We start from the raw sequence: 131,723 nt of genomic DNA, 5'->3' as shown, positions 1-131,723 counted from the left end.
TTTCTTTCTTCCTTCCTTCCCTCTTTTCTTTCTTTCTTTTCTTTTTCTTTCTTTCTTTATTTCTTTCTTTTTCTTTCTCTTTCTTTCTTTCTTTCTTTCTTCCTTCTTTTCTTTCTTTTTTCTTTCTTTCTTTTTCTCTCTCTTTCCTTCCTTCCTTCCTCCTTTCTTTCTTTCCTCTTTCTTTCTTTTTCTTTCTTTCTTTCCTTCCTTCCTTCTTTTCTTTCTTTCTTTCTTTCTTTCTTTCTTTCTTTCTTTTCTTTCTTTCTTCCTTCCTTCTTTTCTTTTCTTTCTTTCTTTTCTTTCTTTCTTCCTTCCTTCTTTTTTCTTTCTTTCTTCCTTCCTTCCTTCCTTCCTTCCTTCCTTCCTTCCTTCCTTCCTCCTTTCTTTCTTTCTTTCTTTCTTTCTTTCTTTCTTTCTTTCTTTTCTTCTTTTTCTTTCTTTCTTCTTTTTTTTTTTTCCACCAGAGAAGCAGCTGAGAACATTTGCTGCTCTATGTTGTCAGACAAGCTAGACAGTTTCTGTTCACGTTGAGGGGCTATTTTGGCTAGTCATGTCCTTGGCGTACCTTTGGGAAATGTGGTGGGGAGCTTGGTGCGCCCCATGGACCCTGGGGCAGAGAGACTGGAGCCCCAGGCATTCTCGGTCCTGACCTGCCGAGCTCTGGTTAGAAACAGGGGGTTCCACTTACGATCTGGGGTGCCTTCAGCCCAAACCAGGAGACTCTCTATGCCCTCTCTCCTCGCTCAGAGGCTGTAGGTCTTGATTCATCACTGGGATTAGCGTGGCCGCCCCGACACCTGCCTCATGGAGACTCTTGTCTAACCCGTGGGGTCACAGCACCAACTGGTGTTTGTTCCACAAGTGATTGGGACAATGCTTCTTTCTGCTTTCCTCTCCTGTTCCTTGTTAGGATGTTGAGTTAACAACATTAGAGGATGAAAAATGTTTGTGCATTCTTTCTGTGGCAGCTGGAATATTTTTAAAAAATTTTAAAATTTGTTTTTGAGAGACAGAGAGACACAGAGCATGAGCAGGGGAGGGGCAGAGAGAGAGAGAGAGAGACAGAATCCAAAGCAGACTCCAGGCTCTGAGCTGTCAGCACTGAGCCTGATGCAGGGCTCGAACCCATGGATTGTGAGATCATGACCTGAGCCAGAGTCGGATGCTTAACCGACTGAGCCACCCAGGAGCCCCAGCAGCTGGAATTTTTAAAAATTTTTTAAAATTTATTTTTGAGAGAGAGGAGGGACAGAGAGAGAGGGAGACACAGAATCCAAAGTAGGCTCCAGGCTCTGAGCTGTCAGCACTGAGCCCAACGCGGGGCTCGAACCCATGGACCATGAGATCACGACCTGAGCCGAAGTCTCAGGATGTGAGTGGGGGATGGGAAGAGAGAGGGGGGACAGAGAATTGGAAGCAGGCTCAGAGCTGTCAGCACAAAGCCCGACTCGGGGCTCAATCCCATGAACCGTGAGATCATGCCCTGAGCTGGTCAGTCACTTAACCTACTGAGCCACCCAGGAGCCCCACTAGAATTTTTTTTTCTTTTTATTAGAGGAGAAGGAAGGAACAAGGGGACAGGAGGCTGACATTTATGAGGTCCTACTATGCACCGTGCCTCATTGTGATCCTCACACTAGGCCTACAGTACAGACAAGATTCTTCACGGTTACAGATGTAGAAGTGGGGGCTCGGATGGTAATCCTGTCTAATCACTAACTTGCTCTGAGCCTCGGTTTCCTCATCCCCTCCTTACTGGTCGCTGTCATTACTGAATAAGACAGTGTGTGGAACCGCCTAGCCACGTACCAGACAACCGTCAAGAGCCGGGAAGGTCTGGCATTTTGCCCTGCTTGCGTGGCCTTGGCCATGGCATTTGACGTGCCCAAACTTCTGTGTATTGAGAGCACCTTTCCTTTTTCAGCAGGACCCACTGACTGTATGCTTTCACCAGCCCGTATTCTTGTCTGCACATGAGCGGATTTCTAACCAGAGGTCAGAGGCCTCTAAAGCCCAGATGGTCAGTTTTCAGACAGCGGTGTAGAGGGAAGTTGGGGTGAGGAGGTTGAGGAGAGAGAAGACCAAAGAGGAGGATGGAGAAGCTCAGGGGTGGCCCCAGAGCTGGTGGCCAGAGAAATCACCAGGAAGCCCTTCATGTCCGTTCTGAAAACATTTCCAGGCATAAATATCCTTAAGATAGGTTCTGTCGGAACCTATTCAGAGCAATCACGTTTACTAAACGCGAGGAACAACATATAGGGATTAAGAGTGTGGTCTCTGGGTCCAGATATTCAAGTCTGACTTCCAGCTCTTGTAAGAAGCAACTGGGTGACCTTGGACAAGGCATGTAACTTCTCAGAGTGTTTTCTCAACTCCAAAATGGAGATAATAATAGTAATGAATACCTCGAAAGTCTGATGTGAGAATGAATTAAAGTTATCCGTCACAAGTGTTTAGCATCGCGTCTGTCTTAGAGTAACTTCTCTAGAGTTGCCCTTAGCCCCTTTTGGATATCTCATTTCAAACAAGAAGAGCCAAGCTACCCAGTCCCCTCGCCAACCAGGATCATCCCAGGTTGACTCAGTTTCTTTGAAGCTGTTTCTGGAAAGATTCCAGGGTCTCCCAGCCTCTCTCTCTGTCTGTCTCTGCACAGAGTGCAGCAGGCTCAGGTGGAAAGCTGTGAGCTTACTTCTAGCGAACAGATGCTGAGGCGGGACAGACTCGGGTTCTGCCACGTCGTGCCGCGGTGCTGGAGGCCTGGTATTTTAAACCTCCTTGGTCAGTGAATTTGCCTTTTCTGTTTCTCTTCCCCCAGGAGCCCTTTGAACTGAATTCACCCCATTTCATTCCCTCAACAGCATAACAAGGACTTAGAACTTGCCTTACCCAGAGGAGGGACTCCAGTGCCTGGGAGGCCGCGTAGGTCAGCAGAGAAGTGGCTGGAAAAGTGCCCATTATGGATGGAGTGGGAGCCCCGTGGGAGAGAAAGAAACAAACGCATCACCTCCCACTTCCGATCCTGCTCTGATAACATGATCCCCTCCCTAGTAGACTGTTAAATATTCATGAGGTGGTTTCAGAAAGGCACGTTTTGTGGCTCAGACTTGTCTGGTGACTTGATGGTCCATCAAGAGGCAATCAGCCGATCAGTACCACCTCTTCTGAAGAGGAGTGGGGACATGGGGCTCATACCTGCCCATGGGGGGCTGGCAAACCTTGGAAAGGCTCATTAGAGGGGTTCTGGCTGGCCGCTCTGGGGGCGCAAGGGGGGGAGGGGGAAATGCTGTTTGTTCCCATGCTGCCATCACTTTCCTTGTCATTGTCTCTCTCCAGGCAGCGGACAGGAAGCCAGGTGGGCGCTGGCAAAGGCAAGGACTCTTTGTCCACGTCTTCGTGATCTCTTTCCAGGCCGGTGTAGTGATTTTCCCACGAAAGATGCTGGGGGTGGTGGGGGAAGTAGCAGAAGACACTGAATTCGAAGGTGGTTCCCAGGGTGGAGTCCCAGGTTTGCATGGGTCAGGCCCCCGGGGGGTCCTGCAGCACTTGGCTTTGGCCATCCTAACCCAGTGAGAGCAGACGGCGAATGGGCTGTGGGCCCTGTATTGTGCTCCATGGCCGTGATGCTGTCCCCACAGCTGCTTCCAGCGGTGTCCAAGCTAGATGCAACCCTTGCTCCCAAGCCTCCCGCCCCTGGGTGCCCCCAGTGTCGGTGGGCCATGGCTGGCAGCATCCGGGCAGGAAGGGAAATGCAGATGCGGACCCTCCTGTTGTCATGGTCACTCGTTAATGCAGCAGCTGTTTCCCGGAGCACCTGCCAGGCACGGCGGCTACTGCCAGGCAGGTGGCACACAGTCCTAGAAGACACAGTCCCCGCCCTTGTTCAGCTTGGACTGGGGCGGGGGCGGGGCAGATGCAATAGCCACAGTCACACAAATTGCTACGGAAGAGGACAATGTGATTGAGTTTAGAGGGTCACAAAGGCCACTCTGAGAGGGTTGGTGGCCTCTAAGCTGAGACCCAAGAAGTAAATAGGAGTTAGCCAAAGGATGGGGGTGACAGGGTGGACATTGTGCTGGGGACTCCTTAAAGAGTAGTGAATTATTACCACAAAGGCATTTACAGCTGTCTTTTTTTTTTTTAATTTTTTTTTACATTTATTTATTTTTGAGAAACAGAGACAAAGCGTGAGCGGGGGAGGGGCAGAGAGAGAAGGAGACACAGAATCCGAAGCAGGCTCCAGGCTCTGAGCAAGCGGTCAGCACACAGCCTGATGCGGGGCTCGAACCCACGAACTGTGAGATCATGACCTAAGCCGAAGTTGGACGCTCAACCGACTGAGCCACCCAGGCACCCCTGTCTTTTTTTTTAATTAAAACCTTTTTATGCTTATTTATTTATTTTTTGAGAGGGACAGAGAGAGACAGAGAGAGAGAGAGAGAGAGAGACACCAAGCTGGGGAGGGGCAGAGAGAGAGGGAGAGAAAAATCCCAAGCAGGAGCCTTGCTGTCAGTGCAGAGCCTGATGCGGGGCTGGAACCCACGAACTGTGAGATCATGACCTGAGCCGAAACCAAGAGTCGGACGCTCACCCGACTGAGCCACCCAGGTGCCCCCAAAGCTAGGCAGTACAGAAGTACCCCCAAATCCGAATTGAATCCATTTAGCACATAGTTGTACAATTTCTTGCGATGTTGAGGTTTATAGGCTGCCTCTCCAGCTGCGAACTTCGTGCCTGGCCTGGGTCAGGGCTGTTCTATTTGGGGCCCTAGTCCCCGACCCAGCCCATTCCATGAGCATTGAATGGCACACCCAGCACATTCCCAGTTCACCTCCATGGTGTCCTTACCGGGGAGAGGACTTTCGTCACCCAGCTTCACACATGGCCCGTGGGGCTGGGACTCCAGCCAGAGTCTGACACGAGGCTCCCGCTCTTAACTGCCTCCCTCTCTTTTTATATCATATTGACATTGTGGGGACCGCCACTCTCACTCCCGGAAGAACTTTCGGGGCTTAGTTTAACCTACAGTCTCAGGAACCTTTTCACAGAACGTTTGTGACGGATTATGGATAAATGGGTCTTGAATGAGGCTGCGGGGGAGGTGTTGGCCGCACGGGAGCCACCCCACGTTGCTTTAGCGTCCAGTGTTGGGTTTTCGGTGTTCACGGCACATTTCCTTTGTCCCAAGGTGAAGGAGGCCCCTCACGAGGCTGAGATGGTGTTCACGGCGCGTCGCCCGGTGGTGGCCTTTCAGATGAGCGGGGACTCGTGGCGGGAGCAGAAGGAGAAGCGGGCGGCCGTGATGGTGGGCATTCTCATTGGCGTATTTGTGCTGTGCTGGATCCCCTTCTTCCTGGCGGAGCTCATCAGCCCCCTCTGTGCCTGCAGCCTGCCCCCCATCTGGAAAAGCATATTCTTGTGGCTCGGCTACTCCAATTCCTTCTTCAACCCCCTGATCTACACGGCATTTAACAAGAACTACAACAACGCCTTCAAGAGTCTCTTCAGCAGGCAGAGATGAACGCGGGGCCTGGAGAGACGTGCAGGTGGGGGGGCTGTGGGCAGGTGGCAGGGCCCCCGCCTCCCCCCCCCCACCACCCCCGTCATCTGGAAGCCTCTCCCCCCAGGCGGGGTGTTGACGTGTGAGAGCCGCACCGCTGGGCCTGGACCGGAGGAGCAGCAACGCCAAGGGCTCTGCAGAAAGCGTCTGGCAAGCCTGTGGTGTGCCCTTTCCGGATATGTGACAGACACTGCCAATCGACCGCGGCAGTCTGTCCACTGAGCGGACCTCTGCCCCGGGATCCTTTTCAGACAGCGCTCCTGGCAGTGACTGCTGACCGGTGAAACTGACAGGGGAGTCCAAGCCGGCTTGCCTTTCCTTCGCATAAAACCCTATTTCTCCGGCAGGGCCGGTGACGGGGGGGGGGGGGGGGCCCCGCTGCACGGAGCCCAGGGGCCTGTTTGGGGGTCCACTCAGGAGACTGTCTCATTTGTGAAACAGCCCTTCTCCCACCCTCTATCCACCCGATTCAACTTCTCTTCCCCACCCTCCAAGGTGGTGTATCCCAGTCTGGGAGACAGGAATCATCTGAACTTTGGTTTTTTTAAAAGAAGTGTCCCATGCAGCCATATCCACTGAAGGAGACTTTCAGAGAAGAGGGCTGGCAATTTATGTTATTGACTTCTCCAGATGATTTTCTTTTTCATCAGTGAGGGACACTGCTTAGTGTCCCTAAGCAGTGAGGTGCTTAGATTGTTCTTTGGACCAATTAAACAGGCATTTCAGGGGTGGGGGGGAGCATGGTGAATTGCAGGCACGAGTGCTTTTTAAATCTCCCCAAGTGATCTCACCGTGTCACCAGTGTTGAGGACCCCGGTGGGGCCCTTTCTCTGCTTCTGTACGAGGGAGAGCAGCTGTGACAAATGTTCCCACCTTCTTCAGCATATGGATTTGTATGTGTAATAAAAATACTTTTGAAGCATTTATTTCTAGGCTCAGAATCATTCGTATGTATGATTGATCATACACACACACACACACACACTCACACATGCCTTTGAAAGAGGGACACCTACTGTAGAACTAAGATACAACAGCCCCTCAACTTCCATAGTGGATCTTGGCCTTCCTGAAAATACCAAATGCGGCCCAGGAATGGAGGGGTCCGAGGGCCTGGATGAGGGGGATTCCTGGACCAAGTCATGCTGGCCATAGTCCGTCTGATTTTGGAGAAGTGCTGGCTGCCTGCCGATTATGCTTTTCAATATACACAAAACAGACCCCTCCGCCATTGGCTCACTGGATGTCTGAGGTATGTAGATATTCTTTGGGATTTGGTACTTTGGGGTTGATCAGAGTATACAGGTCCACAGAGCCTTTTCCAAAATCGTTGGGTCCAGATAGGCTTTGGAGTTTAGAATTTTTTTTTAAGTGTTAGAAAGGCAATATGGTGTGTGTTGCATAAATTAGATAACACCCCCAGCTGGGGTGGGGGCAGCAGTCTCTACTCAAACTGTGCAGTGAAATATATGAATATTTACACTGTGAGAAAAGGCTAAAAATAGCTCACACTGAGATCAGATCCTGTCATCGAATGAGTCAGAAACAACCTGTTCACCGAACTCAGTGTTTTTACGATAGAGGGCCCGTAAGACCTCAGACGATCCACAGTCTCAGCTTGCTGCATGTCAGCCCCGTTCAGGCGAGAGCTTCCAAAGGGAGTCTGGGAAGAGACTGTAGTCCCACTACTTCTTTGCTGCTGGAGAGTGACCCATCACGCAGGTGCTACGCATGTCCCTACGACAGCCTTTTTGGAGTCATTTCGGAATGTTATTTTCATTGGGAGATGCTTCAAGAAATAGTCTTTTTAAATTTTTTAGAAGTTTATTTACTTATATTGAGAGAGAGACAGAGCGAGAAGGGGAGGGGCAGAGAGGGGGACAGAGAGAATCCCAAGCAGGCTCCGTGCTGAACTCCGGCTTGAACTCACAAACCATGAGATCATGACCTGAGCGGAAATCAAGAGTCAGATGCTTAACTGACTGAGCCACCCCGGCGCCCCTCAAGAACTAGTCTTATGAAACCTGTTAATGCATTTCACATAAAAATGTAGTCATCTGCTCCATTCTTTGTGAAGGCCTTTTTTTTTTTTTTTTTTAATGATAATGAGGACTTTTCCTTGACTGTTTGCATTTTTCCCTTGATCAGGAAGAACAGATCCAAATTTCTGGCCTAACTTTGGAATCTGTGTAGGAACTGGCAACCTACACAAACTAGACTTGTGTCTAATGTTTCTAGCCAGTCTGTAATTCCAGTGTTTACTTAGGGCTTCCCTATCCTGGTGTTTTCTGTTCTATTTGTATTTTCCTCTCATATTCTGTGCATTTCCTCAAAGCCACCTCAAATCCTCCGTGAACCAAGGCAGGGAAGAAAAGACTAGGCACATTGTTGTGTTTTACAAGGCTGGAGCTCAAGCTTGGGGCTACTGGGGATTTCCCCCTCTTGGCTGAATCACACTAGGCGGCAGTAAAGAGCTTCTTCCCTGTCTCTCTCTTCATAAAACACACAATCGGGAATAATTTTAAGAGTACCACCTATTGGGCATCTGCCATGTGTTGCTGTTGTAGTAGGTTTCATATATAAATGCTCATTTAATCCTACATGTATCCTTCAAGGTAGGTATTGTTCTCATTTAACCACGTTCCGAGAGGGGAAGTAGCCCGCATCTGGTCACACAGGAACACCTGGCAGAACTGGTGTGTGGACCCCGGGCTGCCTGCATCCAAGCACTGGGCAGTGAAGGGAAGCCAACAGAAGTCTGCCTGGACTCCATGTTTCCATGTTGGCTCCCATTTTGCAGCATGAGACCTGCACGCGCTTTAGTGGGTCTGCCTGCACCGTTCTAGTTGGATTCTAGGCAGGAGCCTTAGAGGAAGGATCTAGGGAGGGTTGTGGGGGGGGGGTGCGGGAGCGGGGGACTTGTGGAATGTTTTGTTTACTCTTACGCCTGGGTGGGATGCTTTATGATTGTGTTCCATTGGCCTGGGCTTTGACTTAACGTAGGGTCATGATGGGAACATCCCAGGCAGAAGGAATGATGTACGTTGAGTCCTTTGGAAACGAAGGTTGTTTCCTTGCTAATTTGGTGGCAACTTCTGTTGGACCTTTCAGACTTGAATCTTCTCTTCAGTTAGTGAGGCCTTCCCTGACCACTCACTGTAATTACAAAATGCATAGATTTCTGAAACAGATCAGTTGATGACTGACTTCATGTAAGGATGCACTTGTAATTCCTTTTAAGAAGAGTATTAGAAATAAGTCTATTGGCAAAGTATCCGATTTAAAAGAACATTCCAGGAACTTCTTTAATAAGCATGTTTCTCTTCTGCTTCAAATCTGCCTGAGGAACACGACTAAGACAGGGGTAGGGGGGGTGTAGGAGGAATTAGTCTCTTCCCTGTCGGGATTCATTTCCTGATTAAGGTATCATACGGTGTCTTCACGTCAGAATCTGGTTTCACAAAGTTCTAGGCTTGTAGGAAGGCTGTGGCTAAACCAATCGTTTTATTTTATAATGTAGTCATATGTAATGGATAAAGTGTGCTACTTTTCTCCACTTTAACATGGCCGCTCCTACCCCAAGGCCTTTCCCCTCACGACTCCCTCTTCCTGGCATCTCCCTCACACGGGTGTCCATGCGGCTCCCTCCCTCCCTGGTCGTGCATTTGTTCGTTGATGTTTATCTAATGCTGAGAACACTGATACCCAAAAGAAGAGACTGAGAAAGTTTTTTCCGGACGGGACGTTTTGATCATAAAAACAATAGCGATTCAAACTTCTGAAACCCAACAGCCCACAAATCTAGAAAATGCAAGACATGGTTTCTTCCCCGAATCAAGCCGAGACCACGTAAACCTTATCTTCCAAAGGTGCCAATATTCACGCAGAGCAGCGTAGCTGCCCATAGCGTTTAAGCCATAGAACCCACACCTGGCTTACACATGACAAAAATAAAACAGAAGCATACAAAATAACGTGCGGTTTATAGAATTAAAAGAAAATTAGGGCGGCTAAGAGTCAGATGGAACAGGCAGTGAGGGACAGGAGGCATTTTGCAAGCAGGTGCTCTGGTGACATTTATGGTGAGCCTGGATGGCACCAGGACGCTGATGCTGGGCCGGCCCTGACAAGGTGTGATGTCTCCAGTAGCCGGCAGATTAACTGGCACCCTGGGGAAGTTTCCAGAAAGAAAAGCCAGTAAAGAATGTAAGGGTGGTCCTTAACTCCTCGTAACACTGCAACCATCATGGCCGAGCCAGGCACTCCTGAGCCTTCGGCTCAGCAGTCAGCATGCTGAGGCAGTAATGCCGTACGGCCTACCCGGTTTGCGCTCCTTGCGCGGCTCCCCCACGGGAGGGTAGTGAAGGCACGTTCTTTCATCTGCTCTGTCCACTGCTGCATTCCCAGGGCCTGACCCAGTCGAAGTTCAACTATTTGTTGGTTGAATGGGACTTATTTTTCTCATGGAACCCGAAGTATGGGGGTGTGGGGTCCCCAGGTTGGTTCAGAGGCCTGCCGTGCCTTCAGGAAGTCCGGCTTGTTCCATCTGCCAAGCTCAGTTCGTGGGGGTTCTCTCTCCTCACGGTCTCAAGATGGCCCAGGTTGCTCTAGACACCTCGTCCTTCCCCGACAACGTGCAAGAACGCGAGCTCTCCGAATGCATCTGACCACCAAGCAGGAAGCTCCCCTCCCTAAGCATGATGGGGCCAAAATGGGCTTAGATGCCCATCGCAAACAAATTCTTGGCCAACAGAAACAGTCTATTTGAGAATGGCCATCATGACTCCTCCCCTGGGGCTGGACACAATCAGTTCTGCCAGAGAGAGGGGTGAGGAAAAGCCCACCGACAGCAGGTCTCCATGGGGGGCAGGCACGGCTCCCTTGGGCCATGACTCATGGATGCTATCTCCATCTTTCGCACCCCAAGAGCCAGAGGAACGGGGCTGTGCCGTGACCCTCATGAGAGAGAAGCAATCCTCCAGCCACCCTGGCCTGTTCCCAGGGTACAGCCACTTCATGGTCCCATTTCCCTGTTCGTGTCCCCTCCCCATCACCCAACGCACACACACACCTGGAGTAGAACCATCTCCCTAGAGCTGTCCTACCTAGAAGGTAGCTCCCTTCTTGCTTCCCTATTTCCCCCAAGACCCAAGAATATGAGAGATTAATTACTTTGGGCTAGGGTTTTAAATTCCTAAGGAGAGCAGATTTACCCAACAAGAATCTTCTGTCATGTTGCTATTTTGTAGAAAATGAAATCAAATTAAAATTTAAAAACTTTATTTTTTTGAATAGATAATACATGTACATGGTATAAAATTCCAAAGGTACAAAAGGTATACAGTGAAAAGTCATTCCCACCCCTCTCCCCAGAGGCAAGCAAGGCTGACAGGTTCGCGTGCACCCTCCCAGAGATATTCGAGGCATATGCGAGCAGGTGTGCATGATATATGTGTGCGCGCGCACACACGCATATACACCCATCAACACACATTTTTCTCCATCCTCTTCCTCCTTCCAAAAACAAACACTAGCACACCAAGAGCCCCCTTTCCCCCACTTGACCAGGCACCTTAGGGATCATCCCATGGCAGTACATACAGAGCGACTCTGTTCTTATAAACCGAACACCCCACTGTGTGGATTCACCATACTTTATTTAACCATTGCCCTATGTTGGTGGCAGTTTCCGACTTTTTGCTATTCCAAACAATGCTGCGGTGAAAATCCTTGTACGTAGGAAACACTCCTAGAAGCAGCATCGCTGGCTCAAAGAGTGTGTGCGTTGGCACTTGCCATAGATACCGTCAGCTGCCCTCCACGGACGCTGTGCGGCTGCTACTTCTGCCAACATGGCATCCCAGCGCTGTGCCCCACTTGTTGGCTTCATGCGGCTGAGTCATTTCAACCAGTCAAGTTACCTTTAGGTTCATGACATACCGTGAGCCAAGCCTACTCGTGATCTGATCTCTCAAATTACTATGTTCCCTCTATTTCCCTCCCACCGTATGGGGGGAGAAAACATGTGAAAGGCAATTCCTCTGAAAGGTTTGAAACCCTGACACCCCTGTCATTCCCAGCTTCGAGGCTAGACTATGACAAACACACTCTGAGAGATCCTCTCAAGGTGCTGAATCAAATGGCCTCCCTGTACTCAAACTAAGCGTAAATCAGATGAAGTTTCCGTCTGAACTCTGCTAATACAGGGATGCAAAGTCACAATTTAGAGAAGCTCTTTTATCTGACCAGGATTTCCTGGCCATTCGCCCAAGCCAGGTTCTGGGGAGACTCCAAGGTCCCTGCTTTCACTGCTTTTCCACTCTGGGCGGAAGGCAACAGACTCGGCAAAGGACTGAGAGATCAAACAGTGCCACCACGACAGATGGCAGGGGAGAGGGCAGAACGTGGTCAGGGCTGCAGGCCGACAATGAGCGGGTCTGAGGAGGATGGGGCCGTCAGGGAAAGCCACTGCCCGCGATCTTGGGTGGATGGCGGTCCAGGCAGAGGCAACAGCAAGGACAAGAGCCACGGGCAGGTCGTGAGCTTGGCGCCTTTGAGTAACTGACGTAAGGCTGATGTGGAAAACCCAGAGTATTCCCCACATTGTCAAATGAGCCACAGATCGGCTACTAGATCCCCCCAATGCTTTTACACATTTCTCATGAGAAGACTGGGGACCGTGACAACATGATTTTGTACACAGTGTTTTTGGCCTGCCGCCATGTGCTTTAGAAGAAATGCTCTGGACTTGGGGAAAAGGACTAAGACAAGGCCTGGGGGGCTCTGAAGATGCTTCACATAGGGCACCCCCCGACTTGTGCCCAGCCACACGGACAGAAGACGGGCACCTCACCCTGCTGGGGTTCTTCACTGCACTGCTGTGCCTTGAAGCCAACACCGGCCACAAGTAAATCATAAAGTGCTTCCTTAATGTTCTTCCTCAAAGCATATTCAAGCCAACTCTGCCTCTCAGGCCCAGTCAAAGTAACCCTTAAAGCTTACTGCTAGAACGTCTACTTCCCTTGTGCACTGATCGTCAGTCACCTGCACAGAGGGCAGGACAAGGCCATGCCCAGGTGACGGGAATTGAGGCGGCACAGGTTTATAGGCCACTGCTTGCTGCCCAAAGTGCCTTTTCCAGCAGGTCTGCTTTGGTCCCTGCAGATGTGGTCGGGGCCATCAATATTCAGCCTGAGGTCCTGGGGACGGTGCTTGGTGAGGTAGTAGAGGGCTGCCTGAGGCCTTCCCTATCCTCTGCTCCTGGTTTCGGGAGGTCCCAAGAGCTACGCCGTTGGTCAGAGAGCGCTTCCTCGGCCTGAGAGGGGCCTGCTCTCGGTACCAGCCCCTCTGCCTTCCAGGCCTGCTGCCAGACTCCGGAGACAGTGGCAGGACCTGGGTACCTGCAGGATATGGGCAACGGACCAGGACCTAGTTACAAATGTACACCTGAGGCTCTATCAAGGACTTAGGCCTAACTTAGAATTTGCCCTCTCTGTTCAAAACGGAAACAGACCCTCCTGTGGAGTCTGGGCAGCATTCTCTAACATTTGGCACCTCCCTCTAAGTGTAATTAGTTGACCCCTGAGACCGAATCCGGGCCAAGGACAAGAGATATGATGCCTTGTGGTCCTCCAGTCTGGACTGCTCAGCAGCTCTGCTTGGGGTTTAAACCAAGGCAGCCCCGTGCACTCCGTGTGATACATGTGGGAGAGGGCAGCCCCTGACCCAGAGGCTGGCGGAGAAGGTCGGGGCACCCGGGGGCCAGCCCCGGGAAGGCTGCCAGGTTAGCAAGCTCACTGCTCTGGCTGAACAGGGACAACTCAATGCTTCCTGGGGAAACCTCATTCCTCATTTCATAAAAGTAACTTAAGGATGTGTCCGTGCTGCTTTTTTTTTTTTTTTTTTTTAAATTCCAGAACAGTCTGTGGGCTTAGGCCATACTCTGCACATAAGATGTCCTGGGAGGAACTCCCCTGAGTTGCTTCTGAAATGAAGGGGGCCTCGGGCATCACTTGAACCTGTAAGGCCTGGCTGTAAGGCACGCTTAAGTGTCCTAATTACTCACAAAGACAATTAGCACTTTGTGGGTCATCTGTGGCAAACATGGAGTTCTCGAGACTGGCTCCTGTGGTCTAACTCCAGAAGCATCCAAGGAATAGGAACTAACCTGTATTAGGTCTTGTAGAATTAAAAGGGGAAAACAGATCTTCTGATACCCCCCTATACCAAAACACAATCAAATGAAACTTTTTGGAAACATAGCCCAATACACACCCTCGCTTTTAAAAAGCATTATTAGTTGCTTTGGATTAGTCATGCCATACGTTCCCCAACAGCAGAGAGGCGGGCGAACGAACCCCAGAATACCACCCACTCCTCCTCCCATCACCTTTGCACACATCATCTCATAACTGCTCCTGCGTTGTCAGGGATGGGTCTACGAGCTTCTCGACAAGAAAACACGCATGTTTCCCTGAACCTAAAACAATGTGCAGTCAAATTGCCGTCTCCCTCCCCTGTCCTCAGAGAGCCACCTGCTTTCTGGCTGTGTCACTTGCTTCAGCTTCACGGGGCCCTTGCAAAAATCAATCTGCAGATGACCATGGCCGAGGGAGCAGCCGGAGGGAGACAGACACGGCCTGGGAAGAGCACACTCGGCACAGGGCAGCTTCAGATCACACAGTGTTGCTCCAGTCTCATCACACAGGCCTCGCTGCCCTGGTGCAGACACCAACAGGTGTTGTTCACCCAGCGCGAGAGCGTTCAGGCTGTCCACATCACATCTGCTTAATGAATACATTAGGGAACTAAAACATGGTGTTCCTGAGGCTGCCCCGAATGCCCTACCTGCCTGACACGTGTTAAGATTTTCTGTTTCATGGTCCAAACCTGCTGATGAGTACGGGTGCAAGGTTTATGCGGAATGAAGCAAACCTCACACGGGGGTTAACGGAACACGACTGAGCTGCCAGACCCCGGGCAGCCAGGGCAGGCGGAGCTCCGTGTCTGGTTTGGACTGCTCGTTTTCAGAGGGTCCAGTCCACCACTCTGCCTTCCTTCAAGGGCCCCCAAAAGCTGATCCCAGCCTGCCTTTCCTGCAGAGACGGGCCTATCCACTCCTTTCCCAACAAACACACTTGTACTCCCCCTGCGCCCTCTCGTGTTTTTAACTATAGTTGTACTTTATCCAAATTGACCTTCCCACCTGTCTCTGCCTATTAACATGCAACTCTCCGTTCAGACCTAGCCCACGTCCTGCCTCCTCCACGAAGCCTCCCGGATCTCTGCACACCTCACTGCTCTGCCTCGTCCAGCGCCCTCTGGTTTCTCTTCATGGCCAGTCGCTCTGGGATCTATCACATGCTGCCCTGGACTTCAGTGAATGGTGTGTCTCTCACCTCTGTGCTCCGCCCATGATCTGCCCAGATGTGGCGCACACGGAATGTGCTCTTAATGAGGGGGGTGTACAAGACCAGCCACATCTGGCCGTGACTCAAGAGAGAAACAGGGTCTGAAGGTGTCATACTTATTTAGGTGTCCTCAGTGTGAGGCCCCTGTTTGCAATTTTTGGTGAAGTAAACTTGAGTACTGTGTAAGAACAGAAGCAGCGGCGGCCACTGAGCTCTCGTTCTTGTTGCTACACCATTACGACCGCTGGCTGGCATCTGGGGGAGGGGGGCAGGAACAAAAGGCACACAGGTAAGTGAAGGGCCTACAAGACCACCACTCACATGGGCTGGTCATTCAGCTAAAAGCCTTTGTTTACTAAAAAAAAAAAAAAATCTCAGCCGACCAAGCTCTGGGGTCCAGCGGGCTATGGTTGCTCCCCAGGCTCCTTGCTGGGGCCCGAGCTGCAGGGCCTGTGTTTTACACGTCTGTTTCCCTCAGGGTTTACTTCTCACTGCTTGCTCAATTAACATTTGCTGAACAAACGAATTCCTTTTTATTCAGAGAGTCCATACAGATACAGGTACCTTCATATGTGCAATGTTACTGGAGAAACAAAAGTTGAACCGACACAGAACAAATACTGCCCACATTTCTTCATAGGACGACGGGCATTATCCAAGCCGTCAGGTGCACACTGTCTGATTCCATCGGCAACAGAGAGATGAAACGGAAGCAAATGGGAGGAAGGAAGTACCCAGAGTGTTGAGGTGCATCTCTCTACTGTAGTGTTTGGAACCACTTCACCAGCCTGTAGTTGATATATGGCATTAAAAAAACCCAAAAAACAAAAAACAATGACATACGATGACGTCTGGGAGTTTTCAGGAGGCCTTGGCTTTCACCTTGGACAGCAGCACCTCATTCTTGCGGCCCTCCTGGAAAGGAACAGAGACGGCATGCAGAGAGGTGGTGACCACATGAGCTCCCACGTGAACCTGATGGTCTTACTACCTTTCCCCCAGTCCCAGGAGAGACAGCTACGGACTGACTAAACCGGCCCCCTTGCATGCTGCCACCAGCACGACGGAACTTCCTGGAGACGTGCACCTGATTCAGTGCCAAAACAACTATAATGACAATTGGCTTCTGGGCTGTCAGACTGAGAACTGGATGAGGATTAGGCACAGTCATCGCAAGACTTCGTGAAGTCACTGAAATGCTCAAGGGGACAGCAGCAGAAAGCAGACACTTTTATGTTCCAATCTTGGGCCACTACGATAAGAAAGGGGCAAGGTCCTTGGAGCCAGCTGCCGAAGGAGTGACCCAGCTCACACAGCAAGCAGAACACACAGCAAAGTTCTTACTCTGACAACAGTGAAGGTCAAGAATATCCTTGGCTTTAAGAAAGAAACTCACAGAACACAGGGTGAGAGAAATGCATCGAGGGACACCTCCCCTTTTAACACTGAGCTGTCTGAAATCCATTACTGCACGTCCTGAGGGAGATGACTGAGGGAGGTCACAGGTGCCATCCTGTGTGTGTGGAATCTGATGTCCAGTGGTGCAAGGTCACCTCTGCATCGCTTTGTATCCCCCCCTTCCTTAAACACGTTCCAAAGCTTCTCACTAGGCATCCTCCTTCCCTCTTGTTCCCTTTGGACTTGACAGCTCAGGATATCCTTGATACCTCCATCTGCTGGCAAACAGTGTCCCCTCCTTCCTCTGGCCATGTCACCAGGAGCCCTGTTTAAACTGAGAGGTGCACATGGTAGTGGGAAGGGCCTGGACACACAAGCTGGAGGGCTGAGGCCTGAGGCCTGAGAGTGAGGCCAGGCCTCCAGTAGCCATGCTTCCTGGGGATTCTCCTAGTGGGGAAGAAATTCTTTCACCCTTCAACCCCCTGCATCCAAGAACCCAAGAGTCAATGTTTCCACCTTTCTGGGCCTGGCTATGTGCTCTCAGCTCTCCGGAGGCCCTTTGTTCTTTCCGGCAGTGTTGTGGCTCGTGTCTGCAGTGTCCCTTTTTTTACTAAGTGCCAGTTCCACTTATTTTTCTCCTCAGAGCTGGGGAATAGCTGGGCTCTGGGCCTGGGGTAAGGCTGAATTATTCTGTCAGAAGCAGAGTACTCTAACACTTTTTGAGCACATGTTTCTGGAGGGGGAGGCAGTTACTTTTTCCCGGGGGGTGGGTAGAGAAAGAAGTTGAGTAACATTTGTTGGACTAGAGAACGAAGTTTTCCTTTTTAAAACGGGTTACTGAGACTTGCTTGGGGAGGAAACCTCCAACCAAAGACTGAGTGCGTGTGTGTGGCGGGGGGGGGGGGGGGCGGATGGAACAAGAACAGGCAGGTAGTCATACTATTTATTATTGAACTACTCTCTTTACTTCTGTGTATTTTTTGAAAATTTCCATAAAAAAAAGATAAAACAACAAAACAATGACTAAATACATTCAGTTGTCACCCACTTCAACTTTCAAATGAGGCAAAAACAACTCAGAAGCATCCAAGTGCTCCTGTGGCAGGGTCCCCAGCAGGGATAATTCTGGGGACCACACAACGCTCAGACAGTGCCTGAACTCTCTGGCTGTACCTGGTATGTGTGAGCCCTGATTAAGTTTCATGCAAGCTACTGGAGGCCTTTTGGGAAACCACAGAATGACACCGTCTGTCTGTTCAAAGCAAATACAGAAAGGGTCCCTTAGGCATTTCTTTCTAGAAGAAAAGGGAAAATACCTCCCTTGATTCTTTTTCTTTCCTACTGAAGACCGTATGGGGCCCACTATGTGCTAGACATGGCACTTTAGCCCCCTCGAAATTATGCGCTCAAAGCCAGCTTCGTGAAAATGTATGGTTTGCATTCCTCAGCGCTGGGCTAGAATTGAAATCTTGGGTCGGTGACCCTAGGAGAGGCTGTGCTTCAGGGACGTAGTTAATTAATGCAATTTGGCCATTAAACTGATTTCAGAGTATGTGCTGTTTCCTGGCAGCCTTGCTGTTAACAAACCCTGCTGAGCTGAGCAAGCCCGTGGGAGTTTGGACACGGTCAGGGGTCTCGATACCAGAGGAGGCTGGGAGTCAGGACGAGGGGCACCACTGAGCTCGATGAATGTGGAGGAAACCAAATCCGATGAAGCGGAAGTAGTAATGTGGCCAAGGGCCATGCTCTGGACGATGATAACTGTGCTCTGCACGAAGTGATGAGTGCCAGAGACCAGGATACGGTGGGAATCTAGAACCCAGGAGTAGATGACGAGGCAGGTTGGGGAGAGACAAAGAAAGAGGGCAGAACAGAGAGGGTTCATCATCCCAGACTCTGCCCTGGGATGAAAGTCTGCCTTCCCAAACTGTGCATCTATTGCCAATGAGATCTGACCGGTACCACAATACGTAATATAGCAGAATCAGCCTGGCTGAAGGGATGGGGTGGGAACTGGAGGGGAGTCGGCCTCCACTGTCGCTTCTCCCTCAACCTGTGGGGGCCCCAAGAGGGGCCAGGTTACCTCAGAGGAGCTTATGGAAAAGGTTCGAGATGTGGGGACACTGACATGCGATGGCTAATTTTAAAGTTTTGCCAAGTAAAACATTAAAAAAAAAAAAAAGAGTACATACTATCAGTTTTAATGTCGAAAAACAAGAAAGTATGTATTTTTTTCCCCAAAAGGTAAGTCCTTTAAATGAAATATATGTAGCTGTCTGAAGGACATATTATATTCTCCTTCCCCTTTATCTCTCCAACTTGCTTTGGACCGAAGAAAATAGGCATGAGCAAGGAGATGGTCTAGGCGTCTCAGCCGGCTTGGAGAGACCCTCCCTTGCCCTCTGACATGCGAGTGTCTGTGCCTGAGGAGGCCAGGACAGAAATCTTGATGCTTAATGTATCTGAAGGAACTGTTTCCTTTGGAGGTCATCCTAAGCCTTTAGCCCTGAGCTTTTCCATTTCGCTTTTATTTGCTTTGATTTTGACAGCTTATACACATCCTCCCCAACTTACCTGCTTTTTGTTTCTGCTGTCAAAAGGGCAGTGCTGACATGTGCAAACAATATTTGAAATGTAATTCCTCTCCACTGGGCCTTTTCTCTTCGTGAGTTATTTGCATTCAAGGGCAAAAAAGAGCTCTTCTAGGTCCTATTTGATCCTTGCCCGCTAGCTCACTAGCCCTTCCAACCCCTGCTAACCACAAGGGGCTCCTACCAAGAGCACCTCACCACCAGGTCACTCTCTCATGCTGCCTGGCCTTAGGTCTCAATCCTGCTCTGCCCATGGCCAAGTCTTCATCTGAGGGAGATCTTCCCTAACCACACCATCTCCATTAGTACCCCCAACCCCCTGGCAAAAAGTGAAATTACTTCTTATATGTTAATACTTGTTTACTAGGGTTTCTGTTTCCTAGCTTGTTATCTGTCCCCCCAACCACAAAATAAGCTCCTTGACGTAGGGACTGGGTCTTGATATACCTCCAGGGGCCTGGTAGGAGCTGGAAGAACATTTATGGAAAGTACAAAGATTTCAAAATGTCTATGGGTTGTGGCTCCCAAAAGTTAAATTTAAAAAAAAAAAAAAAAAGGAAGGAGGGTTGCCTGGGTGGCTCAGTCAATTAAGCGTCCAACTCTTGATTTAGGCTCAGGTCACGATCTCATGGTTCTGGGATCGAGTCCTGCATTGGGATTCTCTCCCTCTCTCTCTCTCTCTCTCTCTCTTTGCCCCTCCCCTGCTTACTCACATGTACTTTCTCTCTCTTAAAATAAAGAAATGAACATTAAAAAAAAAAAAAGAGAAGTAGAAAAGGAAAAAGGGTAGAAAGGAAGGAAGAGAGAAAAGTCTAAAAATATATAGAACAAAATTATTGGTATGAATAGATTATATTTTTTATTCTGTAGACCAAACACCAGGATACAACTACACCTCTGGCTCCTCTATATTCAGCCATTTCCAAACTCACTGAAACCACATGGATTTGGGTTAGAAAGGGGGGAGGAATTCCTGAAAATGAAGTGGCTGATACCCTAGAAAGTGACAAAATGAAGTCTCTTTTCTGGAAAATCTCTTAAGCAAAGGGAAAACACTTTTCTGTCTGGACCCATGAAGAGAAACCCTGCCCAAATGCAGGCGGAAATGACAGAGACCAACAAAATTCATTTGAGTGTTGGGCACGACAGGAGCCAGACAGAGTGCTAGATGCTTTCATCCCTCGCCTGACCCAACAGAATCCAGCAACGCGGAAATGAGTTTGGAGGGATTATTAAGTCACTGGCCAAGTGCACAGTTGGTAAGTGGTAAAAGTAGAGCTTGAATCCAAACCCACCACGCTCAAAATTCATTCTTTCCACAGGCTTCTCAAGGTCTCTCCCCGTCTTATTCCAGACCTGAATTTAGAACAACTGCTGTTTCCAAGTGACTCTGGATGCAGGCCGATAGTGCTTTTCCTTGTGAGTTTGATATACTCATTAAATGTCAGAGGAATGAAAATAAAGACATCATTGTCTCTGGAACATTCAATTCGAGACTCAAGATGGGACCCCGAACTACACAGTCCTGAACCACCTAGATGTCGTGGGTTACTGTTGGGATCAGGCGCCAAGCTGCTATTGCGGACCAGTGGAAAACCAGAGAATCCATTCCCAATGCCCTGCCCCCATAGCCTTACATGCCCTCCCCAACCCTCCTCTTACCTCCTTGAACTCTTTCACAGTCTTGAAGTACAGCCTTTGTTTTTCTAACAGTTCCAAGTACTGGTCATTCAACTGGTCTCTTCTCATTTTGTTCTCTTGCTTTTTCTTTTCCATCTGTTGAAACATTTCAGGAAACGGTGATGAAAAGGCCTATTGTGACCAAGGGCTGCTGGCAGCATCCAAAAGGTGAGTATTACCAACATGTCTGTGGACTTCATTTACCTTCTATACATTACTTCTGGGATTTATTCTTTGCATAATATTACATAGAGGCTTGTCTACTTCAATCAGCAATTCTCCTATCATTGGGCACTAACTGTTCCTGTGTGTGTGTGTGTATGTGTGATTATAGTTTCACAACAAACAGGTTGGTGGTTCTCAACCATGGGCTATTTTGCCCCCCAAAGGGCATGAGGCGATGTCTGGGGACAGACACCTGTGAGGAAGGGGTGCTGCTAGGAGCCAGCGATGCTGCTAAACATTCTACAACATACACAACAAGGAGTAGTCATTCCTGGTCCAAAATATTGATTGTGTTGAGCCTGAGAAACTCCTATTTAAATAACTGAGTTCCCTTTTCATTTAGCACAAGTATTTCTCACACTATTGTACAATTCCTACAATTAAAACTATACAATATTCCTGATCACCCTGCTAACTTCACCCATCTTTCTAGTCACACACAATTAAGGTTGTTTCCAGGATGGTGACCTCATAAATAAAGGCTGGATTTGGGTTAGAGAGACTTTCCTAAGGTACCTAACAGCTTTGTCATTCAACAAATACTGTGTGGACACCCTGGGCACTAAATGCTGTGGTGACGAGGCAATGTCACTGCTCCCACGGAGGGTGCATGCTAGAAGGACTGACACTAACCAAGCACCTTACACAGAGCTCCGCGTGCAAATTCACACCCGTGATCAGTACTGTGAAGAGAATGACAGGGTTGGGAGACAGAGAGGAGCATGTGTGGCATCCTCAGACTGGATGGTCAGGGAGCGCTCTCTGAGGAAGTGACATTTGGGCAGAAAATTATGGTGGTGAGCTGGTGCCTGGCTGGTGGCAGGTGGTCAAGAGCGCGCTGGATGAATTCACTGGTCTTCTGATGCCCGAACAGCGCTTCTGAGTGACGCGTTGGGAGGGATTACACAGTTGACACAGGGTAACGTCGAACTGGCTGCACCATATTCCGCACTCAGCCCCGTGCCATGCAATGGGCTGATCACGTGGGTGAAGTGTGACCCGGTGCACCCCCCCCAGCCCTTTCCAACCTTGCTCGGGGGAAGGCCCACCCCACATGGGCATTCATCTGCCTGGTCTGCTCCTGGCCATGTATACAGTTCCTAAGTCTCCTGGTGACCTAATCCTGAGACCCTGCTCTCCTCTTTCTATAGGTCTGCACGTGGGCACCTGTCGCATGCCTGCGCCCAGGTCTGGAGTCTGGTAACCCGCCTTCCCCAGTGTGTCCCGTGCTCCCTTTTGGCAGGCTTCCTGATACCATCCAACTGAAAATGGTTCCTGCCACAATTCCCACTGCTCTTACTTGCTGGACCCCAGTTCTCACAGCTGCCAGACACTTTTTCCACTGGATCCCTACCTCCTAGCTAGCACAGCAGGCAGATCGACCCCAGGCCTTTCCTGCCTGCTCTGTCCTCCAGCAGAAAGTCTGGCCATGGCTGACCACATCCCAGTGATATAAACATGGTCCTATAGGGGTGCCTGGGTGGCTCAGTTGGCTGAGTGTCTAATTTCAGCTCAAGTCATGATCTCACAGCCCGTGAGTTCAAGCCCCGCATCGGGCTCTGTACTGACAGCTCAGAGCCTGGAGCCTGCTTCAGATTCTGCATCTCCCTCTCTCTCTGCCCCTCCCTTGCTCATGCTCTCTCTTTGTCTCAAAAATAAATAAAAACATTAAAAAAAACCATGGCCCTATAATCAATTTAATTTCAGTGTATCCAGGACCCCACATGGGAGGTGGTGTAGCAACCCTGAAATGGAATGAGCAATCCTACCCCTGTCACTTGTTGTGTTTCCCTGGGCAGGTTATTTAACCTTTTTGAAAGATAGGTCCCCTAGTTGCAAAATAAGGGTAATACCACCTAGATCACAGGTTTTGTTACATGTGTATATAGGTATATGTGGGACTAAATATTGTACGAATGGCACGTCACTTGGTTTACAATAGCCATTCAGCAAAGACTGTTTTGTCTTCACACTGGATGCCCTAGAGTGCTGGTGGTAAGCAGTGTAAGGGTCCTCTTTGCTCTCAGAATCAGGAGCTGGCTTAGGGCTGAGTTTTATTTTCACACTGTCCTAGCACCCCTAACCCAGGCACATGGTTCTCATGCCTTGCTTATCCCCCTTCACACTCTAGGTCAGGAACCCCTTCTTACGCTGGGCACTTGCTCTCAGTGTTCCAGAAATCCAGAGACTTCTCCTCAGGATCAGGTCAAAATGCCTGCCAGTATGTGACTATCTCTTTACTCAGAAACCCTTCGATGCACCATAAACACCTTCTCTATCATTTGTAGGCACTGCTGGTCTATGGTCTACTCTGTGTATATTCTGCACCTGCCAGTTCTGTGCCTGGGAACGTCCGTGCTCTGGGAGGACCCGACTCCCCTGCCACATACACTCTGGGCAGGTACCACCATGGATAGGGAGAGCGATGGTTTTTCAAACACATCAAAAGAAATGCATCTGAATGAATGTTGTTCTGCAAAGACAGACTTCTTGCATTTGAAGTGCCAGTCAATATTCAAACTTGCCCCAAACCCTCTCTGAGAACTGCCTTTAGAGTCAACTGAATGAAATCATTCACTCAGCAAACAGTTCTTAAAAGCCCACCACGGTCAGGTGCTGTATTCGCCACTGGGGATGCAGACATGAAAAAAGAGAGCCCTCTCTGCCCATGGTCCTGACCACCCATCCAGTACGCCACATCTTTACAACTTATCTCCTGGTAAATAGGAAGGGGAAGCCAAAGGAAAAAACCCAATAAATTCCTAGTGTCCTTTCCTACGGACAAGAGCAGCTCTCCAAGGAGGAGCATGGCAAGGGTGGAAAGGTCCACCACGCTGGGATCTGGGTTGTGAAAGGCTTGCACTTAGCTAGATTCTTTGTCCTCCTTCTACGTTACACCCTAGGTCATCAAGGGACTGTCTTGCCTTGGGTATGTGTACATTCTCATGACTGCTTTCGTTTTTGTGGCTGAATAGTCTTGCCACTAAGTGATAATTTTATTTTTTGCTCCACTGACATCATTTTATTGAAGTCATTAATGGGGAGATTAATCCTTTCTCTAGGGAAAGGGATATAAAGATATTTTGCCCTTAGTTCATCTCTTGTGAGATGAGATTACAGGCAGCTTGAATGTCTGTTTTTTGTGAGTTCTTATGATGACAAGTCCTACCGGTATCCTTTCCTTCATGTGTTTACATTCTGGCATGGCTCACTGGAGCACTTTGCCCCTAGCTCATGAGAGGAGATGACCTAAGTCCCCAGAAGGTTTTACTGCCATGCCTGAGGACCACTCTGGTGTGATCCATTTTTTAAGTGGACCAAAAGTAAGAGATTTGGAACTATTAGTTAGGATTCATCTGGTTATCACAGTAGAAAACTGTAACTACATCTGGTTTCCAGACAGTCATCAAATCTTCCTTACTACTATCAAAATGGCCCAAGTGCACAGCCACAAAGCGATGAAAACCCCATACTGGCCCCAGGCTGAATGATTCTCTGTAACTATCTCTAGAACTCCCACAACACCTATCAATTCCTCTTCTCTCTTCTGATTTCTGAGGCATAATATCCTCTCACTTTAGAATTCAGTTTGACAATTATATGCATTTTTTATAGAGGACTTCTGAAAACTAAAATGCTCTCAAGATCCTAAGAAATGAATCTCTAATGGTAGAATCTCAGGCCAAAGATCCAGTGAAGAAGAGATTCTGGGTAAGAGAGGAAGCCTACTGGTGAAAGTGGGTTTCCTTATCTATAAAATGGGGGTAACACTACTTGCTTAAGAAGGCTTTTAGGAGTAATAGCACCATGCTTAGCTCACAGTGGGTATTCAGTCCACAGGAGCCACTGTTAGGAGCTGCCTTGGAACACCAGCTGCCTTTGGAGCTGGCCCTGCCCACTGCAGGGTCAGAGGTATGGTGGGAACCCACTCTGCAGACACTGAAGATGTGTCTTCAGGATCGGGAGCACATCCCCAGGTCAACCAGAAGAGGCCTGCTCTTCCCAGGGCCTTCTCTAAAACCAGTATGAAATCCAGGTTGTATTATAGGAAAAAAGCCATCTGACCTTCATTCTACTTTGTTTAATTCCTTCTACGATCTGTTCCATCTGACGTAAAAACTGGTCCCGGGTAGCAGGGGAGGCCATGGCTCTGAAAGAAAAATCAGCAGAGTTACGACTCGCACACAGGATGCTGAGGAAGGGGGCGGTGTCAGGGACTCCTCCCCATACCCAGATGATGCCCCAAGAGGCACCCAGGTTCCCAGCAGTTAAAGATTCTAAACTCTGAGGAAGGCACAAAAATTAGCTTCATCTCTTAACTGAATATTAATCTTTTTTGTCACTTTCTCTACAATTTTCTTAAGTGATAATGTATTTTCTTAAAGTAAAACAATATATCATTAAAATCAACAAAAACTTTTTTTTTTTTCCCAACAAAAACTTTTTTTACTTTGACAATGACATGCACTGCCTAGGAAATGGATTCCATTTTGTTTTTAGAAATCTGGGGATTTGCAGGCACTGCTCCAGACTGGCAGACATATTCTGAGATCTTCCTAAAACTGGGGTTGGGAAACCTGGTCCTGTTTCTAAAAGCAGCAGCTAAACTAGTGGCTTTCCTGGTGTCCTTCACTTCCTGTTGTGCACTGGGAATGGCACCAGAAGGGTCAGAGCACACGGACACAAGGATTGAGAATTTTTCCAAAGGATGGGCTGACAGAGAGCAGAGCTCATCACAAACACACTCCAACACTGCAGCCTCTCCCAATTATCAGGAAATGATGATGAAGGCGCCATTTTTAGAAATGCCACAGGGTTATAACTCGCTAATTGAAGCTGAATCTTACCACCGAACTGTGGGTTTTTTTTTTTTATTTGTTTTTAATTAGAAATGAAGCTTAAAATCTAGAGTTGGTAATTCATTAAGATCTTAGTCACTGGTCACCTGCCAGGGGATAAGAGAGGTTTGTGCTGGAAGCAAAGGAAGGGTGCTTACAGACAGCAAGCACTGGGGCTACCATTGGGCATGCTTAAGGGCTGGTATGACTTGGGTACAGGGAGGCCTTGCCACACAGTTTTTGGAGAAAAAAAATTCTTATCTGAATAAAGTAGCTTAGAAGACGCACATTGACTTAAAAACAAAAATCTATCATAAGGTTTTAAAAATGTTTTTAAAAAATCAGATTAGTTCATTATCTAAATCTTAAAGCATCTCTACGTGCCCCAGAACAAATGGTATCGATCTAATCTTAACAAGACAAAAGTGACATACAAAGAGATTACGGTAGTGAGGCGGTTAAGTTACTTGCAAGTTAACTTTTTCCAAACCAAGATATTCCTTGGTGTCTTTCAAACTCACTCTAACATCACCGTAGTTCTGCAAGAACGCAGAGACTGCGTGAACTGAGACACGCCTGGACTTGGCAGGAGGGGGAAAGTGTAAAAGCCACATGTCTAGCACAGTCTTACTCAGTCACACCCCTGTGAAATCGAAGGTGAGAGGAGTACAAAGTGCAGGGGGCACCAAGGTCGTGACGGGAAGGAGGGGGGCCGGTACTTACTGGGAGAAGTTCTCATGAATTGAGTTCAGCAGACTAATCTGAGGAAGAAAGCAGGGGGTCTGTAAGCAAAAGGTTGAAAGACCCTGCACCGCCCCCACCACCACACACGGTTTTGTCTCTGGACACTGCTGCTGAGAGGAACACACCTTGTTTCCGGAAATAAAAGGACATGAGAGGGGCGCCTGAGTGGCTCAGTCGGTTAAGCGTCCGACTTCAGCTCAGGTCATGATCTCCCAGTTCGTGGGTTCGAGCCCCATGTTGGGCTCTGTGCTGACAGCTCGGAGCCTGGAGCCTGCTTCAGAGTCCGTGTCTCCCTCTCTCTCTGCCCCTCCCCCACTCACACTTTGTCTCTCTCTCAAAAAATTAAAAAAAAAAAAAAAAAAGGACATGAGAAAAAGAGCAACACGGTCTCAAGCCCCCCAGTTTTTCCCAGAGCATCTACCTTCCGACAGCCCAGGACTCCGGGAATGCAGGAAGACGGGCCACAGAAGGGCCTAAACTCCGGCTGAGAAGACACTAAGCTAACATGAAGGCTCTTGGGGCAGCTACCGCCACAGTCCTTGCTCTCTTGCCAAACACTGTACTTTATTTTCAGGGCTACCAGCTTAGCGGAGGGTCAGTCAGGGTGCACAGTGAGGACACGCGCATCCTGCTGCTCCCCAATGCAGCCAGGTGCTGGGCGGCTCTGAGAGTCTCTGTGGGAATCCATCATTCAAGGCCCCCTTCCCGTGGAGAACACCTTAGTCCACACGCACAGGACCCTCTCTCTGCCCCAATACTGCAGTCCAGGGCAAGGCTCTGAGCTCAGGGTCTAGAACCCTAGATCTTCTTTCTGGCTGTGTTATTAACTCAACTTGTGATTTATTGTACTTGGACTTCAGTTAGTAACACGGAAATGATATTCCTGTCCCTGCGACTCCCCAGGGATGTTTGAAAGCTAAAATAGCACAGGCCTTAATGGATTTGGAATAAAAGGCACAATTTAACCAAATGCAAAGTTCTATGTGAATATGGCTTGGAATTAAAAAGCTTCCAGCCGCCGCATACTCCTAGTTTTTAAAAGAATGGACCAGGGGCACCTGGGTGGCTCAGTTGGGTGAGGGTCTGACTTCAGCTCAGGTCATGATCTCACGGTTCATGAGTTCAAGCCCCGTATCAGGCTTGCTACTGTCAGCATGGAGCCTACTTTAGATCCCTTGTCTCCCTCTCTCTCTGCACCTCCCCCACTCATGCTCCCTCTCTCAAAAATAAACATGAAAAAAAAAAAAAAGAATGGACCAACTTTAAACACTGCTGTTGGAGGAAGGTGATGGGCTTTCTAAGAAGGCTCTGGCCTGCCCCTAAGTTCGTTGGCAAGTCTTTCCCGCACTAGGTAGAAAGACCCCAAGGCCAAGGTGTGTGGCAGAACTATCTCCCGGGTCTGATGTAAAACCCATCAAATGCACTCCACTCGTACAGTCAAGCATTTCTCAAATGCCTGTTATGTGCCCATCACTATGTACGACCCCCGGACAGAGAAAAAGTGAACTCGATTCCCCTCCCTCAAGAAGCGTCCTCTAGGAAGAGAGAGATTGATCTGATTTGATTGACAATAGCCAATGAAGGTGGCACTAATTACACATGTCTCCATCTGGGGACAGGAAAAAGACGCAGCTGCAGTATGGCTCTTATTAAAGAGGAAAGGCAGCTTGTAAGGTGAAAATGAAATGGAAAAAAATTCTGTTGACCTCGAGGTGAGGCAGTAGGTGGGAACTAACATGCACTGGGACCCACCAGATGTAAGAACTTCACAGTCATTTCCTGTTTTGTCTCCAACACGATCATATGAAGTGGGCAGCATGGCCCTCTTTACGGGTGAGGAAAATAAGGCCAGACTAAAACCGAAATCAGTTCGACTGGAAAGCGTGTGTTCTTTCTGCTCCACTGTGCTGCCACCACGAAGACCACATTGTTCCTTTTTTTTCTTTTTTTTAAACATAGCTGCACACCGTGCTCTAATCACTTGTCCACTGTGAGGGAGCCCTGAATCCTGAGTGTCAGAGTAATGCGGAGGGGGTGTCTCTGCCCATGGCGAGCCTTTTCACTCCTGTTGGCCCCTGATGATTAAAAAGCTAGATTCCTCATGTATACTGTAATAAGCCCATCATCCCCATTTTATTTAGCTGATGCTTTTATCTAGCCTTCTTTTTTTTTTGAAAAAAAAAAATTGTTTTTAATGTTTATTTTTGAAAGAGAGAGACACAGAGCATACGTGGAGGAGGGGCAAAGGGAGAAAGGGAGACACAGAATCCCAAGCAGCCTCCAGGCTCTGGGTTGTCAGCACAGAGCCTGATGCAGGGCTCGAACCCACAAACTGTGACATCATGACCTGAGCCAAAGTCCGATGCTTAACCGACTGAGCCACTCAGGCGCCCCCTTTCCTTCCTTTAAAACTCAAATGAAAGTCTCACCGACCCAGGCCCCCTCCATGTGAACCCCATTTCTCACAGGGCACGACAAAACAGCTCGAGCAGTCCCAGGTTGGCACAGGCCACAGGAGCAGCAAGGTGTCTGTTACTAACTTTGTAACCCAGCACTGGGCATGAGGTGCATGCCCCTTCTGCTCACACTGACTGCATCCTTCAAACTTCCTGGGGTTGACAGCCCTGGTCTTTGCTCATCTGATTAAGTTACTTTCTTTTTATACAGATTCTTACCTCTTTTTCCAAATAAACCTTTTTATCATCCAGGGTGTTATATAAAGTGAAGAACTGCTTGGTTTCTTTGTGCACAGCCGAAACTGTAGATGCAAAGACATCAGCACACATGTAAGAAAACGGATCAGAACAGCCGTGAGCACCCTCTCCTCCTGGAAGGCCACCCCCAGGACTGCGGCCTGTCGGGGCATCTGTGCAGAAGCCCCAGAGTCGAGCCCGTCCGGAGCCGCTGCAGGCGGATGGTAGCTGGCCGTTGTGACTGGCCCAGCCGGGACGAGGGGCCAGAGGAACCTGGCCAGCATGTGGGGTAGGTAGTTTCTCAGGTGAGGGGTCCTGGGGGGACGGTGGCAAGGACGCTTGGTGTGCATGGTGTGGGAGGGCACGCCAGCTCTTCCTGTTTGTGAGGCTTCCTCCCTTCCCACACCCTCAGGAGCAGGAGCCACAGCCTGCTCACTTCTGTAGCCCCATGCTCGGTGCGGGCCCACAGCAGATCCTCCAGAATACCTACTGGGTGAACGACATGCCTGACCTAGGGCACAGTACGTGCCAGTAAGAGTGCCTTTTCTGCCCATTTGTGGGCTCATGACTAAGGGGTGGGAGGTCTTATTTACCAGGCTCCCAACATCCTTTCCTACAAAATTCCTCTGCATCTCTGCCCACCTCTCCATCTTTACTCTTCCTGATAGAATGACTTAGGAGGCAAGCACCAAATTCCAGGACGAGGAGTGGGCCGTATTCACTAGAGGACGAGGTCACTGGGGAGGCTAGTGGGGTGGAGGGGGTGGGGACGGTTCCTGCCCCAGTTCCTCCTCCTGTTCGGTGGCTGGGTGCTTGGGCGGTCCCCCCATGTGACTCTGAGCCTAAATGCCTTCCTCATTGCTCTGAGTTTTGTCTCTAGCAGGAGACAAAATACCAAGACCTGGATTCACAATCAGCCTTTGGGCCTAAACTGAGCCCTGCAATTTAGCCATAGCCAAAGATTCTGATGTCTAAGATTCTGATCAGGTAACTGGCCAGATGACAGCGGGGTCTGGTTTCCCAGTTGCTCCCCGAACACAGGTTCCCTCTGGAGCAGCATGACTGGGGGAGGGGAGAGAGAGGCAGAGCAGGCTGGTGGGCACTTGTGGTTTCCTTGGGCAACTGCCACTAACACTGAAACCAGATTCTTTAAGCCACTCAGCCAACTTTTAACTTTATTATCCAGTGATAGCTGTCTCTCCCCCAAGCTGTGCAGCCCAAAAATGGGTGGGGGCTGGCGATATTGCCATACATAACTGGAAACAGAAGTTAATAATCTGATACAAGTATTTTGAGGCAGTAGTTAAAAATGTTTCCAACATAGAAATGTCTAATTTGTATAAAAATCATTACATGAACTACTCAGTATAAAGTAGTATTCCTGCTAAGAGCTTTAGAACAGGGGATTTTAAGCCTGGCTGAAACACAGAATAGCCTGGGGAGCTTTTAAAATCTCCTGACCAGGGGCGCCTGGGTGGCTCAGTCGGTTAAGCGTCCAAGTTCGGCTCAGGTCATGATCTCGCAGTCTGTGAGTTCGAGCTGTGCTGACAGCTTAGAGCCTGGAGCCTGTTTCAGATTCTGTGTCTCCCTCTCTCTCTGACCCTCCCCCATTCATGCTCTATCTCTCCCTGTCTCAAAAATAAATAAACGTTAAAATAAATAAATAAATAAATAAATAAATAAATAAATAAATAAAATCTTCTGACCAATTAAGTGAGATTTTTCTGGAGGCAGGGCCGGGTGATTAGAATGGATAGTCAAAGTTGAAAATCGCTGCCATCAATCAATCAATCAATCAACTTTTAGCTTTGCTGCTCAGGGATGTGCCTGTCACCTTTCCTCTATTCAGATCAGAGACTGGGTTGAGGCTGTGGATATTTGACAATGATAAATACTAATGATGGAAATGATACAGATATTTTGATGCAACTGCTTGGAAATGTTTTTGGTGTAAAAATGTCCTATCAAAAGGGCTTTAACAAGTGTCAAATTTACTCTGAAATACACTGATGCAAGGTATTATTGAATATTATTATTGTTCAAAGCTGCAAAGTAGGCAGAGAGAGAGAATTAAAGGGGAAAGATTTAACTATGAGTGTTGCTGTCTGCCTCTGACCAGCTGAAGCATGGTTGAGGACCACAGAAAACATCAGGATGGGGCAGGTGTGAAAAAAGGTGTAACCCTCACTCAAGCCAAGACACTGCTTTGGCTGGGACCAGCACGGATGTTTGAAAGGCCAGGACCCCAAGGTGAAGTCTGAGGTAGGTTTTGGAAGAATAAATGGTGCCAGCCAAGTGGGAGCTGCAGGACAGTGACGTTGTGGACTTGGGGACCAGCTCAGAGGCCAAAACGCAGACACCCTCGTGAGAGGGGTGAGACACTGAGGGGCTGCAGGGGAAGCTGGCTGGCAGCTGGCCCACCTGATGCAAGACTCTGACCAGTGCATTTAGGATTCTGAAGATCATCTGACAAGTTACGGGGAGCTGTTGGATATTAGAGCCTTTAAAGTGAGAGCGTAAAATGGTCCAACTTCTGTTTAAGACCTGTCACACAAGAGTGCAGACTCTGGGCAGTGCTGAGAAGGTGGCTATGGCAGTGGCTCAGAAGAAACAGACTTGACCATTTCTTGGAAGCAGAACCAGAAGGGCAGCGGAGTCAGAGACTAAGGGGCTGGGGGTACAGGCTGGCTAGACAGTGATCCCAGTGAACAGGAGGGGAAATGGAGGAGGCTGAATTCGGTTCTGTATCTGTTGAGCTGGAAGTATCCAGGGCATATGCATGACTGGGGACCTAGAAGAAGGGGTGATGGTCCAGGACCCATTTACAGACTAGATCTGAGTTGGGTCTGACAGAGCTGAGAAGGAGTCCCAGGCACAGGTAACAAGAGGAGTCAAGGCCCAAGATGTATGTCAAAGTGCATGGTGTGTTGAGGGGTAGTGTGTGGGCAATGGAAGCCAGAATGTGAACCTAGAGAAGGAAAAGGGGGCCTCCAGGCAGCCACTTAGACTGAGAAGGATCTGGAGACAATATGGAGAGATGCTGTCCTCAGTAGGCCGGCCTGGGGAGCTCCTGAAGACTGGTCAGCAGAGAGAGAAGTGACATGACAGACAGCTGGGTGAGGAACTCAAGGAAGGGTATACAGACCAGCTAGTGGTCGTTCAGCTGAGCTGCGACACAAGTCAGAATGGCTATCGCAGTGGGAGAGAGGCAATGACAATTTGAGGGCCACCCTGGACCTGACGAGCTGTGCTCGCTGATTCAGGCTGAGGGACACCCAGTCCTAGATTACTGGGTGAACACAATGCTGTCAAAATCAAGGACCACATAGGCAAGAAAGTTTGTAGAGAAGAACAATGAGTGAGGATTCATCCAGAGATGCTATATTGTGGGGTGCTGATTGTCCCGTGTGAAGCTGGAAAGCGGATGGGGAGCTCAGTGGAGCCAGATGGCTGACCAGGAGGAGGGCGGGTTTGAAACATCATGCTAAGAGCTCAATTAGCTCAATCTGTCCACAGAGAGGGCAGCAGAGGGGGCACAGAGAGGGCAGCAGAGCCCCCCAGTGCTGCTCCCGGGGTTAAGGGTCACTCAGCAGTGAGCTTTGTGGAATGAGCGCCCAGTGGGCCTGGTGACGACATGGAGCCCCTTCTGGTGGTGGCTTTCACGGACTGCACTGTGATGCACACTGCACCATGCTCCCGCAGGACAGGACCCTCGCCTCCTGAGCCTCCCACCACCAGGAGTGTTTGCACCTACTCTGGCGGTAGAGTTCAATAAATCTCTTCTGATACTGTATTAGCTCGGCTCGGCTGGGAACTTCATCAATCTTGCGATGCAAAATCGCTATTTCTCGATTTCTTCGAGCCTAAAGGCAAAAGGGAGAAGGAGACAGTACTATTTGGTAAAAGGTCTTACGTGCTCTCTGCCCCCATCTCCTTCTGAGCACAGCCACACACCCGAAAATCTGCTGTGGCCTGAGGCCCCCATCTCAGATTCTGACGGACTCTCCTCCACTTTGCAACACACGGAGGTGTGTGTAGCTATGAACTAGAACCAGAGAAGGCACGATGTTAATGGGTTGGCAAGGAAAATCTTGAGTAGTTAAGGCTTTTGTGGAGAGCCCTCAGCCGTCCCTCCAGGCCCCAAAAGTCTCTAGAGTAGTGGATTCCACCACCACCAGGTGCGGAACAGGTACGGAAAGGAAGGCCTCCCAGGTGATGAGGAACTGCCTCCATATGGATTCCAAATTCCTCAGCCTGTTGGTAAGCTCCTCCAATACCTTTCTAGAATTTTCTCCCTACCATGGATTCGGGGTACGTTAGCCAAAGTGGCCGCTGACTGTACCTGGGGAGGCACAGCGGTGCTGTGTGGCTCAGGGAGGGTTTAGGCTCCCGAGGCCTGGCAGGCAGTACCAGTGGGAAGTGGCTGGGTTCCCACACTGCTCTCCACTCCCACTCATGGTCCAGGACTAACAGGCTCTTGGCACTGCCCTTCTTCTGTGCCACCCCATCTCTCCCTGGCCCACCCTGCTCACGACAGCACGTGTGTGTCTCGAAGAACTGGGGGAATACAAACCTCTGGGAGAGAAGCTCACCAGCAGCTCTGGAGACCACACCCAAAGTCGGGTCTCTGAGGCTCTGGTCAGAGGCAAAAATGTGCTTCTATTGGCCAAGGCTACCCTGCCCTCTGGGTGCTCAGGCTCTGACTCTTATGTCCCCGACCCCTTTCCCCCTTCTCCCCCCCCAGGAATCTTAAGATACAATTATTCACTGTTTTAATACATCTTTAACCTTTCCCTTTCTACTGGCTCCTTCTCACCAGCATTGAGACATGCTACAGTCCCTCATCCCTCAAAAGCCCTTCCCTAAGCTCTGATCACCTTTCAGCCCTCAGCCTCCTTCTTCTGCAACAATAGCCCACCTTCCCTAGCCTCTCGGTGTCTCTTGCTGCCCCCACGCCCTGTGGTCATACTCAGGGCAGCTGGCTTCTCCAGACTCCCACTGTACTGCTCTCACCAAGGTCACCACAGGCCTCCTCTGGGAGACAGCTCATGGACAACCATCAGCTTCCAGCTTTCTTGATTTCTAGCAAAATTCACTATTCTCTCTGCCGAACCCCCTGCTCAGCTTCTGCAAGCCCCTGCACTTGCCCATCTGGCTTCCCTCCCTCCTGGGTTCCTCCTTTCCCTCTGCCTGTCCCCACACAGGGTTTGCCCCATTTCCACAGCTTTGGTTATCACCTACACAGCGCCAACATCCAAATCTCCAGCCCAGACTATTCTGAGCATCAGACCTGACATCCAATCATTTCTTGGACATTTCTACTTGGTCGAGTGCCCCAACTTTTAAAGCTCGTTAACACTCCTATACACACACGCCCTGAAGCCTATTCCTTTTGTTAATGCTTTCACTCAGCGAATAACACAAGTATCCACCCTACAGCCTGACTCAGAAATTCAAGTACCATCCATGACTCCTCTGTTTCTCTGACCCAATTGATGCTAGGTCCTATCAGATACAGCTCCTTAGTCTCTCCTGTGCCAGGTCATTTCTGCCCATCCCCATGGCCCCTGCTCTGGCTCAGCCCCTCAGCAGGACTATGGTAGCTTCCCTTTAGCCAGTTTGAAGCTGCCCACAATAGGCAGTTTGCATATAAACACCCTCGTACTTTGATGTATATGCACATATCTTGGTTCTCGAACAGCCAGCCAGCTCCCAGAAGACTGGGACCTGGCATCCCATTTACTATTCCTGGGACCTAAGGCAACCCTGAATATACTGTAAGCACACAGTCACAAATTTTCAAGTATGCAGCTGTGTTTTCCTGATTTTATTTAATTCTGTTTCTTTAAAGATTAGCAGTGTCCTTGTATTAAGGATGAATTTGACATATCCGAACTTCACCAAATAGCTCAGCAAAAGAAGCAACAGCCAGCGACAGGAGAAATGAGGGCTCGCCAGCCCCGGCAGCCCTTTGGCCATTCCCATCAGAGCCTGGCTTTCTCTTCCCAGGGGACAGGAAGTAGGCCCAAGCCAAAGTACAACACGAGTTAGGTCTTGGCTTCTGAGCTTCCGTGAGTCAGATCCTGGCAATGGAAGGGATTTTACCACGCAATTTTGACATTATGTCCATTTATCTTTGGGACCAACTCTAAAACCTACTTCCCCCATATTTAATGGCTTTCTTACAAACCTCCAAGGTTATCAAACAAGACAGCCAAAAGGGGCACTGTACGAGAGCACTAGAACTTGAATGCCGGCTCTGGCACTCACCAGCTGCTTGACTCTGGACAAGCGCGGAACGGATCTGAGTCAGCTTCTTCATACAGAAAATGGGGCTAAAACCTACTCTCCACCCCGGGTCAGGATCAATCAACATGAAGGAAAGTAACACACCGAAGTGAGGTGTTATTGTCATCTTAAACCACGTAGTTACCCTCCAGAAGGCAGCCTCAGTACCAACCTCGTTTTTAGATACTGACAATTCCTAGTTCTGCTACAGGACATTCATACCTAGTTAGGTATATTTATCTATCTTGTTGTTCGTGCTTTCACTTACCTGTAGTAAACGGATCTTGTAAAGTTTCTCTTTCTCCATATTATACCGTTTGTCTAGGTCTTCCTAAAAATTGGAAAAGGACACAACCATCTAAGAGCAGGAAACTTTGATTCTTCAATGAAGTCTTTTGAAAGTGAAAAATTTTTTTTTTTTTTTTTTTTTTTTTTTTTTTTAGAGAGAGCGTGAGTAGGGGAAGGGGCAGAGGGGGAGAGAGAGGGAGAGAGAGAGAGAGAGAGACAGAGAATCTTCAGCAGATCCACACTCAGTGCAGACCTTGATGCTGGGCTCGATCCCATGAGTCAGGTTAGGATCATGACCTGAGCCAAAATTAAGAGTCAGACGTCCAACAAAACCACCCAGACACCCCTGAAATTGAATATTTTTGTCACATCTTTCCATTCTGAGGCCCCAAATGTCTTTTCTCCAATGGCTGAGTTTAGGGTCTGGGTCCCTGTGTTATGTAAGATCCTTGAGGCTCTTTCACATCACTTTATTACAATTCTTCCTTCTTCTGGGGTCTAGGTGAAATCTAGTGTTCTTAAGTGGAGTATTCCCCAAATTTATGCCTGCCACCAAAATCTACAATGATAAGGAAGTGATTATTAAAGAATCTCTTGTTCTAGGTATCTGCGTTTACAGTGATGCTGGATTTGCTTTCTACGTTTCTACTTAGAGCTACACTATCCAACATGAGAGCCACTAGCTACATGTGGCTGTTTAAATTTACTTTAACTGAAATTTTAAAAATATTCAGTTTCTCAATTACGACAGCCACGCTTCCAGTGCTCAGGGGCCACACAAGGAGCTAGTGGCTGTCAGAGTGAACAGTTTGGACACAGAACACGGTCATCACTGCACAGTGTTCTTTTGGGCAGCACTGAATTACAAGAAACTGGTTTAACTGGTTTAACAACCTGTGGGCCAAATTCACCTCTCTGCCTATTTTTGTAAATAAAGTTTTATAGGAACAAAGCCATGTCCTTTCATTCACATACGGACCGTGGCTTCGGGTAGCGGAGTTGGCACACAAAGCTGAAGCTATTTCCTGTTGGGTCCCTTAGGGTGTGCTGACCTTGGAATGTAGTACCATAGGGACAGTTTCCTCGCTCTGCATCACCCCCACCCCTCCGAGCCTGTGGGTTGGGACCAGCAGGTGTGGCCAGGGCAGGCCTCTCGCCTTCTCAGCTGGGATACCAGAGCAAACACAGAACGCCTGAACAAAGTCTGGGAGAAAACCCCCCAGAATGGCGGCCTTCAGGGCGATCACTGGTTAGACCCTGCTTCCGTCTGAGGGGCCAGGTGTGTGAAATGGGGCAATGCCCCTGAGAGCCCACACACGAAGACGTGGTCACAGTGAAAATTAAAGCAGGTGTGAAAACTGTCAGGGGAAGGTACAACGCTGGCGGCCACTCCCGGGGAGGGCAATGGCAGTCCTGAGATTGGGTATGTACTTACATTATGAGTCATCACAGGGGTTAGGGCACCATGTGGATCTCCAGAAGACAGGGTCTGAAATGATGAAAAGTAATGAACATCCTTCCTGAGTAAGGGGTATGGGACAGAAGCTGAGGGTCTGGATGTAGGAAGGGGTGGGGGTCAGTTCATGGACCATGCCTATGGGCCCCAGATTTTAAATTGTTCTTACATGTGTGTCACAACAAACAAACTGCAACTTTCTTTGAATGTAATAATCCCTCCAACAAGATGTGATTGCTAAGAAGAGAAATATGATCTTGAAAGTCTGATTTATGCAAACTCAGTGGCTGAGCTGACGATTTGAGCCTCAAAGTCTTAGAAAAACCAGAGAGGCTGGCTGTGTGATAAAGGTTCCAGAACACTGCTGCACTGCACGGTCAGATTCTGCTACTCTCCCATGCCAGTCCCATCCTGCCAGCATGGAGCCACCTCCAAGACATACATCCTGCACAGCCAGGAGCACGGTCCCTGAGCTAGGGTACATGGACTGGTGCTGGGTGGCTTGAACCAGCCTCTTCCCCTCCTTGAGCTTTGAGCTGCCTGAACTGGATCTAAAGGGAGAGGGTGCAGTCAATGGGCTCTGAGACAACCAGCTCCTGTGTCTTGCATCGTAAACCCTTGGGGCCTCAGGGGAAGAGCTTAGAACGAAGTGTGACAAGGAAAAACAAAACCAGTAATCCCTAGTCTTACTTGGTGAGAGACACAAACTTTTTTTCTGGCCTGTGTTTTCACTTAAAAAAAATTATTTTTTAAGTTTATTTATTTATTTTCTTTATTTTTGAGAGAGACTGAGAGCGAGCAGGGGAGGGGCAGAGAGAGAGGAAGACAGAATCCCAAGCAGGCTCCACGCTGACAACACAGAGCCCGATGTGGGGCTCGGACTCACAAACTGTGAGATCTTGACCTGAGCCAACATTAAGAGTCAGACGCTTAACCAACTGAGCCACCCAGCTGCCCCTAACTTAACTTTCAGCGGAAATTCCCACTGGCTCCCCAGAAGAGCAAGTCCTGTGTCCTGAGAGCCAGCCACATCCAAACAAACATCACAGAATCCGGAATTAAAACGTCAACTGCGGAAACATCAATGAGTTTCAACAAGAGCAAGTCCTGTGTCCTGAGAGCCAGCTGGTGACATCCAGCAATGCTCCAGTCATGCTGGAGCTCTAACACTAGGCCTTGTTCCTTGCTTACTGCTGCCTTTTAGGGGCAGGGCATGTCTCCAGGCAGCAGCGGAGGATGAAGTGAGTAAATTGGTACAAAATTTAGAGAACAGGTTGCTCTTTGAAGAAGGTTCCTAGAAACACCCCTTCCCTAAGTGGAGGGGGAGCCAGACCAGAGGGTAAATGAGAGGGATGGAAATCTAAGGAGAGGGATGGAAATCTAAGAAAATTCTGTGATGAAAACAGTGGAGAAGCATGTGTTCAGAGGACCAGGTTGAGGGAAACTGGTCAGTCCTTTTTAGCATCAGACTTTTTGCCGGTCAGTCCTCCAGAAATCCTCCCGCTGATAAGTCACAACAGCACCTAACAGTCTTGAGGACTCCCTCCGAGCCTGTATTTACCTTTTCATCTCCAGCTGGCACTCTCTCGGCTTTCAGGTTTTCGATTTCCTGCTGCAGCCGCGTCATCTCCTCCTTTAAAGGCGATATGAACATTTACAAAATGCAGACAAGCTGGCGAATGGACTTGTGCCCGCACCGCCCCTCTAGTGACCACCAGGAGTGAGGACTTATCACAGGACCCCCAGACATCCCAGGTTTACAGGACAGGCCTGGGTTCACGTGATGTTATTCTTTCACACTTTATAAGACTTCTAAATATACATATAAATTAGAACACAGTGTTTGTTAGGCTGTGCTCTCAGTTTGGGGGTTTGACACACACAGTGACCTATGTGACTCACTTCCAGTCTCCTCAGGGTGGCGGGTACCCACCATAGGGCTCCGTTCATCTTACACAACTGACACAGAACTGCTCCATGAATCTACGTTTTCGACTGCACTGGAGTCGGATGCCACAACAGCACAAGGGGTGGTGACATTTCACAAGAGTCCTGGTTCAAGATCTGCTCACATCAAGCAACACTTACTCGACAATGTGCTTTAAACTCCTGTTCCTGACTTTTCAGGTTTTCATTCATGGCTACAAGTGCTCTCAGGTTCTGCAGGATGCTGAAGAGAAAAGACCAAACAATGACATATGGAAAGCTATTATGATTTTATGAATCACACCTAAAACCAAGTCCCCAGCTAAAGAGAAACTCCCTTTTAAATTTCCTTTGTCTCTCTCCAGAGTGTCTAATGGGTTCTCCACAAATGATAATGACTCCCATTTAACTGACATTATCATTCATTTATATACTCAAGTCCATCAGGCCACATCCAAACAAACATCACAGAATCCAGAATTAAAATGTCAACTGCAGAAACATCAATGAGTTTGAAGAATACTGCATCTACTTGTACCAATTACTCAACAGTATTCAGAGCATAGACGGCATCACACAGTTTTTAATTTCCACGAAAAGGAGACAAATTACTTACGGTCATTAGAAGAATTAATTTGAAAATAAAAATGTCAAGTATCTGACAATACTTTGCTCCATATCATGAAAGAAGCGTTGCTAATTATAAAGCCAAGTAATCTGTGCCTTCTTTGCTAAAAATGTCCTTCAAATCTGGGACTGCTCAATCTGTGCCTGAAGCTTTTTATGATTTACAGTATCATTCAGAGAGATTTTACCTGGCACCTAAACACTTTGGTGCCAAAAAAGTCAAATGTCAGTGTGTCTTACACTTTATTTAAATTGTTTAAAGCAATTAAAAAAACTAATAAAAATGAAGGAAAAAAACCAGCATCTATTCTTTGAGTAAAAAAAAAAAAAAAAAAAAAGACTGCACCTTGAATCCCAAGGATGCAGGGCTGGAATGCTGCCAGTAAAAAACTGGTAACAAGGGTTTTACTGGAGTAAACAAGGGTTGACTGGAGTCAACAAGGGTTGACTCCAAGGAGAAGAACTGGGTGGCTGGGGACACGGATGAGAGGGAGACTTTCACCACATGCCTTTTTGTTCTGTGAACGGATTATTTGGTTTTTAAAACCAGAAAAACAAAGGTGGCGCTTGGTTGGCTCAGTCGGTTGAGCATCCAGCTCTTGATTTCAGCTCAGGTCATGATCCCAGGGTCCTGGGATTGAGCCCCAGGTAGGGTTCTGTGCTGAGTGTGAAGCTGGCTTAAGATTCTCTCTCCCCCACCACCGCCCCCCCCACCCCCGCCCATCTCTCCCGCTTGCACATGTTCTCTCTCTGAAATAAAAAACTATATGAAAATTAAAAAACCAGAAAAACAAAAAAGCAAAAGCAAAACGAAAAGTGTGTTGCTTCTGCTCCCAACAGGAATTAGGAGAACGAGGTGGCCAACTCAGTGCGGCCCAAGCCTCTCAGCTCGTGCCGGAGCAATGGGGAGTCACCACATTCTGCATGGGGCATGTGAACCGAACCGACCCGCATGGGGCCAGACCCTCAGCTCCTCAGTCCTGTGTTCAAACAAAATAAGCCACCAGGCACTGTGGCAGAGTCAGTTTCTTCAAAGGGAACACCAGGGAAAAGGGAAAGTAAACACCAGGCAGAGTCACTTTCTTCAAAGGGAAAGTAAACACACGTGGAAACGTCTTACTTTGGATCAGCTTTTGATTCTATCTTCTCCAGGGCTGCTTGCTCCTTGTCCAGTCTCTCACTGTAGCTCTTCAACTGTGAGACAGAAAAGAGGCGTGGCTGCTAGACACTTGGGGGGACAGGAGAGTGAGCGCGTGCATCCTCCCCACCCCCCGGCTCACATCTGTGCCCCACTTCTGACAGCTGGCCAAGCCCAGCGGACCCAGATGTACACCGAGAAAACAGATGCACAAGAGAAACAGGACGGGGGTGGAGAGGATAACATGGTCAAAACCAGACCCATTGGGACACATTCTGTTGGTGAAGGAAATCTTGGCAATAACTTTAAATCACAGCAGCACACGGATGGAAAGCCAGAGTAAGGCCGACGGCAGGTGCCTTTCGGTAGGTCGGTATGAAGAGGGAAGTAAAATAGGCTATGAGAGACAGACCTGGCTTAAATTCCACAACACCAATGTCATGGCTATCAGCAGGTGTAGGGTTAAATCTATCTTCTTGAGTAATTTCACTTTCTTTTTCTGAGTCAGAGTGAGGATTTAAAAAAAGAAATTTTAAAGAAACTCAGATTTCCATTTATGAGGTCTACACGTATACAATAGAATACAAAGGTGCTAAAAAGAGTAAGAAAAAAGCATCTCTTTTATGACGACCTCTAGCATCTACTGTTAGTTGGAAGAAAATGACGTACAAAATGTTGATTTCCATGTGTTTCCAATGTGTATAAAGGAATGTATATATTGAATGTGTACATGTATAAAAGGATATACGCATAAAGTATTTGTAAAAAGATTCACAAGAAACTGGTGATCCTCTGGAGAGGGTAACTATATGGCTGGGTTACAGTGATACAACTATTATACTTTTTGAATTTTGAACTGTGTGAATGTGTTACCTACTCAAAACAACAAGATAAAAAGTTCTAAGGGTACTAGTTGAAAACGGAAGACCAAGCACAAGTTGCAACAAGCCCTTCTTGCCAAAGTCCTAAGAAAAACAGACGATTATGTTTAAACATGGGAGCAGGTACTGCAGGGACAGGAAGACGGCTGCTGGAAAGGTGGGGCTGAGGAGGCCTGCTGGGTGGGATCAGCAGACACAGGAAGGATGGTCCGCAGGGCTGGCATCGCAGTAGGAGAGCCAGCTGCGCTAAGCAGTGAAGCCTGGCTCCCCTAACGATGAGCTGGAGCTCAAGCCTCAGAGGCAGGCGGGCTCCCAGAATCCGTAATGCCCAGGAGAAAGGTGGAGTGCCCCCCCAAATCACATACTACCAGCTGATCTCAACTAGCAGTAGGACCCACCCTTCTAGAACAATCACGGAAAGCAAAGCAGGCTTCATAAAATGGATACAGAATCCGCACAGCCGGTAATAGGAAGTTTCAGAACCAAAGATAAGCATACCACCAAGAATTACCCAACATGTAAGACAGAACCACAAATGAGAAAAATAAAACTGAACAAATCAATTTTGATCTGAAGAAATTGTTTATAGATCAAGAAAAACTTTCGACATGATGGATGCCCTTAGAGAGGTGGGAGAGAATACTGCACATACTACAAAGAAGAAACCTCACACGTAGGAAATTAAAGCTGCGACTGCTGAAATTAAAACATGGACAGGCCAGAACCCGGCGGCCTGGTGATGCAGGAGCACGTAGCCTACCCACAGGTGTCATGGGCTGTTGTCTGTCCTTGACCTTCCCTGCCATCTCTACTTTACTAAATTTACTGGAAAGACAGGTCTCCCCAGGTTTTCAGTGCCACCAGGTTATCCTGGAAGGGCAGGTTTTGCTGAAAAGGTGAGAGGGGTCAGAATGCTCGTTTTGCCCAATCCTTGACTTGAACAGATAAGGAGGCAGAGGCCCAAAGGTGAAGTTCATTGCTTGCTCAGGGGTCTGGTCTTCAGGACTCTGACCAGCCAGGCTTCTTCAGAAGTTGCTGAATGCTAGGTTTTATACGGCTTCCCGTTTTCCTAGACGGGACTTGGTTTGACCGCCCCACGAGAGAGCGAGCTCTCAGCAAGGTTTTGGTGCCCGGCAGCCAGCACTGGAATCCCGGCACCCTCGGTGTAGCTGTAAAGTCCCCAGCTACACGACAGGGATGAAAACAGTGCTGCTAGTGTTGTTACAGACAGTCCACGGACTGATACAGGTGAGGGGCCCAGAGCACAGCCAGCACATCCTGATGGTGGCTGCTATTATTACCTGAGGATAAGAGGCGATCTCCTATCACTGACTTAAATCACTTCCTCTACCTCCCAGCACATGGAGCTCAGCAAATACCTGATTTAGTGTTTAGTACAAAGAAATGCCTTTAGAGCCACTTGGGATTTATACCCTAAGACATACAAGTGTCTTAGGAAATTGATATCAAGATCCTTTGCCTTTAATCTCTCCCAGATGGTTATACAAAAACTGATCCATGACTTGGCAAACTTCATGCCAGAGACTCTGTGGCAGTAACATTTAGACAGCAGCAGGGGCTCTGCCCTAGGAGTCTGCCATCCAGCCCATAGGAAGGTAGTCACAGAGCAGTGTGAAGAAAGCGCATCTGTCCAAATGCGACACAGGCTTCTCTGGGAAGCATGACAAAAAACCTCATTCTGCCGTTCTTTTGCCTGCCCTTTTCAAACGTTCTGACAATAACTGAAAAGACTGGCCCAGGTCAGAATTAAAAAGTTTTGTCAGGTTGACAGCAAGGCAGTGAGCTGAGTGCTACATATAGCTATAGAAATAAGAATTTGAAACGGGCACGTTTCGTGTGAAATTACAAAAAAGGGAGGGGGGTACTGCCTTAGTGTCAGAGAGGTTGTTAAGACCAGTCCTGCTTCCATGTGGTTCGGAAAGTACTAGGTGGGGCCCCTGTAGGAGGCCCCTGTAGAGTGTGGCTATCGCTCGGGCACCAAAATCACCATGAGGAGAGCTTTTCTGATCCAGAGGAAGATAGCTCTCTATGGAAACACGAGGGACAGAAATATGTAAACTCCTCTCATGACAGGGCTGGCATCAGAAGCGTTTGTTTTCCTGGCCTAGTCTCCCAGGCCATCACAAGTAGTAGGTGAGCCACACTGTAAACGCCCATGTGAGATGGCAGACTCCAAACCTGGGGTAGAAAACGCATCATGTGCTTCGCCACCGCCCCCCTGCTCCCCCCCATTCGGCCCAGAAGATAAACAGCAATGCTGAACAACAAATTACAGCCTTCTGTAGTTCTCTCATTTTATGAAAAGAAGCCTTCTCGTTCTTAAGGAATTCAGTACTTTGAAGCTATTCTACAATCTGTGGGCTTGTAGAGGAGCCGGGCCCACTTACTGGGCATGGCCCCCCCAAATTCTATGTGGCCTGTGCCCTGCTGACTGGGCTGGCCTTCCTCGGGAAGCCTTTCCCGATGCTTCACGGCCCACGACAGTGTGGATAAACTGGCTGCAGGGGTCATACTGTGAGCTGGTCCCATGTCCCCAGATGGCCCTGAGCCCTGAGAAGTAGACAGTGATGCCTCCCCACAGACTGATGATACAAGGCATTCCATTAGGGGTGCAGGCCAAAAGCGGCTCTGCAGATCTACTCACCTCTGTCAGAGTTTTCTTGGTTTCATCATATCTGGCTTGTAGGCTGGTGTGACTTGCCTGCAGCTATAAAACAAAGAGGAGATACCTGATCTCATTCGATCCTTACAGCAGCACAGCTATGGGTGGATCCCCATCTCACACACGGGAAAATGGAAACTCAGAAGACACTTAAACTGAGCGAATGTGGGAATTTTAGAATGGCTGTCAACAAGTGAAGAAAAAAATTCATATAATTAGCACCAACTACATGTCAGGTGATACGCTAGATATTCTGTGTAAGTTCTATCATTGAATCCTTAAATTCAACGGAAGAAGACATTATTCTTACTTTATTTTTTTAATGTTTACTTATTTATTTTGAGAGGGCAGAGAGAGAGACACAGACAGACGGAGAGAGAGGGAAAGACAGAGGGAGAGAGAATCCCAAGCAAGCTCTGTGCTGTCAGTGCAGAGCCTGGCAAAGGGCTTGATCTAAGGAACTGTGAAATAACGACCCGAGCCTAAATCAAGAGTTGGAGGCTTAACCAACAGAGCCACCCAGGCGCTCTGACATTATTCTTATTTTACAGATGAGGAAACAAAGGCTCAGAGGGGTTAAGTTACTTGATGGCAAGTTTCACAGCTATTAACTGATAAAGCCAGGATTCAAATTCAGGTCTGATGTTTGTTTGTCTACACTCAGTTTGGTTAACCAACCAGCGTGCCCATTCACAGAATACAAACTGCATTTCAGCACTCAGGATTCTAGCACAGACTATGACAGGCTGGCAAACAATCTCAGATAGAAGAAAGAATTCAGGACTTCCAACGCTAAGAGAAAGAAAATGAATTACCTTTACTGTTCAAAGTTACATAATTGTAAACGTACATCTGCAAAATGTCATGTCGCTTTTCCTTACTAAAAGGTATATCTTGTGCTGTCTGTGAACTTTCAGAAATCTGAAAACGTTCACCAAAAGTCCAGAGCCACTCTGAAAAGGGGAAGTGGCAGAAAATGATATCGGGCTCTTTGGCTGTTACCTGAGTACATATTAACAATGAGAAATTTTACTCTGAGTCTCAATGACTGCTTCAAAATAACGTGCCCCATCCTTGAACCTGTAAGCAACCTATAACAGTTATGTCGCCTTCAGAATCATGACTCCTAAATCATGCTTCTAGTTTCCATGACTGATGGATGGTTACACTTCCACGAGGCCTATCAAGAAGCCAACTCAAGCAGAGAGCAAAAGTGACAAAGGAGGGAAACAGGTGGGCTCTGGCTTCTCCCTTTTCAAAGGAGCCATCTGTGCAATGAGAACTTCCGTTGGCCTGGTTGTATAACTGGTAGAGAAGAGTATTTCTGGAGAAAGTTTTTCTCTTGAAACACTCGTGGTTGAACTCTTGAAGCTCTTTTGTGGCTCCAGGAAGGGCTCCTGGCATTTCCCACCTGCCTCACCCACCTTGCTGCCCACCTCTCAACCATGTGCCTGACCAGCTGCCATTTGACATTTACCTCATGCTCCGCTCACATGAGGTGTGTGGGAGGAGATGATGAACATGGAACAGTCCCTGCACTCAAGGCGCTGGACCAGAAAACTGGGGATTAGAGTATGAGAATAGCTGGGGCAGGGCCAGACCTGGGGGAGGCCCAAGGAAAGAGCCTGGCTCACGGGGAGTCTAAGGAAGGCATCACAACAAAGACTCAAGCAGGCTGGGTCTTGGCAGAGATGTAGCTTTCTAATTAGAGAAGACTCATCCCTCCTCTTTAACTGATTTCATAAGAGGTCTTTTCATCTGCTCATCTGACCATCTTTTCTCAAACAGGATGTCCCAGTAGCTTAGCTGAGCTCCTCATCTTACTGGAATCCTTCATGATTCTCCTACCCCTATTTTCTTCTTCATCATTAAACCCTAGACTCACCTCTAAATTCAGTAGCTGGCTACCACTCCATTTCTGGGTTCCTCTTTCCTTCCTCAGTCTCAGGTTTCTTCTCAGTTACGTACTAGCTGCGTCCCAGCTCTATGCCTCTGCAGCGCACTCCCTTGTACCCAGAAAGGCTCTTTATTCCTTCTCTTGCTTTTGCCCCTCCTCCCATTGGTCTATTGGGCTAGAACCCTCCCCAGGGTTATCATCAAGGCCACGAGAGTATATCTGGGTTGCCTTCCACCTGCATGACCTTGGATGAGGAGTTCTTGGATTTAAGGAGTTTGGATTCTCTCATATACTACTGGTGGAAATATAAACTGGCAAAATAACTGGTGAATAATTTGATGGCTTCTAGCAAAATATAAAATGCATATATTTTTTGACCCAGCAATTCTACTTCCTAAAATCTATCTTACAGGAATACTTACATATTTGCACAAAGATGACTGTACAAAGAGATACATAAATTTGCAGTGGAGAGGGGGAACCTGAAACAATCTACATACCCATGAATGGGGGCAGGTACAAAAAATTATATTACACATGTGCTACATCACACTATGCAGTCAATTAGAAAGAATGAGGTATATTTATATAGTCAAAGTTTTGGTTTCACCATTAGAAAGATGTGTGATCACAGGCCGAACTACCTCACTTCTGTTTGTTTCCTTATTTGTAAAATGAGGAAAATAATAGTACCCCTTCCACAAGGATGTTGTGTGAGAAGAATGAATGAGTTTGAAAAGCACTTTGTAAGTGCTCAGTAAAAAAGTCCTTATTAGCCATTATCACTACTGACGGAGAGACATCTGTCTTAGAATAAGTGAAAAATGAACTGAATATTGTAGTCAGACAACCCGTTCTCCCCAGGTAAGTGGGCATATACAAGTGTTTGCAAAGTTCTCAAAAACAGTGGCCTTTTCAAAGAGTAGAGGGGACTGTCATATTTTGGGGGAGGGCGGACCTTCATTTCATGATATAGTTCCATACTATTTGGTTTATTTACAGTGAGCTTGTACTATAACCTGTAATTTTTAAAAGTGGTTAAAGCTATTAAAAATGGATAGGGACAAAAAATGTGTGTAGCAGACCTTCACACACAGGTGTGTGGAGTATATGGTCTCTCATTATGACTCGCTGTTCAGTGCTCACCAAGAAGTGAGTGAAGGCCAGATGAGGTGGCCAGGGAGGCAGTCCAGGAGGGTGACAGAGGAAGGAGCTGGGGCTGCCGCTCCAGAGACCTGGATTCTCACACAAGAGGCTTGTTGCCGACGCTGTGACTTCTGGTGGACAGAATCAGAGACTACTAGGAGGTGAAGGAACTCTGCAGACCTGCAAGTCCAGAGGTGGACAACTTTTTGCAGAAGGGCAAATTTAGGAAGAGCAACCTTTTGTCAAAGAGCAAAGTCAAATTTAAACTTTGGCAACAATGTTTGTTTGTTTGTTTGTTTGTTTATTTTGATAGGACATTCCAAATTAAAATGGGTGTAGAAATTATCTAGAAATGATAAAGGCATATTATTATAGCTCGAAACATTTTGAGAAAAAAATGTTTATGAAAGTGTTGATGTTGGTTTTCAATCTTTACATTCATTTCTATACTTGAGAAGATTTTTTTTTTTTTAATTTTTTTTTCAACGTTTATTTACTTTTGGGACAGAGAGAGACAGAGCATGAACAGGCGAGGGGCAGAGAGAGAGAAGGAGACACAGAATCGGAAACAGGCTCCAGGCTCTGAGCCATCAGCCCAGAGCCCGACGCGGGGCTCGAACTCATGGACTGCGAGATCGTGACCTGGCTGAAGTCGGACGCTTAACCGACTGCGCCACCCAGGCGCCCCGCTACTTGAGAAGATTTCTAATCTTTTATTCCTTATGTCTGCATAAGGCTTTGGTTCATATAAGTGCATTCCTGTTTATATTTTCATTTCATCCTTGGAACTCTCTTTTTATCATCTGAGACCCCTAACTCATACGTGATAAGTGACCTTGGCAAATATTTCCCTCCCTTCATCATTTTCCTCGTCCAGCTGACTAGCTACGTGGCTAGGGACTACTGCACGTGCTGGTCATCATTAAGAGCACTACTTGCAGTAATAATTACCGCTGTCCTTTACAGAGCCTGCCACATACGGGCAGTGTGCCTGAAAAATAACAGGTGCACGGTACCCATAGGTTCTGGACCAACTGCAAAACAGACCTGAGTCAGCGAGGACTGCCCCTTCAGCTGAGTATGCTCCGGGACTGCCACTGCAATGACACTTAGCACCCCTTATCCCCAAGTTTAGATGGGAGAGAAAAAGCAAACATTCATGCTGAGATACTCTGCCTCATGGGGTCTGCGGTATCTTCAAAACAATCTCCCTCCTGAGGGTAAAGACATATGATAAAGAAGCATCATCCCTAATTCAGGCTTATCTTGATTCTGTGATGAGTTCTTTTTGAACCGATCACTTTCAGGTTCTTATCATAATGGCAAGGGTCAGGGGTAGAGAGGATACTCTCTGAGCTATGAGTTAAAATGTCTAAATAATAAAACAGAAATCAAATCACAATCTTTGTATCCTTGTTTGCTTATTATCCAAGGCATTTTGGCAAACCCAACCTATTGTTTGTTCAGCTATGGTAGAACAAATTCCAACAGAACAAATTCAAACAAAAAATGATCGAGCAAGCCCATTTGATGTATTAATATCTTTTGAATACGTGAGACTTGAAAGGATAAAAAATGTACAAGTTCAAAATGCCAAATGCACCCATTTTTGGAAATCAATTATAGGAACTACTGGTGAACGGTTCTTTACGAAGCTGTATTCATTCCCATAATCTTCTGCTACACGTGCTTTTCTAATTAATTAAAGCGTACTGCCAATGCAACTGAAGCATGTAACAACTTTTTATCCTCTATTGATTGTTCCTGAGTCAAACTCTACTTTCTAGAATGAATATGTGAAGGTCTTTCCAAAATAGTTCCATCCATCACCAAGTATACAGAATACCATGTCCTAAAGCTCCCTTGAAAATAAACTTGTTTCCTCCATTTCCCCTACCTCACCAAAGCCATCAACAGCTCATGCCTGGACTACTGGATCAGCAACCTAACAGTCAGTCCAATGAACTCATGCTCCCACAACAAATAGAATGGTCTCTGAAACATGCAAAGCTGATAATGCCACTCCCTTCCTTAAACCTTCCAATGGCTTCCACTCACCTTATCATGCCCTGGGAAGTCCTGTCTGATCAGCTTCTGCTAACTAACTGCCCCACTTAAGACTCTCCAGCCACAAAACAGAAACTGGCCAGGACCCTTCCTCTTCCAGGTCCTAGCTCATGTTGTTCCATAAATTCCCAGCCAAGCCCCCACCTACTTCCCATGCAGCCTTACAGCCCAGCAAACACCTATTCATCTTTTCAGTAGGAGTCCTCTGTGACTGAGGCTAGGTCAAGTCTCCCTGTCTTATCACTCTAGAAGTCTCCTTCAAGCACTTATCACAGCTGTAATTAAATGGTGTTGTGTGTGTGATGTATTTGTTTAGAATATGTTCCCTCATTGCTATCTTAAGATCCTTAAAAGCAGGGATAACTTGTTCTTCATTCATCCCCACGGCCTAGCAGAGTAGTGCTCAGTTAACATCTGTGAGCCAATAAATGCTCTTCTTGTCATGTGACCTTCTTCTAGAACAGACGTTGGCAAACTTTTCAGTTCGGGTCAGAGGATAAATATTTTAAGCTTTATGAACCACATCTGGAAAAGGCCAGAAAGTAAACTATCTTGGGCTTTCTGGGACACGTGATCTCTGCAGCAACTACTCAGTTCTGCCCCTGGAGCTTGAAAGTGGGCACAGAAAGTATGTAAACAAATAGATGTGCATGTATTCCAATAAAACCTGACTTACAAACACAGGTGGTAGCTGAACTGGCCTAAGGGCTGTAGTAGGCTAATTCCTATTCTAGAACTTCTTTTCTAACATGAAGATCTTCACTCCCTCCCCGGTTTCTCCCTTCTTGAAGAATAGCTTCATTTTACTTGAATGTAATTATAAAAAAAAAAGCCACCAACCTTTTCCAGATGTTTGGTCTTCTGCAGAATCTGCTTGTTCAAGGAAATGACTTTCCGACGATGTAGCTGGGAGGTTCCTAATTTTTCTGGACTTTCTTCTGCTGACAACTCAGACTGCTGTGGGAAACACGGAGGGCAAGCCCAAAGGATTTAGTTAGCCCATCTCAGTTTATGTGAGACGGATCCATCCCTGCTCACCCTGGAAAGAGCACTAGGAGCAGCCTGTCAAAACCAAGCCAGGGCAGCCATGGGGTCCCAGGCAAAACCCTGGTCCAGAGAAGACTCTGACACGATGATCAGGTTCCTCACCAACAGAGTCTGCATTCCTGGCAGAGGAGCAGCATGTGCAGAAGCACAGGAATACATAACTGTGGTTATGTTGGTATCATGTAGGTCATATAGGCAACAGGGCACCATCAAAAGGTTTTAAATAGAGGAATAACACAGTCATATCAATATCTTCATGAGACTACAATGGAGTTATCAAGAATGGCAAACTAATTCACTTTCACTGAAGTATTATAAGTATATGGTCAAAAAGTTTAACTGTTTGCAAGTATTTATAATGAAAAGCCACAGCCTATCAACTTATTTCTCTCCATCCTATGGATCCACTCCCTTTCTATTCTTTTAGTGTTCACAGAGGATAAATTTGAAAGGGATGAAAGTTGGTGAGGGGCCAGCAGGAGATTCCTAAAATTGTATGTGAGGAGGGAAGGGAGAAAAAGGTTGTATAGGAAGTAGAGACCTGTCAGGACTTGAAATGGGTAAGGGAGAGATTTCTGGGTGAATGCAGCAATGGCACTGAGAAACCACACAGAGGAGGAGGCAGCTGGGTAGAGACACTGAATACAACCAGCAGCCTCACCCAAGTGAGAAGCCTTAGGACAAACAAATTAAAAGGTTGATCCTGTTGCAACAGGAGTCCTTCCCATACTTCGTAGATAATCATAAAAAGCTTAGATAAGCTTTATTAAACAAATGTCCATTTCAACCACATTTCCTTCTTTACTGGAAGTATCCCAGTTCCAAACTAAGCAGTGACTTTAAGCCCAAGTGCAACACAACTACTTGGGTATTTGATTTTCTCTGCATGTTTTCACAGTGATCATAAGCTTGAAAGTCTGGAAGATTTGCCCACGGGGAAAAGAGATGGGGAAGTGAGGAGGAGGAGAAATTGGACGGAACAGTCACCATTTATTTTGGTTAAGGACTTCCCTGAATAATTCAGCAGCACTACTAACAGATGATGAGTTTTTGCCGCTTAACGGTTCCGGAGGTGGGGAACAACCAGCAGGATATGGCTGCGTAAAACAGTAAGGAATATCCATCACTTTCCATCTCGTGGGCTGGTGGGCCATAAAAGAAATAGAAAAACTAAGCACTCAGTAATGCAACATATCTAGCCTTGAAACCAGGGATTTTAAAAAAAATGTCAACTAACATACTCTAGCTTATCTGGATCTCTGGGAATTAGAGTTAACTTTAAAATAAACAAAAAAATTATTTACTTTTAAGAGAGAGAGAAAGAGAAAGAGAGTGGGGGAGGGGCAGAGAGAGAGGGAGACACAGAGTCTGAAGCAGGCTCCACACTCTGGGCTGTTAGCACAGAGCCCGATGTGGGGCTCGAACCCATGGACCACAAGAGCATGACCTGGGCCAAACTTGGAGGCTTAAGGATGCTTAAACCACCCAGGCGCCCCTAGAGTTAACTTTTGCAAATACAACTAATTTGGTCACATCAAGAGATTCGCAACCTATAGTCTAGAGATGGGGAAATGTTTCTGAAAATTATCTGAGTATAAAAAATGGGGGAGGAGGAAGGACGACTCCCTCTCAATTTTTAAATCATTTGTCAGAAACAGATTTATTATGAACCAATTTTATCTCCTCTACACTGATGAACAATGTTATTTATTTGCCCACTTTTGTTTGCTATATATATTTAATAGCTTTTTTTTTTCATAGTTAATTTTCAGATTTGGGTTTTACCATCCAACTTAGATTCCTTGACACTGATTTCCAGCATGTCTCTGGCATATCCTGAGAGCTTTTAACTCTACTAGTAGAATTACATAAGCCTTCTAGCTAATGATTTATTGACATTTGAAACAGAATGGGTTCCCTGTTCCCTGGAACTACCCCACAGGTATGTCCCCATGTTTGACATCAGGATTATCTGGAGTATCCTGACCTCCTCCAGTGGCCTATGCAGGCAGGCTCCAGGGGATCAGTGTCTCACTTATCCCCCAGACTTCTTCCAGTCTGCGGGAGCGAGCACATACTCATTCAGGGCTCTTCTGCACCTTGGCATGGCTTGGATGGTGTTTCCAAGTTTTAGCAAGTTTTCCTGCTGATAAACTGCTTTTATGGCTAAGGTCCTAAGGTAATGAAAAGTGTATCTCCAACCTGGCTTCTTTACCCTCTTACCCGTGTACCTGCATACATACAGCTTTGTTTTAAAATCAAGACCTTTGGGGCGCCTGGGTGGCGCAGTCGGTGAAGCGTCCGACTTCAGCCAGGTCACGATCTCGCGGTCCGTGAGTTCGAGCCCCGCGTCGGGCTCTGGGCTGATGGCTCAGAACCTGGAGCCTGTTTCCGATTCTGTGTCTCCCTCTCTCTCTGCCCCTCCCCCGTTCATGCTCTGTCTCTCTCTGTCCCAAAAATAAATAAATGTTGAAAAAAATAAAATAAAATCAAGACCTTTGACTTCACTTCAGAGAAGGCTTCTTGCAGGAAAACCAGTGGCTACCTCGATATCTGGAAAGATATCTAGGCTGGTTTATTATCTCTTTCTCTATTTTACAATCTTTCTACCTAGATTTATTTTACTATTTTATTTCATTTGAGAGAGAGAGAGAGAGGCAGAGGGGGAAGGGGAGAAGGAGGGGGGAAGGAGGGAGAGAGGGAGAAAGAGGGGGAGAGAGAGAGAGAGAGAGAGAGAGAGAGAGAGAGAGAATCTTAAGCAGGCTCCATGCTCAGCATAGCTTGACCCCACGACCCTGGGATCATGACCTGAGCTGAAACCAAGAGTTGCACACTCAACTGACTGAGCCATCCAAGTGCCCCTTTCTATCTAGATTTAAATTTTTAGCCACATGGTCTGACTCTCCCAGGGGTCTTCAAGGTCAATGTCTTTTTCACAATAATACTAAAATGTCATCTTGTTCATTCTCATTCTCATGATTATACTGTGAAGTTTCTCAGATGTTACATGTCATGTAGTACCATTGCTTTGATGTTAATATGTAATGCATTTATTACTATTATTTGTAAATGCATTAATATGTGAGCTATTGAGACCTCGGTAGTTTTTAAGAGTTCTTAAAAGGTCCTGAAACTGAAAATTTTGAGAACCACTACTTTAATCTAAGGGGCCTGGCCCACTTGGGAATCCTGTATTGGTCCCAATCACTGATTGGGGCCCCCTTATTAGCAATGAGCTCCAATCAGTGGAGTGGGCCCACCTATAACTTATATAACCTAGAGAGAGGAAAGTTCCTTCTGATTCCACTATGTGTAGCCCTTTAAATTTGAATCTTCAAAGCATTAATGTACATTAATATCAGGATATTATATGCCAATTCCATATCTGACATTTCTCCATCCCAATTAAAATGGGTAATATATGCACATGAACAGGCTCAGAGCACATATGAATTGTGGGTTCCTCCGTTTGCCTTTGAGTCTAGTGATGGTGCTATGCAAAGTGCTTTGTTTAATGGGAAGTTATTTTTGTGCAGATATAATCATTTATTCTTAAGCTGAATTAAAGAGTCTTAACCTAGTCAATGGAAAGCCTATTTTTTAAACATATTTTTTATTAAGCAATCTAGAGACTGATAAAGGCAGAAGCAGTTCTTTAGAGCATTATGGCCCATGTGGCATTCTGGTCACTGAGAGTCACAGTGAGAAGGAAATTGAAGATGACGACGTTGGATCTGGAGGGATGAGACAAAGTTGGACCGATGGAGAGGAAACTTTATAGTAAATCTTTCACAGAAAAAATTAAATCCTTGGGGCATCTTAACTGATTTCTACTTGAAAAGTGCAATATCTCTCAAAGAATGCCAATCATCTACAAATATTCCATTTGTGTTTACACTGGAGGGAGGACTAAAGAACCAATCTAATTTTGTTCAACAATTTCAGATTAAGAACGTGCTTTTAAAACCACAGTGTGGATTAAGATGACTTCTAGTACAGATTCAATGTTTTCTAATAAATGATAGATATTCATAACTTCCACTCTTACGGGAACCAGATTTAAATGTCATTCAATAATATTAGTCTGGTTCAAAATAGTAAATTCCTAAGAGAAACAAAAAATGATTACTTTAGCTAAAACTATATACTTTTATAATGAAAGAGACCCCAAAGGTTATCTACATACAAACCTTCTTCCTAAAGTAGAAATCTCTCCTATGTTACCTCCTTCCCCTACTAAAATATGGCCACAAAGCTGTCAGCAATAAAGATCCCTATCTCATGATATAGTTCTCTATACTGAAGAGATGGGCTTCAGTTTCTGGCACGTTGATGAACCCTTCTACTGAGGACAAATAAACAGATAATATAACATACTTAATTTTTTAATCTTTTAAAAAAGCTACGAGCTAGCAAGAATGTAAGAAACCTGTCAAGCCGAAAGTTAGTGAAAGTGGAACTCTAGGAAGGTATGTATACCCACTGCAGTTGGCTGTTTTCTTGAAAGTATTTGTCAACACCAGGTGAACTCAAACTTTGATTTTTACACTTCAATAATTGCTTTGCATAAACCTTGAAATAGGTGAAAGAAGAAAGAAAAGTCTGCAGCCAGATTTTTGTGATAGATTGGCCCTTATGCAGTGTGTGTCTAAATCCACACACTACCTGTATGGTCCAAAAAACCCTCAAGTCAAGACTATGTTTGCTTTTTTTTTTTTAATTTTATTTTTAATGTTTTATTTATTTTTGAGGCAGAAAGCGACAGAGCATGAGCAGGGGAGGGGCAGTGAGAGAGGGAGACACAGAATCCAAAGCAGGCTCCAGGCTCTGAGCTGTCAGCACAGAGCCCGATGCGGGGCTCGAACTCACAAACTGTGAGATCATGACCTGAGCCGAAGTCGGACGCTTAACCAACTGAGCCACCCAGGCGCCCCAAGACTATGTATACAATGGACTTGGGCTGGGGTGTCTCCGGGTGCTTGCCAATACAAAAAGGCAAATCTTCTCTGAAAGAATAGAGATTCAACTCTAGGCTTCAAAGAATTTCTGTAGGTAAATTTGCAAGGAATATGAACTCACAATCAAAATTTGAAAGCACGTACAAAACACAAGCAAAAATCCAGCAGAAAACAGACAGAATCAGATCTGCAGAGACACAAACACATACATGTCCATTCTTCCCTGAAGTAACAGAGATTAAGTGTAATCACTCTTTCGCATAGTATTTAGATTTACTGACAAGGAAGTCTCCATCGCTCTTTCCTCTCCCCTTCCTGTAATGGTGTGTCAATACCCTTCCCCATCTTGGCTATGGTCCTCTAGACATTCTCCAGCTTACAAGTGACCTTTTCACTGGAGTCTGAGCACTGCAGATGGGATGGGACTATTCGCTCATCCCCCTCTGCTTCTATTAATAGGACTAGATACGTAGATTCTTTTCAGTATTTCTGACTCCCACTAATGAAATTGCGTGAATTTCAAAGACCCATATTCATGTAACACTGCTGAGTCTAATGCACAGTTCTGGGTTGCAGGGCGGGCAGTATCTGCCTGGAATGCGCTTAGCATTTAGTATGCATGAGCAGAATCCTATACCTCTCACTTTTATCCCCATGAACTACTGTCAGGTCGCCTGATCCTGAATTGGTATGACTGATTTTGCTGAAATTCAATCAAAGTTCACATTTATCCTCTTTAAAAAATGAATTTGTTTGGGCTCATCATTTCAACCTAAGGTAATTTTGAATGTTGATTCTATTCTCCAGAGTGCTAGCCATCTCTTCTTTTCTAGCTTTCAATGATGTTCAAATCTGACAAAACAAATTCTATGCTTTATCCAAATTGATACAGATCCTGAGACTGTGGGCTGTACTGTGCAGCTTGAGACCATCCTACCAGGTCAACAATTCATTAGCTGATACCATTTTTTTCTTCTTTAGTTGCTGTTAATTACTATCTATTGCTTTAAGTCATGCAGATTTCAGGAGACTGTGGAACACTTTAGAAATCCCATGTATTTAACATTATTCTTTCCGGATTCACAGGATTCCTTAATCTCCAGATTCTGATTACCGTTCTAAATCTCTCCATCCCAACTTCCTTTGCTTAGCTGAAGTAACCTTCACTCAGACCCTGTTATGTATGAGGCACAGTGGTAGGCACCGGGGACATGGAAAAAGACATAGACCTTACCCCTGGACCTTCACAGTCCAGTCAGGTAAAGCCTTATCCACAAATAAAGGGGTTATCCTCCACATACTCCTCAAGTCTAAATTGTGCCACAGAGGAAGAGAGAGTTTTGAAAGCTCTTCTTGTTCCTTCTTCTCCCTCCCTTCCATTTTTTCTTCCACAAACGTTCATGAAAACCCTATTACGTTAGGCACTGGGGATATTCAATGAGCCCAGCCATCACTTACAACAGACATCCTAGTCCTGGGAGGCAGGTAGAGACACGCAACACAGGGAACTGTCAGCAGCGCTAGGAAGGAAACTACAAGGAACTGATCCACGCAACATCTCAGAAGAGTCTGTCTTAGGAGGGAAAGTCACCCTGAATGGCCCCTGGGCGAGTCTCGGCAGAATCTCGTCAGAGTCACTTGTCAGCCTCAACTGAGCATTTATTATGTATTAGGCAACTGAGATACAGGGATCAAAGATGAAATCTTGCCCCTCCAGAAGTTTACAGATGTAGGATGTGATTTGTCAAACACTCGTGACCTTGTGTGAAGAAATGGAGTCCAAAAGGAAGGGGTATAAAAATCCACCCCTAGAAAAAAACTCTTTTTTCTGTCTGTGGTCACAGCAGGAGCTTCCCAAGAGGGCAGGCAACTCTTTCCTTATACCATACTTGTTCCCTAACTCTACATGCCAGTGCTGCTAGAAGATGGTAAAAAATGCTGCTCTGTGGAGGGGCCAGATGACGGGATTAGAAACATTTGAATCTACACTTACCAGAAACCACGGTAGTTCTAGTTCAGGCCTGACTCTTCAACAAGTAGTCAGGGTTGCCTGGTTGCTAAGGTCCCCATGATCTGCTAATCTTGGCAAGGCCCCTGGGGCGTGCTATCTTTCCTCAGTCCCCAGCCCCCTTAGTCTATTCTTTTCCATTTTGTCTCAACTGGGTATAGTTTTAAAAAGTCATTCATTCTGTCTATTTATTACCAGGAAAAAAAAGTTCAGTACCAACTATACCAACAACCAATTTGCTTCGAGCGTGTACTGATGTTTCAAATGGCAACACAAACCAAGCAACAACTGGCATCCACTTGAGATCACCAGGCTATATTCTTCTGCAATTTCTCTCTTTATGGGTTGGTTGACTGCTAACTAGGAGCTTCTCAAGGCAGTGTCCACATCTTCTCATAACTCTGTCCTTGCCCCCATACCTGACACTGCCTGGGACACAGTATGTGCACAACAGGTGTTTGCTGCAAGAAGAGATCATCCCATGTAGGGGCTCAATTCTGTCAGTTCTCGGCAGAAAAGAAATCAAGCTGAAGACTTAAAATATCCCCCAAATGATACCACTTTTCTTTGTAAATGTTTTAAAAAGCTAAGTGGAATAGCACTAACTGAAAATATAAAACCAGCGTAGAGAAATAACAACATGAAGGCAGCTACCTCAACAAGGCAGATGACATATTAACAATGGGTTCTTCTGGGTCAATCCCATCCAATTTAGTTAGACAAATTCTCTGCGGTCCTACCAGGAGCGAAGGCTTAGGAGGCGCCGGCCACTGCGTGTGCCCAGCATCCTTTGGTTCATAACAGTTTCTGTGGGGATTCACAATCACCATTCTTCTTCATTCCAGACGGCTGCCAATCAAGGCCAGAACCATGTCGAACAGAGGTCATCCTTAGGACTTTACACACAGAAGTGCGGTGGGTGTGAGAAGACTGACAGTCTGTGGTGAAGCCACCAGGTGACAATGCAGAGAGAGACAGAGTGAAACAAAGGCAGAAAGATGAGACAAGGCTGTTTGAGTCTCTAGGAGCCCTGCATTCATGGACCTCCCAGTTATGACAGCTGATAAATGCTCCCTTTTGTTTATACCATTCTGGACACAGTTCCTATCACTTGCAAACAAAAGGCTCCCACACAGCGTACTGTCCAGGTTAGTGAGTGGCAGAACTTAAGAGACAAGTTTTCTTTGCTTGTTGCATCACAAGTGGCATAAAAATTATCACGGTACACAAAACTCAAATGGGAAGAAACAGAAAATTCGAACAGCTAGTGAAGAAATTGAATCAGTTATCAAAAATCTCCCAACAAATAAGAGTCCTGGGCCAGATGGCTTCCCAGGAGAATTCTACCAGACATTTAAAGCAGAGTTAATATCTATTCTTCTCAAGCTGTTCCAAAAAATAGAAATGGGAGGAAAACTACTGGACTCATTCTATGAAGCCAGCGTCACCTTGATTCCTAAACCAGACAGAGACCCCACAAAAAAGGAGAACTATAGGCCAATATCCCTGATGAACATGGATGCAAAAATTCTCAACAAGATACTAGCACATCAAATTCAACAGCATATAAAAAGAATTATTCACCATGATCAAGTGGGATTCATTCCTTGGCTGTAGGGCTGGTTCAATATTTGCAAATCAATCAACGTGGTACATAAGAACCATATGATCCTGTCAATGGATGCAGAAAAAGCATTTGACAAAATACAATATCCTTTCTTAATAAAAAAACCCTTAAGAAAGTCAGGATAGAAGGAACATACATAAACATCATAAAAGCCATATATGAAAAGCCCACAGCTAATATCATCCTCAGTGGGGAAAAACTGAGAGTTTCCCCCTTAAGGTCAGGAACTCGACAGGGATGTCCACTCTCACTGCTGTTGTTTAACATAGTGTTGGAAGTCCTAGCATCAGCAGACAACAAAATGAAATAAAAGGCATCAAAATTGGCAAAGAAGAAGTCAAACTTTCACTTCTTGCAGATGACATGATCCTTTACATGGAAAACCCAAAAGACTCCACCAAAAGACTGCTAGAACTGATACATGAATTCAGCAAAGTCTCAGGGTACAAAATCAATGTGCAGAAATAGGTTGCATTTTTATACACCAATAATGAAAGAACAGAAAGAGAAATAAAGAAACTGATCCCATTTACAATTACACCAAGAACCATAAAATACCTAGGAATAAACCTAACCAAAGATGTAAAAGATCTATATGCTGAAAACTATAGAAAGCTTATGAAGGAAATTGAAGAAGACACGAAGAAAAGGAAAAACATTCCAAGCTCATGGATTGGAAGAATAAACATTGTTAAAATGTCAATACTACCCAAAGCAATCTACACATTCACTGCAATCCCAATCAAAATTGCACTGGCATTCTTCTCAAAGCTAGAACAAACAATCCTCAAATTTGTATGGAACCACAAAAAGACCCTGAAGAGCCAAAGTAATATTGAAGAAGAAAACCAAAGCGGGAAGCATCACAATCCCAGACTTTAGCCTCTACAAAGCTGTAATCATCAAGACAGTATGGTATTGGCACAAAAACAGATGCATAGACCAATGGAATAGAACAGAGAACATAAAACTGGACCCACAACATATGGCCAACTAATCTTTGACAAAGCAGGAAAGAACATCCAATGGAAAAAAGTCTCTTTAGCAAATGGTGGGGGGATAACTGGACTACAACATGCAGAAGAATGAAACTAGACCACTTTCTTACACCATACACAAAAATAAACTCAAAATGGATGACAGACCTAAATGTGAGACAGGAAACCATCAAAAACCTAGAAGAGAAAGCAGGAAAAAAACTTCTCTGACCTCAGCCGCAGCTATTTCTTACTCGACACGTCTCCAAAGGCAAGGGAATTAAAAGCAAAAATGAACTATTGGGACGTCATCAAGATAAAAAGCTTCTGTACTGCAAAGGAAACAATCAACAAAACTAAAAGGCAACTGATGGAATGGGAAAAAATATTTGCAAATGACATATCAGATAAAGGGCTAGTATCCAAAAAACTTACCAAACTCAACGCCCGAAAAAAAATAATCCAGTGAAGAAATGGGCAGAAGACACGAATAGACACTTTTCCAAAGAAGATATCTCCAAATGGCCAACAGACACATGAAAAGAGGCTCAACGTCACTCATCAGGGCAATACAAATCAAAGCCACCCTGAGATACCACCTCACACTGGTCAGAGTGGCTAAACTGAACAAATCAGGAAACAACAGATGCTGGCGAGGATGTGGAGAAATGGGAACCCTCTTGCACTGTGGGTGGGAATGCAAACTGGTGCAGCCGCTCTGGAAAACAGTGTGGAGGTTCCTCAAAAAATTAAAATAGAGCCACCCTATGACCCAGTAACAGCACTACTAGGAATTTATCCAAGGGATACAGGAGTGCTGATTCATAGGGGCATACGTACCCCAATGTTTATAGCAGCACTTTCAACAATAGCCAAATTATGGAAAGAGCCTAAATGTCCATCAGCTGATGAATGGATAAAGAAGATGTGGTTTATATATTCAATGGAATACTACTTGGCAATGAGAAAGAATGAAATCCTGCCATTTGCAGCAACGTGGATAGAACTGGAAGGTATTATGCTGAGTGAGATAAGTCAGTCAGAGAAAGATATTGTATGTCTTCAAATCATATGTGGATCTTGAGAAACTGAACAGAAGACCATGGGGGAAGGGAAGGGGAAAAAATAGTTACAAACAGAGAGGGAGGGAGGCAAACCACAAGAGACTCCTAAATACAGAGAACAAACTAAGGGCGGATGAAGGGGTGGGGGAGAGGGGAAAATGGGTGATGGGCATTGAGGAGGGCACCTGTTGGGATGAGTACTGGGTATTGTATGTCGGCCAATTTGACAATAAATTCTATTTATAAAAAATACATACCCCAATGTACCAGTAAAAAAAATAATAAAAAAAAAAATGAAACAATGACCACAAGCCTCCAAAAAAAAATTAAAATTAAAAAAAAAAACTGTTTAAAAAATTGTCATGGTAGAGAGGGACAAAATTTAATCAAATGTGGTTGTCTGCATTCTCTAGAGACTTTCTTTCCTTTCTGTTTTTATACGTGCATCCCTGACCATGCTCTGGCCATTACCTCTTTTTGGCTACAACCAGCTCTAATTACCTGAGCTCCCCAGAGTGCTCCTGAAAGATATCATTTCAAGACAGCCTAGGCTTTGGATTAAGTGCAAGATACAGAATGGTCCTCATAATCAACAGGTCAGAAGCAATGGTGCCAGAAATTTTTTTTTTTTTTTAAGTTTATTTATTTATTTTTGAGAGGGAGACAGAGAAAACGAGCAGGGGAGGGGCAGAGAGAGAGAGAGAGAGAGAGAGAGAGAGAGAGAATATCCCAAGCAGACTCTGTGCTGACAGTGATGTGGGGCTCAAACTCACAAACCGTGAGATCATGACCTGAGTCGAAACGAATAGTCGGACGCTTAACCGGATTGAGCCACCCAGGTGTCCTGGTGTCAGAACTTCTTAATTGTTGGAAAGGAAAATTTCCAAAACCTATTAAGGAAAAAAAAATCCTTCCACAAATAAGTCCTTCGGTGGTCCAAAATTCATCGAGAAGTTGACAGTCTTCTGGCTAGGATGTTATTTTCCAATGACATGAAAAACAATGCACACATACACACCATTTTCAGTTTACCTATTTCTGTGGCTAGTTCCCAACATGATCTGGCGTCTTCTCTCTACTTAGCTCCAGGTAGGCAGTTGGATGAGGAAAGACGCTAAAGAGGCTGTCATTGCAAAGCCTGGAAGGCAGACACTAAGGATGATGGCAAAGGAGGCCTTCCCCGCTTTCCCGTATGAACACATCACCTTGCCAAGGAGACAGGTTTCAAAGTCAGATGGTCCTGTATGCAAATCTGGAATTTACCAGCTGCAAGATACTGGACAAGTTACTTAAGACCTCTGATCTTTAGTATCTTCATCTGCAAAATGGATATATCACATGTTTATGTATTGAGCACCAACACTGCCAGGCTCTTGGCAAGGCCCCAAAGTTACAGAGAGAGTAAAAGGTGGTCCACATACACATAAACAGATAGCTTCGACTGCATGTGAATGAGTGTAATGATGAAGGAAGGCAGACGATTTGCTGCAAATTAAATGAGATAATGGTATGCAAGGTACCTGGCACACTCAGGAAAGATTCTTCTGATTCCCCAAGACAGATCTGTGCATCGAGATTTACAAAATGTGCTAAGATTCTGGCTCAGGGAGAGGCTGACCAAGGAATGATTCAGCTGGCTGTCAAGTATTAAAGTGGTTGAAACGGTATATAGGTTGGTAGGTATGTGGCATTAAGGAGAGTCCCTTCCCACCCTTTCAGGGACCAGGCACCTCCCCTGGCCCAGCCTTGCCTGGCTCAGCTTCCTTCCCTCTCTTCTGGCTCAGGTTAGTGGGGGACAGTGGAATGGGAGTGGTTTTTGGATAGTCAGGCTTCTTAGTTGCCTGCAAATCACAGTCACAGACTCTCCTTCCTTATAAAAGTGAATGCTAAGATGCAGGGAACAGATTAGACATCCGCACCAAAAAGAACACTGGTGTCCCATCTAGCACCTTCTGAGAAGAGTGTTACCCTTTGGATAAAGAGGGGGATGGTGCTCCTTGGCCAAGAGCCTACGTGAACTCATGAATTATATATCTGGGAGCTTTTTTACATTCCTCTTCCCTGCTGCTCTACAGGAACCATATTAAATCGAGTTACATACCTCAGGGAATTGCTTTGAAACACACGGGTTATTTATCATGTTACACTGTTATAAGAATTTGTGAACCTTACAAAGAGAAGCCTGCACATGTGTTTTACCACATTTTTATATCTCAATGCCTGTCAACTTTCCAACTTGTCCCAGGCAGGCTGTTCAATTCATCCCCTGGTCACAAAATCATTTTCACTCTTCCTTCCTCCCCAAACTATCTTGTCCCCTTTCCTCACTAAGCAAAAATCCATCCTGTTCACAGCCTAATTTGGGTTTCTTTCAAGTACCTCTTGATGGCTTCCCTTTTGGGCATCCCTCAACCCTATCTCCACTTCAGAGGGGTTCATTACTGAAACCCTGAAGGGAAGGGAAGGCTATGGATTTTAGATAAATTGCCAGTGCCTGGTGTCAGCCCAATTTATGGCAGTAAGATTACAGTGAAGAACAAACATACTGCGGTGGACAACCTGACAGCAGCCCCATGGTGTCTGCCTCCTGGTGTTCAGGCCTTTGTGTCACCTCCTCCCTTGGGTGGGGGTGGGACCTGTGACTTGCTTCTAACCAAGAGAACACAGCAAAGGTGATGGGATGTATGTGAGTGCATATAGATAGCTATGTTACATAAAGCTGTACTGTCTATCCCATGAGGAGCTGCTGCCCCTCGCTGGCTTTGATGAAACAAGGGGCAATGTTGGGGAAGGCCACGTGGCAAGGAATGGAGGGAAGTCTCCAGCTGACAGCCAGCACGAGCTGTGGACCTCAGCTAACAGGTGGCAAGAAACTGAATGTTGCCAACAACCACATGAGCTGAGAAGCAGATCCTGCCCCAGTTGAGCTTTGGATGAGACAGCAGCCCCGGGAAGCACCTTCACTGCAATCTTGTGAGAGTCTGAAACAAAGAACCCTGCTAAGCTGTGCCCAACTGCTAGCCCACAGTGACTGTGAGATAATGAATGTGTGTTGTTTTAAGTTATAACCTGTGTAGTAATACTGCTATGCTGGAATAGATAACTGAATATACACACAGAGGAAGAGAAAAGCACCCTCTGGCATCTGTGAGCCCAGCTGGCACTCTCAGCAAAGCCTGGATGTGTGGGAGCCGGCCTGTGCATACTAGGTCTTCGTGTTAAACATAAACAATTCCAAAGAGTGTCAACATCACACAAGGTCTTACAGATACAGGTAAAAACACGACCACTCTGTAATCACGTCTGAGCATGGACAAAACCTGATCACTGTTCAAACCACAAACATGACCAAACATCCCCCTATACCAGCTAATAGGAGCATACAGCTTTAACCTTGATTCGTTCCCACCTTTCTAGAATTTTTTTCGTCCCTCCCATCTTACTGATACAATTTATTTAGACACTCCTTTATAGAACTGCCCTTCCTTAAAACATCCAACACAGAGCAAAGTCCTACTTTCTTGGTCCTTCCTCAAATCAGCTAAAGTGAGCCCGAATTCCATAGTAAGTTTTTCCTAATGGCTCCTTACTGAGATGCCATTTGGTTCCCCACTGGTGAGCAGTCTCCCTCACTACCACCAGCAATAAACCTAACTGTTCAGTGACAGTTGTGTTCCTGGTGGTCTCTGGTGGGAGGACATTGACAAAACAAGAGCAAACAAATAAAGCAAACAACATCTACAACAAAGTCTTTCTATGAAAGTTGCATTAAAAACCCATGCAAAGAAGCACTGACTTGGGGGGGTGGGGGAAACAGGAGAATCCCACCCCCAGACATTCTAAGCCATTGTATTGGCTGTCCTGCTCAGAAGACTCCTCACTTGGTGGGAGGTGGCCACCTGCTGTGTTTACAGTAGGTAATAACTCCCAATTTCGGGAGACATCCCTTCCCCAACTACATCATCTGTGCACAATCACTTGAGAAGAATATTGCACGGCGGGTCAGAGCAGAACTAATTTGTCGTCAAGGCTCCTGAGACAGGGAAAGCAAAGCTGGATGCTTCAACAGACATCAACGGTTTAGGGGGATAGACGGAGTACGGCTGGGGAAGGAAGGATGTGAAACAATGCCCTGTAAATCTGATTTTACCGATACTACATCTCCGCCAGACCAGAATCAGTTATGTGCAAAATGATTAATCACTGTCTCCCTGAAATAGTCAAGGTCCTGCTGCCCATTCTTAGGAGAGGGAAAAAAATCTAACACTGAAATATGACTTTCAGGCTTTAGTTCATTCTATACACTTTTAATAAAGTGGAACAAAAAATTTTGCCTTGGGCTTGGTTGAGTTATGGGGTTTGTCTCCTAAGCGGCAAAGCTTATTCCTCGACCCAATCACCAAACTGGGCCCAAGTTATAAGAAGCCTGGTAGAGGAGAAATGCCTGTGCTATACCTCCGGCATCGATTTATCAGATGCGATAATCGCTCTGAGAGACAGGTTTTCTCTTTATATGTATAGAAAAATAGGCACTGCAGAGGAAAATTTACTGAGCTAACGGGCAGATGCTGTTGGCTTTGCGTGGCATGCATGTTTTTGACAAATGTTGCTGATGAATTACAACTTGACTCCATCAATGCTGCGAAAGGGTGTAGGGGCAGAGAACAAATCCTTGAGGCATCACCTGAGGCAAAGATGCCAGCCAGGCCCCCACATACCTTCTCCGCGTACTCGGACACAATCTGCTTGATCTCTGCGGAGCAGAGTCCCACGATCTGGCCCACGGAGCTCGCGGTGAGACGGCTCTGCAATCACAGGGATGGGGGGGTGTGTAAGGCCATGCCTTGTCTTTCACAGAACTGGAAAATGCTCTGAGTAGTATACCAAAACAGATACTATTCCCTGGGGGAAAAGTACGCTGGCTTTTGTCTAGGCATTCATCAACAAGGAAGGGAGAAAACAATCCTCGGGACAAATGTTAAGCCCTCTCTCTACCTCCTGAGTCATTCAACTGTGCCAGATTCTCCCTGGTCCCCGGGTACCTCTGGAAAATCATTCCTTACCTCACACACCCCATCTCAAGGTGTCTTCCTATGCGTCACTGACAGAGCCTACAGGGAACGTGGAGGGCTTAGGACTCAGGGAAAAAAGAAGTACAAATGGGAAAGAAAGAGGAATCTCGGAACTCCCCAAATATCTCTTTAGTGCCATAGGCCTTCCCTGGCCTAAAAAGGAAGGATCCTTTCAAAGCCCTTGGTTAAACCTTTTGGACAGGCCTTGAGGTCTGGGCAGACCAACTATAAATGCAGTATTCTATTTTCTACCTAGATGGTGTGGGAAGGAAACAGAAAGTAAGGGCTCTTCTGGAATGGTTGGTTATGGAGAGGCAGGGCTGAACCACGGCTCTTCTACAGAAGCCCTTGGGATGCTGTCTCAGCAGGGACATTCCACTCTCACAAGGGTCCTTCAAGCCCCACAGAGGTTCCCGTGGACAGCGACACTATGTATTGGTAAAAAGCTTCCTAAAAGAAAGATCTCAAGGAAACAGGAAGCACTGAGTGCTGAAAACACAGGGTTCTCTTAAAGGTGGTCCCTCTGTAAGGAGGCCCCACAGAACAGCGCAGGGCAGTTCCAAGTCCCCACCTCCACACTGCGCCCTCCCCACACAGTCTCCCCTCACCTCTTCATTCGCCATGGCGGTCATCTTGGTCATCAGTGACTGAATTCGCTGCTGAAAGAGGAGTGGGAGAAGTAGCAGTGAGTGGACCCGACTGCATAAGACTTCCACAACATGTCTAAACAGATCTCTGCGCCACAATCCAAGGCTTGTTTTACGTGATCTGTTATAGTGAGCCTTACGGGGCAGGGGCAGGAGAGGAGGGGGGTGAGAAAAGGAAACTGGAAAGGGTGTGACAGGCCAGCTAACAGCAGGTGACCGAGGGAGGCAGCTGGCCATTTTGCAAAGCTGGGGATGAAAGGGAAATTTCTCCCCAGATGATTTAAACAGAAGCCTCAGGGGACTCATGAGGGCCGCACACCTCTTCCGCAGCTTGAAGCTCATCTTCTTCCTGAGCATCGGCTCTTTCTGCAGCCGAGAGCCCCGCAGGGAGTGTCGTTTTCTTGTCCTCGGCCTGGAAGTGAAGATGCAAAAGTAGCTGAGCACTCGAGATGAAGACTCAGCAGAGAAAGGACAACAATGCAAGGCACGAGTCTGGGAAAGAAAGCACACGCATCTGGAAAGGTGTAGCAGTCCCTGACAAGTGGAAAATCCACAGACCTGAGCTTCCATTTCAAATACAGACCGAGCAGGCTGAGCTCCAGGCCTTGGCCAATGCCTATATCCATTTCTGAACTGCTTGCTGATTAAATTCCTATCAGGTCGTACACATTTGCCAGCCTTATACTTTGACAGGGTCTCTCCCCTACTTTAATGCCTTCGAGAGTAAATCACTGCCGAACAGAGTGCTTTTTTCAAACTGCCAGTTGAGACCCATCAGTGGGATATGAAAGTAACTTAGCAGGTATGACCAGCATCTATATAAATTGAACAAAAATAATAGAACAGGACATATCAGAGTGTTTTACATGTAGTAAAGGGTTAACTTTTGTTAACAAAAGGGAAGCTTTTGTTTTTGAGGTGTCTGCGCGTGGGTACTGAAATCACGATGAAAAATAGGATTCTTACTGCCAAGAAGCAGTCAACGAAGTTTAAAAACCTCTTGGGTGAAGGATAAAAATCTAAACTGCTTTGCTTGGTGATTAAGCTTCATGCTCCGGACCCAGCCTCAGGCTCTAAATGTACCACACTCAAGACACTCGGATTAGATGCTGTTCCTCAAACATGGGCTGGAAGTCTAGAGTGCCCTGTTTTAATACCATCTCTGCCACCCATCAGCTGGGTGACCTCAGGCTTACCTTCTCTGGATATCAGGGTCTTCTAGGGTGGAAAAAGAGAACTGGTCTCAGACACCCTTCTCAGACCATCCCAGTGCTAGGATGCTTTTCTACGACATGCCCACAATTGACCCCAGGGAGCACCGTGAGCTCCTATACAGTATATCTACACACGTATCCCCTGCTTTTCAAAGTTCACATCAGGCCACTTTGCTTTCACAGAAGACCTACGTGAGTACCTGTTGTTGCTAACCAAAAGAAATCTGAAAAGGATTTTCACTTTTACAAAAAAAGGTGGAAGTGAAACCAGTTTTCGGGGCTGGTTTAGCAGTGAGCCATTCATTATGGAGGCAGCGCGTGCCCTGGGCAGTGAGTGAGGCCCACCCAGCTCCCGCCCTGGGACTGACTCTCGGCATCTCAGCATCAAGCTGCCAGAGCTCAGAACTGTATCTGAACATCTGTGCTTCATCTCAATTTATTTTGTGTACCTGTTAGCGAGGTGTGTTCCACAGTATCAGAGAAGCCTACGAGAGGTTATTTTTTTTAGGTGTAGGAACACTCAAATTTTTTTTCATATAAATGAATGGCAACTGCTTCTTTGCTTTACTCCATTTTAGCTTATAAAAGGCTTCATACATATGTTCTGCTTTATGATACTGGAAGAAACCTGTATCTATAGGGGACAAGACAAGCCCAAAGTGAATACTATTTAACGGGCATTGCATGATTTTTCCAATCATAATTAATACATCCAATACCCATACGCATAGACAATTTTTTCAGACTAAATTACATATCATATCGAATGTACACATCAAATTCTTATTCTATATCGGACACTACCTGACATTACTCAACTCCAGAAAACACCTAGCGTCGGCGGAAACGACTGTTGAGTTGAATAAAAACACAAATGTGAAAAAAAATAAATAATGAGAAAACAAACAAAAAGGCATCATAATCAGACCATGACTGATTACTAATGAACTACTGCTACAGATAAAATAGCCATTGCTTATAGATATCTCTGTGATGGGTGATTTTATATCCTTTACATTTCAGCCTTCACAACAATGCTGTGAGGCAATACGATTACCGCCCTTATTTTGTAGATGCTGTGAACTAAGGCACGACAATTAAGTACATTGTCCAAAGTCACACAGTGGAGGGATTTGAAACCAGCCAGTTTGGCTTCAGAACACATGCTCCTGGTCACTATTCAGGCCCCCTGCTGACTGAGACAATTCCTACATAAAGCAGAGGGAGGCCGGGAGCCAGGGAAGGCTTCCTGGAAGGACTGAGGGATGGGGTTCTGGACAGAGGCAGGGGTGGCAGGAGAACAGAGCTGAGGGAGTAAGTGTCCCATGCAAGACTATCTGGGTGTCTGATGGGGAATGAGGAAAAAAATGGTATCAGTAGATCTTGAACTACAGGACTCTGCTTTTTAAGAGGCCACTGACAACATTAGTTAGTGCTTTATTTAAAAGAGTGATTAAGGGCAGAGACTTTGATGTCACACAGACCTGGGTTCAGATTCTTATTGTGGCAAATTAGGAGCTTGCGTGATCCTGGACAAATCAGGGAGCCTCTCTGGGCCTCAGCTTTCTGACCTCAGCTTTTCTGAAAAAAGGTAGCAAGCATCTTCCTCATAGAGATGTTCAGGGAAGTAAGTGAAACAAATACACGCAGAGCCCTGAATAAAGGGCCTGAAACACAGTAAAGGTTTGGCACTGTAAGACTGACATGACAGCCCTGCAGCCAACAACTGAAGATCATCAGGAAATATCTGAATTAAGAGAAAGTTTTGAGACTGCTTTGTGAAGTTAGAAATCCCCTGTTGACTTACCTGATTTCTCCACGCTAGGTACTAGGTTGTCTTAGGGCAGGCCTGTAATATGTGGCTGTGTTCTAGCTCACTGCGAACATCCTGTTCACATCTGTCTAGGGTCTCTCTCATCAGATGGGGAGTGCTCAGGGCCCTGGGAATGGACTTCATCGTCACACTTTTGGAGTTATCAGAGTGCACGGAATTGCCCCCGGGGCCATGACTTCCAGTCACCTCTCACTTTGAGCCCTGCGATGAGGCTGCTGCCTCAGCTCCCCGACTTGCCAAGGTGGCTGGCTGCAGATACAAGGGAGGTGCGGTGGCCAAAGGCAGCTGGTACATCCCTCGTGCGCCAGGCTGCCCAGCGACCAGAGCACGGACATCCCACTCTTGCTAGGCGGGCAGCCTGTCAGTGTCAGACAGGGGGGGGGGCACTTCCATCTCTCCAATGTTCTCTCCCATTATCTATGCTTGTCTTACCTTCTCTGTTTTGCTCTGGCGGCTAAATCCATATCTCCTGCAGGCCACAAAAAAGGGGAGTTCAATTACTATTCAAAAGTCACACAAATTTGGTCAAATGCATTTTGGTTGGAGTTTTATACGCAAAGTACCGAAGAAAATTTAGGCCATATAATAACTGGAGAAAATGTTTTAAGTGCCTGAACCAGAAACATGTTCCACTCTTCTTGAACAAAGGGCCAGCCATTCTGTTTGTCATGTGAATACTACCAATGGCAACTCTCAGAGGGTACAGTATTTTCTTTAAGTGCAACCATTACTCTTTGAACCAGGAGCTGCATTTCAGATCCACGGTTTAAACTAAAAGCCTTAAAACTTTCTGTACAAACAAACGGGAGTGTGTTTGCTTGGGCTAAGCATGCTCTCTAATGGCTACATTCAGAATCTGGGGTCCAGCCCATTTTTCATTCTCAAACATAGTCCAAGCAGGATGTCAACAGTGTTATGCGTTCACTTCAGGCAACCTTAAATTCAAAGAAACTCAAAAATGCAATTTAGTTTAAATTAGTTTATTTTTAGGCTCTTTTTTTTTTTTTTCTGTTAAGCAACACTGCAAAATCCATTCAACCTAAGACAAAAAGCATTATGCAAAACACCCTACCTCACTTACCTTCCGAATAGGTTAAAAGGAAATAAAGTTACACGCAGCCATTTAAGAGAAACCAATCAAAGACTCCTGCTCTACCTTTACTGACACCGTGCTGACGCCACGTGTTGGTCACTGGGTCGGTACGCTGGCCTCCAGCCCCACTGTGTTCCCGCTCTTCCTCCCACCTCCTATCTGGCTTCCAGTGGCCTCATCCACACGAGTCAATGGCAGGCCTCTTCCCTCCTGGGCATCCACTGCCTGACGCAGAGCTCTGCACACCCTGGGCTGTTCTCTTCCTTTCCTATTCACACCCCGCACCTCAGCTCTCGAGCTACCTCCTCCCCAAAGCATCCCCCACGCGTGGACACTCTGCCTGGGCCAATCCATCCCACACCTGTACATGTTCCTCCACCTCCCAGAGACAATCATGTCCAGCTGCCTGTATGCACGTGTGCATCCATTTCCCAGAGGGCATGGGAGCCACTTTTACATTTAGTATGTCTAATGTAGAACAAATAAACTAAAGGTAAGTCGAAGAAAAATGCAGAAATCAAGAAGCCAAAGCATCACCTGGTCTTGCAGTAGGTTGTCATGTAACTGGAGAGACCAAAGAAAGAGTCCAGGCCGGGCACAGTGTGCCCACTCATTAGGCAGAACTCTGTAGGCCCAAAGTGCAGCAGACTGAGGCTAAATTCTGAGTATCCACACACACTCTCTACAGGACCTTATGGCAAATCCTGTGAATTGGTTTCACGATATCTGTGCACCCTCCCGTACTGCAGAGGCTGGAAAACAAGACTCTATTTTCTACACTCCTGTGCACCTAGGGCCTGGAGTGCTATGTAGGCTCCACCTGTCAGGTGCACTTACTGGAGATCTGAACGTGCAGCAGCTACCTGAGGAGAGAGGGAGGGTATGAAGGGTGTGTTGTATGACTGTGGGTCACACCGATACCCTGGTTGGGGGCCAGCAGCTGTCACAGTGGTGTTCTGATTTTGGCGGAAGTGTTGTGGTCTCTCTGTCAGCAGCTGTCGTATCGGCTTCCTAACCCCACAGGCCACTAGCTAGCTTCCTGGTGGTGGAGGCAAGAAGCAGCATCCTTGGAGGCCCAGTTCTGATGTGCTACTTGGGGAGTGACCCTGGCTTGGCCTAGGTCCCACCTCTCAAACCTTCCCAAGGATCCATGTAGTCAACCTCTTCTGCTGAAACTGGCCAGAGGGTTTAGGTTCTCACCTAACCCCAGTGAACCCCGGCCAACAGAGGGTCTCACCAAAGTTTCCCCCTCCTAGAAGTAATCCTGCACCATGGGTGTTCCTTCGTTTTCCAGGCCTTTAGTTCATGCAGACCCTTAGGGCAGAAGACATGCTCTTAGGCAGACAGCCTTCATCGAAGGCCCCTGAAAACTATGGATTTTCCAAATGAAGCAGTAAACAACTAAATGTGGGAGACTGGACTTCTAGGCTCCTTCTACTCCTTCATAAAGACAGAGGCTGTGGGAAGGCCTTTCTGACCACCCAAAGGCCTAGGTTAGGCCCCACAGGTATGCACTTCTGTGTTTACACCATCAACGTGCTCATCTCACAGTGTGCGATAGTTATGTCTAATCCTATAACTCTGTTGAACTCCTTCAACAACAGTGCTTCACTCATTTTTTTTAAATAATTTTTTAAATTGAGATATGACTTGTATAACATAAAATTTATCATTTGATACTATATACTTCAGTGATTTTCAGTAGATTCGCTCTTTGTACAACCATCACCACTATCAAATTCCAGAAAAGTCCCATCACTTCAAAAAGAAACTCTGTATCTATTAGCAGTTAGTCCCAATTCCCCTCTCCAGCCCCTGGCTACCACTTACCGATTTTCCATGTCTACGGATTTGCCTATTCTGGACATATCCTATAAACTGAATTTTATGCGGCCCTTTGTGACTGGCTTCTTCACTTAGTATGTTTTCAAAGTCCATCCATAGTACAGTATGAATCAGTACTTCACTGCTTTTTATGACTAGGTAATATCCCTTTATATGGATAAACCACACTTTGCTTATCTATTCCTCGGCTGATGGACAATTGGGTTGTTTCCACTTTTTCGTGAACAGTGCTGCTATGAATGTTCACAGACAGCTCCATCAGCTTTTGTATCCTCAGCACCTAGGACAGCTCCTGGCACAGAGTAGGTACTCAAGAAATGTATGCTGAATGAAGAGTCTGGCTGATTTTTCTAAAGCCCTCCTTCTCCGTGTGACATGGTGACACTGCTTCCATGACAAAAGCTGTCCCCAGATGCCTATTAATTCCTGTCTCATTATGTTCACTGGTTGAGAGGTCTCTGGGAGACTTCCATGTTGCTTGAGCTTCACCAAGAGAACATGGTATCCCTTTATGGCCTATCACCCCTCAAAAAGAACAACGGGATGCTTCAACTTATTTCTACAAAGCATTTACTTCTCTTTTATCTTTCATAGGTATGCTGCTCTCTCCTCCCACCTCCCTCTCCTCTTACCCTGTCTGCCCTGCCCTTGCCTCACAAGTGTCAGTCTGATCTGTGCTGCCACATGCTTCAATTTGTTTCTGCCTTTCCCTCTGTTAGCTCTGACCAACCAGCCCTGCTGATGTCTTACACTGTCAGCACCAACAGAGCTCTGGTCTCTTTTCACCCACTTGACTTCCTCACACCCTACACCTTACACTTGATCTTTAACATCAAGGATGTACACCTTCTAGAACAGCATAGTCTGAAAAAAATATAATGAGAGCTAAGTATATAACTTTAAATAAGTAGGTTCACACATTCAGGTTATTCCAAACAAACTTGAACTTTTTCCAATAACTAAATCAAGCCTGAGTCTTTCAGTGCTACTTAATTAAAATTAAAATTCTGTTCTTGAATCACATTAGTCATATTTCAAGTACACAATAGCCACATATGGCTAATAGCTACCATACTGGACATCACAGTTCTAGAAAACAAACTAACCTTCAAAAACAACTGCCCCAGGGCAAATTAAGACAGGTACCAAACTATGTGAAATAAAACAAGGGCATAAAAAAGCTCTAAATACTAAGGGCTGTGGGCCCTGTTCTTTGTTCATTTCACAGGTATCTGCTTAACTACGAGCGGTCACAGGCCTTACCATCACAGAGGATCCAAACAGGTTGGGAGAGACATGCCATATTTCCTTTACTAAGTACAGAATAATTCAAAGCAACTAAAATTAGGCCTCAAATGGTGTGGAATAAGCCAACACCAGTATTCTAGTGGTAGTGCTTCCAAATTACACTTGCAAGTTGTTAAAAAGAGAGCCATGGGCCCAAGGTGGAATCCCTCACCCCTGTGAACAAACCAAGACTTAACTGCAGCTTCAACCTCTCTAGGAGTGGAATTTTAACCCAATCAGGCTGGAATCTTCTGGTCAGCACCAAAGAGGTAATCTGTCATATGGACTCTCCCCATCTTCCAGAAGAAGATGAGGTAATCCACTTAAGAAGATTCCCTCCTTTCCCCCTAAAGGAAGGTGACCTTGCCTGAAACAATCCTTTCTTTCTAAGGATTCCTAATAACTTCTTGCCTTACCTTCCTTCCTATAAAAACCTTCCATTTTGTACAGCTCTTGGGAGCTCATCTCTACTTGCTAGATGGGAGGCTGCCGGATTCATGAGTCACTTAATAAAGCCAATTAGATCTTCAAATGTACTCCGCTGAATTTTGTTTTTTTTTTAAACAAAGTCAAATATACCGCACATAAAATGCATTTCCCCACAGTGGCAGTTTTAAAGCATGGTTAGGTGTTTTAATTTAGCTCCTAAAAGCTGATTGGACCCATAATAAAATTGAAATATTACAGACTTACAATTTTAAGTGTAAAGTCAAAACCACGAGTCTTGTTTTTCCAAAGCCATAACATTTAAACAAACCTATCCAAACATGTTTTTAACAGGCACACACCATCCTTAAGGCCTTCAGCATGGGTGACCAGGCTCAAAGTTCAACTTCATTTTAGTGACTGAGAGTTAAAAAAAGGTGGAAGCAGCTGGAATGTTGACCTCCAAGCCACTGTGGGCCCAAGCTAATGAGTAATCTTCAACCCCAAAGAGTTTCAGACCTTCTAACTCCAGGAGTCAAAATACTTTCCCTCTTTTCAAAAGGTGAGATAATGAGGAAACTAGAGGCACTGACAAGAGATGGGGGTTCGGATTCCCAGGAGGGGATGAGCAATTAAGGGGTGCCACGATGTTGATACTCAAGGGAGAGACAGGATAGAGGTGAGTGAGTCCCAGGACCAGTGAAGGCCCGGCCTTGCCTGACTGGGGAAGGGAAGGGAGAGTGTGCAAGACTTCTCAGGCTTGGGTGAGGGCTCGTGGTGGGGTACAGAGCACACAGGAACAAGGAAAGCTGAAAGGAGAGTCACGTTTGGATCTACGGGTCATATTCAAGGGCATCTGAGAACTGAAAACTGCTGCTGTTGACGATGATTATGGTGATGAGGATGATGAGGGCAGAGCCTAACAACTGACATTTACTGTTTCCCACACAGGACAAACTATCCAAAGCTCTTCACATTTATATTCTTAACGTAATCCTCATTTAATGGGCCAGACCTCCATGGAGGGGATGGTACTGACAGAACCCCCGAGGAAAAAGTCTGATAGCCAGAAAGGAGGGGAGGGCCTTCCCAAGGAGGGGGCATGAAATGCACACTTGCTGGGGCTTTAAGTTTTTTCCAGTTTGCCCCATCAGTTTTAATAAGCACTCTCTTTGTTCAGTGTCAGACCAAACAACAAAGACTGGGCTTGTCTTTCTAAAACCAGGAGCCAAACTTCCCCTGGAGGTTCAAACAGTATTTGTAGATAACGACAATGGCACGCTTTTGGAGTCCCAACAACACCTGAGTTCAAGTCCCAGTGTGAGGCTCTTAATAGTTGTTAAGAGTAGTTAACAGTGGACTTTGGGCAAGTTATTGTTTAAATTTTCTGAATGCTGTCTTTACCATTCTCAAAAGAGAAAACTGAGCTAACTAAACCATCAAAATGTCCTAAGTACCCACTTCCCCACCTCTCACGAACTCACCCTCTCCTCATCAGGAAAGCTAAAAAGAAAGCAAAACCATCCTTCTCCTAAAAAAATAAAAAAAAAAATCATACTCCTTCATCAAATACCTACCCTAAGCTTAGAACACTGAAGTCAGTCTAACTCCACCGACAGGAATTAAGATTGATAGGGACACACTCTGCACTTTGTTACTCCAAGTTTGAGGAGAGTCACAAAGAAAACCTGTGGATTGCTCCCTTCCCTAAAGAAAGCCCCGCCAGACTCTGGGCAGGGATGTCCTGAAGTTGCCCAGCCATCATATGATAAGAATGACTACCCTCTACAACACATGCAAAAGAGCCAGTTTAAAACTGGGATTTTCAAAACAAAATAGTGAAATGTCGTCAGCCTGGTCGCGGTGAGGTGGACAGTTTACTGAATCCCTGACTCCTTTACACGCCCAGGAACGTTTGGAGCATCCATGACAATGGAAAACATGAAGGTATCAACAACAGAAACCATGAAAACCACAACATTCTTCTGAGTATTCTTTGGCTCTGGAACATGTGATACCCAGGGAGGTGGTCTCTCCAGCTCTGGCTCCCCCAGACTCACATGCCTACCTACACTGGGGCGTGGCTGCAAAACCCCATCACGGTGCCCGGGGCCTGCGACCTGCCAGTTGCTTAGGGCCCAAAACTCTGAAAGGGCCCCACACCTGGTTGTTGCTGCTGTCTTGAAATTCTTAATAATTAAGCCTTATCAATAATGATTAATTAACAAGGGGCCTTGCATTTTCATTTTATACTGGGCCCTACAAACTATGTGGATGGTCTGGTGGCGCCTGACTCAGAAGAGGGATTCAATTCACAGCAGCAACTGGTGAGCCGTGGAGCGGCCGGCACACCCGGCTTAGGGCCAGAACAACACCTCCCTTGGAATGGAAGGGACCGGCTTCCATCCTTCGGAAGAGGGACCGGACACCACACCACCCCCTCAACGACAAAGAGGGAAAGAAGCGTGGCAAGTTCTTCTGAAGTGTTTTTCCACTTGGAAGGTGGAGTGTCTATAAACCAACGAAGCCTACTTTCCTTCTCATTCTCTCCAGCACTAGTACTGGAGCACTGCCCCTCCAGAGGGGGCGGCCATGAGACCGATGTTCACTCAGAGAGGTGCTCGAGGCAGAGCCGGCTGGGTTAGCAGGCAGAGCAGCACACGGCAACCACTCCCAGGGCAAAGAAAGGAAGCACAAGGCGACATACTCACATCAAGGAGTCAGCTACCCTAAGTAGAAAACGCAGGACATAAATGAAGGTTAATACCCAAGGTCAACCAAGAAACTCACCGAGGAGAGCGCTTCTTTGTGAGTTTTTAAGTAAAAAAATGAGGACACACGATAACTGGTTTTGTAAAACATTAGATTATTAAGAAGTGACACAATACTTCTAAATTCTTCATCTTCCTGCTCAGGACAATTCCTCACAGGAAACTAAAACTATTATTCTAACCCTTCGAGTAAAACCACTGTAACCGTTCGATTCTTTAGCTTACCTAAAGATTGTAACAAATGGCAGGGGTATGACGGGTGGCCCACCCCCAGCCTCTGCAAATACCGCCAGCCCCCCAACTCTGAGGAGGGCAGAGACAGGGCACACAGTTACACGCAAATTTCCGGAGGGGCACTGCAAAGAAAAGGCCTCCACCACCATCGTCAGGAAGCTACCCACAGAAGCGTGGGAAAAAAGTCCCCGGTGATGGAAACCTCGGACCCAAACCGGTAAACTCAATCAGGTAAAAGCCAACCAAATTAATCTCAATGAAGCAATCCAAATCAGCTTTTCTTTTCAATGGTTTTATAAAATAGACACTTCAGATTGGGTCCCCTTTATTACCTGCCATATTCCAAAAGCGTAGCATGGACTCGAGATTCTTCATCCAGCAGCTCTCCTGCTCCCTGTTGGCGTCTGTATTTCCGACGGGGCTTGTAAACATCCTAAGGAGTGGGTGAGACAGAGGACTTACTGAGTGTGAGAGGGCCCTCCTCCTGAACTGGCCGCTGGGTGCATCCCGGCCGGTCAGGGAGGCTAGTCTTTCCCCATCGTGGCGAGTATACCCCTCTCCTGCAGGAGAGCCGGGGGCGCTCAGGGAGGCCACCCTCAAGGAGGCTGCTCCTTTGATGTGCACATAGGTAGCAAGTATTTCCACTCAATATATTGCCCCTCAACTTTGTTTTCACTTGGTGGGTTTCTTTTGTCCTATGGCATTTTAATACTTTATGTGGTCAAACGTAATCATTTTATATCTTACTTCTTATACCAGGGATTGTCAAAAAAAAAAAAAAGTTCTTGTATGTTACTTGTATGGGTTATATTTAGCCTTTTAAACTACTCAGAAGTCTTTTTCCTGAATGGAAAATTAAGAATGCCAACATCATCAGTTTAATAGTCTAGCCTTCCCCTGATCTGAATGGCATGCATACGTATACCATGTACCTGGTGTTCCCCTCTTCTATTCCTCCTGCTTTAGGAACCTTTATCCTGTCTCCACTGTTCTTTTGCAAATTTCCCGGCTATTCTTACACTTTTTCTCTTCCAAATGAATTCTAGTAACAACTTGTCAAGTTTGTAATAAAAAGCAGTTGAGTTTTGATCAGAATCACAACAAATCTACAGATTATTTTGGAAAGAACTGACATATTTATAATATTGAATCTTGCCTTGAGAAGCAAGGTTTATCTCTCTATTCAGATCTATTTTATTCCTTAACAAAATTTTCCAGAAACAAAACAAAACAAAAACACAAATTTTCTAGTCACTGCGTATCCAGACCTTTTCACCACCCGAGCCACAAACCAGTTCAACAATCACAGGTGTGTATGTTAACCCAAAATCCTTTAAACAAATTCCTCAAGTGGTCAAGGAGATTTCAATTCTTAGACTCTAAAATAGCAGAGGAGTAGATATAAACCCTTCAGCAATACATATCTTCTTTACAAACGTGTTGAGGTTTATCCTCAAAAAGTGTATAAAAAAATAAAATGCTCTATCAACTTTCACTGACTTGTACAAATGTGGAAGCAAACATAGATCTATTTTGTGTAGGACACATCCTGAAACTACACATATGTACATATATGCCTCCTAAGCAAAGTACGTGGTATGTAGTAGGTGCTCAATTAATGCAGGTCTTTACCTCCACCTGATTTAGCGTTTTGCCCCAGGTGAATGTCCTCCTTGACTGCCAAGCTGGCAGCCAAATCATATCTTAAAATATGCTCAGGCCGGGGCGCCTGGGTGGCGCAGTCGGTTAAGCGTCCGACTTCAGCCAGGTCACGATCTCGCAGTCCATTGAGTTCGAGCCCCGCGTCAGGCTCTGGGCTGATGGCTCAGAGCCTGGAGCCTGTTTCCGATTCTGTGTCTCCCTCTCTCTCTGCCCCTCCCCCGTTCATGCTCTGTCTCTCTCTGTCCCAAAAAAAAAAAAAAAAAAATATCTGCTCAGGCCTCTGAACGCAAGCAGGTGAATATTTATGCCAAGGAAGGTATTCCAGTCGTTTGTCCCTGGATTTTTTTCTCCTCCACCACCAGACCTCATCATCACTATCCTCGACCTGGACATCACTAGGACAAGCATTACTAGCAGGCTGCTCCATAGACTGGCATTTTTATTCCAATTAGAGTCGTTCCTCCCTTGATATTTCTGGTTAACTTTAGTACTGTACTTTTTATTATGAGAAGTTTCAAACACACAGAGAAACATTCTTTTGTAAGACATACTATATAATCTTAACAGTTTTGTAAAAAAGGAACAAAATAGGGTCTGGGATGATGCTGGAGTGGTTTTCTTATAACTTGCTGCCAGAAATAATCCCTAGTTTGCTCCTGCTGTCGACATGAATAGGAAGCTATGAATAATGTAAAACAGATTTATGGGGAAATGCAAAATATAATGAACCCACATGACGTCAGTTACTGCCCATGATTTAATTCTCACTGAGCTCTACTATTATAGCAGTACTATATAATTGAGCTTAACTGCTATCTTCCTTAGTTACCACTGATAGAGTCAAGGACCCAAGACAGGAAATTGGATTCTTCTAAAAAAAGGGCTGACTCCAAAACAATAGCATACCGAAACCAACAGCTACAAGGACCTTTTATTCTGCCAAACAGTGACAATGTTGGCCTTTGCATAATTATTCCTTCTACTTAAAAGCACCATGTCATATACCGCTCACCTCTTGCATTTCATAACTACACTAAGAGGTGGAGGCAAGGCAGATCCCATTACCCTCACTTTCCTACTGAAGAAGCAGAGATTAGATAATTTGTCCAGGATCTCTGAGACAGTACTAGGTCCCCTGGCTGCTGGTCCCAGGAATTTTCCAGTGCACTGACTTGCTTCTGGTGGGCATTCCTGCCACCCTCCAGCCATCTCAAATGAGCCCTCTCATGACACCATCATACACCTGAGGCTGCCACACAGGTCATTACGTGGTTTGCTTAAGTGACAACGACCTAAATTTCAGGGCAACTATAGAGAGCTATTGCTAAGTCACCCTTTAAAGCAACAGGGAGTCAGGAACACTGATGTCTAGCGTGGTCTCTGCCACTAACTGGCTCTGTGACCTTGGGGATTTCCTTCAATGGGCCTGTTTCCATATCTGCAAAATGAGGACTGAACTAATAGCTCTTGGACAGTCCCTTGTTCTCCGTGCTAAAGGACACATGAGCCGGGTTAAAATATTAAAGTGACTCTTTTGTAAAGCAGAGAACTCTTGTCCTGTGAGAGTCACATATTTCTACCTTACGGGTTTGGCTGTAAGTCACTGGGTGAAGTAACTCCCGAGTCATCTCCAAAAGGCCGGGAAGGGAAGTGGAAGAGCACAACACCGGGGCAGTGTCTGGAGCAAAGGCCTGATCACTGCCCCCTCAGTTACGGCAGGTACCTCCTTTATGGAATACCGAGCAGGCAGCGAGACACCCCCACCAACGTCTATGGTCAACAGTTCCAGTGGGGGCCACACCCAGGCCAGTAGGAAGTGACATCCTCCTGTCTTGGGTCTATTGACCTGAACACATCATCTCAGGGCTCACCAGCCCAGACCAACTCTCACAGATACACCTCAGCCCAGGAGCCCCACAGACTAACTCTGGTTCCGCCTAACGGGGCTCCACAGAGGTCTCCACCATCAAGGGCAATGTCCTGAAAGATCCTGTAGGAAAAAGTTATTGTAACTGGGACAAATATTTTTTTTTTTCATTCTCATGTTAATAAAATAACAGAACAAAACCCCTGGGTACTGGGTGAAGGAAATGGGAGACAAATGGATGGCGACCATTTCTGGAGAGAAACATGTCTGCAGGGAGGAAAGTTAGCTGGGGAGGTGGAATCTTCTCCAGACTCTGTTCCTTTTCTATTCTCTTTCACTTGAGCTCTGCTCTGCTCCTTGGGGACCAGCACACATCCCACCTCAGGGCTCCCTGAATCAAACAATATAATTTGCTGGGTAAGACTAAGGTCACTGCACTAAATAAAGGAGCCAAACGCAGCTTCTGCATGTTGGTTCTTAGGTTCGTGTTCCTCACAGCAGGCCGAGGCCGACTGGATCAGGAGTGTGCCAGTGCCAAACTGAAATTTTCACGCATCCCGTTCTTTTAAACACGGCCCAGACGAGCAGATTTTTAGCCACTGACAGCCTATGTTGCATACTCCATAAAACTGCATTTGCTAACCACAGATTGGATAGGCCCTGGAACTGTAAAGACCCCAAATCACTGCTGCCCTTCAGAGATCTCTGATGCAGATATTCCCTGTGCTGAGTGACATCGCCAAGGCACACAGACAATCTCCAGGATCCCCTGGGGAGTTCCCTTGCTCCCTTCCCCTTCTAGATGCAGCCCTGGAGCCTAAAACTCTGGACAGTGGCTCGCTGTGAGGGACTGCCCTCTCCTACAAGCAAACCTGTCAAAGCATCACTCAAATAAAGCTTATTTGTGCTGCTGCCCCCTTACGGTCGTATCTTTTTCCTCGATGAGACCCCAAATTCCCTTAAACCCTTTCTTGGTGGAACATCACTGCTTTTACCTCTTCTCCTACGGTGTGGTCTGGCACACAGTGAGTGAATACATGCACAAGCAAGGTTTTAGCCCTAACCCCATAACTTACCACCCGTCTGACTTGGGGCAAGTTACTTTAACCTATGTAATTTTTCATCTGTAAAAAAGGTATAAGTAGAGTTATTGGGAGGTTTAATTATTTAATAGTATCTGACACACAGTAAGGGCTAAGATATACATTTGTAACCTACGTATGAATATATATTAATAAAATGTACTAATACTGTTTTACGTATGTTGCCACATTTATATTGTACGTGCTGAATGGAAAGGCCTTCCTCACAGCATCTCCTGTGGTAGAACTCAACACGTGGGAGTAGTTACTTCAAATGACATGGTCTCTTAGGTGATCCGATAAGTTCTGCAAAGCATTTTCTTTCAACTAGACTGGAAACTCTTGGAGTCTTCTCCCCAACCCGCCCCCGTTCCCTCTATTCTCAAACAAAATTCTAAACATTACCAAAAAATGTTCAGTGAATAGTAAACATTTCTTGGAACTTCAGGTAAAAATTCACGGTACTCTTTACTCAGGGTTAAGAGAGAGGGACAGACCTCACTGCACAGAGCAGGTACTTCAGGAATACGAAGGCTGACAGCACAGAAAAGGAGGAAGCAAGCCACACATGAGCACAAGAAGTGAGACAAATGAGCGATTATGTTATGACACGACAAAGAGAAGGTGGTAAGGGGTAACCTGTCCTGGGTGGCAATTGTTTTGTTTTTTTACGTGCTTTGAAAATATTACCATCAGCAGGCCTTCTAGAAAGCAGCTAGTTAAAGGAGGAATGGAGAAGCCAAAAAGGAACACATCTCAAAGAGGAAAGCCAAAGAACTGGGAACAATCCCCAGGAAGAAGAACAATGAGGCCAAGACAAAGAGAGAGAACCACAAAGTGATGAGCTCAGAAATTCACGTTCACAGCAGTCTTTCTGCCTGACAATCTGCCAAGAGGTACAATAGCCTTAGGCATAAACTTTGACCCAATTCCACTTCGTGAAATGTATCCTAGGTTAATAAAGATAAAAGAAAAAAATTAGCTATGAGAATGTCCTATATAATGGCCAAAAGAAAAAAAAAGATACAAACTAAGCTAGTTAAATCAGTACCACACAATGAATAATCTACAGCTAGTAAAAATGATGTGGAGGTATATTTATTGGCATGCAAACATATTCTTAAGCAAAATTATACATTCTTGAGCAAAAACCAAAACAGAACGTAAAATATAACGCCATTTTTAGAGAACTCTAATTCTCTCCATTGATATACATATTTTATATTTCCTACTTGGAATATAGGTCAGTAATTATCCCTGGATGGTGACATCATGGTGACTTAGTCTTTGTATTTTTTCCCATTTCTTAATTTTCTATTATTATTATGAAGGTACCAGCACAAAATATAAATAAGCTATTTTAAAACAAAAAATCATGCACAAAAAAATGGCTGGGCTACATAACCAAGGACAATTGCAAAAGATTTGGGCTACATAACCAAGGACAAATGCATCCTATAAGGATGGCTAAGGATAAAAATAAGCTAAACATTTTGAAAAATATTAAAATATATTTTAATAGTTATTTTTTTATTTTTTTAATGTTTATTTATTTTTGAGACAGAGAGAGACAGAGTGTGAGTAGGGAGGGGCCGAGAGAGAGGGAGACACAGAATCTGAAACAGGCCCCAGGCTCTGAGCTGTCAGCACAGAACCTGATGTGGGGCTTGAACCCAGGAACTGCGAAATCATGACCTGAGCCGAAGTCAGAAGATCAACCGACTGAGCCACCCAGGCCCTTTAATAGTTATTTATTAAAAAGAGGTTATAGCTAAGTACGAATACGTCAAAGCCTGCTGGTTGAGGGAATATGGTATTATGTTAGTAGATGACGAAAAAAACCAACATGATAGTCTCCACTTGGCAGACATTCTCTAGCTGGACACAGGCTCTTCTAGTGGAAAAGTCATAGTAAATGCCCCCATAGGGGACTGAAGAGGTGATGGGAAAGCACCCAGCCAATCTGGATACATTTGAGTCTTTGGGACTTAGATGAATAATATCCCAGAGCCCTGAAATAAGTCAGGAACATTGCTGTAAAATTGGTGCCAAAAATATGTGGGAAGTCAGAGTCCAGGTGAAGAGAGGAAGCTGGAGAAGCACCATTGCCTGTCGTGTTTGAGGAATCAGATGTGAAATAAAAATGTGGCTGCCTCTTCCTATTTTGCAAATATGTAGGGAATTTGTTAACTCTTTTGGCTTTGAATTTCTGATTTTTAAAATCAAATCAATGATAGGGGTGTCTGGGGGCTTGGTTGAGCAACTGACTTTGGCTCAGGTCATGATCTCATGGTTCGTGGGTTCGAGCCCCACATTGGGCTTAGCACTGACAGCGCAGAGCCTGCTTCAGATTCTCTCCCTCTTTCTCTGCTCCTCCCCTGCTCATGCTCTCTCTCTCTCTCTCTCAAAATTAAACATTAAAAATAATTTTTTTTAATGTTTGTTTATTTTTGAGACAGAGAGAGACAGAGCGCGAGTGGGGGAGGGGCAGAGAGAGGGAGACACAGAATCTGAAACAGGCTCCAGGCTCTGAGCTGTCAGCACAGAGCCCGACGCAGGGCTTGAACCCACGAACCGTGAGATCATGACCTGAGCCGAAGTCGGACGCTTAACTGACTGAGCCACCCAGGCGCCCCAACATTAAAAATAATTTTAAAAATATAGAAATAATAATATGTAACTCCCTGACTGTTGGTGAGAAGTTAATGACACAATGCTTGTAAGATACCTAGTTAGGTGCCAAATACACAGAAGGCCCTCAATCAGTACAGGGTGGCTAGGGACATATTTTATAAAAGGCTGGGTCCAGAAATTAGGCACCCATTGTTTGACCTTATTTGAATCCTTAATTTACTATTCACAATTCAAATTTGGGATTCCAGATTCGTCAATAAGTAGTAGGTAAGAAAAACTGAGGAGGCATGTGAAGGGCAGTGCCGGGAAAAAGGTGGGCAGGGAAGGAAACACGGGTCAGAACCCAAGACCTGCAAAGAGCCACACCCCTGGTAGTCTAGGAAAGACTTCATTCCCTTCGCGAAGGGAGACATTTCCCTTAGAGAGAGTGACAGTGAATGAAAAACAGCAAGCGGCTTCATTTCTTATGTGACTCACAAGGATAAGCCAGGGACAGACACTGCAGCCCTGGAGTCTCTTGTAAGCTTCTGGAACTCTCATTTCAAGGCAAGGAAGTGAAGAAGCACTTACAGAAGTGGTGGGTGGAAGGGATGGAAGTTAATGGCAAAGGAGCTCAGCTAAGAAACCTACGAAGACAGCTTCCAGAAGTGAGAGGTATTTTCAATAGATAGGCGAAGAAGCAAACCAACAAAACCCAAAGTTCAGCTCTGGCCATCCATCAAACTTCTTTATCATTCCTGCTACAAATGTATGGACAGTCAACTGAGGAGCAAATTCACACATAAAAAAGGAAATAAACTGAGTATTATGAAAGAGACTTGCAAATTTTTCCCATTTTCCTTTATCTTGATATTATTTTGTAATTAGCTGCAAACAGCACTGTATCTAGAGGCCCACAGTTACAAGACTGGGTTTGCATCCTGGCTCCATCATCACCAATGTGACCTTGCGCAACTTATAACCTATCTGTGCCTGAGCTTCCTCACCTGTTAAAAACAAGAAAAAATACTACTACCTCAGAGGACTGTTGTCAGGACTGCGTAGGTTATATATAAATGCTTATAACAATGTCTGGGTACCATGTATTTGTCATTATCATTACCTCCTTCAATTCTATGCAGTCCTATTACCAAGCAGAAGACGATTTTCTTTAAAAATTCCACTACAAATGAGAGGAGGGGAGAATGTGTCCCCAGAGGCCTGAAATGTTTAGTGGGCATGATGATGACAGGCCCAACTTCGTGGGTAGGACGACAGACAGCTATGCTGGCCTTTCCTTCACGGTGATAATGCCGAATGAAAACTGTACTGTTTCTCACTCTCTACCCAGGGCTCAGAGTGAGATTTATATAAGAAGATATTCAATTAAGCATTTCGGAAATTTTACTTTTATTTACTGTTTTTGAATAAGTAACGCACAGACTTGGTATTAAGCCCAGATAGTACAGGCTTTCCAAGGAGAAGAGCATTTCCCCTCCTCTCCTGCTCCTGGCTCCCCATTCCCTGTATGGGAGGTATGCCATTACTTGGTTCTTGTACCTCTCCAGAAATGAAGCATAATATAAAACAAGAAAAAACAACAGCATATCCAACAAATTATTAGTTTTCATGACAAATGCAGTTAGGGGGAATCTTTAATCGCCTACAAAACTCTATATTGGTAAGCTAAAAAAAAAAAAAAGCCCACAAAATTGTATTTAAAATAGGACTCCAATTCAGTTAAAAATGCACATTAAAAACATGCAAGAAATATGTCTAAGCTCCAAAAGAAGCTGCTTCTGTGTTGTGAGATTAAGGTTCTCTTCCTCTGTATCTAGCAACCTTTATTTAATTTATTTATTTAATTTTTTTTTAATGTTTGTTTATTTTTGAGAGAGACAGAGCTTGAGCAGGGGAGGGGCAGAGAGAGAGGGAGACACAGAATCCGAAGCAGGCTCCAGGCTCTGAGCTGTCAGCACAGAGCCCAATGTGGGGCTCAAACCCACAGACCATGAGATCATGACCCAAGCCAAAGTCAGACGCCCAACTGACTGAGCCACCCAGGCGCCCCTCTATCAACCTTTAAAAAAAAAAAACCAAAAAAAACCCAAAAGACTTTGAAGGATGCTCTAAACTGAATGACTATTTCATAACCAGGAAAAAAAAAATTACTCTGATGTCATATCATATCCTCTTATTATTATTATTAATACTGCCACTGAAACCGGAAATAGTACCTGGCTTTAGCGTATAACTATCTTGATGGTATTCTACTCCTTCCATTTCCAAAATGGAATTGTGAAAAAGATACAAATTACAACTATAAAGTGACAAAGACTTTCTTTTTTTTTTTTTTTTTAAAGTTTATTTTTGGGAGAGACAGAGACAGCGCAAGTGGGGGAGAGGCAGAGAGAGAGACAGAGAGAGAGAGAGAATCCAAGCAGGCTCCATGCCATCAGTGCAGAGCCAATCCGGGGCTTGAACTCACGAAGCTGTGAGATCATGACCTGAGCTGAAACCAAGAGCCGGACGTTTAACCAACTGGACCACCCAGGTGCCCCAAGGCTTTCTTGTTTTAAAGGAGCACTTCATGTCACCAAATGATTGTTACTCTTTTTAGAGCGATCACCTTGGAAGACCACACATTTATTCTTAAAGTAGAAAAAATAAGTAAAAAAACGCTACCCGTTATTTTTGGAAGAAAGCAAACAAACCCCCAGGCATTGTGGCTTCATTCCCAGCAGCTCAGGTAGGAAGGCTGGGGCTGGGGTGGGGTGGTGGCACTGATGAGGTTCTACTGGGCTCTGGCCCAGAATATTCTGAAAAGCTCTTCTCAGCCCTTGCAAGCAGAGATCCCACGGTTCTCTGGGCATGGAAGCGCAGAGTGGGCATGCGAGTACAGATCCCACGGTTAAGATACAATGTGTGTGTTGACCAAGGATATCCCCGTGTGTCCCACACAAAGCTCAGGAGTAGCTCCTCTCCAAAGCCATCATGGGGTGCTAATCTCAATTTGCCACCTCCAGCTCATCATCTACTCTTTGGAGCTATTCAAAGTTTACACCTGCCACTGGCACAAGTAAGGAAAGGCTTTGGATCTGGAAAGTTTCTCCCGTAAAACTGGAAGTAAGGAGGACACAGGACGTGGTTGTGGCATTTTCTACCCATGAATGTTGGCATCCAGATATGGGCACGGGGGCAGGCAGGGCTTCCTTCACACTCACACCTGAGGTCCAATCCTAGGCAATCCCAGGAAGACCTTGGCAAGGGTTTTGGGATTTGAATCAGAAGGCTATGGGGAGGCCATGAACCTGTCCTTCCCTCACAGAAGAATACGGGCAGGGGAACTTACTGAAAGGTCAACAACTGTCTTGATGGCCTTTTCTTTTCTTTTTACAAAGTCGTCATCCTGTAAGACAAAACACAGTGATTAAACAAATCCTGTGTGAAGACTGGAACTCAACTGGACTTTTCAGAACCCTGTCTTACAAACTGACTTCTCGTCACAGCTTTGCTTGCAGACGCCTCTATCGTCTAACAGACTGGAATATATTCTGCGTGGGAAGAAGCTAGGGCCTCTGCAGGTGGCTGTGAAACAGAGCCCCACAGCCGGTGACAGTGAGGGGGCCCACAGAGTGTGCTGGTGAAGAGAACCACTCTCACCCAAATCCTTACGAGCTCTGAAACCCTGGCAAGCTGCCTCGCCTCTAAGCCTCAGCTTCACCATGTGTAAACGGGGCCGCCTATGCCAGGGCGGCTGTGAAGACTAAAGAGGGGTAGGCATGCAAGGGGCTGGGAATTCATGCAGTAGACATTCAGTAGTTACCAGTTATTACTACTGTGGTGGTGCTGGTGGCTGCTATTAAACTATTATGATAGGAACGCCCTTGGCAATGACCTAGGTGATCTCTCAAAAAGCTTTATATGGCTATAAAAAAATACTCATTCTTATAATTTAATAAACATTCTGAATCAAGTATCAAAGTTGAGAGAAAGAGACAAAACCACAGGGCTTTACACCCAGTGCCTGCTTAAAGAGGCAGTTCTTATGAAGCAGGAGGCCCCCTTTCAAAGCTGACCGGGTAGGGGCAGAGATGCCACATGGAGGGGTGGGGAGCCTGAGCTTCCCCTGCTCCTTCCCAGGGAGCCTCTGAGCAGGTGCACTGTTCTCAGTTGGACAAGAGAAGGAGAATACTGACCTCGGGGAGACTGTAGGTTTTTTGGAACTGGGAAATGGAGTAGGAGCGGATGTAGTCACCCATTTCTTCCTTTGTTTCTATAGCTCGCTTCACCAGCCACTGGGAAAGAGAGGTAGGACATGTGAGGACAGGGGTGAAACACCACCGCGGTCGAGGCCAACTCAGAGATGGTACGACTCATCAACCCGAATCACCACACCTGAACTGACTAGGTGACGAGAAACTACCCACGTACACATGCTGTCCCATGTGAAAAGCAGCTGGCCGGGCGTCTGAGAGGCTAAGAGCCAAGGGCATCTGGAGCAGAGTGGCCGTGCAGGAGCTCTAAAGCCTCATTTCAGATCCTCAGTTTCGCTCTGTGCAAAGTCGAGGTGAGAGTATCAGTTTCTTTCACCTCACAGAGCTACCGGGGGAGCAAAGGAGATCACAAGGACCAGAATACTTTGCGACTAAAGCACAGCAAAAATATAGTTATTCCCCACAACCCCCCGGTTCCAGTGGCAGATCTTAACATAACTCTCCCTGTGCTGCCTGTACCACAGACCAGGGAAAGGGAAGAGAGCCTCAGAAAACATCTAGTACAACCCCCTCTTTCATCGATGGAAAAATCCCTCAAATACTTGCATTTGAGTACAGGTTTGCCGAATACCCGGCCCTAGATTTCAGGTGAGTGAGGCAGTCACAGCATTTGCTCTCTTAATCCACACATTATATGGCAACTGGCACTGGCCATGTTGTACTGAACCTGAAGTTCAGAGCCACTACAGAATTTGTCTGTTCTTGTTCCATAGGTAGCAAGCACAAAGCTGTCACAACTCACAGGCTCTTCCACACGGGAAGACCGGACAAAATGTAAAATACAAAAACAGCCTTTGCTTCTCTTCCCTGGCTCTTCATTCAGTCCCTATATGACTGAAGAACATTATGGAGGGAGGATGCCATCTGTCAGTCACCGTTCTCTTTCCACAAAGAGCTACTACATCCCCAAAGCAGCTTGTGGACAGTAGTAGTATTTCTCCTGGAGCACAGCACACTTGGCAAGGTTTAGCTACTTAGGACAGCAGACGCATGGCATATGGGCTGGTGCTCCTGCAGGGATAGGCAGAATGCTTGCTCACAGAGGGCAGCCAGCTCGAGGAAAGGACGTATTTAGGAAGTACTTGCCCAAGATAGGAGTGGCTGCAAATAACTCTGGGGGATATTCTTTTGTTGTTAGTATCTTCCATTTATTTCCATCACTCCACTCCACCCCACCTCCAAACAACAGCCTCAGGCACTGACCAAAACCCAGAAGCAGGGGCAGAAGCTCACACAGCCTTCAGAGCTTCTCCAGACCCTCTCCCGCACCCCCACCCAGCACCATGGCCCAGGACAACTACGGAGGCTGACTCCTTGCTCAACTCAGTTTCTCTCTACTTCCCTTTGGATGGGAAGATCCAGTTTCTGGACTTTCAAAGTCGTCTCTTTCTCAGATGCTCCTCCATACATTAGATCTACACTGAGCTGTTAATTTGGCTGGATCCTAGCAAGTGTGATCAGATAAGGAAGGTAAGAGAGTCTTAGGATTCAGAGAATCGATTGCTGTAGTGGACTTCCTAGAGTGAAGGGCTGTGGAGGGAACCTCTTGGACAGCCAAGCTCTGCCCCAAGTCCCTAGCATTTGAGAAAAATACCTACCCTCACAGGAGTCACATGTCTAGCCTGCGAGAAGAAGATGTGACCTAGAAGTACTGGGGCCTGAAGTCAGATCCCTTCTACTCTAGGCTGGCATTCAGCGCGTTACTACTAAACAGCGCAAACCTGGAGGTGAGCCTCAAGAATCACACAAGACAACTAACTTGACGACTGCTCTTTCACCGGTCTCCGGCAAAACAGGCACAAACTACAAGCTGTGGTTACTTTTTCATAATACTTTCATTTATTTAAGGGACTGTCCATTCAAAGGACTGTCCTTTATTCCAAGACTGGAGGGTTAAAACGCCTTTCTTTTAGGAAACGATATAGTTGTCACTTAAAAAAATGGCTTTTTTATTCAAGTATAAATGATATACAACATTCTATTAGTTTCAGATGTACAACATAGTGATTCAGCAATTCTGTACACTACTCAGTGCTCGCCACAGTAAGTACAGCCACCATCCGTCACCACGCAATGTTATTACAATGGTATCAACTGTATTCCCACTGCTGTACTTTTCATGTTCGTGACTATTTTATAACTGGAAGTCTTTACCTCTTTATCCCCTTCACTTATTCTGCCCATCCCCCACCCACTTCCCCTTTGGCAACCACTGGTTTGTTCTCTGTATTTAAGAGTCTGTTTGTTTTGACAGTTGTTACTTTGAAAGATGTTCTTGCTCGACAAATTACAGGTGACAACCATAGGCCAACCTCCATGTGTGCTTTAATTAAGAAATCTGGTAACCACTAACCTAGGTTCTCACATCCAGAGAGGAAGCCTTCCAGCATTCCACGTACAACAGGGAACATTCAGATGCTCAAAATGGCTAAGCTAGCGAAAGAAGATCACTTCCCTTTCATTGTGTTTTCCTCTCCGGATCAGATTTGTTGCTCTCAGAGTTCTAGCATAGGGCTGAGTAAGGCCTAATCACTAGAGATTTTGGCTTTGGGGGGAAAGGCAACAACTTCACATTATGGTGGTAGTGGAAGTTTCAGTAATACCCAACACAGGGTCGCTAGCTCCTGTTTTCACAAAAGGAATCAGGTATCATCCTCCTGCGTCAGAAAGTCTAATGAACCTGCAGATCAAATTCTGAGTTAAAGTTTTAACTTCCAATTCACAAATCTCATGGTATTTGATTGAAAGTCTAGTTTGGGGGAAGTCCCCAATAACAGTAACAAAAATAGAAACAACTATATGATACTTACAAAGCACTTACTAAGATGTGCTGGTCCTTCAGCTAAGTGCTTTATACATACTAAAGTACTTAATTCTCATCCTATCAGGTAAGTACTATTATTGCTTCTATTTAACAGATGAGAAGTTAAGTCATTTGCCCAAGGTCACACAGCTAAGTGGCAGAGGCAAGATTTGAACCCAGGAAGTCTCTGGAGACCATGCTCTCAACCCCTGTACTATTATAATCTTTTTTTTAGTTTTTTAATGTTCATTTACTTATGAGAGAGACAGAACACAAGCGGGGAAGGGGCAGAGAGAGAGGGAGACAGAATCCAAAGCAGGCTGCAGGCTCCAGGTTCTGAGCTGTCAGCACAGAGCCCAATGCAGGGCTCGACCCCACCAACTGTGAGATCACTGACCTGAGCTGATATCAGATGCTTAGCTGACTGAGCCACCCAGGCGCCCCCATACTGTTATAATCCAAACACAGGCTTAGAAGACTTCTGAAGCATGGACTGCATGAATGGTAGAGTGGGAAAGCACAAGGTTTAGTGACAAGGAGTTTAGACTGGAATCCTGCTTGACAGCTCACCAGTTCTCTACCCTTAGGTAAATCAGTTACTCGCTCACTTTCCTCAGACATAAGACTGGGATTATAATAGATGCTTCCAACAACTCTATCAGGATCATTTGCAAAGCACTGTTCACACAGCAGGCCCTTTCCTTTGCTCCTCCTCTTCTCGAAGTGCCTGAAGGGGAGGGAGAGTCACAAGACTGCAAGAATATAGGGGGCTGTACGGCATATGCCACTTACTCACAGAAGCTTGGGAAATAGCCACGGTGGAAATTAGCCTCCCATTAGACATCTAGACATCTAGTCATCAAATAAAGACTAACTGCCTACACAGTCCCAGACATTCCACCAGGTGCTGAAAACACAACAGTGAGCAGGACAGCCATGGCACCTGCCCCCAAGAAGCTTAGTCTGACAGGAGGGACAGAAATAACCAGACAGATATACGTGGTTACAAACAATAGTAAGGAAGGATTCCTACAAAGGAAAGGAATATGGCCGGTATGAATGGATATAGCAAAGGAACCTGTTCTAGATTAGGGGCTCATGGGAAGCTTTCTTGAGGAGGTTGGGTGGAACTGAGATCAGAAAGATGAATATGAATTAAGCAGGTAGGGAAAGAAAGGTAAGAGCTTTCCAGCTTGAGGGAAAGGCCTTGTGACAGGAGGAAGCATAAGATGTATGAGGAAATCTGAAAGTCAGAGGAGCTAGAACAGAAAGAATAAAGAAAAGCAAGGAATAAAGTTAGGCTGGATAAGTGGGACAGGACCAGAACATGGAGGGCTCTGGAGTTCTACCTTTACCAAAAGGGCAATGAAAAGCAATTAGTGGGAACATTCAAAGGTCACAACAGGTGACAGTGTGAACCTAGGGAAGAACACTGGCGAACTTCTGAGGATGACGTCAGGAAGTCCCATCATGTCTTGCTCCACCAACTCCACGCCACACCCGTGAAATCCAGGATCTAGGCCAGATGGCCCAAGAGCCAGACCCGTTATAGGAATTCTGGTGTTCAGAGGACAAGAAACCACACAGAGGCTCTCACCTGAACAACAGGAAATATGTGAATAAAATCCATGCCCTGGATCTGGTGGGGCTCCAGCTGGTGTGGACACTTCATCCTTGGCAGGACTGAGACGATTTTTTCTGATAGTGCTCTGTTTGGAAAAAACAACAGCAAAGAGTGAGAACACACTAAGTGGCTCTTAAGACATCTCTCAAGTCTGGGCAGTATTCCAGAAGAATCTGGGGCTTCTCAACGCCAGACCGTGACCAAGCTTCTCCCGACTGACTGCAAAATGAGAAAAATAGGCACAATTCAGATGTGTCTGTGTGCACGCGCCTAAGACCACAAAACGGCTTTCTTTCTTTATTCTACGGTTTTGTTCTTCCCACGTTTTTTATATTAAAACATATCGTTTACTTACGACATCATGGTGATGTTTGAGGTAATAATTATTATTTTTTAACATACTTACATTGTAAAATACAAAGTTATCAGTGCCCCAAGTTCTTTTACATTTCATTTTACTGACCTACTTTTTCCAAAAATCTGGGAACCACTAGGTTACACGTTAAAAAAATTGTTCTCTCTCTCCTTCTCCGCCGTGCGTATGCGTGTTCTCTCTCTCTCTCAAAAAAAAAAAAATTGTTCTAAATATCATTCAGGAAACAAATAATTACCAGACCCTGTGCTGGGTGCCTACAATAGTAAGACAAAACATGGGGCCTGACACTAAAACAAAAAATTTAGAGTTCTCCACTCTGGTATAAAAGTATTTTTAAAATAAAAAATAGCCTTTAATATATATATATATATATATATATATATATATATATATTTATATATATTTATTTTTTTTTTATTTTTTTTACTACTTTCAAATTAATCCTAGATTTGGGGGAACCACGTCCTTGTTCTTTTTTTCCAGAGAGGAGAACGCTTCTGCTTCTCATCAAGAGCATTCTGAACGCTCTCCAACACCTTGCTTCAGTCCTGTGAAACGTCCAGGAATAAGGGGAAGAATGGGGCTTCCCGAGGCCCGAGAGCATTCTTGGAGCCCAGTCAGGAGGCAAGCATCCTCCGCCTGCTGAGAGTTTCCACAGCTCCTGCCCAGGCCTGGGTGGGACAGTTTTAAGGCAGGCACGACAGCAGGGTCTGTGTACAAGTCCACCCCACCACAGACGTAAGCCTCCTTCTCTACTTGGCTGGTATTTGATCTCCAACTGTCTGCTTCCTGTTTCCTACACTTCAATTGGATTTGGTTCAAGAGGGGAGAGCAGAGGTTACCAAGTGGGTCTGCCTTGAGAAAACAGTCACCAGGCATGACCTTGTGGGGCCATATGGAGAAATGGGGGTTTCTGGCTCAGCTTACGTGGATAGGCTAGGTTATAGTCCTATTCTAAAACCCTTAAAAAAAATCTTGGCCCCTTACAGCAGCTACTGTGGCCTTGTCTGCAAGTGAGAACTATTTTCTGATAGATGAAAGCCCTAGTGAACAAGGTCCCCAGTTCTTACTAGACACTTCAAATTCAGCAAGTGGGTCTACTCACGGTGTTCCTTGTTCAAAGAAATCTTGTATGCTTTTATCTCTCTGCAGTCCCATAATCCTCCCCAAGAGACAGACACCCTTAAGACTGACATCTAACAAAGGCCTGGGTCAGAGCAATTATTGTCTTACCTATGCTGCCCTTAGTAGGTTTTATCCTCTTGGTCTTGGTAGGAACTAAGTGAAATCCAGGGAGAAAAGCTAAATGGCTTCCCAGGGAGTGGTCCCTGGAGAACACACTACAAAACTTTGTTCATTCCCAGGAAGAAGCTTTACAAGGTGGCACCAATGTTAGAACTACTGAGGAAATATGGATCATAATATCAATGTCAAGTCTGATAGGTCAATCATAATATCAATGTCAAGTCTGATAGGTTTAAGAGACAAAAATATGGAAAGGAGAAGACTGATACCCTACTGCACATATTTACAAAAGGAGGGAACATCTACCTCCCAGGAGGGAAGCCTCTGGGAGAACATTTTCACCCCTAACAGAGTGGGCACGTGTGTGACTCACCCAAAAGGTCTGAGACATGGAAGGAAAATGTCACATGCCTCTCAGTCACTACTGCAGTCCCTCCTTTCTGAGCAGCCTGACTTCAGGATACACGTGTCTTTTTTGTCACGAGGTATGTGGCTGTCCCAGTGGGGAACCCTATGGTTGTCCAGTTGTTTCTGGGGCTCAAATGGGATAGTTTGGTAGGCAAGTATTAATGAACCCATTTGGCAGCATATCTAAGGCTCTCTCTATAATAGTTTATCTTTTATTTTAATCTCCATCAGACTCTCATGCCTTTCTTCATTTGCTTGAAACTTGTGAGGGGAAGAGACTGGTGCTTAATTGACACTGCTCCCTAAACTCCAAGCTTAGCAAATACAGATGATGCTCACTTGGCATCCTCATTTAGGGCAAGTCTTAACTGTTGATATCCATGGGGCCTTTCCTCTCAGTCACATTCTGGTTCAGCGGGAGGAAAGCTCCCCCTAGTGGCTACAGATCTGAGTCTGCATAGGGTTACTGGTCCATAACAACCAGTCAGTAGCTTGAAAACAAGAGGCTGAGACCCCCAGTACCATCTAGCTCAAACTTCTACCTTCAGACCAAGTTGTGTCTGGCCACTGCTCAGAGACTGCCTCCTTTCCCAGTTCATAAAGGCCCTGAGGGAAGGATGCTGTGGGTCATCTCAGGGTTTACAAGCCTCTTAACCCTCCTCCCAGAAATCACTGCCAAGACTAAGGTCTCACTCAACAGCATATGGAAGCAACTGGAGGCAGAACCACTGCTGGGCCAAGGGAGGGATGTGCGGGACATACAGGCAGCCTGGGGTAGGGGATAAAAATCAGGAGGACTTCTTGAAACCCACCAGCCCCTCTCTCTTTTTCCCTGGAGGTCAGGGTAGACCCTCTGACTTTCTGAAAATCTGGGTAAGTGACCACTGCAGAGGTCCCCCGTGAGGTTTCTTAGTCTAAGATTTTAACAATGCCCACTTGCCACTACAGGTGATTGGTTTGATTCCTGCAGTTTTTAAGAGTGTTCAGTACACGGTTTCCTCCTCCACTGCCAACAGTTTGAAAGAGAGTGGATTAAACAGGGTCTAAACTCCAGCTCCATCACCTGCTCTGGGACTTTTGGCAAGTCATTTGGTCCCTCTTGTCCAATACTCCCATCATACACGAGAAATAATGCCTGTCCTACTTACTCAAACTTGTTGCGATGTTTAGGTAGTCATAGGCAAGTACAAGTGCTCTGCACACAGGCGCCTCCTACTCGTGTGTTGTTGAACTCAATTATAAGCCTGAAATCTCATTTATGGACCTCTGAGCATAGGAATCTGCAGTCATGGGGCTTTACGACAGGCTAGGAGGGTAGAAGGAGGATGTAGACAGAGGGTAGAAGCTCATGAAACCCTCAAGAAAAAGGGATCAACAAGAAGAAAAAGGCCCCAATTGGGCATGTACAGAAAACAGCCTGAAAGATAATCATGCCCTCCTCAGACAGTGCTACCTGGCCACCCACCACACAGTTTCAGCTGGGACATACTGAAACACTGCAAACATAAGCCAGTTTTAGTCTAAATTGCACCTAACCAAGAAACTCTGTGGAGAGGAACCTCAAACACAGAACACATTCCAAAACCAAACAGAAAAGATGTTTGAGTAATTCGGTGCTCTGTGGCTATGGCATTTCCCTTACAGGTAAGAGAGACCCCACCCTCTGAAGCATTGCTAGGAGTCTGCTGAGTCTTCAGTCATGCAAACCCCCGGCCCCAGTTTCACCTACAATTACAGTTCATGGCTCTGCACTTAAAAAGCTACACATCAAGTGTTTACCAGAGAACATAATACTGTATATCCTCAGCCCCTTATCCAAACCCTTTGGGGCCATAGGTGTTTCAGAATTCAGAACTTTTTAAATGTTTGCACTTTAGTGGACATAAGAGGCATATACTACATATTATGTAGAGCCCAAGTGAAATCTAGAGGAAACTGTACACTTGAAGAAATTATTATTTCTGCAGTAAAACTTATGAAAATTCCTGTAAGTGGGATCAATAAAGACTAAAAATAGTCTTAAGTAGGTTCAGGTCATGTTTTGTTTCCAAATGAGTTTTGTATCCACACTTAGAAAGAACAGACCTGTTTTCAGTGGTTTTTTTTAGATTCGAGAAACATGGACAAGGGATTAAGAATCCATATAAAACCCACCATGCTCCAATATCTCCTAAGAGTACTGCCAGTGACAGGAAAGTATCATAATTCCCAAGGACACCAAGGTGAAAAGGGGCTAAGAACCACTGTAAAACTCTAAGGGAATTTGCAGAGAAGGGATACACAGAATCTAGGAGATGGTAAAAATGGTGTAGAAAGAATGCAGTTGAAATCGAAAGAATGCAAAAGACATCCCAGCATAGCAGGGGTGCCACAGGCGTAAAAAGCAATCACTCAAACTGGAACAGAAAGAGGCCTCAATCAAGAGTGTCCTCAAGAAAATAGTAAATTTATGTTAGTAAACAGCTAAAGAATCTGGGTGATCTTAGCTACAGGTAAAGCTATGTGCTTCTTGGTCAAAAAGGAAAAAAAAAGGCAATCAGAAACTCAAGGAAAGTAAGCTGTATACAGACAAGGCAAATTACAAAGTGCCTGATGTTCAGTGACTTTTCATAGAGACCACTCCACTGGCTCAGGCCAAACACCTCAGAATCATTCTTGAGTCCCCTGTTTCTCACACCCAAATCCAATCTGTCATGACATCTGGTTGGTTCTACCTCCAAAAATAGAGGAAGGATCCCACCAACTGCTAGCCACCCGTCATGGCCACCATCCTTCTGTGAGCATGGCTACAGTGTACTAAAGAATCTCCCTGCTGCCAACTTCACCCCTTTGATCAGTAATCAGAGAGTTCCTTCTAAAACCGATTATGAACAGAACAGATTATGTTCCTCATCTGCTCAAAACCCTTCAAGAATTTCCATCTCAGTCAGAGTAAACTCAAAGTCTTTATTCTGACCTACAAAGCTCTACCCGATCTGGCCCCCCTAACTTGTCTGCACCTCTGCTATTGCCCCTCTCCCCCACCTCACTGCACTCCCGGCAGGCTTCTGTTTGGAGCCTTCACGCTCGCGGTCCCCTTGGCTTGGAACCCTCTTCTCTCAAGTCTTAGCTCCCATATTCCCTTCTCAATGAGGCCACACTGACTTAAAGTTACAACTGCCTCCAAACCATGTCCCTCTTCATATACCTTTTCAGCTTTCATTTTTTTCAGAGTGCATATTACTTCCATAAATAACTCAATTTTTTATTAAATTAGTTGTTTATTGCCTATCTTCCCCCAAAAGACTCTAAGCTCTGTGAGGGAACGATATTTTTCATGAATATATCCAAACTACCCAGAACAATGCCTGACCCATAATATGGACTCAATAAATATTTGGTGAGTCAATGAATAAATGAAGTTATTCCATTTGACTGTAATATTTTTAATATTTCCCATCAAACGGCACCATTATGGTCGAGGAGATCACATTTCCTTTTCTTTGACACCATCACAACTCTTAGTTCTTATTGTAAACACTCTTTATAGATTTACTTTTACAATTTACCTGTAGATAAAGCATGGAGAATTTAATTGCTATTATTATTGAACAGATTGTAAATATTATGCCCTGAACATTGTAAAAGTGATGATATGATGGTAGATGGAGGCTGAAAGGAAGAAGGAAAAACAGATACCAAAACATTTACCCTAAGTAGCTAGGAACCAGGAGAAACTATCTTATATTAATGAGTCAAGAAATAGAAGCTTATGTAGATTACAGCTATACAAGTGATCACAGGACAACAAATAATAATTATAAGACTGGATAATGGGAGACAAAGGGGATGTGGTGAGTAGTATAGTGAGCTAAATTCCTCCTCTTATTAGACTTGAATGAAACATACATAGTTGGAGATGCACAAGTGACCTCTCTGAAAAATCTAAAACCTAAATAGGCAGAGATGATCCTTTCCAGGGAATAAAACCAGGGTATACAATGGGAACAGGGAGAGACATCAGCTGTATATTTTGTGCTCTTTGGCAATATCTGAATTTTTTTTTTTTAATTTTAATTTTTTACTTCATGGATGTAGCACCTATACAAGAAAAACAAACAAAGACGCAGGAATAAAATTCTACCCCTGGAGTTAGCCTGACCAGCAGAGAGCAGAGCCACATGCCTAGACTCTACCACACTGTCCCCAGTGAAGGACTTTTCCCGATAGGTCACTGGATGCGATGTCACAGTCCCAGAATGACAGATGCTGGAGATGTAGAGCTCCACTATTCATGGCTGAGCACTGATGAGCACAGTGTCACAGAGAACAATACGTCCTCTTTAATGAGGAGCCAAAAGATGTCCTTTGGTCTTATTATTAAGAATTTCGGTGATTCTGTGGGACCGATTTTTCTTCTGTGTGGAAACAGAATTGGGTAATTCATCATGTTTTTCTCTTTTTTGTTGGCTGCCAGAAAGCTTAGAGCCAAATCTGTGGCCCACCCTTAGAAAAACAAGGCATTTTGTGGCCTATGACAAATGTTGTAGCCTTATCCCCAACTCCCATTTCTTTTTCCTTTTGCTTCGCTTCCCCTTTTCTCTATCACTGCTTCATATGCATATTTGTAAACTAGCTTTAATCCATTTGGAATAGTTTTTTCCTGGAGGAGGATAAGGCTTCAGGAAAATGATGAAATAAGTCACAAATACACACAGATCTGAAATCACAAATCCCTCTCCTGACAAATAAGGGAACTGTGACTTGCCCAAGGTCACACAGCTGCCCATTGGCAGGGCTGGGCAGAACTGCGGATCCCAAGTGGTCTAATGAAATCACCAAGCCCCTAGTGAGCTATGGAAGACTGGGTGGGACACTCAGGTGAAATCTCTAGCAAGGAGTCCATGCTGCCTCCTCTCGATGGCAGGCATGATCACAGAGGCAATGGGGAAGAGCGGGGGAGGGGGGAAGATTCTCTTCCTCACTCTATTCAATATTCAACTTCAATTTAATACATTCGTCCCAGCTGCCCCTGGAAAGAGATAAACTAAGAAGTAACTGGAAACTATTAGAGAGTATTAGAAAAAGGATTAGAGTTGCTGAACATCAGTAATCATCAGAGAAATGCAAATCGAAAGAAGGGCTATCATCAAAAAGATAAAAGATAACTAATATTGGCAAAGCTATGGAGAAAAGGGAATCTCGTGCACTGCTGGTGAGATTGTAAATTGGTATAGCCACTGTGGAAAACAGTATGGAGGTTCCTCAAAAAATTAAAAATTAAAAAATTTTACGGGGCGCCTGGGTGGCGCAGTCGGTTAAGCGTCCGACTTCAGCCAGGTCACGATCTCGCGGTCCGTGGGTTCGAGCCCCGCGTCAGGCTCTGGGCTGATGGCTCAGAGCCTGGAGCCTGTTTCCGATTCTGTGTCTCCCTCTCTCTCTCCCTCCCCCGTTCATGCTGTGTCTCTCTCTGTCCCAAAAATAAATATTGAAAAAAAAAAAAAAATTAAAAAAAAAAAAATTTTTAAATCAGAACTACCGTATGATCCAGCAATTTCATTTCTGGGTATTAATCAGAAGGAAATGAAATCAGTATCTCAAAGAGGGTATCTGAACCCCCATCTTCACTGCAGCATTACTCACAATAACCAAGATACGGAAAGAATCTAAGTGTCCATCCTTGGATAAATAAGATGTGGTGTACGTGTAAACACACACACACACACACACCCAGGAATATTATTCAGGCATAAAAGAAAAGAGGAAATCCTATAATTTGCAGCACCATGGATGGACCTTGAAGATAAGATTTATGCTAAGTGAAATAAATCAGAGAAAAACAAATGCTGTGTTATTTCACTTGTAAGCGGAGTCCAAAACAACTGAATTCAGAGAACAGATTGGTGGCTGCCGGAGGTGAAGGTGGGGGTGAGGGAAATGGGTGAAGAGGAACAAAAAAGTACAAAAGGTACTTGCAGTTATAAGATAGATAGGTCCTGGGGATATAATGAAGAACACAGTGACTACAGTTAGCAATGCTGTAGCATACATTTGACAGTTGCTAAGAGAGTAGATGATAAAAGTTCATATCACAAGAAAAAAAATTGTAACTGTGTGGTGATGGATGTTAACTAAACTTACTGTGATGAACATTTTGCTATATATATATATACACATACATACATCAAATCATTTTGTTGTACACCTTGAAATAATAGTGTTACATGAAAATTATATCTCAATGAAACTAGGAACAAAAAAGAGAGAGATAATGTTAGAAACAGCCTGAGCATTAAATGACTTATATGCTAGCTGTGTGACTGTGGCTTCTAACAACCTCAGTTTTGTAATCTATAAAACTATGATAATATCTGTTGTAATGAAAACTAAAATAAAATATGTAAAGTGTCTTAGCACAACTTTTGGCACATAGCAGACACTCAAAAGTTAGCTCCCTTCTCCCCCTTTAGCCTCTTCCATGGCAAACCCTGGTAACTTACATTTTTTGACCTATTGTAGAGTTTTCCTGAAAGAGCAAATCAACGTCTATGTCAAAGTTGCAAGTGGTGATGCACCAAGTCATTCCTCCTACTACCTGCAAGACACAAAGAAAATACCTGTTTTCTCTTCCTGGTTTGGGGAGAGGGGAAGTGGAAGGTAGGAAAAAATATAAGCAGTTTTTATAGAATCAGTGACCCTACAAAATTATTTATCTTTAGAGAGAGAGTATATGTGCCCTTCTGACTTCATCCACTACAATTCATCTAAAATAGCACCACTCGATAAAACTTTCCGCAGTGATGGAAAATGTGTCTGTACTGTCAAATACAGTAGCTACCAGCCACATGTGGCTACTGAGCACTTGAAACGTGGCTAGTGTGACTGAGAAGCTGACTTATATTACGAAATGGACGTATCATTCATAGGTCCTCTTTATACTGAGGGAGACAGACATTAATTCTCAGCCAAGAGAAGTCCTACTCGAGTTTCAGGTAAGTGCCAGATTCCAGAGGAATTATGTGTTTTACAGACCAGACAGGTGAGTAGCAAGGCTGACATTTGTGGTTCATTACTTAATTTCCGTATATATATTTTTCACATATCTAAAGGAGAGGGGAATCTCTGGTCTACTTTTCTCATAGGATTTCTCAGAGATGCAAATGAGACTAAGGCTAAAAAAACACTTTGAAACAAAACAAAATCCTTTTCAGACACGCCTTGATGTTAGAAAAAACAATAGTGACTCTCATCTCTGGCTGTATTTTAGACACATGTGAGATGCCTATTAAATACAGATTCCAGGGGCGCCTGGGTGGCTCAGTCGGTTAAGTGTCCGACTTCAGCTCAGGTAATGATCTCGTGGTTGGTGAGTTCGAGCCCCGCATTGGGCTCTGTGCTAACAGCTCAGGGCCTGAAGCCTGCTTCAGATTCTGTGTCTCCCTCTCTCTCTGCTCCTCCCCTGCTCATGCTCTGTCTCTCTCTCTCTCTCTCTCTCTCTCTCTCTCTCTTTCAAAAATAAAAACATTTTAAAAAAATACAGATTCCAGGCCCCAGACCAGATCTAAGCAAAATATCAAAGGGTGAGGCCTCAACGTCTGTATTATGAAACAGTCCACAGTGATTGTTATGTAGAGCTGGGACTGTGGCCCACTGGAGCACTCAACACTTTCTTCCATCAGGAAACTGTCCTGGCCTGCTCTGGCTGATCTGCAAGCTTCATTTCTGCGCACAGTTGGCTGCTGCCTTTGCTGCAGCATGCCACTTATTCTATGTATGTTGCTTTACTTGTCTCCCTTTCCTATTCTATAGAAGCTGGGCTCTCTGAGTACAGGGCCTTGGTCTTATCTCTGTGCCCTCAACACTCATTACTAGGCCTTGTGCATAATAATTCTTCTAGGTTCTGCTGAATTAACACACTTCATCCCACAGTGACTTCTCCCTCCTCCAAACTCAGAATTGACCATCTTTAGAAAAGCTGGCAATTGTCTGTGAGCACACTGACCTAGGACAGCTCCTTACTAGCTCAGATGATTTTATCTTACGTAAGCTTTATCTCTTCACTCAAACTGTAAGTTCTTTAAAAGGAGGAACTATTTCTGATGCCTCTATGCACTTCCCAAAGGTCTGTACACAGAAAAGGAATTCAAGGCATACCTACTGATACATTTGTGTTTTCTTTTAATAGGAAATTGAAACACTTCCATTAATGAACCTGAATGAGAGAGAAGCACTGGAGAAAGTAAAAACACAATCTCTTCCTCTTTTCCCTGTGCTGGTAAACCATGCCATCCCAACAAAAATCAGCCTAAGGGTCAGGAAGCTTTCCTCTTACCTTGTCAAAAGGTGACAAGCCTTTAATTCTTGCCCTGAAATACCCAGCTGCAACCAAGAGCTCCAGAATTTCAGTTAGCTTGACATTTTGTTCTTCATCTTCTCTTGTTTCTACCTAAAACAAAAGGTAAAAGACAGGCTCGTAAAAGCTACCTTAGGATAAAGGAACACCAGGCATATCCCCCGATGCCACAATTTAATTGCCAAGGTGCAAGTGACATTGCCTGTATCACTGTGTTCATGCAGAAGCATGGCTGCATGAGTCACAAAGAACAGAGTCCTTGGGCCTCAATGAACTGTGTTGACCGTCACAGGTGGGGGGAGAAGACACACACAGGCAGTACAGATTATTCATCGGATGGGGAAGGAATCCAGGGAAAGGAAGATGATAGCACGGTACCTCCCGGTTCAGTAACACAAGGTTTACTTCACAGGCTCCCAAGTAAATTATAAACTCCTTACAGACAAAACAAGGTTTTGTTTTGTTTGTTTGTTTGTTTTAACTTTTTGTGCATCTTGGTCCCAGAAGCAACTGACAAATGGGGCTAGAACCAAGAAGGGAGCTTAAACACGTTATCTCTCTCTTCAATCATCTTTTTGATCTCTAAGGTAAATTAAGACAGGCTTTCAACTTGGATACATGAAAGGATGCTGACTACCGCATAACGGGATTGCCTTAAAAATAATAAATTCACCTAATATATTTAAAGAGGGAACTGATTTAAATTTTTTAAATTATAGCCTACTTTCACTCCTAGGTGTTGACCTATAACTAAAAAGCATCTAAATATTCTAGTAGTACTGCCTCCATCTACTTCTATGAACTGTACCTTCCCTCTCTTCCATGACTGCGGAACATAAAAAACCACTTCTGTACATAAAACATGAGCAACATATAGCTGGTTCAAATTCTGGCACCCACCTCTGACTCCTCCCTCACCCAACAATGTCTGTGCAACCTTCCTTTACCCTGCGTGTCACAGCCATCCTCCCCTCCCTTTTATTTACACTTCATGCCAGGACTACTGCAGCTGCCTCAACTGTCTCAATCTTTCTGCTCTTAATCTGTTTTCCTCACTCCTTCCTAAATCACAGCTGTCACATCATCCCTTCTTAGCTCATCCCCCAGCCCTTATCATTAATGCGTCACACACTGTCTGTAAGATAAACCCCAAAGTTCCTGGTTGGCTATTCAGATCTTTGGCTGCAACCTATCGTTTTAGCTTCATCCTTTACCTCCCTCCAAAACAATCCAGTCATGGCTCTGGCCAAGCTCAAGCATGCCTCATTCCCATTTCTTCACTGTTCCACCCCTTCCCTTCTCCTGATACTCTCTAACCACCCAGAAACCATCTTCAAATTCCAGCTCTTATTCGACGCCAACCCTGACAAATGCAGCCTGAAATGGTCACTCCTCTGCATTTCTATTTCATTTCTAGTTCATGCCACTCATACAATTAAGTATCAACCTCTTCTGAGTAAAACGTCTGGTGTTAATGCACAAGCCTGTCTTTCGAAATGGGCTATTAGCTGGATTAGGAGAGGACCCATATATTATTCAGTCATGTTCACACCTCTTCTGAAGTAGCATTAGGCTCAAAGGACAATTAAATATGGAATGACGTGCTCGATCATTACATAAAGTGCATGACCTATGCCAGCCACGGATTAATGAAATGTTTTCATAGTCGTGACACCGATAATGGAAATTCAAGTTTATTTTGAAGTACAAATTGCCACGAGAGAGAGCTCACATATTAACATATAGTTGAACAAAGAATTATTAAAGTGATTGACAATCTCTTGCAATATGGGGTGTGACAGTGACAGCCTCGTGCCACTGCTCGTTTTACTTCTCAATCTCAAACCACCCTGGCCCAGCCTATTCAAGCGTTACCCTAATTCTTAGTGGGCACGCAAAAATAAAGTAATATTAATGATGCACTCAGTCTCTCCCTTTGCAAAACATCTGGGATAGTTAAGCAACATCTATAAATAGGGAGACTCCAAGAAAAGAGAAGAGCAATATGGTTTACAAAGATGGAGTAGAAAAGAAAAATGGGGGGGCGCCTGGGTGGCGCAGTCGGTTGAGCGTCCGACTTCAGCCAGGTCACGATCTCGTGCTCCGTGAGTTCGAGCCCCGCGTCGGGCTCTGGGCTGATGGCTCGGAGCCTGGAGCCTGTTTCCGATTCTGTGTCTCCCTCTCTCTCTGCTCCTCCCCCGTTCATGCTCGGTCTCTCTCTGTCCCAAAAATAAATAAACGTTGAAAAGAAAAGAAAAATGGGATGACAGAAGTATTTTCTTATAGCTTCTAGGATGTAAAACAGGAACCCTTCATTTGTTCAATCTTCACTTATCATGAAAACACTTCCAAGAAGAGGACAATTCATCCCAGGAGGATCATTCCTTCCTCAACTTGTACCTAACGAGAATCTGCTGGCCAACCCCATGGCAGATGCATGGCCCATGCCTTTTATCTACTCACCCCCAGAATGGAGAAGTATATACATTTTTGCGAAATAACCTATGCAATAACTTTCTGGCACAAGACCCTGAATGGAGAATGTTAATTAAGACTCCCCATTCAATTCACAGATCAACACTGAAACAATATGGAAAAGGGCCACTGACTAACCCACAGCGACTCAAAGAATACCCTCCTGTGAGGGTGTAAAAAGCCATTAGATTGGTTGATACACTCACCATTAAGAAACTAAAATTCTGATAAAGATGAATGACTGTGAGCTCTTAAACCAGGCACACTAAATTTTCAATTGCCCTGTACTATAGTTCATGTAAGCTGGAAGGCAAGCCCAAGTCTAGCTATTTTCCCATCCTTCACAAACCTACAGTAAAAGGTTTAGAAAATTGAATTTAAGGAATTAACTGGATTAGTGACAGTTTAAGGACACAGACTATCCATATTCATATGGACTGGTCTTTGAACTAAATGATAATAATTTGATTATATTTACCCTGCATGCCTCCTAACTGCCAAGAGCTGTCTTAGGCTCCCGGAAAACTGACAAGTCAGACCCAGCCTCTTGGCAGTCAGAGAAGGGTTAAACAAAGGACACAGAGGACCAGGTTGCTTTTTATTTTAGAAAGACCCCCGTTTGTAGTACTGCAGGACACTGAAACGGAGGGATTCAAGGTAGAACCTGAGAAACCAGAAAGGAGTCTACAGCAAAAGACCAGGCAAAAACTTGATGAGAGCCTAGAATAAAGAAGTAACAAAAAAGAAACATCAAATATCACAAGACAGTTCTCATCTTGGCAATCCCCTCCCCCTTCCATCAATGTAATTTGCATGTAAGGTTTTACTTAATACAGTTCTGACAATATGACATTTCTTAGGTTTTCCTAAGATTACAACAAAATGGACTTATCCACTGGGAGCACACACTGCCAGGTAAGTCTGTCCTTCCAGCACTATATTATATCCCCAGCTTTTACGCATGGAACAGCGATCCCTCAATTAGTGGGTACCGTAGCATGAGATGAAAGAACTGAGGATTGGCAGGGAGTAGGGTGGGTGGGGGGACACGCAGAGAAGCAAGATTGGCCACAGGCAGCTGTGATCTCCTCCTGTCAAGTGCCTGCTTCAGAACCTTAGGAGGGGGACAGAGGTTCGGTGTGGATTTCATTTCTTGAGTCTCGTAAACTAGACTAGCTTTGGAGGAAATCAGCTGGAAGAGAAGACACTGGCAAACCGCCTCGCTAAATGACACTTGCAGCCTAAAGGAAATGCACGTTCCTTTTATTCGCAGACAACGTGGAAATCCGGAAACCACTGACTGCCCTGTCCCTCAGGAGAGACTGAGTATTTAATAACAAACACCTCTGTAAGGAAAGGTGCCCGCTATGCTCTGGAGAAGCAGCCACGCTTCCGCCAGGCGCTCGGCCCGGCCCCACGGCCCCACTGGACAGCGCGTCGCCTCCCGCACACCGCCCAGCGCGCGCACTGCTTCCAAACTTCTGTTGCCCGGGTCTGGCGCGGGGTGGGTAGGGCGGCATTCCCTGCACACACCAAGGCGGGTGAGGCCGGCCGTGGGGACCCCGCGGGCCCCGTGAGACGGCGGCAGGCGCCACAAGGTCACCGCCCTTTGCACAACCCGAGCCCGGACGGTCCCAGCGCGCGTCTCGTGACTCCAGGGCGCAGCAGCCCCGGGCCTCGAGGCGAGCCCTGCAGCGCCAGGGGTCGGGGCACACTGCCCGGGAGAGCGGGAGAGGCGGGACCCCGAGCCCCACGGCGCCTGGGGCTGCGTGGAGCTAGGTACTGGGCTGGGAAAGACCGCCTCCGTCCCGGGGAACCCAGGAGCGGCTGAAGTTTGTCCCCGCCCCTGCCCAGGCTGGGGGACCTGCTCGGCCCCCCGGCGCACAGGGCCAGCGCTCCCCGCCGGGGACACACCTGAGGAAGGGGGCGGGGCGCCCCAAACGCTGCCCGGGCCCACTCAGCCGGCCGCTCGGTGGCTCGGCCCTCTCCCACGAACCCGGACTGTCAGGGAGAGGGGGGTCCTTACCTCCGGGAGACCCTGGCCCTCCGGCCCCTTCGGCAACCCCATGGTCCTGTGACAGACGTGCGGCGGCAGCAGAGCCCGCAGAGCGTCCGGAGGAAGCTGTCCCCGACCGTCAAGCTGCTACCGGGGTGGAGGCAAAGCGGGAACTTCCTCTGCCGCCGCCACCGCCGCCGCCGCAGCCGCCGGCCGGGAGCGCGGCGGCCCCGCGGAGCATGCGCACTGGGACGCGAGCACATCGCGACTGCGCCTGCGTGAGGGCCACCCCTGGCAAGGCCGAACCGCGGGGGGGCGCTGGAGCTGCTGTCCTGCCGGGCTTCGGGACCGGTGTTCCGCGGGTGCTTCGCGCCGGGCTCCGCAGTTTTCTCCGAGGTGCATTACAGGGTCGATTCCTCCATCTCGGGGAATTTTTGCACTGGGCTCCCTCTCTGCTTTTCACATGCGTTGGATGCCCCAAATCGGGGTTCTGTCCGCTCGCTCCGCGAGCGGGACTTAGGAAGCCCCCTCATTCTCGTGTGGAATTCCAGCATGAATGCGTTTGGGAATTCCAGACACCGAACCAGTTCTAGCTGAATCGGGGTGTCCCCTGATTTAAGCGCACTCGGGCAAACTTCTCGCTATATATATACGGACGAGGGAACGGAGCCCCCAAGGAAGGCTTCTGCATGCATGACTCCCAGGGTTCCAGCTAGTGCATCTTGTTTTCCAGGAAACCTGGTTTGGGATAATATCCCTACACTGCCAACATACCCAGTTCTGGGTCTCCCTTGGGGAAAAGTCATCTCAAAGTGTAACTCCGGTTTTGATGTCATTTTAGCTGCCACATCACTTACATGATGCACCCTTTTTGTGTCCCAGAAGATGGCAGTTATATAAAAGGGTTGTCTCCTGGGCCACAAGCCGCCCCCCCACCACCCCTCCGCACTTTACGCACTTGCTTCATGATGGCTTCTCCAGCATGCATGCATTTATTTATTTATTTATTTATTTATTTATTTATTTATTTATCGGGGATGAAGAAGGTGACATGTGAAAACTTGCTGTAGAAGAGATCATTCCTTCTGGGGGAGGAGGGAAGAGTGGGAGATGTGAAACTAGATCCTTGAGATTAAGAGTTGTGTGTGTGTGTGTGTGTGTGTGTGTGTGTGTGTGTGTGTGTTTCCTCTCCGCATACCTAACATCTTAAAACGTAGAAACGGTACTCAGTAAATGTTTTTCCTTGAAGAAATTCTGTGGGCTTTTTGTACTTTTTCCTTGATGTTTGTCCTGACAGAATAAACATACCATCTGAAAGGCCCTAAGAAGGGCCATTTCCTTCTTAAATGCAGTTGGCAAATACTTGTAACAAAACTGTGTGCCACGCCCCGCCCCCCCAAGTATGAGAAATTTGAATGTGCAAATTAAGGCGTTGAGATGGGAACTCTCTGAGAGTTATGTGACATCTTGCACTTATCCATTGGGAAGCCAATGAAACTCAGTCTTTAGGCCTCCCATTCTCAACTTACCAAATGTATTTAGTTTTATAATTTAAAAATCATCCTTCCTCCAGATGGTATAGGATGAAGGGGAATGATGGGTAATTTGTGGCCACTGTTAAATGACTAGAAAGTACTGATGCCTAGGGACAAGTAGCAGAATCTCATATAGCAGGCAAGCCTAAATAGCTGTATATAAAGTAGTTCAGGGAATAGGGTCTGGAGAATAATAGAACTCAGGTAGGCCACACGCAAGTTCCCTGTTGGAAATGCTTTTGCAATGTTTAAATAAACATGAGCAGCTAACTTTCCCAGTTTTACTGTCTGTGTAGGGTGACAGTAGCAGAGTTGGGCTGGCATTATGCCTTTTTTTTTTCTTTTTTTTAAAGATCCCAGGAAAACAGCCATGGCAGCAGTCAAGACAGCTTGGGCTTCCCATGTTTGAGAGAGGAACCCCAGCGCAGCTTTGGAGCGGACCTTGAACAGACAATGTCAGAGAAGGAGTTTTGTGAGTACTTGCTCCAGTAAATGTATCTCTCTCCCTCCCCTGGCTCAGGATACCCATACACATATTTTGTCTCTCAAGTGGGATCTTTGGGGATTAGGAATCATTCTCTCTTCTGCACATCCAGTACAGAGCTGTGTGACGTTTTGTAAGTGCAGGATTCTCAGGAACCTCAAAATACCTTCCTTTTTTGGGTAAAAGGGTGCCATAGCAAAAGAGTTTTCTGTTAGGCTCACCTTTATCCTAAATGAAGTTTTCTGTAAAGCCTGAATCATCCTGTTCTCATTTCTCCCAGCCCTTCCAACTCTGGGCACTTGCTGTGACCAAGAAGGAGAATCATGAAGTCTTGAAACAGGAAGGGATCTTAAAGGCATCTAGTGACACTATGGGTGTTGAGGTCACACAGACGTTAGTGGCAATGCTGAGACCAGTGCCCCAAATTCCTGATTCACAATGTATTTTTATTCATCTATCAAGCATTCATCCATCCAACAAACAGTACTGAGTTCCTTCTATGTCAATGGCTCTCAAATTTGGCTGCACATTGGAATTATGTGGGGAATTTTAATTTTTTTAATTATTTATTTATGGTTAAAAAAAATTTAAAAAAAATGGGGCACCTGGGTGGTTTGGTCGGTTAAGCGTCCGACTTTGGTTCAGGTCATGATCTCACGGTCCGTGAGTTTGAGCCCCGCGTCGGGCTCTGTGCTGACAGCTCAGAGCCTGGAGCCTGTTTCAGCTTCTCTATCTCCCTCTCTCTCTCTGCCCCTCCCCTGTTCATGCTCTGTCTCTCTCTGTCTCAAAAATAAGTAAACGTTAAAAAAATAAAAAAATTATTTATTTATGTAATATAATTTGTCAAGTTAGCTAACATACAATGTAGACAGTGTGTTCTTGGCTTCGGGAATAGATTTCATGTGGAGAGTTTTAAAAGTTCCTGGGTTCCACCCCAAGAGATTCTGATTTAACTGGTCTGGGGAGACACAGGAATATTGGCATTTTTTCCCTTGGAGTATATTGTTTTACATGCAGTGCGGTAGTGAACAGTGACTTCATTATTGTTGTTTCTTTGTAGATCACAAAATTTAAGATGAACTAAGAGTCTTTAAGTTAAATGAGTTCTCTCTGAAAGTTCTTAATCGTATGCTGATCTGTTCTCAAGCAGTAAAATTTTTACAACATGCCATCCTATATTTAGCATATCGAGGCAAGACTGGTGCAGACAAAACTAACCCCCCTCTGTGTCTGGACGCAACCCAGCACACACACACACACACACAAACACACACACACACACACACAGGAATGAGTTTTAGCGCATTTCCCCCAACAAATGATAGTTTTATTAATGGATCCCAACAATCCCCATAATTTTCACAACCATACTCCCTTAGCGACATTAGAAGGCTTTGACAAGGATCCAGCTACCCAACAACGAATAAGCCTGCCAGAGAGCACCTGCCATAGTCTGTATCTCCTGTAGAAAATGATCTCTCACATTTCCTCGGAAAAGTGATTTAACAAACATTTTTTTATTGAGGAGGGGCAGACTTTTTAAAATGTTTAAATGTTTAAAATTTCACAGGGGATCCCAGTGAGCCGCCAGTTTGAGAGCCAGTCTTCTCCGTGCCAGAGAACAGTTCCTGGTGCTGGAGACACTGCCGTCAGCGAGCCGGACAAGGCAGTTACAACCAGAAATGAAACGTGTCACTTAATATGTTAATATTGGCTACATAAGTGCTCTTCAGGGAAAAAAAAAAAGCAAAAGACAAAAAGACACCCAAAACAGACAAACCAAAAACCCAGCATAATGAATGTGATTGGGAGTAGCTGGAGTCGGAGGCTCTCCTAGACAGAGGGGTCAGGATAGGACTCTCAGGCACCCTTTGAAGGGAGATCTGAATCTCAAGAAGGCGCCATGGAAAGATCTCAGGGAAAAACATTCCAGGCGGAAGGAGCATCTGGGGTCCCCTAGTCCAAGACCCACTGTCACCCCTCTCACCTTGCTTGCTGCCAGACAAGCTGGCTGGTAAGGGCTTCTTCAGCAGAGCCTCGTATGTGGGCACCTATGGTGTGAGGGTCCACGGTGTGGGTCCTGGAGGGTAGAGTCTCAGGAGTCATTTGGCAAAATGTACCAAGAACTTAAAAAATATCCTTGGATGGGATGCTTCCACTTTTAGGGCTTATGGACAAAGACCTTCATGACAGTGTCACTGATGAGAGGAAACCCTGGAAACCATGTCAGTAGCCCATGAAAAGGAATGGTTAGATACATTTCAACGTGCCCATTTTGTGTAACATCATGTTGCCGGGGGGGAAAGATGTTCCCTGTAGTAGGCCGTGCAAGAAGGGGGTGAGAGACGAAGCTATGTAAATATGAACAATGTCTGGCCTGGCCTGTCAAAAAATCCATAAAACATGTAAAAGGCAAACTGAAAAATATTCATTACCTGTGACAAGAGTTCTTACAAATGAGGAAGGAAAATTTAATACAAAAATGAGCAAAAGAGGGGCACCTGGGTGGCTTAATCGGTTAAGCGTCTGACTTCAAAAAAATAGTATAACGTAACATAAAATAAAATAAATTTTTTAAATGAGCAAAAGACTTGAAGAGAGAATTTTTAAAAAATTTATTTTAAATAAAAATTATTTATTTTGAGAGACAGAGAGCAGGAGAGGGGCAGAGAGAGAGAGAGGGAGAGAGAGAATCCCAAGGAGCCTCTGCAATGTGCGTGCAGAGCCTGATGCAGGGCTTGATCTCACAAACTGTGAGATCATGACCTGAGCCAAAATCAGGAGTCGGATGCTTATCCGACTGAGCCACCCAGGCGCCCACAAGGAGAGAATTTCTAAAAGAAATTGTCCCTAAATGTATGAAAAAAAATTCTCAGCCTCACATTAAAAAGTTAAAATGAGGTACCTTTGCGTGGAAGTAATAATTACTGTTTAAAGGACATCAATGCCATAGCACTCCTTAGTTGTTAAGTACGTTTTTACAAAGGTGCTAGAGGGTGATCTGGCAAAGTTAATTTTCCCCCAAATCTCCATTGAGCGCATACTGTGTGCCAGGCACTGGGAAGCAATATCAATGGGGGTGGCAGGAGTGACTGGGCACCCAGGGGGCATTTGGAATTTTCACAGTGAGTGGAAAGTATCACCAACATTTAGCACCCAGCTGTTAGGGATGTCACGTGTCCTGCACTCACTTTGAGTCATAAGAATTGCTTTGGCCACAGGAATATGGGAATCTTTGAGATTGTGTCAGTTCTGGGCTGAGGTGCTAAGAACCTTTCCATATTTCCATCACTCTCTTATCTCCTTCTACCCATCATGAGAACGTATCCAGGCAGCCATTGCTTCCTCTGCCCGGGCCCCCGACTGAGAAATAGACAGGAGAGAAAGGAGGGGACCTGGAACCCCAGCCCAACTAAATCCATGAGCGGCATATTAATGTTTGTTCTGAGCACTGAGATTTGGAGGCTGTTTGCTAACTATGGTCATTATGGCATAACCTGACTAGTATACCGTAAGAGGAAGAATCGTCCCCCCAAATGCCGTGCGCCCTCCCTCTGCTCCCCTGCAACCCTCTGCCTGGCAAACACTGAATACAGAAAATGAACCAAGAGGAGCTGTGGACTGAACATGCACCATCAGCAAATAATCAGATCAATAATTATATGCTTGCATGTTGAAGTGAGTGCTCTTAAGGGCAAGTTGAAAGGTGGGATGAAAAAGGGGAGTAGGAGGTACGATTTTGAGTGAGAAGTCAGTGAAAGTTTCTCCAAGGACAGATGGTAGAGACCTGGAGTTGAGTAAGAGTTAGATACGGAGTAGGGAAAGACATTTCAGGCTGAGGGAACCTGAACGGCCCAGCAGAGGAGCTCCGCATACCTGAGGGGCTGGAGCATAGATAGCTTAAGGCAATTGATGATGCTGTGCGGCCCAGACCAGGCAGGACCTGCTGGACCATCAGAAAGGGTTTGGATCTCACTGAAGCACCATGAGAGCAATCAGATGGCTTAAAGAAAATTGTTTGGTAAACATGTTAGCCCTAACTCTGGAATCAATTCAGCCCTTGGCCTATAGAAAGGGACTTTGAGTTTCAAATGTCCCCAGTGGCAAGATTGCTCATGTGAAACTCCTACTACCCTTCCTGTTATGAGGACTTAGTAAACAGCCACAACCAAAAATCCAACACTTACACTATCTGGAAATGGAAGAAAAGGAAACCATTCACTCAGGAAATTAACTGCTAAATAAACTACATTTATATAACATTACCCTAGGAATTACAGTTTAGTCAAGCTTCCTTGGGAAACTAAATGAGAAAAAATCCAAAATTACTTTAGAAGAGAGACCCGAGAACGCTCTTTTTCTGGATCAATAGGAGAGACTTCTTAAGTAGCAATGAACACACATTATGCTTTCATTATCTTGAAATCAAATAAGATGAAAATAATTTACTCAAAAGATTCACACATATATTGTAGATTTCTAAAATCTACAATTTCTAAGACCCTTCATGTGTCTTGATAAAGACAAAAATTACTGTCATGTTTCTGGATTATTTTACTGGACTTGTTAACAACACCAAAAATACTCTAATTACTCTACCTACAAATAGACTAACACAGAAGTCATTAATGTATAAGATTGCAGTGAAATAATCTGAAATTGTAAAACATCACCCTAAAAATTATAATTCTAACAAGTGTTTATTTGAACCATTATATCATCACTTTATAGCTAGGAAAGAGAAAAAGAAATCTGAATTACGTTGATAGAGAAAAAAAAGCTTGTGGCCGTTCATTGTAAGTGGGATCAACTTGGAAGGTGACTCACTTCTGGTTTGGGGTTGTGTGGACAGAGGATCAAATCCAGTGCTTGGAATAGTAATGTTTCTTGTTGCTAGCAGAGGATGTGATGGGCCAGCAAAGACCCTCAGTTGAGAGGACTCCTGAGAGATTCTTCCTTACTTTCCAGAACGGGGGGAAGGATAGAGGGTCATCTTCGCAAGAATTGCACATGAGATCAAGGAGATGTGCACGAAACTGCCCGTAGCAAGCATGGTTTAAGATAGAAAAGTACTTAATATGACCTAACTATTCATCAGAAGAATGGATATATGATTTGTGATATCTCCATGCAGTGGATTAGTATATAGTAGTGAAAATCATCTAGAGTTACATGTTTGAATATAACATAACTATGAAAAATGTAAAGTTAAGTTTTTAAGAAAACAACATTCATAATGATTTGCTAAGTTTACAAACACTCAAAATAATATTATTCAATGCTTATATATACAGAAATGTGTGAGAAAAGTATGAAGGTATGCATGAGAATTACACTCATGATTGTGGTTTTCACTAGGGAGGATGGAAAGGGAGCAGGAACAGAAAGGAGGACCAAAGGGCATCAATTCTACCTGTAATGTTTTATTTCTTGGGCAAAGGAGATATGAGGCACATGTGGTATAATGCCAATATTTGATAAAGCATATGATAAATAGATGGGTAGTTATTACATTATTCTTATTTTCTGCGTATTTAAATTCATTATAATCAAAACATACTAAAAATGACCTAAATAAAAACAGCCATTAAAGTGAATTAGAGGCAAGAGAGAGGGGACAGAGGACGTAGACTCCTCTTTTTTAAAAAATTTTTTTAACGTTTATTTACTTTTGAGATAGAAAGAGACAGAGCATGAACGGGGGAGGGGCAGAGAGGGAGACACAGAATCGGAAGCAGGCTCCAGGCTCCGAGCCATCAGCCCAGAGCCCGACGTGGGGCTCGAACTCACGGACCACGAGATCATGACCTGAGCCGAAGTCGGACGCCCAACAGACTGAGCCACCCAGGCGCCCCCGTAGACTCCTCTTTGGAGAAGTTCGATGATGATAGGAAGATGGTTAGTGGTAGCATGATTGATGGAGGATTTGTTTATTTAGCTTTCTTTCAAGATGGCAAAGACTTAAGTATCATTCATTACATTACAAGGAAGAATCCTGTCAAGGGGGGAAAAAGAAGTAGAAAACATAGACTTGAGCCTTAGAACCTTAGCTCTTAAAATTCTCCATCAAAAAAAAAAAAAAAAATTTCCCCCACAGATTGTCATCTCCTCAAGGAAGAGCTGTGTGTGTTCTATTTATCTGTATGCCTAGAGCTTGCTTCGAACAAATGCACCATAAACGGATGAGTGGATGGATGGATGCATGGATGGACGGATGATGGATGGATGGGTGAATGAATGAAAAGGTGTAGTGTGGTGATATTAGCATAATGTGTTTATCAGAGTGGCCACCAGGTGGCAGATGTGACAGGCAATGATTATCCTTTCAGAGAAAGGAGTTCAAATGGCAGCCACAAGTTACAATTTTTTTAAATTAACTTACATAAAGTGGAATATACTCAATATTTAAGTGAAAATTTGAGATTGCCCTGCTATTTGTTGACTTCTCACTTTGGATATCAGTAGGTCCTTAGTCTTTCCTGGAAAAGGAGCTCTTGGTGCAAAAAACCTATGTTGTATTGACTTGTGGTTAAAAAAGAGACTGAACACACGTGCTCATCTTTTCTTTCTTTTGAAACCCAAGTAAAATAATGGCAAAATTATGATTCTACAAGGACCAAGAGAATAGAAAGGGAGACGAAAATGCTCTTGTAATCAGTTTATTAAATGGGTTATACTTGATAAGGTGCAAGCAGGGAACAACCTGGTTTTCTTCCCATTCATCTTCTTTAAAGTCGTTCTGCTAGATTTCCTTTCACCCACACCTGGATGATATCTTGTGCAGATTCTAAGCCTCTTATGGATACTTCTGTAGATTAAAAGAGTCTCCTATTTTAGGAGATTTTATTAAAGAGTCCTGCCAAATCTAATCTTCAATCTTTCATGCAATTGACGTCTTCTCCCCTTTCCTAGCTTGGATCTGACCTTGAATTCTGCAAAATGTAAGTAGAGGTTCATGCTCTATACTTTTATCTTTCACCCCTGTTCTTCCCCCAGTTACTAACTGATGCCTCTGTCCCTCCCGTTAGGAGAGACAAGGAAAACTGTATTTGACTGGGCTGTTTGTATTTGGCATTGATGCCTCTGTGTGGCAGGTTCCCCAAGACTGACCCTTTATCGGGGGGTGCTCTTACGAGATTTTTTGCCCACTGCTTGGGGGCCTTTGGCCTTGCTCTGTTCTTCCCACACGTCACTGGGTGAACCACCATGTACCTGGCATCTCATGATGTTCCCTTAATTGTCCTTCCACATCCCCCCAGTACAAGCTCATTCTATTGGTGTAGAACTCTTGGTGGGATCTTTTCAAGGTCAGTCTTTCTTTGCTGATTTCTTACTTAGTTCTGGGGAAAACTCATGAATCTCTGTCTAATCGAATTATGGAAGTTTAGGTCATTCCCACTCTGGTCCCTTCTTTGTTCCATACAGACATCTCCAGGCAGCCTCAGGTGAGTAGAAGGCACTAATCTCCCTGCCCCCACCCACCTGGCTCCCCAAGGGTATGGGTCTAATTCTCTCAAGGACACTGTTTTCCCCACCCTTTGTTCAGGTTGCAACATAGAGTAGGTCCACAGGCTTCTGCAGCTCAGCAGAAGCTGGCTGGGGGTGGGGGGTGGGGGGCGGTGAGACGTTGGTCTCTATCCATGACAGGTTATTCCGGGATCTTGAATATGTTCATGACCCTTGCTTGGCCTAAGGGGTGAAAAGAAACACCTACCTTAAATGTTCACACCTCCACATGTAACTCTTCAAAAAAAAGAAAATCCCCACTCCAAAGAGTCTCCAGCCTTATTTGTTTGTTTGCTCATTTATTTATTTGTTTGTTTATTTATTATTTTCACATCTGGGATACAGACAGGAGGTGGGCTAATGGACTTGTTTTATTGTAATATAGCAAATCCTATATGAATTGTCTGGTATCTTCCTTTGGAGTGCGTTTCATACTAGACTTTAAGCCTCTGCCAAAACTCCAAATTTATTTTTACAAATCTCATTTAACAGCCTTGTGTACAATGATTACATAATTATCATTATAGACAATGCCAGATTATAACTAGATAACTAGTAATCACTAGAATCATTAGAGCTCTTGGAAATTTAAGAAAAGTGATAGCTGAAATTAAAAATCCAATAGAAGAACTGGAAGACAAAGCCCAGGAAATACCCAGGAGGTCAGACATCTCAACAGAAGGCAGCAGGAGAGAATTTTCAAAGAAATATTAAAGAAGTGTCCAGATTGAAAAGACCCTCCAAGTGCCATGTATAATAATGGAAAAATGATCTATACTCATGCACAGTATAGTGACATTTCAGAACACTAGAGATAAAGAGAAGATGCCAAGAACTTACCCAGAGAAAGACCAGGCCACACAACAAAGAAATGAAGATCAGACTGGCATGATTCCTCTAAAGTAACATGGGAAGCCAGAACACAAATGGAGTGATGCAGCCAAAATTCTAAAGAAAAAATTATTGCTCCCCTAGAATTCTGTCCTCTGATAAGACTTAATCATCCAGGAGGATAGAAGAAAAACACATTTAAACATGCAAAATGTACTTGTGAGTCATCTATGCCATGTTCATTCTCTCTTGCACCCTTTCTAGAATCTATTGGGTATAAAAATGTGCTCAGTTGATTTCTACATTTCCCAGCCTTTCGTGCAGATTGGTAGACAGGTGATCTACTTCTGAGAAGTCAAATGTCAGTGGATCTATCCTAGGAAAAATACTACCGAGAGGTTAAGCCAGAGCATACACACCGTTAACCCTTTTCCTTTCTTGTCTTCCTGCCTGGAAAAATGACGTGAAGCTGGAGTTAGAGCAGCATTTCCCCCCATGTCTTTACACAATCTTCTTGGCCTGTACATCCACATTTTTCTCCATTCCATGGCTTCCCACTTTCCAGGTCTGTTAACTAACCTTGAATTCTTCTCCTGCCCGAAGATGATTAAGTCCCCCTTTGATCAAAGCTGCTGACTTCATTGTCTTACTGGTGTCTGTGTTCCCAGTGCCCAGTAGAGTAGGTTTTCAACGACAGGGTTTTGAATGAACAAATGAACCAATGACAGAAGGAACATCCTCCTCCTCTATCACCTTCCAAGATACTCCCACCCTCTTTAAGACTTTAGCACTTAATTCATAGTTTATTTTCCTCACCCTCTCTTGCTCACAACTTCCATGACCTCAGCACCCATGAGACCCTTCTAGCCTCTGACTGCAACGTGCCGTGATTCCAAGGGGGTGAATAAATGATTCCAAAGCTCCTTGCATTCCTATTTTCTTCTTCCGCAAGTCTTTATTGTGTCTCATCAGCACGATTACAGTACCTTCCATCGCTCCTTCATCTTATGACACTGCCCTCGGATGTCTCATTTGAGCCCCACAGCCCCTGATTTTAAAAACCAACTTAGTACAAGTAGCCTGTGTCCTTTGTTTCCCTGTCACGATCTGATCTCAGCGTGTCTTCCTCTCCTCACCTCTCACAACCACCCTAGATTTCTTACTTTTTCTCAATCCCACATGCAACTGTCCTAGTGCCTTGCAATTGTTTATACTCTTCTCTCTGCCTGGTATTGCTCTTGTATTCCCTCCAGCCACAGCCCCTCATCTCATGCAACTGAAAGTGTACCTATTATCCTAGGACAAGTCTCAGTGCCACTTTCTCCCATGCAGCATTCCCCAGTGATGGGAGCAGAGTTAATCCCTGGAGGCTTGCAAAAGCTCTTTGCTATTATGTCTATTATAAGTATCGATTAGGACCCTTCATACCGTACATGGTTACCCGCCCACGTGCAGTCATTGAGGATGCTCCCTTTCTGTAACACTCACAGACTCAGCACACAGGGCCTGGCCTGCAAGGCACACTAAAAAATTGTTAGATGAACTGAATTGAGATTCAAGGAGCTCATCCCTGACAGTGATTCAAGTCTAGTGACTTGTGGAAATAGGCAAGGGCAAGGCATATCTGCTCCCTTGGGGACACTGCCTCATAATTATTTTAAAAGTTTTCTATTTTATCAAAGAGCCTTAGAAACTGCTCCTTTTCAAAGCTCCACCAAACTATTATTTTCCTAATTAATTATTGCAGTGGGATAACTATTGCATAAATCAATCCTCAACTTAGTTTGATCGTGATCACTAATGAAATAGATTGGAGATCTGGAGCCCCAAAGAGAATGTTTTCAGATGAATAATATATTTTATTTGTCAGCAGTCCTCAGGCTCAATTTATGGTGAAATTAACTGAAAGTGGATTGCAAATAATTGTCAGCTCATTGTCAGTCTGCATTTCCAAGGCCCTGAATAGATAGAATGACGAAAGGTAATTTCGTTTTTCTTCGTAATTGCTTCTGGATAATACCAGAGCCTTTGAAAGAGAGTGTGAGGCTGTGCATTTTGAAAATGGCAAAGAAAATGCAAAGCTTGGGTTGAATACCAAAAATTCTCAGTATGTCAGATGCAGCAGAATTAACATTTCTAGGGATCTTTGCCGTCGGTTCCACTAAAATTGTCTACAACAGATAACATGATTTTGGACTTGAGATATGAAAAGCATTATTTCACGTGCCAACAGTGATGCTTAGGATGGGGATCTGAGCCCAGGTAGCTTTATGATAATTTTTGAAAGGGGTTAAAAAACAATAAAGCTTCTTTCAAGTGATTTATAAGGAGTTAGTGTAAGTTTTGGGGTTTTTGTTTTTGTTTTGGTACCTAAAATTGCCAGAAAAGAGAATAATCTACAGCCAATGAAGATGAATGAGCTTCCAAAGAACAAATACAGAAGACGAGCAGGTATTGGTGAAGGAAGAAATAAAACTTGGTGAAAGACAAGAATAAAACAACAACCTCAGCTTTCTGTCATGTATGCTAGGAATTAATTAAGATAACGGAGGTTATTGCTTGTCATAATGCCATAAGTCCCTAACTGGTAAAAAGTGCCTGACCACCGTGCTGTCAGCTTCAGATCACTACTTCCCACAGTGTGTTTCACTGAGTAATTCCTTGAATTGCTAATATAGTTTACCCCACGAAAGGGCTGTGTGGCTCAAGCAAGTTTGGAAATGTTGCACATTGCTTTCTGCTCTTAGAGGATCGTAATGCACATTAACGTAGGAAACCCCCTGAGAGACATCCTGCGATAGAAAAACCGTCCCAACTTTGACCAACTATTTCACAGGCATTTTTTAAAGCGTGACCAGTTGACTTTGTTTTTTATATGTACAAACTAACATCTTTATTACATCTCTCGATTAAAAAAAAATCCTGTATTATAAGCATTCAGTGTTACATTAGTCTCAAGTGTACAATATAGTGACTTCACAATTCTATACATGGTTCAGTGCTCATCATGCTAAGTGTCCTCACTAACCCCCGTCACCTATTTCATCCACCCCCTTGCCCACTTCATCCCTGGGAACCATCAGTGTGTTCTTTATAGTGAAGAGTGTGTTTTTTGGTTTGTCTCTTTTTATTCTTTGTTAGTTTGTTTCTTAAATTCCACATATGAATGAAATCATGTGGCATCTGTCTTGCCCTGACGGACTTATTTCACTTAGCATTATATCATCTAATTCCACCCATGTTGTTGCAAACGGCGAGATTTCATTCTCTTTTATGGCTGAGTAATATTCCATTATGTATATATACCACTTCTTTATACATTCATCTATTGATAGACATTTGGGCTCCTTCTATAATTGGCTTTTGTAAATAATGCTGCTATAAACATAGGAGTGCACGTATCTTTTTGATTTAGCGTTTTTGTATTCTTTGGTAAATACCCGGTAGTAGAATTACTGGCTCATATGGAACTACTGGCTATTTTAATTTTTTTGAAGAACCTCCGTACTGTTTTCCACAGCGGCTGTCCCAGTTTGCATTCCCACCAACAGTGCATGAGCGTTCCTTTTCTTCCACACCAACACTCGGTTCTTAAGCGTGGTTAACTACAGATAGCAATTTGTGCTCCACGGAGCCCTGGTGTTCCCATGGAAGCCTGTTTGAGCAATAGTACACTAGCAAACCATGCTGGCTGGTGATGCAAAAAGGTCTTGGTCTGTGTATTTAGACGTAGTCCATCTCCAGACGTTACGTCTGAGTGTCCATGCTTAATCCTGTGTGTATAGCAGAGACTGACTTAGTGGCACTGCTGTCTTGGCCAGGATGGGCAGTAAGGAGAAGAGTTAGGATCTTTATTCAATGAGTGGTTTCCCTAAGTGCAAATTGGAGACTCAAGTATTGCTACAGAGAGACCCTCAGTCATCAACCCAGCCAGTAGAAAAAGTACCTGAATTGAATATCCACTCTTTTTTAAAAAATTTATTTATTTATCTTGAGAGAAAGAGAGAGGGAGAGAGAGCACAAGCAGGGGAGGGGCACAGAGAGAGAGAGACAGAGCAGGGTGGGGGTGGGATCCCAAGCAGGCTCAGCACTGTCAGCGCAGAGCCCGACATGGGGCTTGAGCTCATGAACCTTGAGATCATGACCTGAGCAGAAATCAAGAGTCAGAGGCTTAACCGACTGAGCCCCCCAGGCGCCCCTAACATCTACTCTTTTCTAAGTAATCTGTGATATGTTTCCTCCTTGAAAGCCTCTCCATTGGTCTCAGAGCTCAGTGTCACGTCCTTAACACAGGTTCCAAGTGGCTGCCAATTCAAGCCCAGGCTCACCTCTGCATGCTTGTCCCACACCCCTCCCTCTTGTAGCTCCCTGTGCCAGGCCTTCTGTCACCCTTTCAAATCTCCCAGAGGTCCAGCTGTTCTCAATCCAGCACCTACCACAGGCTCTTTTCTGTGAACTCCTCTTTGAAGCTTCTTCTGACTTTCCCGCAGAGGCCATCCTAGACCCCCCCAGATCAGATAGGGTCCCCTGTGGAACACTGTGATTTTTCTTGCTGGCACTTATTGCAAATGATTAATTATATGTGGGGATATTTGTTAACGTTGTATTGGGGTATGACATACACCCAGCAAAGCACCTAATCTTGAAGAATGTTTACACGTGCATAAATCCGAGGAACCACCGCAATGGATTGAGCTATAAAACATTGCCAACATCCCAGAAGGCGGTGCCTTCCCATAAATGATGCTCTTCTCGAACTTTTATCACCATAGATTAGTTTTTCTGTTTTTGAACGTCTTACACATGCTCAACATTGTGGCTGTGAGATAGACCCAGACTGTCGTGTTTAGTGGTGATTTACTTTTTTTAAGAAAATGTTTATTTTTGAGAGAGAGAGAGAGAGGGTGAGCGAGCAAGTGCACAAGTGGGGGAGGAGCAGAGAGAGGAGGGCAGAGGATCTGAGGCAGACTCTGTGCTGACAGCAGCAAGCCTGATGTGGGGCTCAAACTCACAAGCCACAAGATCATGACCTGAACCAAAGTCAGGAGCTTAACTGACTGAGCCACCCAGGAACCCCTAGGGGCATTTTACTTTTATGGCTATAATATTCCATTGTATGGATATACCACAACTTATTTATTCTCAATATATGTAGCTCTCGTCTTCTCTGTAAACCTCACGAAACCACAGAGGATGTGCCTGTGTTGTTGACTGGAAGGTCGTGGGGCCTTGCACAGTACCTGGCAAAGAGAAGGCACCCAGAATTTTTGTGGGAAAAAATGGATTTTTTTTCATGTTTATTGGTGTTGGTGTTCATCATTTTTATAAGCTAACACAATGCTCTCATTTTATGGGTAAAGAATCAGGACCTCAAACATAAAGAAATGAAGCTAACGTTAAAGCAAATCCACAAATCCAACCATATACAATTATGCAGATGCATGCCAGGAAATGCCACAGATTCCCAGCAAACTAGAAGCTAGGAAGAGGCAAGGGAGGATTCCCCTCCAGATTTCAAAGGGATCAAGTCCTTGTTGATACCTTGATCTTGGACTTCCTGCCTCCAGAACCGTGAGACAATGAATTTCTGTTGTTTTAAGCCGCTTGGTTTATTGTACTTCATTCTGGCAGCCCCAGAAACGAATACGTAGAGTAGGAAGAAGGAAAAACACAAGCCTCCCTACTACCCTAGTGGCCGATGGCCCCTTTGTGGCACCCTTGAGAATGTGCCTCTCAGATGTCCCACCACCATGAGTGCGATTGGCCACTGGCTTCGGGTGCCGTGCTGTGACCGTGATTGCATGTGCATCAGAGCTGTGCTGCCCGATGACTGAGCGCAGGAGGGACGCTTCAGAGTCTTCTGGGTAATTTGAATGTGAGGACTTCTTCCTTCTCCTTAATGTTGTCTGTGCGCTGGGAAAGTGGGTGAGGATAGGGCCGCAAGGGGGGCTGTCACCACCTCAACCTCGATGAATCAGATGATCTGCCAAAGAAACAGGAGCAGGCTGGGCCAGGGGACTGGTGACAACATGCTGGGGCTTCAGTGGCACCTGGCACCCCATGCTGATGTTCAGAGCGTAATGGAGGAGGCTTCAGACTTCACCAGATTTCTCTTGTCACCCTGATCCAGAACCACACACGGAAGGGGATTCTGCTAAATGTATTTCCCATTTAGCTAAAGTGCCACGATACAGACCACCGTTGTTTGTACCCAGTGTTGTTTCTGCAGAGAAGTTAGTTCAGTGTCTTGCTTGGGGATATACACCTGACTGCTGGTGTTCTGGTAAAAGGCAGGAGACAGGAGGGGCTGTAGCCCACAGTCACAATCCACAAGCCATTCCCTAATCTCTCAGTTTGGGGCACAGAACCTTATCCATGACCCCACTCTCCTAGGGGTTCCAGAGCCAAGACTCTGGCCCTTACACTGTTTCCAGAGCATAATTCTCTGGTTTCTGGTGGGAATTCAGAGGGTTAGTGACCCAAATGTAACAGATGGGGGGTGGGAAATTAGGACTGTGTCCAGTTGCTCTAAGAAAGCCTTCAGACAGTCTTCCTGTTATCAGCCTGGAACTTTTCTCCTGCTCTCCAAGCCACCTGGTGCCTCAGCCCTGGGGTTTTTGGGGTTCTTGGTGCTAAATCACTCCCACCATTACTTCAAGTGTCTCTCTTCCTCCCTTTTATAAAGCCAGATACTTGTACTCCATGTCTTTTCCCACTTCCAAGATTTTGTGGGCATTTTCCATTTGCAGGTGCCAATTTTCATCCACCATGGTCTCTCTTGTTCTGTTGTCCCTGTAGGTTAAACTTTTCTAATATGATTTTCTTACCATTTTAGTTGTGTCTCAGGAAGAGGTAGTGATCAGTCTGTGTACTCAAGCTACCTTTATAAACACAAGATTCTTTCTTTCTTTCTTTCTTTCTTTCTTTCTTTCTTTCTTTCTTTCTTAGTTTTATTTATTTATTTTGAGAGAAAAAGAGCACAAACTGGGTAGGGGCAGAGGGGGTGGGGAGAGAGAATCCTAAGCAGGCTCTGCACTATCAACACAGAGCCCGATGCGGGGCTCAAATTCACGAACCGTGAGATCATGACCTGAGCCAAAATCAAGAGTCGGATGCTTAACCAACTGAGCCACCCAGGGGCCACCATTCACTCTTTTCATACCCAGGTCCCAGCCTTGTTTCCCACCACCCAGGGAATTCTTGGCACGAGTCTCCACTGATCTCCTAATTCCTAGGTTGGTAGACTTTTTTCAGTCCTCATCATGCTTCAATTTTCTGCACTAGCCAGCCTTGCCCACACCCATTGCCTACTCTTGCCTGGTGGACATTCTGTTCTGTTCTGGGCCTCCTGTAATCTCCCTGATTGCTCCCTCAGTGTTCTTTCCTGGCTTCTCTTTCTTTTCTGTCTCCTTCAGTAACATTCCTTAGTGCTTTATCTTTTCTCCTCTTGCACTGCACCCACCCTCACCATGGTTTTCGTTACTGTGTTCATACGGGTGATTCTCAAATCTCGATCTTCGTTTGTGTTAGGTCAAGACTCCTTATTGCAGGAAACAGAAACTTGATTCAAATTTACTTCAGGATACAAGGGGACTCTATTAGCTCGTTTATGTGACCGCGGGCTCAACCAAGATGCTCAGAAGCTGTACTTGCTCAGAGACTTGTTTATCTCTGCATCTCTCAGCTCTGCTGTCCTCCACGTCATCCTTGTTTTCATATCGTCTCTCTCTACATGGTGACAAGTTGGCCGCTGGCTGCTCTGTGATCTCGTGGTCCGCGCGTCTTGAGATCCCAGAGGAGGAGGGTGTCTCTTTTCCCCACATAGGAAAGAAGAGGTCGGTCAACCAAAGAAGGGTGGGCTAGGGAAAGACTGGAGAGGGAGAAAAAGGCATATTGCATTCATTTTGATAATTTGATTGAGAAGGTCTGGATACAAGACACTGGATCTACCATCGTGGCTCTTTGGGCCTCTTGTCTTGTGTCTGTAAAATGAGGAAGCTGGACTCTCAAGGCCCCTGGAGCTCCTATAATTTTTACTTTAATTCTAGGAAGAATGGATATATAAAATAGAACCTCTTAAAGGTGCCTCTGGTCACAGTCTGGGGGCAGTAGAGCATGGTGGGTAGGAGCAGGAGCTCTGGATTTAGATTGCCTGGGTTCTGCACATGGCCATCATCATGGGGTCTGCTTTGTGGGTGTGTGACCTGTGCAGTCTTGCAGGACCCCATGTGCGGAGAGCCTTGCACGTGGCTTAAAGCTCGGCTGTCGCTGTCTTGACATTCTTGACAGTTTTATGTTTGAACTTAGGTTTTGTAAGTGAAGTCCGACGAGGCATTGTTGGAGCATGAATGTGGGTAGAGAAGATGTGTGCAGTTTGAGTGCCCCCTGTGCCTTTCCAGCTCCTTCCCTCACAGGGTTCATGATGCCTCAGGAGCACAGAGTTCTGGTGGGCCCACACTAATGTGGGCGCTCAGTGAGACCCAAAATGTGTGCAAAGTAAGCCTGTTATGTCTATGACCGACTTTCTGTTTGAACCTGGACTTTCTGTCAATGCAGAAAGAAGACAGTGGCATTCCAAGATACACGAGTGACAGGGAACCCTGCGGGATCGTGCCACGTATTATTTCTCTGTATTAGCCAGCCATTTTTGCTGCTAAGGATGACATGGAAACAAAGAATTATCGTTCCTTTGCCTTTCAGTCCTTCCTTCCTCATCCACAAGCCAAAGGTAGACAGCGTTGGTAGAATGTGCCCTGATCAGGTGAAATAAACACAGCCGAGTTAATTTTGTGCCCCCTTTCCACTGTTCTTGTAAGAGTCAAATACATATATAAGCTACAAAATAACAAATTGTGTAATCTCAGTGATTTTGCATATGAGTTAAGTGTTCTTATATTTGCATTTAAAACTGATACTGCACAATATGAAAACAGATGATAAAATTCATACTTATAACTTAAAAATAATTTTTTTCTTTGCTTAGAATGACGTTAAGGAGCAAATAAAAAAAATCGCAGCAAGGTGGGGAAAGACCAGGGGAGAAAGGAAAAAGCTTTGTATTTTAGTGTCTTTAATGACATTTTCCACTTGCTACTGAAATGAGAGACCCCACATTTCCATTTTGCACTGGGCCCCACAAATTACATAGCCAACGCTGCATCGACAAGTGATTTTACTCTCAGTGCCTCTGTTTTCTTATTTGTAAAATGGGTGCACTAATGTCTCCATAACTGGATTGTTGCAGGATGAACAGTGCTGGGCATTCAGCAATCCCTCAACAAATGTAAACTTTCATTGTAAAGACAAGTTAGCGGAGAGTGAATCCGTAGGTCATTTGGTGATCAGTTTTAAATTTCCCCCTTTTATGACTTTATGCGAACCACACTAGTTAGCTCATTTCTTCTCTTCGACTTCATGAATGTCGGCGTAGTTCGAATCTTTCACTGTGACTTGAGCATGCTTAATTTGCCACTTAGACGATGCTGTTGAAATCAGTCGGCAGAATACCGTAAAGTCAAGAAAAATATTTCAGGAGGAAACACTGTATACCAAACTTTTTCAATTCCAAATAAAAGCTGAGGTGAGGATTAAGCTATTGTTTCTGTGAAAAACAAAACAAACCAAACCAAAAACCAAAAACCAAGAAGACGTTTCCCACTTCCCAACAACAGATGGCGACGTCGCTAAGCAAATGGAGGATATTGTTCCTTGTTAGAGAAATTCTGTGATCAAGTGTGAGGAAGCAAAGCTATAAACAACATATGGAAAACAATGAATATTTTAATTAGGTGTTAATAACCGAATATTGAATCCTTGTCTTCCACCTAACTCACCACAGTGTTATGACAACTAATTAATAAGTGATTGTAAAGGAAATGATTAATTATTTACAGTAATAATTAGAATAGCTTACATGCTTGTAATCATAAAATGGTTTTCAAAAGTAGATGGATGCAAAGCAAGTATTGTCCTGCTGTGGCGCCTCTTTTGGGATTATTTCTATTATCATTCCACGCTGTCTGGATTTATTAAACAGGTACCATTATGCATTTCTTCCATCAAGTTTCATTCCAGCCATGGAATATAAAATCACGTATGTGTATGTTTTAAAAGGATCCCCTGTCGTACTTATTTAAAATTATGTACATGAGGAGAAATGTGAAAGCTTCCTTGTGTGGGGGAACTCTTTGGAAAGATATCAACCATAGAACAAACCAAAACAAAATCCTGGACCAGAAAAATAAAGCCTCCCCCTAGAGTCTCTGTTTCTAGTGTCTGATTCTCATATATAAAAACAAAACTAAAAAGCAAGTGTATAAGCCCAAACCTCTCCTCCTCCTCCCCCTTCTCATTCCATATTTCAGATCGCTTTGAACTGCCTCATGTCTTCAGGATATAATGAAATCCCTTGCTCTGGAAGGAAACCACGAAAGATAGATTTCAAGACCTTTTCCTTTCCTCTCTGCTAGTAGCAGAGCTAATGCAGTATACTTATTAGATGAGTCACCATGGATACTGATATACTCAAGCCAAGTCTACCCAAGTGAGGGGAATTGGAGAATTGGGGCGATTGCCCTCATAATTTAAATAAACAGAGTGCCCCTCGTTTTTGTTTTGGTTACCTGAATTTTTCAGGTGAATGTCTAATTTTAGTTTTGAATCATTAGAGGTGGTTCTTGCCTTAACCCTCATATTAAATTAGCTAGCAGAGCTTTGGACTGCTTTGCTGTGAAGCACCTTAAGAACATGTACCCAAGGCAGATGCACTCCTGTGTTGTCTGCTGTATTATCCTTAAGCATTTCTACCCAGCATTTGGATAAACAATGGGAATAACTCAGGTCTAGGATGAGACATTTTTGGGAGGTAGACAACATTCACGTCTGGAAACGGTTGCTTAACTAGACCAGATATTTTCCATCAGACAAAGACATTCATAATGCCGTGTCCTCCCTGACAATATGGCCCCCAACATGTCATGCGCGGACCACATGTTTCTCCCTTGGCCCCAGTCCAAGCCACAACCTGTACTGGCACTTCCAATTGGGATTTTACAGCTGGTCTTGGCTGCCTCTCCCGATCCTGTCTTCTCAGACCGTGTCCCAACTTTGCCAGTATGAATCCCCCACAACTCATTACTCCTAGCTTAATGCTGATGAGCATTCTAGGGAGTGAGTGCTAGGGAAGAAGAGTTTTGTAAGTGTAAGGCATGATTGTATTTCCGAGTAACATGGCATCGTATTATTGTTATTTAATATCCATATGCAATGTCTAAATTGTTTAGCACCTTTTGTCTTTAAGTCACTGTTAAGACAATTGTTAGAATTCAAAGAGAACCCTGGTGATGGTAAGTGCTATGGTGTGAGTCCCAGATGACTCTGATATGTGTTTCTTTTCATATCGTGTGTTTCTGAAGACTGACTCTCCACTGTGGCCATCCGTTTTGTTCTGACTCAGCATTGAGGGCTCCTATGGCCACCTCATCTCTAATTTCTTCCCACCACTCCCCAGTAGGAGATAGCTGTAATGCATGTTCAGAGGTTGAGATTCTGTCTGATCATTCAGTATTTTGTGGGTGGAGGGACTAGATGATAGAAATGGACACTGGCCGTGGGTGGACCTGAGATTGAATCTCATTCCTTCACTTCAGTGTTGTGTCCTTCGTGAATATATGTTAGCTCCCCTGACAGTCAATTTTTGTTTCTGTGAAACAAGGGTCATAATACAGATCTTGCAGAGTAGTGATTGGAAATGACTTATGTAAATTGTCTGGCATAAGGTGAATGTTTAATAATGGTAGCCATTATTAGAATTGCTCTTGCAACAGGAGCACAGATATTTTTATCTATTACTATTATGCTTCCTTCCTGTTTCTTCACCTTATCAGGACTTTAGCCATCAGTACTTCTGTTCTAAAAACAGAATGTAAGGCCAACACTGTGCTGCTGAGGCTCTGCCTTTAATGAATTGCTCTCTTGTTAAGAAAAAGCATGAACAGAGTAGTAATAATAATGTCAGTAATAATCACACCTAATATAGATTGAGAATTTTACTCTGTATCATGCTTTGTGCTAAATGCTTTACAAATTGGATCTCATTTCATCATCACAATAATCCATTAAATGAACACTATTATTGTCACTCCTGCTTTGCAGGAGAGGAAAACGGGCTAAGAGAGGTTAGGAGACTTGCCCAAGGTCAAGGTCACACAGCTAAGAGTGGTAGACTTAAACTCCAGCCATCTGACTCTAGAACCTGGGCCTTTACCCTCTCTACTTACTTGTTCCTATGGGCAATGTTAAGTCTACCTTTTTTGTTTGTTTGTTTGTTTGTTTGTTTTTAAGTAGGTTCCACATCCTGTGTGGAGCCCAATGAGGGACTTAAACTCACAACCCTGAGATCAAGACCTGAACTGAGGTCAAGAGTCAGATACTTAACCAACTGAGCCACCCAGGTGCCCCAAGAACAGTCTACTTTTAGAGAACGGAAAAGCCATCATAGGATGGAATGCACCCAGGGAGTGCCTTTATCTGAGTCTGGCAGGGCAATTTTTTAAAAAGGCAAATAGTTAACAGTAAAATATAATAGGCACAAGAAGGTGAGTTAGAAGTTCCCTTCATGAAACCACATATCCGTCATTTTTCTGTTTGAGTTTATGCCAGGGCCTGAATTTTCCCAAGTGACTCACTGCTGGTCGAGGCATCCCCTGCATCCTGTGAGCCCATGTCTCTTATATCAATCATTAGGACTTCATTGTTTAAAAATCAAGGGATTTGGGTGCTGGAAGGGATGCCAAGAGTTCCATCGTGAACTCCAGAGAGAGGGTATGAGTTGCCCCAGATGATATAGCTGGTCCAGCTAGAACTCAGGCCTCCTCACTGCCACACTGGTCCTTTTTCCACCTTGCTACTTGGGGTCCCGGCCATTTATGGCAACAGGGATGGGAATGTAGGTTTTACAAAAATGCCGCTG

The 131,723-nt window shown here is 45.3% G+C and overlaps 2 protein-coding genes and 1 long non-coding RNA gene across 6 annotated transcripts in view; 1 reads left to right on the top strand and 2 right to left on the bottom strand.

The window, feature by feature from the left end:
- Nucleotides 1-6,483, top strand: part of LOC121030451 (5-hydroxytryptamine receptor 5B) — a 14,703-nt gene extending 8,220 nt beyond the window's left edge. The window contains exon 2 of the mRNA XM_040474881.1: nucleotides 5,186-6,483. Coding sequence (XP_040330815.1) covers nucleotides 5,186-5,518 — 333 coding nt within the window. The 3' untranslated portion in view covers nucleotides 5,519-6,483. The remainder of the gene's footprint in view (nucleotides 1-5,185) is intronic.
- A 4,337-nt stretch (nucleotides 6,484-10,820) lies between these two features.
- CCDC93 (CCC complex scaffolding subunit CCDC93) lies at nucleotides 10,821-108,592 on the bottom strand. 4 transcript variants are annotated; one of them, XM_040474877.1, is made up of 25 exons: nucleotides 108,428-108,592; nucleotides 103,906-104,019; nucleotides 102,074-102,168; nucleotides 93,539-93,650; nucleotides 89,061-89,159; nucleotides 88,214-88,270; nucleotides 77,970-78,070; nucleotides 77,344-77,361; nucleotides 70,414-70,450; nucleotides 67,253-67,345; nucleotides 66,895-66,945; nucleotides 65,933-66,019; nucleotides 50,374-50,490; nucleotides 44,406-44,468; nucleotides 40,842-40,915; nucleotides 39,257-39,338; nucleotides 38,730-38,801; nucleotides 37,148-37,201; nucleotides 35,693-35,755; nucleotides 32,891-32,999; nucleotides 29,119-29,201; nucleotides 26,423-26,460; nucleotides 24,927-25,011; nucleotides 20,619-20,732; nucleotides 10,821-15,882 (listed from the first exon to the last, which is right to left on the bottom strand). In XM_040474877.1, the coding sequence occupies exons 1-25, from the start codon at nucleotides 108,467-108,469 to the stop codon at nucleotides 15,829-15,831; spliced, it is 1,914 nt and encodes a 637-aa protein (XP_040330811.1). In that variant the 5' UTR covers nucleotides 108,470-108,592; the 3' UTR covers nucleotides 10,821-15,828. The 4 variants fall into 4 exon arrangements, with proteins under 4 accessions (XP_040330811.1, XP_040330812.1, XP_040330813.1 ...); XM_040474878.1 differs by having other exon boundaries at nucleotides 66,895-66,942; XM_040474879.1 differs by lacking the exon at nucleotides 77,344-77,361.
- An 8,467-nt stretch (nucleotides 108,593-117,059) lies between these two features.
- Nucleotides 117,060-118,846, bottom strand: LOC121030222 (uncharacterized). The gene is made up of 3 exons (XR_005790121.1): nucleotides 118,763-118,846; nucleotides 117,952-118,105; nucleotides 117,060-117,348 (listed from the first exon to the last, which is right to left on the bottom strand). It is a non-coding gene; the product is annotated as an uncharacterized LOC121030222 (long non-coding RNA).
- Nucleotides 118,847-131,723: the final 12,877 nt, after the last annotated feature.

Source organism: Herpailurus yagouaroundi, unplaced genomic scaffold, assembly GCF_014898765.1.
Source record: "Herpailurus yagouaroundi ecotype Mexico unplaced genomic scaffold, PumYag 140, whole genome shotgun sequence".
NCBI classification, from domain to species: domain Eukaryota; kingdom Metazoa; phylum Chordata; class Mammalia; order Carnivora; family Felidae; genus Herpailurus; species Herpailurus yagouaroundi.
Note: the sequence above shows the minus strand (reverse complement) of the source record. Positions and strands in the feature narration are given on the sequence as shown.

What these genes read in the sequence shown, in the direction of transcription:
- CCDC93 (XM_040474877.1), bottom strand. Translation starts at nt 108,469, where the DNA reads ATGGGGTTGCCGAAGGGGCCGGAGGGCCAGGGTCTCCCGGAG. An exon ending in AGGTTTATTTGGAAAAAGAG is followed by an intron (nt 26,461 to 29,118) that starts GTAAGAATCTGT and finishes TTTCTTCCTCAG; the next exon opens with ATTAGTCTGCTGAACTCAAT. An exon ending in TTAAACAAAGTAGAATGAAG is followed by an intron (nt 20,733 to 24,926) that starts GTCAGATGGCTT and finishes ATGTTTCAACAG; the next exon opens with ATGGAAAAGAAAAAGCAAGA.